The 109,900-nt window shown below is 42.6% G+C and overlaps 3 protein-coding genes across 7 annotated transcripts; 2 read left to right on the top strand and 1 right to left on the bottom strand.

Annotated features, from left to right (window-relative positions):
• The first annotated feature begins 350 nt into the window (after positions 1-350).
• LOC119648776 (ammonium transporter Rh type B) lies at positions 351-70,865 on the top strand. Its single transcript, XM_038050610.1, has 8 exons — positions 351-820; positions 36,739-36,907; positions 37,017-37,182; positions 37,741-38,002; positions 38,492-38,682; positions 46,651-46,854; positions 47,490-47,583; positions 70,503-70,865. The coding sequence occupies exons 1-8, from the start codon at positions 631-633 to the stop codon at positions 70,598-70,600; spliced, it is 1,374 nt and encodes a 457-aa protein (XP_037906538.1). The 5' UTR covers positions 351-630; the 3' UTR covers positions 70,601-70,865.
• Positions 70,866-80,652: 9,787 nt separating this feature from the next.
• LOC119648200 lies at positions 80,653-81,618 on the bottom strand. Its single transcript, XM_038049797.1, has 2 exons — positions 81,456-81,618; positions 80,653-81,351 (listed from the first exon to the last, which is right to left on the bottom strand). Exons 1-2 carry the CDS (start codon positions 81,555-81,557, stop codon positions 81,139-81,141), a joined length of 315 nt encoding a protein of 104 aa, XP_037905725.1. The 5' UTR covers positions 81,558-81,618; the 3' UTR covers positions 80,653-81,138.
• Positions 81,619-90,234: 8,616 nt separating this feature from the next.
• LOC119650141 lies at positions 90,235-107,076 on the top strand. Of its 5 annotated transcripts, XM_038052677.1 has the most exons (6): positions 90,235-90,609; positions 90,668-90,784; positions 90,834-91,045; positions 91,110-91,272; positions 103,147-103,266; positions 103,329-107,076. In XM_038052677.1, the coding sequence occupies exon 6, from the start codon at positions 103,440-103,442 to the stop codon at positions 106,989-106,991; it is 3,552 nt and encodes a 1,183-aa protein (XP_037908605.1). In that variant the 5' UTR covers positions 90,235-90,609; positions 90,668-90,784; positions 90,834-91,045; positions 91,110-91,272; positions 103,147-103,266; positions 103,329-103,439; the 3' UTR covers positions 106,992-107,076. The 5 variants fall into 5 exon arrangements, with proteins under 5 accessions (XP_037908605.1, XP_037908602.1, XP_037908604.1 ...); XM_038052674.1 differs by having other exon boundaries at positions 90,668-91,045; XM_038052676.1 differs by lacking the exons at positions 90,834-91,045; positions 91,110-91,272 and having other exon boundaries at positions 102,695-103,266.
• Positions 107,077-109,900: the final 2,824 nt, after the last annotated feature.

Here is a 109,900-nt window from a genome sequence, read left to right as displayed (position 1 = left end):
AACTTAACATTCACACCTCGCCAGGTGAGATATGGTAAGCGTCCTTGATCCAGTAAAAGCAATCGCACTGCAGATAAAGGGGTCAGTATTACTTAAAATGTAGTAGGAAGGCTTCGTTCATTTTATTCAACGGAAGTCAAGAATTACACTGAAATTTGGCTCTGAATGGAAGAGTAAGAATCAGTCTACTTTAGGGTTAAATTATATCTGGATTACGCGTACACACAGTACTATCAAAGCAGATGGGTGCCCCAAGCTTGTGCGAAGCTAAGCGCCACAACTGTCTATGGTCAGAATTTCGCCCCCATCCCAGTGCCAGTAATGGAGACCCCGAACAATTCAGCCAGGAAATCACTGATCCAACCGACGGCCGTTTGTAATTTAGCGGCAATTATTGGAATCGGAAAATAGAAAAACAGTCGGACGTCGCGCATTAGATATCTTACAACCGATTTTTTTAAACGTGGCCAGTCTTCAGAAATCTAACGAGCGCATTGGATAGTGGCTAACGAGCGGAATCAGTCGCGGTACGGCTCCAATCGTGGAGAATCATTATAAAATCAACGTCGGGATCCATTTCAAATATTTGAATTTCTTGGTGGTTTTCGGGAAGCAACATCGACCGTCCAGATGCATACTCCCGGTGCGAACGTTGCAGGCTACGTGAGCTTGTTCGGGGTACAAATTGTTTTACTTATTATCTACTGGATTTACGTGCGATACGATGATGAACTTTTACCACAAGATTCAGAAGAAAGTTCCGGCGATGCTACCTCTCAAGACGAAGGATTAGAGGAAAAACACGTTCCGAGCTACCCGCGTGAGTGTTATTTTATCACCTTTGTCACATGCACTTGCATAAGTACTTAGCCAAGAGTTGGCTGAGAGTTGGTGAATTCTCGAGACGTTTTCCAAACTGGATTAAAACACAGCAGGATGAATTGTTTTATTGTTCTTGTTGGTCCTGTAAAATGGAAAATGTGGCTTTTTGGGGATCTGGAGTAAAGAAACTTCCTTTTCAAGTGCCGTTCAGTAGAAGGGTGGGATTTTTTTCGGAAATTTGATTTAGACTAAAAGAAACTTCAGACTCTTCCCAAATTGGATTAGGGAACCTTTGTCTTCCTTGTTTTTCCCTATCATCGAGGGTAAGGTGTTATTTGGTACGATACATCCCTTCTAAAAAATGAAAATCGTCCCAACACTGTGTAGTTTTAGTTGAACATCCCCTGTTTCAACTTCTTTGGTTTATGTAACTATAATTGATAACATTCCTGGTCATTTCCGCTTATTAACAGCAAGGGTTTTCCTTCATTGCAAAAAGTCTTCCTACAAACCAATTGGCGAATTATGGCATATCTCCAAAATTTAAAAAACAAGTCGGGAAACCGGAAGCTAAACGCTTCAGGTATGAAAGGTTTTGTGTATTTCTTTCATAAAGAGATTTGAGTGTGCATTTGTCCCACTAACATGTAGCACGTAAAATATGCATATATTATGTGAAAATATCCACTTTCAAGTGATATTGACATTCATAGTCTTGAATTTGCAGAGAGGCGACAGTTTTGACCTAGTACAACTTTGTTAGTAATAGTGCGATTTTCACCAAATTCGGCAAAATCATGCTCTATGCTGTAGCGTACATTGCTGCATTCCATGATTCTAGGGGGAACTTAAGGGGGGGAGGGTTTCCTGCCAATTATTAAAAATTATAGTTATGTACTCTTATTAACTTTATTTGAACAGATATCGGTATGGAGGGGTTTTCGGAGCCTAGGCACCATATAGTGGCAGCCACCCGATTTTTCTCAGATTTTTCGGTTGAGCAGTTTCTGAGAATGGGTTCGTTAAAAAAATGTTCACTTTCAACCCCCCGCACTCCCCACTTTTCCAATAAATGTCAAAACGAAGACCGGCTTCGAAAAGTACTGAACGAGACCTTTAATTTGATACCCCACATGACTATATTTGATGAAAAAAAATTTACACCGCCCTTTTGCATGTAACTCACTCATGCGTGAGCGTTCACAGTTCCCACCTTTCTACCAAATTTGGTGTCAATTGCTATAACCGTCTTCCAGAAAAATGCGTGCGACGGACAGAAGATAGACAGACAGCCAGACAAACAGACGGATAGACAGGCAGACAGTAAACTGATTTTAATAAGGTTTTGTGTTCACACAAAACCTTAAAAACGAGTCGGGAAACCATAAGCTGGGCGCTGCAGGTATGAAAGGTTTTGTTCGCTTCTTTTGTGAGTATATTTAAGTGTAGAAATATCCCATTTGTATGTAGCCCGTTATGTATATACATTTAGCATGTCTGACTACCCACTTAAGTGTGATATTTATATTCAGTTGCAGTAAATTTACACGGTAAAGTCAACTTTGAGCTACTGTAACTTTGTTCCTAATAGTGTGATTTTGATCAAATTTTGGGATAATATCATCATCATCAACGTCTCAACAACGGGTATCCGATCTAGGCCTGCCTTAATATGGAACTCGAGACATCCCAGTTTTGCGCCGAGGTCCACCAATTCGATATCCCTAAAAGCTGTCTGCCGTCCTGGCCTACGCCATTGCTCCATCTTAGGCAGGGTCTGCCTCGTCTTCTTTTTCTACCATAGATATTGCCCTTATATAAAACATATATATATAAACACATATCGGAAAGGGGGAACTGGTTCAATTGTAGATCTGACTTTTGTCAGCCCTGCATTAGCACGTGACATGACCAGCGAGGACTTCACGTACAGCGACCACCAGGCAATCACCTTCGAACTAAACACGTAGCCACAAGGCAGGGGACCAGCACCCCGGAAGCCGAATTCCAGAAGAACATTAGAATGGTCTCCCAAAGCGATGGATAAGCAGACATTCATGAAGTTGTGGCTAGACTTGCCTAGCAGAGCAGGCACCTCCACGGATAGACCTCTCCATGTCACGTAGAGCATCTCTAAGGCATGTGACGCGTCGATGCCTAGGAGATACTCATTCCCTACTAGAAGACCCATTTATTGGTGGAATAGTAAACTTGCCAGCCTTCGATCGATTTACCACAAAGCTAGACGAACGGCTCAGAGAGTAATAGGTAGGATCGGTCAGTGGCAAAAGGAGCATGCCTATAGGGAAGCTCGCAAGAACCTCAAGCTCGCCATCCAGCGGAGCAAGAGGGAATGTTTCAAGGAGCTCTGTTCGCAAGCGGACATAAATCCGTGGGGTAGCGCCTATAAAATCATAACAGGGCGACTCAAAAGCCGATCATCTCCGCAGATCACGTGCCCTATGCTCTTGTTGAAAATAATCCAGGGGTTATTTCCCCAAGAAGAGCGGGGTACTAACACTTTCCAGCGTCCGCTGAATGTGATGTCGATTCCCTCAATCACCAGGGTCAAGCTGATGAAGATCTGCAGTCGAATAGGCGACAGAAAAGCCCCGGATCTTGACGGCATACCGAACAAGGCCCTCAAACTTGCCGTCTAATGCAAACCGGATATGCTGTTCGAAACGTGTTTGTCCGAGGGTATCTTTCCTGCACCATGGAAGCGGCAGAAGCTGCTGCTGTTGCCTAAGGCTGGTAAACCTCCAGGGGAACCGTTCTCCTATAGACCCATATGTCTTCTAGACACAATGGGGAAAATGTTGGAGCGGGTCATTTATAATAGATTACGTCGAGAGCCAAGGGGGCCTTTCAGATAACCATTGATGCTATCAAAATAGTTGCTGGCTTGGCCGAAAATGCAATTCACGGAAGGGGTTGTACCAGCAAATATTGCGTGGTGGTGACCTTGGATGTAAGGAATGCAATTGGAACCTTATACGAAAGTCTCTGGCGACGACTGGTGTTCCCACCTACCTCGCCGCTATTATCGCTGGCTACTTGAAACAGTGGACACTCTGGTATAATATCGATGATGGACCCAAAGAGTACGTTATCTCCACGGGTGTCCCACAGGGCTCTGTACTGGGCCCACTACTGTGGAACATCATTTATAATGATGTACTTAACATTCCGGTTCCGGAGGAGGCGACGGTGGTGGGTTAGGCGGATGATATAGCACTGGTTGTGGTCGCAAAGCATCTCGACGATGCTGAGTTGTACTCAAGCGAAACAATCAGTGTTGTTAAGGCTTGGTTAAAGAGTGCTGTACTGGCACTCGGCAGGAGGAAAAGACGGAAAAGACGAAAGCGGTCCTCATCGCTAAGCACCGCAAAAGAAATTACGCCTGCATTGGAATCGGGAATCGTATCATCACTTCCATCCCGACCATCAAATACTTGGGGGTGATGATAGACGGACGACTTAATTTTAAGCAGCACATAGAGTATATTTGTAAAAGAGCATCCACCACGAGTATGGCTCTTGCAAGGATGATGCCGAACGTAGGAGGTCCGCGGAATACTTGCAGGCTACTCATAGCTAAGGTGATGAGCTCTATCATGCTGTATGCAGTCCCAGTTTGGGGAGAAGCACTGCAGGTTTTAGGCAATACACATAAACTGAGTACGGTTTACAAAAGAACATCGCTAAGGTTGTGTTGTGCCTTCAGGACCATCTCAGACGATGCAGCGTTCGTCTTCTCGGGAATGATGCCGGTTGACATCCGAAATAATGAACATTTATAACACCAGGTCTCTCCCTTATCTCAGGTGAAAAAAGCCGGAAGGGAGAGATCCATAAGCAAATGGCAACAGCGATGAGACCAGTCAGAAAAGGGTCGTTGGACTTACAGGCTGATCCTTTCCATCGGGTATTGGCGCGAGAGAAAGCATGGGGAGATCAATTATAATCTCACCCAGTTTCTCACCGTTCATGGAGGATACCGTCAATACCTGTACAGGTTTAAATTGGAACCTGGCCTAATTGTCCAAACTGCGACGGGGTCTCAGAGGACCCAGCGCACGTATTCTTCCAGTGTTCTAGGTTTGTGGAGGAAAGGAGGAACCTAGAGGAAACTCTAGGTGAAGTGCTATCACCAGAAAATTTTGTCCGGAGAATGGTAGCCTGTCAGGAAGATTGGGATGCGATCAATTCCATGATCGCTGTAATCTAGGATAAACTGGTTTTGGTAGGCTAGAATCTTGTCTCTTGAAGATTTCCACCTCCTCAAAAAAACCTTAAAAATCATTGGAGAATTGAATATAGAAAAGCTATGTTACCCTTTCAAAGAGTGTATCTAAGAAAGAAACAACTTCGACAAATTGATTGTCTAAATGCTACATAGATAACGTGATAACCATGACTTAAATGAATTTAATCATAATTTCGCATTTGCTAGTGAATAATTTTTTTATTTTTAGAAAGAATTGTTAATACTATTTATGTTGAGTGCCAGTATTAAATCAGTTGCCACCCTGGAGACGAAGTTTCCATAATTAACACATTCTTATTGAAACTATCGTCGATTGTTCAGGTTTTCGTAAAGATATGTATCAATCTGTCATACCCGATTTGAAGATTTCCCAAAAGATTTTTATTAGAAACTTGCCGGCATCTCTGCTGACTGCAGGTTTATCATTATCTCTCTCATCTCGCTGATATAGGTACTTAAAAAGATTACCCAATTAAATACAAGATAGCACCAACGTATGTACACATAACACATACTTTTTACGTACGTAGTTTGAATTGTATATGGATCTTATTTAACACACCTCCTTTCTTCATTGTGAAACCATTAACTTCATTTTCACAAAAGTTTTCCATTGAATTTCGATTAAGTTTCTAATTATATTGTTGGTTTAATGTCCAATTCAAAAATCTTAATTTGCTATTAATTTTGAATGGAACCTTATCTACGTGATATTCACTGAGCTCAACTTTTCACAACCAGACATTCGTAAATATATTTATTAATTGGTTAATCCTAACATTTACGCAAATCAATGAAATGTATTTATTATTCTACAAAATCAGATTGATTTCCTTGAATGTGATTGATTAGAACAATGACAATGACATTTCTTGAATTTCATGTTTCGATAATGATTGAACAGATTAAACCAAACCAACAACCAAATGCATTTAGGAGAATAAAATCAGATAAGATATGAAATAAAAAACGTCCTTTCTCGGACAAAACGTAATGTCTAGGTTATGATCAGGGACGAAAACGGTTTCGTCCAGGGCAGACACAATTGATCAGACGCTGCCTCACCTATGCCCTAGGAGCGGCGTGATGAAGCTGGTCTGCAGAAGCTAAAGCTCTTTTTTATGCATTCGCAAAACACAACATGACTACCAATTATCATCATCATCAACGGCGCAACAAGCGGTATCCGGTCTAGGCATGCCTTAATAAGGAACTGCAGACATCCCGGTTTTGCGTCGAGGTTCACCAATTCGATATCCCTGAAAGCTGTCTGGCGTCCTGACCTACGTCATCGTTCCATCTCAGGCAGGGTCTGCCTCGTCTTCTTTTCCTACCATAGATATTGCCCTTATAGACTTTCTGGGCTGGATCATCCTCATCCATACGAATTAAGTGACACGCCCACTGTAATCTATTGAGCTAGACTTTATCCACAACTTGACGATCAGGTATCGCTCATAGATTTCGTCGTTATGTATAATAGGCTACGGAATCGTCCATCCTCATGTAAGGGACCAAAAAATCTTCGGAGGATTCTGCTCTGTTGACAGTCAACAACCGTACACGAAGTTCATCGTCGTAGCCGTTATCGGTTGTGATTTTCGGTTGATTTTCGTTTTGTAGTCTCCTATATTTATTCTTCCCGTTTGACCAGTGCGGGTTGATGTTGTTGGTTGGTTGGTTTTCGGTGCTGACGTTGTCACCATATATTTTGTGTTAACTTCATTGATGTGTAGCCCAAGATCTCGCGCCAATTGCCGTCTGCTCGATCTGGATGAAAGGAGTTTGTACATCTCAGATCGTTCTTCCCATGATATCAATATCGCCAGCATAGGCCAGTAGTTGGGTGAACTTAAGGATGATCGTACCTCTCGCATTTACCTCAGCGTCACGAATCCCTTTTTTTAGGTCCAGGTTAAAGAAAACACATGATAGGGCATCCCCTTGTCGTAAACCGTTGTTGATGTCAAATTCTCTTGAGAGTGATCCTCCTGCTTTTATCTGGCCTCGCACCTTGGTCAGGGTCAGCCTAGTCTTATCAATTTTGTCGGTATACCGAATTCTCCCATGGCCGTGTACAATTTTACCCTGGCTATGCTATCGGAGGCAGTTTTAAAGTCGATGCAACTGATGCCCATATTCCAAGAGCTTTCCCATCGCTTCCGGTAGGGAGAAAATCTGATAGCGAAGATAGCGAATAACATCATATAAATGGTGCTCAGCAACATGACACCTATATAGTTGATGCAATGCGTGACATCCCCCTTTTTATGTATGAGACAAAAAATGTCTCATTGCCAGTCATCCGGCATTGATTCGCTGTCTAACACCTTGAGAATCAGTTGATGAACCGCTTGATGTAATTGGTCGCCTCCATATTTAACCAATTCGGCTGTAATTCCATCGGCTCCTGGGGATTTATGGCTACTAAGCCGATTAATTGCACGGACTGGTGGCAGCATTTGTCCGTCGTCTTCAGTTTGGCGGGACCTCCAACTCGTCGCCACACCCCAAGACCCAGCTTAACATTATACTTATGATTTTTTTTTAACTTCATAACTTCATTCGTAGATATGAAATGTTAAAGGTCATCATCATTAATAGACCGACAACTCAAGTGAAACTCTACCCTCCAGAAATCATATCTACGTCTCAATTCTGCTGTTCCCAGTATGGTTTTGCCGTCAATATCGGAGGAGTCCTCCCAATGCTTCCTCACTTCAAGTACAACATGCTCCACAACTTGAGCAATAAATTTGCGTGGCAAATATAGTAAAGCAGTGAAGAAATGCACTAGATAGTCCTTCTCCGCCGAAGAATTGCATTGTGGTAACTTCACCGTGGTGTCATTTAATCCTTCAACTTCATTTCTCCCTTTAAAACTTCCATTCCTTCCCTGTCGCAAATAGAATTACCTAATACAGAAAGGTTAAAACAATAATCCAGAGGCCGTGAAAATAAAATGTACTGGGCCAAAACGCAAGCTACCACTCTAAACTCTACCCGCGAGCATGACAGCCAATTTCTATTCAAAAAACGCCTCAGAAAAATAACTCGCAAGTCAGGTTTTCCTGACACGCATTTGACTTCCCGACTTCTAGAAATATTTGCTTTGTCATCCAACAGCAATCCCATGGTGCATGCATTCTGCTCTTTCACAGCAATATCAACGTATGTACATAAATTTTTCGCAATTGTCGGAGATGATCATTACCATCGCTGGGCAAAATGCATTTACTAGGACACAACATGGGCATATATAGGACCGGAATATACAATCAACAAAAAAAAAACAACAAAAGAAAAGATTAATAATCACTTTTCCTACTTGAAAATTTATGTATTAAATAGAAGCTTGTTTAAGTAGTTTTTAGGGTTTCGGTGAATTTAAAGATGAGAAATCATAATTATCATTAGAAAAAACAAGTTAGAAAATTCCTTTCAGCAACTGGAAAGGAGAAAAGAAACTTTCTGGTCCACGGGACTCCTCTTTTTGCGAGTATATAAAAAGGAGTGATTTCCATCTGTTACAACTTTCGGTCACGCCGCTTCCAGGGCAGAGGTGGTTGCTTTGCAATTAATTCCCAAAAATAGGCCTGAATTTATGTTTGATGGTAGAAGACCCGCTTAGAAGCTGGTTAAGAAAATAGTCAGTTTCACCTTGCTTTCGATTTAGCCCCCCGAATTACTAACGAGCCACGGAATCCATTTGCCTCTTCTCTCATTTTACCAAGAAAGCCGGCTCAGAGACAGTACGATTAGCAGACGCCACCGCCTCTATACTCGCGCAAGGCATTTAAGATATACCTCCTTACCAAAAGCATCAGGCCATACCTCCGTGACGTAGAGCAGAATACGTTGCCTGCTAGATGTAGGACTCCAATGCTTGCCATAAGCCGACTTATCACTGAATCATCAGCTACAGCCTTGCCCTTTGCCGCTTTGATTTGCTCTAAAAGTTTGCTTTAAGTCGAGCATCGGATTGACGTTGAACTGGTTCTTAGCCATTGGTTCTGGGTCGATTTTCTGCTCGCTAACCAATATGGAGCGCAGGGTCGCGGTAATCTTTTTTGTCAAAATGACTACTCCGTTTTATTCGAACGCAAGGTTGAAATCATTTAGCCGTCATCCATCGAAGTCTACTTTAGGCTTGTTCAACAGTGCTTCTGGCAACAAGTGCTGCAACATAATTTGCATAACCGACCAGACGCGACTTTTCTGACGACTTTTCCTTATCAAACTATTATAGGAAGCGCTCCAGGGGTCCAGCCCTAGAACGAATCCCGCTACCCCGGTACTCCCGGCGTTATCTCCAACCTCCTCTGCCCGCCGAGCGTCTCATATAGCCGGAAGCGGTTTTTCAGATAATCCCCTAATATCCGTAAGAGATAGCTCGGCAAGTAGAATGTATGGTCTACCATGCCTAGAATGTCTTCCGATTTTACGGAATTAAAGACATTTCTGACATCGAGCGTTTTGAGCAGTACCACCCATCGAGCTCAGCGGCTGTGTGTCTGCACTTGTTGAGCCGCATTCACGACTTGAATGACAGCATCTACGCCTTGCTCTAAAACCGAACTATCTTGACGACAAATCTCCTGCATCAAGCATCGCTTCACCGAATCTACTTCTAATGATCTTTTCAAGCATTTTCACGCTGTGTCAAGCATACAAAAAAACTTCGCCACTTACAAGCGGGTAGGAAAAATGCAATCTTTCAGGCAAGCGTTGAATGAATTTTTGGTGCCTTCCATGCTGTTGATGTCATTCCGTCCGTTCCATCTGCCCGGCCATAAATGAACAAGGGTTCCGCAGAACTTCGATTTTTCGAGCTACCAATTTTTAACCGAGCCCCACGGTCCCAATTCACCTCTACGGTGCAGAGTCTCTTTTTGTGTTTGATTGGCACTCTGTCATTGTGCTATGTGCCTTCTCCTCCGCTTCAGCCTTGCGTCGAATAACCCCACCATCCTCAGGAGTTCCCTCCATAGAGGTTCCACCTGCTCTAAAAGCTTCGACATATCCCCCGCAGTTCAGCTTAACGTCGTTTCAAGCATAGGAAGAACACCGGGCTGATTCACACCAAGAGGAGATGTCAACCACTTCGAACGAAATCTATTGATGGTAACTTGCCCAGAAGTCTTTTTGAACCCGTCACCCCCCACCATTGAAACCAATGTTTCCGACGCCGAGGTAATGTCGGAAATGCTTCCTTCGTGACGCCAGAAAGATGTTGTTAATCCGATTCTTAAAACCACGAGTCCACTTCTCGCTGCCATTTCGAAAATCCGTTTTCCTGTGCAGCCATAGTGAGGCATGCCCCATTCAAGTGTCCTCGCATCGAAGTTTCCCCAAACCAGGATCCGCCCATCCGTCCTCAAGACCGCCTTCCAGAAAATCGAATCTGCCCCAAAATTCCGGCATTGTCTCATTCGGTGTTAGATAAACGCTGAAAGACGCTACACCTAAACACAGAATCTAGACAAAGCCATCCCCTCGGCTTCGGACAAGAACCCTAAGGCCATTCCAGTCCCGAACCCAAACAGCAGAGGTCCCTGATAAATTGAGGTGCCACTAAGCTGCAACTCGTGAGTGGCTGCACTCCGATGCATATTTATCTGTAGGATGCGGATCATGATACCCTAGCTCTTCGCCACAGTAGAACGCATGGGAATACTCCCACCCCCCCACTTAAGAAGTGAAACCCGCTTCTTGTGCAACAAAGTAGATAATTTTCATAAATTTCTTTTCCGAATACTACGAAAATTTTTTAAAGATAATAATTGTCATCGTCTTCCCCAAAATGGCAGACAATCAAAGTTAATGGTTCAATTTTTCACTTAGAAAATGTCCATTTGCGGAATTTTTTATCGAAGGAAAGGAACATTTCAAAAAGATCAGTTCAGTAGTTTTCGAGTGATTTTTAGAAAAACGCATTTAACTGGTCGTTTACGGAGCGTGCTCTTTCAACGATCTTATCTCAGCATTGTTCTGATTGACTTAAAATTTTAAGGAAGTATTCTCACAATAAAAACCATAGGAACAGTGCCCTTCTTAGGAACCTCAACAGTCTTCCCCGTCTTCCACTCATCAAAATCTCAGATTCCTAGAATTTAAGGATTAGTGGAAGTACTAGCTTTGTAGAGACTAGAGCAACTGCGCGGAAAGTTCAACAGGGAGACAGTCGAAGCCGGTGGCCTTACTCCATTTAACAACATTGATAGCAAAGATAATTTCGCTTTTGTTTTCAGGAGCAATCCGTATCCGCATGTTATGGTGGTTCGTCATATCATCCAGAAAAGATAAAACTTCACCATATGTTATTCGATTCAGAATCCCGTTAAAGTGCTTTTTACTTTCCTCTCCTCTCCTTTCCTCTTTCCGCACATCCCTCATAGAACCATGGAAAGGCTTACGATCGCCTTAAAGGTTTTCGTCAAGCGGTATACCATGACGATATCGTCGCTGTCTGCTGCAACTTATATTTTCCTCACCAAAAGGCTTGTGAAACTTGTTTTATGGCACGCTCACCTCGGCTCACTACCACCAACAACGCTCTCCGCCCCTTACTTTCATCGATCTGCCTTTACATTTCCGCGATCAGTCAGGTCTTACAACTTTGGTGATGGTGGTTTGAGTCGTGGCCGACAACTTCACCCACACCAAAGACAATGCCACTTTTGATGCCAATATTCTTGGGAGGGTTGTTTAGGCTGTAACAATTGGATCGCAGGGCTCAGTTCAGGGGATGAAAATTATTCCCAAGCAAACTTAATATATTTTAAGTGATAATCGACTTAGTTAGTCCCTGTGAGCATATTATTAGTTTGTTGCACATGAAATGGCCGATTTGGCAATCAAGTGGCTCGTGGTTGGTTGGTGTCGGATAATAAAGTATAAGTACTCCTACATTTAATCAAGGTGTCATTTCAGTTTTGACCATCGTTGTGATAACAGTGAATAAAAAGAAAAAAGGATGGAAAAGAGCCAAGAACGTATACTTTTTCTGTATGAGTTCAAACTCGGTCATAAAGCAGCGGAGGCGACCAGGAACATTTGCAGCGCATTTGCAGCTGATACGGTAGGCGAACGAACGACACGGTGCTTCGAAAAAATCCGGTCAGGCGACGTTAACCTTCAAAGTGAGCCGCGTGGATATCCAAGACCGTCGTTTCATAACGACGAACTGCGTTTGCTAATCGAATTCGACACACGTCAGTCTGTGAGAGGCATTGTACAAAAACTGGGCGTACACTATTCGACAGTTTCCCGACACTTGCAACAACTTGGAAAGGTGAAAAAGCTTGACAGCAAGCTTATGGAGCAAAACACGACGCTTCGAATGGAAATTTGCAGTTCTATACTCTCCCGCAACAGAAGCGATCCCTTTTTGCACAGAATAGTGACAGGGGATGAAAAGTGGATATTATGCGAGAATCGTCACATAATGGCTAGATGCTGATGAGTCACGGAAGCATATGCCGAAACTGAGCCTCCATCCGAAGAAGGCAATGGTGACTGTTTGGTGGTCTACAGCTGGAGTTATCCACTATTCTTTTCTAGCACCTGCAGAAACGATAAATACACAGAAATACTATGCCCAACTCGAGGAAATGCACCAAAAATTGAGTATTCAACGACCGAGATTAGTCAACAGAGATGGTGTTACTCCTTCACCACAAAGCTCGACCTCATGTATCCAGAACAACGGTTCAAAAGTTGAATGAATTGCAGTATGAGACTCTGCCTCATCCACCATATTTACCGGACCTTTCGCCAACCGACTACCACTTTTTTAAGCATTCGGATCATGTTTTGGCGGACAAATAATTTAGGAACGAAGAGGCTGTCAAAATTGACTTCGGCGAGTTTATTAACACCCGAAAATTGAACTTCTACGAAACTGGCATACATGAGTTAACAAATAACGGTTAACAAATGGGTTAACAAATGAAACGATATTTGTTTTATACTTTTTTATTCATTCACGAGGGCCAGAGTGCTTACGCTCTGGTAGTACTCGAAGAACTGGTGATCTCCGTTTTCTACACCTCCTTAAATACTACGTCTTATTTACTAATGAGTCGACAGGGAAATATACAACACATATTTCCTTGTGACCCATGGTTCTTATCTTTAACACAGGGAAACTATACAAACCATGTTTCCCTATGACCTGTGATCTTTATTATTATATGGGTTCAGGCTTTTATTACCCATGGTGATAATGTTCCTGGAAGGTTATCTAATGGGATATTATTCCAGGAAGGTCGGAGATTTATTTACCTAATGGGATGTTATTCCAGGAAGGTCTGGGATTTATTTATCTAATGGGATGTTATTCCAGGAAGGACTACAGACATTGTTTTCTATTGAATTGCAGATGGTTGGCATCTGCTTCGTCGACTATGACTACTCCCCCTCTTAAGCAGATTCGTCCCGAATCTGTTGCAAGTTGCTATTGATGGTTTTCAGGATGAGCTGCATTCTCTCGTCGTTGTTGAATTGGACTGGGAGTATGATGACCTCATGATTCTCGCGGCGCTTGTACCTGCAGTAGCACACTGATCCCGTCATTGTCAACGAAAATAGCAGCTGCAAGCCAGTTACTTGTTTTTTTGCTTCAAACTGGTCTGTCATTTGATCGATCTTTTGCAAATTCTTTAGGTTGAAAACGCTCGGTGTCTGTGGTTCCATTGTCGGCTTCCTGGATATAGCGTGCCATTTATGTGTACGTCATTCGAGTGAATAAGGAGGAAAGTTCCGTTAGTAGCCATCTCGCTACCGTTTTCAATGATCCTTTCATTGTTGTCGTTGATGAGTATTGTATTCTCGTCGATTTGTACAATTGGTGAAATGTGGTGGGCTGTCGTGGTGTTGCACGTGGCTGTGGCGTTACTGAAAATCTGCATTAAACAGTGGTCGAAGGGATATTTCTGCCAGATAGATAAACTTAAGGCTTCTTTGCAATTTCTTAATGCTTGGTTTCCTGACTCACACGTAGAGATATGCTGATGAAGCAGATTTAAAATAGTATTATTATGAACTACGGAAGAAACTTTTGCTAATGGACAGATTTCCTCAATTTTTGGAATTTTAATTAAATATTTTAATATGCTTTCGTCGGAATAGACTTTAACTTGTGAGGCTGTCATTAAATCATTTAGACTAATAGTAACGTTTGAATTAATCAAATCTCTTATTTCATAATTTGCTAAAATAATAGGATTTACAATGTTTAAGCGTGCAAAAGTAACCGAGTAGACGACATTATCTAATAGACCTATTGCTCTTTCATTTCTTATTGAGATTAGTTAAAATAGGCTGGATCTTGCAGAATTTTCCACCCTAATGGAATTACGTTGAATCGTATTAATTTGAGTGGTTAATTCGTTAATTTTTGCAGTGAGTTCTGTATTGGTCTCAATTTGTTGATTTTCCGCTATAAGCAATCTAGATTGGTTTTCTTGAAGTATTGTCCAGTCACTATGATCAGGAGTGCCAGTAATAAATTTCAATGCAGAGCCTATGAAATCAATTGATCTTTTTTGTTTGTGGAATCGCAAGGAGTTTAGTAATTTCGTAATTTCGTTAAAATCAGCTTCAAGAGGTGCTTTTTCTTCTTTAACTTTAAATAGCTTTTCAAAGTTCTGAATATTTTCTGCGATTACTTCGAATTCGGTTAGGTTCACGGTGTGTATTAAATAAATAAATTCTTGGTAAATTGCGACGTTACCCTTCCGGAAAGGAGTATACATAGCCGTTGAGAAGTCCAATAGTCGTGCGTTGGTTGTGGTGAAGACTAGTAATCCGAAAAGATTTTTATCGAATATTATCTTTGTGAATCTTTTTGCCATCAACTAATACAGTTGTCCCTAAATCTTCTTGAACAATCTTCTTTACGTATCTCCTAGTCAGTTTTGTTCCTCGCCGTTTGTCTATTCTAACAAATATTTCTTGACCGGCGTGGAATTCACGGGATACCCGTTTCTTATTCTGGATTTGACATTGTTTCTCTTGAGCTTTCTGGAGGAGATATCTTACTTCCTTAATTTCCTTTTCAGGTAGGGAAAATAAGACGTCTACAGGTCTTCTTTTAGTTACGGAGTGAATTGAACCATTATATTTGATGGCGGCTGTTAATATTATTTCCTCAGTGTCATCGGTGTGGTTCTCCATATTCAAAGTTCTCGAAATTTCAGCAAGTGTTGAATGGAATCTCTCTATTTGACCATTACTTACGCTATGCATTGCAGGTACGGTATAGTGAGATAAGTTGAACTTGTTTTTAATCAGAGATTCGATAGTTTGAGAACAGAATGAAGGTTCATTGTCAGTAACCAGTATTCTTGGTTTCCTAAAAAATCCAATAATCTTGAGTAGAACATTCTTTGTATCGACTATGCATCGAGAGGATATACGTTCTACAATGGCAAACTTAGAGAACTTGTCGATACATGTGATAAAGTAAAGACCATTTGTGTTAAAAATATCCACATGCAAGATCTCACCAGGGTATTTGGGGATTGGAGTAGGAGTCAACATCTCTTTCTTCGGATGTCTTGCATACTTTCCTTGCGCACAAATAGCACATTTTCCCACGAAAGCCTTAATTTTCTGCCTAAGCTTGGGAAAGAAATAGCTATCTAAAATTTGCTGGTAGTTCTCGTTTGCTGAACGGTGTGCTCTTTCATGTTCTATAGCTATGGTTTCCACTTGATCGTTACTATTGAGAAGATCAATAACGAATTTAGTAGTGTGCCTAAATCGGACTGATGGAAATAGTTCCACTAATTCGTTTTGAATTTTTCCGAGCACATCAAGTGGACAATAAATTCCGTTTACAATATTATAATTAATTACATTTTTAAGAACCATATATAATGAACGAAAATCCTTAAATTGAATATCGTGTCGGAGATAGCCGGCGAACGGTGCTGTCGTTTTTATTTCGGTTGATTCTGCCAGTGATAAAAATATTTGGTTTCTGAAACTATTTATCGGTTTATACACGGTCCGTATGTACTGAGTAAAAGATACTTCACTGTTTGTGCAAGTTCTCCCAGTGGAATTACCGTTGCTGAGATGTTGAATGTACTGACGAGATAGAGCGTCTGCTACGACATTACTATTGCCAGGTTTGTAAAAAATTTTTGGTGAAAATTCCTCAATGAAACTTCTCCAACGTTTAAGTTTTGTGTTTGGATTACGGTCGGAAATGGAGAATGTAAGCGGTTGGTGATCGGTAAAAATTGTGAGATCACTAACGCCATATAAGTAGTTCCGCAACGTTTGAAGTGCCCATACTATAGCCAACATTTCCCGTTCATTAGTTGCATAATTTTCTTCAGTAGTACTAAGGGTGCGAGATATGAAAGTAATTGGTTTTCCGTTCTGTGAAAGAACTGCGCCTATAGCTACTGAAGATGCGTCAGTAGTCAGTTCGAATGGCTTTCTAAAATCCGGGAAAAGGAGGGTTACATCTTCAGATACCAGGATTTTTTTTAATTTATTGAAAGCTTCTCTAGCCGTTGAGGACAACGCTATTTTTCTATTTTTGGATTGGTTGGTGCCAATATTTCCATTATCGCCTCGTAATATTTCCGTTAACGGTTTGGCAATTGAAGCGTAGTTTTTTATAAATCGTCTATAGTAGCCGGACAGGCCTAAAAACGATCTTAGGGAACGCAAAGTGGTTGGCTCCTCATACTGAAGAATTGCTTGAACTTTATCAACAGATGTTTTCAGTCCGTCCTGACATACTGTGAAACCAAGGAAATCTATACTGCTTTTAAAGAATGTTGATTTTTCTACTGCGATTTTCATATTAGCGTTAAGCAATTTTTTTAAAATAATGTCAATATCTTCAATGTGTTTTTCCGCATTTTCTGAGAAGATTATAACATCATCGATATAAACGTGACAACGTACACCTATTTCACCACGTAATATATCATCAATTGCTCTTTGGAATATTGCAGGAGCATTTTTCAATCCAAATGGAAGTCGGCAAAATTCATACTTCCCATTGTTGACTGAAAAAGCTGTTTTCTCACGATCTTTCTCTGCTAAGAGTATTTGATGAAATCCAGATTTCAAATCTACAGTAGTGAAATATTTAGCCTTTCCAAGGTTAGCTAGAATTACTGAAATATCTGGTATTGGGTATCGATCGGAAATAGTTTTATCGTTCAGCTTACGAAAGTCGATAACTAACCGTTGTTTCTGATTTCCTGATTCGTCGAGACCTTTTTTATTCACTACCCATACAGGGCTGTTATAGGGTGATCGGCTTTTGCGTATGATACCAGCTTGTAACATGGAGTCAATTTCGTTCTCAACAAATTGTTTTGCGGACATTTGATATGGGTATGTTCGAGAATAAATGGGTTCACTAATCGTAGTTCTAATGGTAGCCACTACTGCCGTATTGTATGGTAGAGCTTCGTTTGGATCAGCAAAAACGTTAGAATTACATCTCAAGATTGATTTGAATTCCGAACGAACCTCTTCAGGAATTTTACTATAATCCATCTTCAAGGTATTTACCTGAGCACACTCCATAAAGGAAAGAGGTTCCACGCCATTTTGGTGTCTGATGCAGCTTGAACCTGTATCAACAGTGGCGCTGATTTCCTTAAGGAAGTCATAACCCAATATTCCGTCAAAGTCAACCAGGTTCGGTAGAATGAAAAATTCGGATTCCTGTCCTAGAATGTGAATGGTGCATTTTTTTGAAATTTTGGTTGACCCATTAATTGATGAAACATAAAATGGATTCTGTACCGGTCTAATAGATTTCAAAAATGAAAGTTCTTTGATGTAATTCTTTGCAGCTCCAGTATCAATAAGTACCTTCAACTTTTTTCCATTAGCTGCTGTTTTCACAATAAAAGGTAGTCGAGAGCTAGTGTTCAATAAATGAAGTTGGTCAGTAACATTTGAATGTTGTTCATCATCTGAAACATTAGGATAATTCTGAGCTGACTTTGATCCATATTTCTGTGCACTATAATTGGTACGTTGTGATCTCTTATGGTCTTTACCGGATTCTTTATTCTTAGGTTTGCCTTGTCGGGAAAAATTTGTCACTTGGTTTTGGTGGAACACTCTATTTGGTCCACTTGTATTAACATTTGGTCGGTGAGTCGTCGAATACCTGTTCTGAGTTCTTTTAGAACTTGATACATTATTGAATCTCGAAAATGATGGATCTATATCCATAGGCTCGGGAGTAGGTAAAATCCGTTTGTTTGTTTGGGACTCTACCTTGTACTGTGGAAAATGTTTGCGAGGCATTGGATTGAAAGTTTTTCGTTCAGCGAATGCACTAGCAAAAGCTGACCTTTCTTGGTTCATTTCCAATTCTTGAGCCAACGCTAAAGCACTAGGAAGATCTACGGGTCTGCTGGAAAACAGTATATCGCTTAATGGGCGATTCAATCCAGATACAAATACACGCAGTGCGTCGCTCCTGTATTTTTCATTCAGCAATTGCAATGCTTCCTGGTTCTCGGAATATTGCATTAACGCTTTGTTTGTTATGAGAGTGAGCTGTTTTTCCACGGTATCGTAATACTTTCCTATAGATAATTTACCCTGCCGAAGAGTTGAAAGTTCCTGCTCTAAGAGATGCAATGGTCTTTTATCACAATACGTATGGTCAAGTCTAACTAGAATAGCTTCAAAATTCAAAGGAGTGCCAAAGGAAGACAAGACAGTGTCGGCTGCTCCCGTAATTTTATTACGAAGAATTGCAATCGCCTGATAATATCGATTTGATCCAACGTATCTCTCATAAGGCTTAATAGCCGCTTTGGCCGATTGTCGCCAAGAGGGGTATTTCTCAGTTATTCCTGAAAATTCTGGCACGGTTTTTACAACGTCCAGCGAAATTTCACATGGAATAGCGTCATTAATTTGTACATCTTCGTACTTTTTTACTTCTTTAGAAGGAATAGCAGAATGAAATTGGGAAGATAATTCATTTTTTTGCGATTGGAGTGCATACTGAAGTCGCGTTTCTAAGGCGGCATCTGCTTCCGCTGAAATCCTTTGACTTTCAATGGCTAATGCATTGATTTGCCCTTGCACTTCGAGTTGCATTTTAGATACAATCTCTGTAGTGATTCGGGTTATAAGGTCAGTAATGGCATCTGCGCTCAGTGACATTTTTTCGAAGTTTACGAAATTTCAAAAGAGAATAGAGAAATAAGAGCAAAGTAGATAATATTAGCTACAAGGTTTTACAAAAAAAAATTACTTACAGGATTAACATCGACGTATTTTCACAGGTAACTATAACTAACACTTAACTGTCTCTAATTGCTCGCCAGAATGCCACTTATCACTGCTATAACACCGTGCAACTCGACGCGATTATTACATGTATTATACACTCTCTCTTATACCGGCTATAACTTTGCCGTGAAAAAATTAATCAAGGAATAGGATAGGTTCAAATCCTTTGTTGGGCGCCAGTTAACAAATAACAGTTGACAAATGGGTTAACAAATGAAACGATATTTGTTTTATACTTTTTTATTCATTCACGAGGGCCAGAGTGCTTACGCTCTGGTAGTACTCGAGGAACTGGTGATCTCCGTTTTCTACACCTCCTTAAATACTACGTCTTATTTACTAATGAGTCGACAGGGAAATATACAACACATATTTCCTTGTGACCCATGGTTCTTATCTTTAACACAGGGAAACTATACAAACCATGTTTCCCTATGACCTGTGATCTTTATTATTATATGGGTTCAGGCTTTTATTACCCATGGTGATAATGTTCCTGGAAGGTTATCTAATGGGATATTATTCCAGGAAGGTCGGAGATTTATTTACCTAATGGGATGTTATTCCAGGAAGGTCTGGGATTTATTTATCTAATGGGATGTTATTCCAGGAAGGACTACAGACATTGTTTTCTATTGAATTGCAGATGGTTGGCATCTGCTTCGTCGACTATGACTCATGCTCTTGTATCTCGCTGGGAGAAGTGTCTTAAATTGACTGGCATCTATTTTGATTAATTAAATAAATTTTTGTGAGCTTTACAGTCGTTTCAAATTTTAGTACCAAATCGGACATTTCATGTTCAACCATTTCTCTTAGTTTAGTATTCCTCAGGACTTAATGCTGAGCTGGTCTTTTCATCAATGATCTTCGTTCTTTTCTTAGTTAGCCATGTTCACTTCGTGCTGCTTATTCAAATTGTTGTTGTTGATCTTCTGCAAACAATACTTCCTTCCGGCCTAATTTAGCCCCCTGGGCACGTTGGTGTTCGATCAACAATCCATTCGATGTGCTATTCACTTAAAATCTGTTTTTTTTTCCTTTACACTTGAGCTTAATGGGTCAGCTCTATCCAATCTGAGTTACTTCTAGAAGCATCTTGGTTCTTTTGAAATGTTTTCATTTCCTATCTCTAAGGAAGTAGTTAATTATTTACGATTTCCTCCTTCTGAGAATAATATTGGATTCGAAATTTTGTTCATTGCTCCTGTTAATTAAATAAATCCATGCAAGGTCTGTAATTACTTTCGGAAGCTAGTCTAAATTTAATGGTATAGCGCGCGGCAAATTGAGTACTTTCTAGCCATGTGGTCTGCTTCTGTTCTGCTACATTGTTACACAATTACAACCTGCAATGGCTTGATTAACATAAACTAAATAATTGTTATTTTACAGTGTTTACTGCGAGTTGATTTCTGCCCCACCCACTACCTAAGACGGCTAAATATTTTTCCGCCACTAAAACTTGGGTGATTCCTCCTTCCTGAAGTACTTCATATCCTATTACTTGAAAATTTACATAAAAAAATATCCCTTATAAGAAGTAAATGAAGAGAAACTTGATATTAACATATAATAGTTCCTCTGTCTCGCCGTTGTTAGAGTAATTACGAACGGAAGCACTTCCATTTATCAAAGATTAAGTACAATTACGCAACAATAAATCGCAAATAACATTATTGTATTCAAACCAGCTGCTTCCAATGAATTAACAGGTAATAAAACAGAACCATTTTCAGGCTCATTTAAGTACACTAAGTGGTTATCTTCCTGCTAAATACTAGGCAATATTTCATAAGAGAGGTTTATCTACGAGAATGTGGCATTGTTTCATAGTAATTTACATAATTTTCAAGCTATTTTGTCGTCTTTGAGAACTGAGTGCGAAAATTAGACAAATTATACGTACGAGATGCTTCAAGTGTGGAGACTAATTACTATTTGAGATTCAATTCAATAAATTGATTATTTCTTTTAAATTTCCAGTTGGTCAACTTTGGTATCTATGGATGTGTATATTTACATATGTAGATACTTTTAAATTCTTTATCTGCTAGCTACCCTTTTAACCCACCCTTACATTGCTTCCCATTGAGCCACATTATCATCATCACCAACGGCGCAATAACCGGTATCCGGTCTAGGCCTGCCTTAATAAGCAACTCCAGACAGTCCGGTTTTGCGCCAACGTCCACCAATTCGATATCCCTAAAAGTTGTCTAGCATCCTGACCTACGCCATCGCTCCATCTCAGGCAGGATCTGCCTTGTCTTCTTTTCCTACACTGATATTGCCCTTATAAGTTTTCCAGGCTGGATCATCCTCATCCATACCGAATAAGTGACCCGCCCACCGTAACCTATTAAGCCGGATTTTATCCACAACTTGACGGTCATGGTATCGCTCATAGATTTCGTCATTATGTAGGCTACGGAATCGTCCATCCTCATGTAGGGGGCCAAAAATTGTTCGGAAGATTCTTCTCTCGAACGCGGCAGAGTTCGCAATTCTTCTTGCTAAGAACCCAAGTTTCCGAGTAGTACATGAGGACTGGCAAGATCATAGTCTTGTTCAGTAAAAGCTTTGACCCTATGCTAAAAGTTTCGAGCGAAACAGTTTTTGTAGCTGAAATAGGCTCTGTTGGCTGACAACAACCGTGCGCGGATTTCATCATCGTAGCTGTTATCGGTTGTGATTTTCAACCCTAGATAGGAGAAATTGTCAACGGTCTCAAAGTTGTATTCTCCTGTCCTTATTCTTCTTCGTGTTTGACCAGTGCGGTTTGATGTTGTTCGTTGATTCGTCTTCGGTGCTGACGTTGTCTTGCCTTCATTGATGTGCAGCCCAGATCTCGCGCCGCCTGCTCGATCTGGATGAAGGCAGTTTGTTCGTCTCGGGTGGTTCTTCCCATGATGTCGATATCGTCAGCATAGGCCAATAGTTGGGTGGACTTGAAGAGGATCGTACCTCTTGCATTTACATCAGCATTACGGATCACTTTCTCGAGGGCCAAATTAAAGAGGACGCATGATAAGGCATCCCCTTGTCGTAGACCGTTGTTGATGTCGAACGGTCTTGAGAGGGATCCTGCTGCTTTTTTCTGGCCTTGCACATTGGTCAAGGTCAGCCTAGTCAGTCTTATCAATTTTGTCGGGATACCGAATTTAGATAAGAAATAAACAAAACCTTTCATACCTGAAGTGTCTAGCTCCCACTTTTCCAACTTATTTAGCTTTACTACTAATTTTCAAGAAGTGTTAGCCTAAGTTGCTCCATTTCTCATATTTTTCTTTTTTTTCGCTCGAGTGTTTTATTGATTTAGTGTTTATGCGCGTTTATTTTCTTTTACCACAAACCAATATGTCCGAGTTGTCACAATCTCGGCAGAAGCCGGATTTTACCTAATACTAGCACTGACCCAAGCATCAACGCTCGGACGATCCTTCCTGCTTAAAAACGAAAGGGGTGCTGGTGGATCAATGGAAGAATCCGTCGAAAGCTCCCCGCAACATCGAGCACGTATGCAGAATGGTGTACTTCTGCATGGTTAGAACCAGACTGTGCAAAAGTCCCAGAACATGAAAGAAAGCCGGGAGGGATTTAGGTAAAATACCTGTTGCTGACAACATTATGGGAACTACAACCACCCGCTCGAAATGCCAAATTTCTTTGATTTCCCGAGCCAGTGATTCGTACTTCACCTTCTTCTCCAAGTATTTCCGTTCGATGCTACTGTTATGGGGGATAGCCACATCAATAATATACCTGGAGCAACCCGTCTTGTCAACCAGCAGCACGTCAGGCTTGTTATGTGGTATTTGGCGATCAATTAGAAATTGCCGGCCCCAACACATGCTTTAAACAGAACTATCAAGTACGGCTTTGTGGCTCTTATCGATAAACCGGGCATGTTCCCGTGATCAACCCATGCTTGTATCCAAGGTTTTGGTGGATAGCCTTACATACAGCATTATACCTGGTGATGCATTGCACCGATGCCATAACAGTATAGCCAGAAATGAGATGGTCCAAAGTCTCTAACGCCGAACCACAAATTCTGCACTGGTCGTTCTCCACCCGTTCTTTCATGATGAGCTTTTTTTAAGCTCGGGTGACGACTACGCCGTCCTGAATGGCACACATGAACCCCTCTGTCTTAACAAAGAGATACCCAGCACACAGCCATTTGTTCGACAAATGCAAATCTACATATGGCTGCCAATTCACATGATTACCGTGCACTGCCTTCGATTTCCATCCAGCGATCCGCTCTTGGTCCGACTTAACCCCGCTCAAAAGATTGAAAGATCGATCCTTCAAGTTAAGTGGAGTCAGTCCACAGTCTGCCTTACAGACAACCACATGCAAAGAGTTCGCCTGATCTTTACTATAAAAATAAGTGCGTAGCGAGTTGACTTGACGATGATGTTGTGCCGGCACGTCAACCACTCCCCTACCTCCGATGTCACGAGGCAGGTTCATCCGCTTCAACGCAGAGTTTAGATGATGCATTCGGAAGTTGGGCATAGTAGTCCGTATCCGCCGTTGGATGTTTTCCAGAGCGGTCTTCGTGCGGTAATACTCCGAATGAATAAGCCAGTGAAGGGATAACGAATATATTCAATGCGCTTATCTTATTCTTCCCCGAGAATTGCGATTTCAGCACTAACTTCACACATCACAATTCGGACAGCAAAGCATCCTTCAGATCACTAACTCGAGCATGGGTTCCTTGCAGAATGCCTAAATACTTGTAGAAGTTTATCTCAGTCATAGCTTCGATGTGGAGGTCACCAATGCAATGTCCGACATGCGGCTCGTGATGACCTTTGCAGATTGCTTACATTCAATGTCATCTAAATACATCAAGTGTGTCAGTTCGCACTTAGCACGTAGGCCATAACTTATTGCAAAACCATGCTCTCGAGCATTATTCAATTGCCATAAAAGGGGGTTCAGTGTCATGCAAAACCAAAGGACCAACGAATCGCCCTGGAAGATGCCGTTCGTATACGGAAGGGCTCTGAGGTATTAGCACCCTCAGATGTACGCACTGATAAGGTGCTTTATTAGTTTCGGATCAATGCGATATAGATGTAGGACATCAATTAACCAGGTATGCGAGACGCTATCAAAAGCCCTGACGTAATCGATATAGCAGCCAAAGAGATTTCTTTGGCCTCTAATTGCTTGTCCTACAGCTACCGAGTCGATAATGAGTTGCTCTTTGCAATCCCTTAAACCAACTCGGTAGCCCTTCTGCTCCTCGGACAGAATGTTGTCAGTCTCGAGGTGCGCATTGACCACTAATAATGGATGTTTTGAATTTGTAGCGGGTTGGTAAGCAAAGAATCAGTCTTGTGATAAGGTAGCTAATCCCCGCAATGAGGAAGGATGAAGACTCCTCCGGCCGAATCATGACCTTATTTATGCTGTGTGCTAACCGACTGTGTACGCTGGTAAATTTCTTATACCAGAAATTCTGCTCCCGATCCAGAACTGGACCTCTCCCATTCTTCGAGCTGTGTATGGCTCGTAGAACTTCTCCTTCAATAACATCCGCAAAATTCATGCTGGACGGGTAACCCCCAAAGACCACCCCAATACTCTTTCGCTTCCGGCACCGAAAACTATACTATCTGAACTCTCTATTGGGATTCGTTGAGACATCTGAAAAAGCTCCGCTGGTTCCTCGGGTATGTTGCATTGTGAACACGTCTGGAGTGACTTTCGTCATATCATCGTAACCGACTGCTTATGACAGAAAGTTTCTGCTTTAGTGTGTCCAGAATTTCAACTACGGTTGTCTCATTGGGGATGGCATAGTTTCTGTAAACCCTCTGCACTTTATTTCTCACCCGTCTGCTGGCATTGCCACTGCTGATCTAAATCAGTCTAGTAATGGCGTGCCTTAGTGAGTCCCGCCGACGTTCCAGACGAATTTTCCATGGTGAATCTCTTCGGTCACTCAAACCAATAACCCGAAAGTGAATCTCCTAACCGTGCAATCTGACAGCCGTATCTGCAACACAATATACAAGTGATTGTAATTGCACCAGCGACATATCAGCACACAGTCGAGATGCAATCTCATCATTGATTTGAGATAGAATGCTGGCGACACATAGAGGCTGGGGATACGTGGTCTGTGCAAAGGACCCATATCCGAGAATTCTATACCCAGTCTTTGGAATTCGTACCGAATCCCTGCGGAAAGCTTAGCTGAACGGTGGAGAAGAGTGCTTCGGCAAGTACTCAAACTTTCGCCTACAGTGCGGCGTGGTATTGTTGATGCCGCCACCTCTGCACCCTGCACCCTCTGCAAGACTTCAAAGTTCCTGCACTTTCCTCACCTACGTGCCACCATTCAGACTGAAGCTATCCATCCCTCCTCCTTTCTCAATCGGGCTTGGGACCGAGTACGGCGGGGTTCCAATATGTTATTATTTATTTATAATTTTGAGAGAAAATATTCATATGAATATTTAAATTTACAAACAAACATATGCCATTCATTAATGATTTCCCACTTTTTAGTAAACATTATTTTCGATTAATTCATGGCTTCACCACGTTATACATTATATGATGCAAATTAGCTCTTGTAAAACAAAATAATGCATGCAACCAGCCCATAAGCCTCTTCCAAAATTAACACTCTCGTGCAACCCTCCCTGCCTTATTTATAAATCCAATAAACTGCGCTCATAAATAAAATCCAGACTACTTATCGCACTACCCAATAGGACAAAAGATAAAAATATTTCGTAAATCGATTCATTAGTTTCTAATTCTGGCACAGTTTTCGAAGCAAATTAATATCAAATGCAGTTGCAGCCTGCAACCGATGCACGATTCAGTAAACTGCATCTACAGAATGCACTCTAACTGTCAGGATTAAAAGCTACAGCCCCGCATTTATGCTACTGTGTAGCGTCTATGTTTGTACATGAGGCGGCTTTTCGCTGCTAATAATTATGATTACGTCCATTGTGTGTAATGGAAGCTCTGAATTTGGTTAGCCTCAGTTGGGGGCAGCCAACGAGCGCGGAACAAACTTTCATGATATGTTCAATGCAAATCGTTGCAATTTAATTTAAAACGACGGACACATGTTGATAACTAAATTGCAAAAGGTATTAACGTTCATATTAGGGGTTGAATTTACATGTAGCCAGCAATCATTGTAAAATTATTCGGTGTTGCCAACTGATCTGCTGCTGAATATTTCATTAGACCTCGAGGTGTTTATCGAGTACAACATGGCAATTCGATTATTTTGTAATATTCGATATGTTTTGACATTTGCAATAAGTATTATAACATATATTAGTGTCGCTTCCAATTCACATAGGAGCTAATGTGATATGATGCGCTAGCGAGGCCCTCAGAGAAATCCCTGGGTTTTGAAAATATAATGAAAATTTACGTCCTACGTCCTATTAGGTAAAATAAATTTTCTCTGGCTATTTACTATGCTTTCTTCAAAATGTCATACCAATTACTACTTCTTAACAGATTTTAGCTGTAAGCCAGGGTAGATGGCAAGAAAGCAGCTCTGTAGAGCAGCAAAGTATAACTGGTCGCTGCCTGGAACCGAATTTGCGCTTTCGTGCGCCGTTCTTGGGATCACAAACTCTAAAGACCGTGACTGCCCCCTGGGGAAGGGCAAAGCAAGCAGGGTCTAGCGTGTCCAAATTTTCAGAGCCAGCCCGTAACGTGCACAAGGAATAACAGCTCCCTTACCCTGCAACTAGAAATATCTTCAAGATCGCCAAGTAATTGTTCACCTATCATGCGCAGACTGGCTTCAACTAAAGCTAGGCATTCACAAAGGAAGGGTCCCCCATCCTCCGCAAATTCCACAGTGTGATTTGTGTCTGGCAGCATGCTATCCTATAGTCCAGTGATTGGTGTAAAGCGCCGGAATCCTATACACGTCAGACCCAAACGATCTGGCGATCGAGTTTTGTTTTAGCAATTCCCTTGACTTCCCAGTACTTCCGCTTAGAATGCACTGGCATATCCTAGATGACCATATCCTTATGCCATATCCCCACAATCCATCGCTGGTCTTCTATTTAATCTTCGCTCTTATTTATTTAACTGAATTAGCCATTGCTGCATTTCAATTATTTGTTGCTCTTCCACATGAACATTTCAAGGCACTTTACAATGTTCAGTTTCTTCCTTCCATCAGTGGTTTCCTCTCCTCATATCATCATCATAAACAGCGCAACAACCGGTATCCCCTAAAAGCTGTCTGGCGTCCCGGCCTACGCCATCGCTCCATCTTAGGCGGGGTCTGACTCGTCTTCTTTTTCTACCATAGATATTGCCCTTATAGACTTTTCGGATTGGATTATCCTCATCCATACGGATTAAGTGACTCGCCCACCGTAACCCATTGAGCCGGATTTTATCTACAACCGGACGGTCATGGTATCGCTCATGGATTTCGCCGTCATATAGGCTACGGAATCGTCCATCCTCATGTAGGGCCCCAAACATTCTTCGGAGGATTCTTCTCTCGAACTCGGCCAAGAGTTCGCAGTTCTTTTTGCTAAAAACCCAAGTTTCCGAGGAATGCATGAGGACTGGCAGGATCATAGTCTTGTGCAGTAAGAGCTTTGACCCGATGGGGAGACGTTTCGAGCGGAACAGTTTTTGTAAGCTAAAATAGGCTCTGTTGGCTGGCAACAACCGTGTGGTCTCAAAGTTGTATTCTCCTATCCTTATTCTTCCTGTTTGACCAGTGCGGTTTGATATTGTTGGTTGGTTGGTCTTCCATACCACCACCATATATTTTGTCTTCCCTTCATTGATGTGCAGCCCAAGATCTCGCGCCAATTGCCGCCTGCTCGATCTGGATGAAGGCAGTTTGTACGTCTTGGGTGGTTCTTCCCATGATGTCGATATCGCCAACATAGGCCAGTAATTGGGTGGACTTAAAGAGGATCGTACCTCTTGCATTTACCTCAACATCACGAATCACTTTTTCAAGGGTCAGGTTAAAGAGGACGCATGATAGGGCATCCCCTTGTCGTAAACCGTTGTTGATGTCGAATGATCTTGAAAGTGATCCTGCTGCTTTTAACTGGCCTCGCACATTGGTCAGGGTCAACCTAGTCAGTCTTATTAATTTCGTCGGGATACCGAATTCTCTCATGGCCGTGTACATTTTTACCCTGGCTATGCTATCATAGGCGGCTTTAAAGTCGATGAATAGATGGTGTAACTGTTGTCCATATTCCAACAGTTTTTCCATTGCTTGCGCAGAGAGAAAATCTGATCTGTTGCTGATTTGCCTGGAGTCAAGCCTCTTTGGTATGGGCCAATGATGTTCTGGGGGTATGGGGTTACCCGGCCTAGCAAGATAGTGGAGAATATCTTATAGATGGTACTCAGCAACGTGATACCTCTATAATTGCTGCACTGTGTGATATCTCCCTTTTTATGTATGAGACAGATAATGCCTCGTTGCCGATCGTCAGGTATTGATTCGCTGTCCCATAGCTTGAGCACAAGTTGATGAACCACTTGGTGTAATTGGTCGACTCCATGTTTAACCAATTCGGCTGTAATTCCATCGGCTCCTGGCGACTTTTGGGTTTTTAGCCGATGAATTGCACGAACTGTTTCTCCTAAACTTGGTGGTGGCAGTATTTGCCCGTCGTCTTCAGTTGGCGGGACCTTCAACTCGCCGATATTTTGGTTGTTGAGTAGCTCATCACAGTACTCAACCCATCGCTCTAATATGCCCATTCTGTCGGAAATCAGATTTCTGTCTTTGTCTCGGCAGGATGAGCATCGAGGTGTATAAGGCTTCATCCTGCTGACTTGTTGGTAAAACTTCCGCGCCTGGTGCGGTTGCTCCCTGTACTTTTCTAGTTCACAGACTTGTTGGTTCTCCCAGGCTTCCTTTTTCCGTCTGTGAAGTCGCTTCTCCGCTCGACGGAGTTCGTGATAAGTCTCTGCGCGTGCCCCCGTTCTTTAAGAATGCAACATGCAACAATCTCCTCATATACCCACCCCTTATATGCAAATAACTTAAAACTTCTTCCCACTGGGAATAACCGTATTCCATTTTCAGGTTTTCTCCAGAGCCCCCTTTTTTTGGAACCCCCCAAAATTAACCACTTAATAGCGATTGTCACTCATTATTGCAATACAATTCATTCACATCAGAGCATATGAAGTCTAATACCGGATCCACACGTTTGCCAAACCTCAACAGGCCATCCCAAATTCAAACATGTAGATAGAGTGTTTGGTTCGGTTTATGTAGGTTTGTAAGCGCTTGCAAACGTTCCAATTTAGAGTCAGCTTTTTGGGAAAATCCAAGGGAATTTGCTTCCTTGCTCAGAAAACACTAACGACCTTGCAATCTTCATCAACAACATCATTGCGAAATGGTTGTGGAGTTTGAGAGTTGCGGAAAACGTCAAACATGTAGAAACGCTATTATGCCCACTTCACACGTTTGGCACTTCCTACAAACTCCAAACCCACACAAAGGTCGCATTAACGCAGGATGAGATGACCCGATAGACTGAGAACTTAGGTTTGTTTATTATTTACCATCAATCCATTTACCAGGTGGTCAAAGGGTAGTATAGGTCCCGGGGCGAAACGTGGATTGGTACCCACGATGGAGCATAAAACCTGGGAAATGCCTGCTGAACCAACACCAACAGCTCTACTACCAAACCCTATCTCCACCTCCACGTGGTGACCGCTGGGAGCTCTTTCTTGACGAAAAGCTGCAGACGGAGAAGGATGAAGGCGAGTCTCCCGCGCCTAAAAACGGGACAAATTGTACCAACTGGTCCTCCAGGTTGGGGGTTGGGTAGGGCTGACAACCCTACACGGAAAACAACCGTTACGAAGCCACAACAGGAGCCTCGGATAGGATGGATATTAAAACGACGGACCCGGCAACGACAAAGGAACAACGATTTGCGCATTTTCTCATGGAACGTGCGCTCCCTGTACAGAGATGAAGCTGATAAGCAGCTAGCCGATACCCTGTCCCAATATAGGGCTGATGTAACAGCGTTGCAAGAGATGCGATGGACAGGGACCGGTTTCCTGGAGAAGAGCCACTACACCATATATTATAGCGGCCATCCAGTAAACCATGTGCTCGGAGTAGGTTTCTTAGTCAGCCAAAAAATGAAACCTGCTGTTATCGGCTTTGAAAGTATAAGCGAACGGCTATGCACTCTGCGCTTGCGAGGCAAGTTTAGAAATATAAGCCTCATAAACGTTCACGCCCCTACAGAGGAGACTGCAGAGTCGGAGAAGGATACCTTCTACGAGGTAGTAGAAAGAACCCTCGAAGCCTGTCCCAGATATGATATCAAAATCATACTTGGGGATTTTAACAGCCAAGTAGGGAAGGAGCACGTATTCAGGCGATACGTTGGCTCCCATAGCTTACACGAAAAAACAAATGATAACGGACTGCGGACTATTCAATTAGCAGGGTCACACGAAATGGTTGTTGGAAGTACCTGGTTTGCGCGGAAAGCGGTCCACAAACATACGTGGGCCTCTCCAGACGGGACCACTTTCAACCAAATTGACCACGTGTTGATCGAACGCCGCCACCTCTCAGCCTTGATGAATGTCAGAACATATAGGGGGGCCAATATAGACTCGGATCACTATCTCGTTGGCATGGTGCTCCGAGCTCGAATAACAATACCACCTAGAATCCCCTCTGGCAATCAGGTGAGAGTGAACACTGAAGCCATCCACAACACAACCCTCCGCGACACCTATAAGAGGGAAATGGATGCCGCAATAACCGCAGTCAATAGAGGACCTGGAGATGAAGCATCAACTAATGATTTTCACAAGCACCTGAAGAACATTATCATGGATACGGCCACAAATATACTTGGCCCCAGCCGCAAAAGGAGTCGGAACGGCTGGTTTGACGATGAATGTAAGCTAGCAACGGAACGGAAGAATGCCGCATACCGAGTAATGTTGCATTCTCAAAGAACGCGGGCACGCGCGGAGACTTATCACGAACTCCGTCGAGCGGAGAAGCGACTTCACAGACGGAAAAAGGAAGCCTGGGAGAACCAACAAGTCTGTGAACTAGAAAAGTACAGGGAGCAACCGCACCAGGCGCGGAAGTTTTACCAACAAGTCAGCAGGATGAAGCCTTATACACCTCGATGCTCATCCTGCCGAGACAAAGAGGGAAATCTGATTTCCGACAGAATGGGCATATTAGAGCGATGGGTTGAGTACTTTGATGAGCTACTGAACAACCAGAACATCGGCGAGTTGGAGGTCCCGCCAACTGAAGACGACGGACAAATACTGCCACCACCAAGTTTAGGAGAAACAGTTCGTGCAATTCATCGGCTAAAAAATCATAACTCGCCAGGAGCCGATGGAATTACAGCCGAATTGGTTAAATATGGAGGCGACCAGTTACACCAAGTGGTTCATCAACTTGTGCTCAAGGTATGGGACAGCGAATCAATGCCTGACGATTGGCAGCGAGGCATAATCTGTCTCATACATAAAAAGGGAGATATCACACAGTGCAGCAATTATAGAGGTATCACATTGCTGAGTACCATCTATAAGATATTCTCCACTATCTTGCTAGGCCGGATAGCCCCATACGCCCAGAACATCATTGGCCCATACCAAAGAGGCTTCACTCCAGGCAAATCAGCGACAGATCAGATTTTCTCTCTGCGGCAGGCGATGGAAAAACTGTTGGAATATGGACAACAGTTGCACCATCTGTTCATCGACTTTAAAGCCGCCTATGATAGCATAGCCAGGGTAAAACTGTACACGGCCATGAGGGAATTCGGTATCCCGACGAAATTAATAAGACTGACTAGGCTGACCCTGACCAATGTGCGAGGCCAGATAAAAGCAGCAGGATCACTCTCAAGACCATTTGACATCAACAACGGTCTACGACAAGGGGATGCGCTATCATGCGTCCTCTTTAACCTGGCCCTCGAGAAGGTGATCCGTGATGCTGAGGTGAATGCAAGAGGTACGATCCTCTTCAAGTCCACCCAACTACTGGCCTATGCTGACGATATCGACATCATGGGAAGAACCACCCGAGACGTTCAAACTGCCTTCATCCAGATCGAGCAGGCGGCGCGAGATCTTGGGCTGCACATCAATGAAGGCAAGACAAAATACATGGTGGCAACGTCAGCACCGAAGACGAATCAACCAACAACATCAAACCGCACTGGTCAAACACAAGCACGAACAAGAATAAGGATAGGGGAATACAACTTTGAGACCGTTGACAATTTCTCCTATCTAGGGTCGAAAATCACAACCGATAACAACTACGATGATGAAATCCGCGCACGGTTGTTGTCAGCCAACAGAGCCTACTTCAGCTTACAAAGACTGTTCCGCTCGAAACGTCTCACCATAGGGTCAAAGCTCTTACTGTACAAGACTATGATCTTGCCGGTCCTCATGTATTCCTCGGAAACTTGGGTTCTTAGCAAGAAAAATTGCGAACTCTTGGCCGCGTTCGAGAGAAGAATCCTCCGAAGAATTTTTGGCCCCCTACATGAGGATGGACGATTCCGTAGCCTACACAATGACGAAATCTATGAGCGATACCATGACCGTCCGGTTGTGGATAAAATCCGGCTCAATAGGTTACGGTGGGCGGGTCACTTATTCCTTATTAAGGCAGGCCTAGACCGGATACCGGTTGTTGCGCCGTTGATGATGATGATGATGATCAATCCAACTCTCTCTTTCCTAATCCAGAGCCATTTAGCCAAAGTCCATGACTGGGTGAGAAAGCAATCAGATGTTATCAGCGTAGTCAAGATGTTTGCCGAAAGATGTCATAATTCATTCAGCTCCTGTACGTCCTCTGGACAAGATCGCATGAAGAACGCCACCGATAAACCAGAAGAAATAATATCGGTGACAAGATAGCAGACTCCACTTTGGTCCTCAAACTTCTCCAAGATTTTACCTCACTATAGCACGCGCAAAGCAGCTAACTACACTCCCTGTTTACGTTGCCGAAAGCTTTTTCTGAATCGATGAAGCACGTGGTTGCAACTCAGAAGGGTGAGTACGCGATGAAAGTCTTCGTGGACATTGAAAGGGTGTCTGACTGTGCGCCTTTCCAAATGCTGCCAGAGCGCATGGTGTAGATGATACTTTCATTAAGTGGATCTATGCGATGCTAATGCAGAGACTGTTAAGTGCTGAAGTGGGCTTCGATTGCAGAAGCAACGAGAGGCTGCCCCCAAGGAGGTGTGCTATCAGCATTTTTGCGGAGTATGCTTTTCGACTCACTACTACGACAACTGCAAAATTTGCCAATACACGCTCAAATTTATGCTGATGACGAGGCTGCGCTTGCTGTTCGGGCTCTCGGAACAGTGTGTATAAATATAAAACGTGCAGTTGATGGAATTGACAGTTGGTACTTCAGGCATGGACTTTCAGTTAATTCAAATAAAATCAGAATGGTATTATTTACGAAAAATAAAAAACTAAATGGACTTTGCCTCCCAGAGAAGAGGGGCTCAACCCTTCAACTCTCGGAAAAAGTGAAATATCTGCGGGTCACTATAGATAAAAAGGTTCTTTGGAATAAGCATGTAGAGGTAAAGTTGAAACGAAATCGCCCAGCCTATGGGCAGACGAATATTTGCCTCAACATGGGGCTCAGGCTTCATATAGTAATGTGGTTGTACGTCGATGATAGTCTATGCATCTGTAGTGTGATGGGTTAATAATAATAATCGCTGACACATCAATTCATATTGTTAGTGCAGTTCATTCAAGACCGTAACTACAAGATAACCTATAAGACACAATGCACCATTGCGTGCACCAGAGATTATTTCCCTGATTTGGCTCAGGTACTCATTCAAAGCTGAGTCGACTGGTATCCGAAATTCAGTCACAACAACAAATCTCTCCGCCACCAGTGAAATTTGAACCTCGACTTTTCGCTACGACAGCCCAGCGCTCTAACCACCTGAGCCATCCATATAGGGTGGTAGGTTAAGGTGAGACAAAAAAGTTTTCACCGTAAACTAAGCGCACTGCAAATAAACTGTGGGTCTAGGTTGATTGGATATTACTGATGCCATGAGCACGACATTCGGCGCAGCTCTAAACAAAAAATTAATCCAGTTCTTACAATGCCTTCTGGTTCTCAATTTCCAACATATATCATCATCAACGGCGCAACAACCGGTATCCGATATAGGCCTGCCTTAATAAGGAACTCCAGACATCCCGGTTTTGCGTCGAGATCCACGAATTCGATATCCCTAAAAGCTGTCTGGCGTCCTTAAGCAGGGTTTGCCTCGTCTTCTTTTTCTACCATAGATATTGCCCTTATAGACTTTTCGAGTGGGACCATCCTCATCCATACGGATTAAGTGACCCGCCCACCAGCAAACTGGGTGATTGACAAGCGGTTGAAGGGCAGGCGCATTACAATCTGCAGCGATAGCTGGCGTTGGATACTCCTTTGATCAAATCGAAAATCGCTAAGGGGTGCAGAAACCGTTTGAACTCTAACTCTAACTCAGGAAAATGAAATCTCAAATTCCTTAGCAAAAGAGGGTCCAATTTCCCTCATGCCGTAACCAGAACCAGCAATTGGATTATCAGTAACATTGGCTAAGGCTGTCTTCATAAACTAGGAAGAAGCTTCCTATAATTACAAGTGTCAGAGTCTAATTGCTGCTAGACATACCAAACTTTTGCTTTGAGAACTTAACATCCATATTGCAAAGTTTATCCTGTCGAAAGAAAGGAAGACTTGCAGAAGAATTGTAGGCATTCTGACATGCTATAATTGACTAGTTGGACATATATGCAGAATAGGAATTAGACAATATGATACGTGTCCCTCCTGAAATGAAGAAGCAGCGTGCACGCAATATTTTCTATGCGAATGCCCTGCTGATGTGCTCCAGTTGCAATGGGTAGTATCACATCCGCTAACGGAAATCCTGCGATTCAGAAACAAATCCGTAATATTTCGTTATGCGGGGGAGCCGTGTACAATGGACCATCACGGTCTGAGACTCAGAGGCTATATTTTCTCCTCCGCTACACATACACACACATATGCATAAATGACGGCTCTGTTGACGCAGTGAACCACTGTTTCTCGTGTGTAGGTGTCTTGTGTAGGAGTTCTAGTCTGTTCTTCTGGCATTCCTTATTATTCCATCTACTTCTGAGTTGTCCCAATATCGAATCTGATTATTCTACGATCCGACATAGAAGGCTCATCGAATACCCTCCTATTCTTAACCAAGCTGTTCATCCCCGTGTTTCCTAGAGTAATGTCTAGCACCTCTTGCCTGGTGCTGGTCATGAATGTTGAAATGCTCCCTAACATCTAGCTTATTACTGAGGATGAATTCCAGAAGGTGCTCACCTCTTCGATTAATGCTGCTGCTTCCCTAGCCCCATCATGGTGGGCGTTGACATCGCAACCGAGAAGAAGTGATAGCACCGAAAGTATTCTCACGCCACGACTGCCTCGCGTGTTCTTCCCCGGTTTCCAGTGAGACTTGAGCGGCGACAGGGTGCCCAGTTAGAAACTCTGAAAGACATATGCATCTTAAGTTTCTTTTGAGAATGATGCAAGGTTTTGGTTTTTCTCAAGAAGAATCCCGAATTAGCTATTTGCAGACTGCAAATCTATCCCCGGTATACCCAATTCTCCAGAGCGAACTCTATTCAAATCAGTCATCCCATACGACATACGCTAGCATGCCTATTTCCCAACTAGTTAAAAAAAGTATATCGAACCTTTCACACTCCGTTCCCTTACATGTCAGCTTGTCCTAATTCGCAAGATAGATGTTAAAATCTAAATATTTGTCGATATCGCGGTTCGTTATAATGTCAGACGGCAAAACGTAAAGGAAGGATTAAATGCATGGTTCCGAACAAGTCCACTACGTACTCTAATTTAATTGGGGCGCGACCTATAAGGTCTACACAGTGCAAAGTATATTGCAGTTTAGGTAGGCCAGGGCGACTTAAGGTTGAAGCTCCGATAATTTTCCAGAGGACCCAGGGAATGTAATCGTTCATTGTCCCAGATTGATTAGTTAAGATTTTAGGAGGATACATACATAGGTAGAAATATCACACAAAAACATGGTTTCTTTAACGAACTAAAAACTTTCTGTTCTTCCTTACTTTGAAACTCTGCAAAATGATAGTCGTAATTATTAACATATTCATTTGGTTGCACTTGGCACGCGTAGGCATTTCTAGGACACGATTCGAAACGAAACCAATTAAATTGCAATTTCTTTGTTTTTCAGATTTCCAAGACATTCATGTCATGATATTCGTCGGATTCGGTTTTCTCATGACATTCCTCCGAAAATATGGATACAGTGCGACTGGGTTCACCCTCTTCCTTGCAGCCATAGTCATTCAGTGGGCGATTCTCTTCAAAGGATTCCTGCACATGGAGCATGGAATTATTAAGTAGACTAGAACACAACCAATACCCATGGAAAATTGGGATTGGGAACAGAATTTATACAACTCGTTAATTTTTTGTATTCTCTGTTGTTTCACATTTTTTCCACGACAGAGTCAGTCTAGACAGTTTGATTGATGGCGACATCAGCGCAGCTGTACCACTGATCAGTATGGGAGCGCTCCTAGGACGTACCACTCCTATCCAATTGCTTTTCATGGGACTCGTAGAAATTGCCATTTTCGCTCTTAACGAGTATGTCCAGCTGGATATGTTACGGGTAGGTGAAGTTGATGTTGTTTTGGAAGAAGTCGAGGCGGCGGTGGATTTTCCAAATTGAAATGAAAAACTGAAGCTTTTCGTCGAACCTGCATTATTTTTAATGATGCAATTAGTTCCAGGACTTACCTTCTTTATATTTTTCGATATTGCCGACACTCAAATTAGACCCAATTAGGTTGTTCAAATTAAGGAAAATTCATTCAAAGCACTCGAGGATAATTGTATTAGGACGAACAACTCTATTTTTGCCGCTTACAAAGCACAGCAACGCGTACATTTTTCATCAGACAATTAGAGTCAAAATCTTTCTAAAGCTCTCCACAAATTGAATTTTCTTTGTTATTTGTAAAAACCTAGAAATCTTTTGAATACAAGGCAATTACTCGATTCGTTTCCATGAAAAGCTTCGAAATGCATAAATAGAATGGCGTCCTCAAAAGGCCAACCACTCCAATTTTCGCTAAGCCGCTTCAGTCCATTCATCGTGGAAAAAAACAGCGAAAAATCGCAAAATTTATTGCTTCAATATAAAAGGACACTATTTCAATTCGTACAGGTTACAGATGTTGGCGGTTCGATTACGGTGCATGCATTCGGTGCATATTTCGGTCTTGCCGTCAGTTGCATCCTGCGACCCAGCAAGGATGATAGCGCCGCCGGTCAACATGAGGGTCCTTCGTACACATCAGACATGTTTGCAATGATCGGAACACTATTCCTTTGGCTATTCTGGCCTAGTTTCAATTCAGCCCTGGTTGATGGTGCGGATCAAGAACGAGCAATTGTGAATACATACCTGGCACTGGCCGCTGCAACAGGTGAGTTAATTACCACACATACACGCACAATGAGTGCTCATTGCATTTGAGTGCATTAAACGAACATTACTAATCGAAATGTTGATTGTATTTGCTTTAATTGTAATTATAGTGCAGGTCAATTACGTTGTGCAAATGAGTGGTGAATAAGTAGCGCACTTTAATCAAGAGGGCGACAATGAGTGTAGAAATTATTGGACCTCATTTCGTAGTGACACTGTTTTGGGTCTCATTCCACCTGAGATACTACATACTAAGATACAGAAAGTTCAAATCAATTTCACCCCAAAATTCTTCAATTTCATCCAAATTACTAACTACGCTGTAACCTTCATCAATCTAAAAAAAATATTAGAAAGCCTATTACAAAGCATCTTTTCAAATAAATCCTCTCGCACTCCTTATTTTCCCTGCATACCCTTAATTCTCGCATTTAATGTACCGAAATGTTTACTCTTTATGTTCATTAGCTTCCTTTTGTCCTTACAGTCACTACATTTGTTCTATCAGCACTTGTCAGCCATGGTAACAAATTAGACATGGTACACGTACAGAACTCCACTTTGGCCGGAGGTGTTGCTGTTGGATCCGTTTGTAATTTACTTATTGGGCCACACGGTGCTATACTCATTGGTATCGTCGCCGGTGCAGTTTCAGTCCTGGGATATCGATACCTTACGGTAAGTAGTTTATTGTGGATATTGATCTATTTAAATAGTTGTTACAGCAGCTGTGGATGGTTGAAATTACACTTGGAGCTGGAAATTAGAGTGGGTATGCCCAAACATTTGAGGGTAGGCTGAGAAATGGCTTCATTGTCATTTGGTAGTTGAAGCCCATTATTGAGTTGAATTCTCATTTAATATTGCTTAGATTTTCAATTTGAGGTAATGAGTCTTTTGATATTGGAACATTACTCCTGAGGGGAAAACTTTCACAAGGGTAGGCAACGTTGATTCGAGCATTTATAGGGTTGAGAATACAACTGTAAAAGGGAATAGGTAATTTACCAAGCTAAAATCCTCGTCATGGTACTCAATTCAAAACTTCTTCTTCTTTTTCACAGTGCTATAGTCCTTTTCGTGCCTTGGGTTTCTTCAACAACTGCCTCCAACGATCTCAGTTCAATTTCTTATATTTCATCGTTCGCCACGTCTTCCCATCTTTCCTTGGCTTTCCAGCTTGCCAATTTTCCCCTTGAATACCTTTTTTGGGACGCTGTCTATACCCTGTAGATGACCACTTCAATCGATGGTGATTAAACGTGAATGCTTGCTGTGTAGGCATAATCTCAATCTCCTCTTCGTGGTCACATTCAATTGGTGACCACAATCAGAGCCCCGCCGTGACAAGCACATCGGTACTAGTTTATACTGAGTGGAGCTCAGAATTCCCAGCGGATCCAAGCCCTACCTAACACTTTCACCGTAATTAAAAGTTGCGCTCTTCAAGCTTTAAAGCGAAACATCGAGCGTCGAGCCCACAAGAAATTCTACCTGCAAAATAGCCATAACCACAGTACTGGACCAGAAGCGCATCCTCCAAGAACTCTCCTTGGAGGATGCCACCCTCCTCGAGTAGGTGCAAAGGCACTCCCCAAAGGCTTTGCTGGAATTAGCCCGGTGCAAAAAGCCGCCACAAATCCTTTCCATCAATTATATACCGCTTTGCATACAACTCTTGCTTAAAGATTTTGTTGATGCGATACTTTGTCTTCCTAATATATGGATTCCGGCTTTTGGGGGAGAACCCAGTAGTAAGTTTCATTTTCCAGGCCTAGGTCTGTCACGCCTTCTTTTTCTACCATAGATATTACCCTTATAGACTTTCGGGAATTAATCATCCTCACCTATACCATCGCAACCTTTTCTTCTTTTTCTTCAACCTTTATCCCGCTCACAAGCGGGGTCGGCTTGTCGTGATCGGCTTCGCCATTTGGCACTATCAAGTGCCTGATCTGGGTGCAATCTCGATACTTTCAAATCCCCATCTAACGTATCAAGCCACCGTTGTTTAGGTCTGCCTTTTGGTCGTTTACCATCGACTTCGATGTTCAGACCAATCTTGGCAAATGAATTCTCGTTGGCACGAATTGCATGACCATACCATCGAAAATGCCTCTCTCGCAGTTTTCCACGATCGGTGCAATTCCATATCGATCGTAGGTATCTCCATTTCGGATGTGATCAAAACGTGCCACGCCACTAGTCCAATGCTACATCTTCGTTTCCATTACCGCAACATGCCCTTTATTGTCTCTTATAGTTGGCCAACAGAACCATAGAAAGCGACAGGACGGGCGACATTGCGATAAATTTTAGATTTGAGATGTTCGTTGAAACGCCGATCACAATTTCATAGCGCAGTTCTCCATTGGCTGATAGCATTGACCCGAGATATTTTAATCACTCAGTTCTGGGCAGCCATTGTCGCTGACAGTGATTGTGCCTGTTTCATGGGGATCGGTCGTTAAAAATTCAGTTTTATTCAAATTCAATCTAAGATCTGAGAATCTAAAAGCCTTAATAAGGAACTCCAGACATCTCGGTTTTGCGTCGAGGTCCGCCAATACGATATCCCTAAAAGCTGTCTGGCGTCCTGACCTACGCCATCGCTCCATCTCAAGCTGGGTCTGCCTCGTCTTCTTTTCCTACCATAGATGTTGCTCTTATAGACTTTCCGGGCTGGATCATCCTCACCCATACGGATTAAGTGACCCGCCCACCGCAACCTATGAAGTTATTGAAAACCTGACGGCCGTGGTACCGTTCATACATTTCGTCGTTATTAAGACTATGGAATCGTTCATCCTCATGTAAAGGCCAAAAATTCTTCGGAAGATTCTTCTCTCAAATGCGGCCAAGAATTCGCGATTTCTCCTGCTTAAAACCCAGGTTTCCAAGGAATAAATGAGGACTGGCAAGGTCAATGCCTTGTACTGTAAAATCTTTGACCCTATAGTGAAACGTTTCGAGCGGAACAGTTTTGAGAAGCTGAAATAGGCTAAGTTGACTGCCAACAACCGTGAAGGATTTCATCGTCATAGCGGTTATCGGTTGTGATTTTCGACCCTAGACAGAAGAAATTATCGACAGATTCAAAGTTGTAGTCGCCTACAATTAGTGTTCTTATTTGACTAGTGTCGTTTCATGTCGCTGGCTCTTTGGTTTTTGGTGCTAACGTTACCACCATATATTTCGTTTTGTCTTCGATAATGTGCAACCCAGCACTATTCGCAGTCTGCTTGATCAAGATGAAGGTAGACTGTAAATCTCAGCTTGTTCTTCCCATAATGTCGATATCGTCAGCATAGGATAGTAGTTGGGTGGACTTAAAGAGAATGGTGCCACTCGCATTAACATCAGCACCACGGATCACTTTTTTCAGGACCAAGTTAAAAAGGATGCATGATGGAACATCCCCTTCTCTTAGACCATTCTTGATATTGAATGGTCTCAAAAGTGATTCACCTATTTTCATCTAGCTTGGCGCATTGGTCAGTGTCAGCTTCGTTGAGATACCGAATTCTCTGATGACCATATACAGTTTTACTCTGGCTATGCTATCATAATAATAATAATCATTGGCACAACAATCCATATTGGATCAGGGCCTTGAAGTGTGTTAGAGCACTTCATTCAAGACCGTAACGGTACACTAGGAGGCAATGTGGTCAGCATTGCACTCGCCCGAGATTATTACCCTGGTTTTGACTCAGGTACTCATTCACAGCTGAGTCGACTGGTATCCGACGTCAAATCACGATACAAATCTCACTGCCACCAGTGAGATTCGAACCGTGACCTTCCGTACGACAGCCTTGTGCTCTAACCACTCAGCTACCCGGCTATCATAGGCGACTTTAAAGTCGACGAAAATATGGTGCAACTGAGTGCCATATTTCAACAGTTTTTCCATCGCTTTCCGCAGAGATAAAATCTGGTCTGTTGCTGATTTGCCTGGAGTGAAACCTCTTTGATATGAGCCGATAATGTTCCGGCCATATGGCGCTACCCGATCTAGCAAAATAGCGGAGAATATCGTATAGATAGTACGCAGCAACGTGATACCTCTACAATTGCTGCACTGCGTTGAATCTCCCTTTTTTATGTATAGGACAGATAATGCCTCGTTATTAGTTATCAAGCATTTATGTCTGTCCCACATCTTGAGCATCAGTTGATGAACCACATGGTGCAATGAATAGACTCCATATTTAACCAATTTGACTGTAATTCCATCGGCTCTTAGCGACTCATGGCTTTTAAGCCGGTGAATTAAATGAACTGTTTCTCCCATGCTTGGTGGTGACAGCATTTGTCTGTCGTCTTCAGTTAGTTGGACCACCAACTTGCCAATATTTTGGTTGTTGAACAGTCCACCAAAGTACTCAACCCAGCCCTCCAATATGCCCACACGGTCGAAAATCAGCTATCTATCTTTGCCTCAGCAGGATTAGTATCGAGGTGTTAAAGGCTTCCTCCTGCTGACTTGTTGACAAAACTTCAACGCCTATTACAATTGCTCCATGTACTTCTCGAATTTACAGACCGGTCGGTTCTTCCATTCGCTTCTCCAATTGAGAGAGTTCGTGATAGGCCTCTGCTCCCGTTCGGTGAGAGTACAGCATTGCACGGTATGCATTCATCATCGATGTGATTGCGACTGGGACCAAGAGTGTTTGTGGCCATTGTGAACGCAAAGTGGCGCAAACCGGTTCCAATCCAGCGCATCTCTTATAACGCTGTAACGTCAGCCACACATTGAGGCAGGGTGCTAACAAGCTATTAAACAGCTCGTATTTTGTGCAGGGAGCGCACGTGCCATGAGAAAATGCGCAAATCATTAGTCCCTTTTCTTGGCCGGGTACATTGTTTTAAAATCCATCTAGTCGGAGGCTCCTTTCGTATCTTCGTAACTTCAGTTTTCTATGTAGGGTTGTCAGCCCTACCCAACCCCAACCTAGAAGATTGGTTGGTACAATTTGTTCCGTTTTCAGACGCAGGAGACTCACCTTTATTCCTCTCCGTCTGCAGTTTTTCATTAAAAGGCAACTCCCAGCAATTGGCATGTGAAGGTTGAGATCGGATTTGGTACTGTACCCCTTGGTGTTGGTTCAGCTTGGGACAGCTTCAACTTCAGATTTTGGACAAAACATTGAAAACAAAGGGCTCCCAATTCTTTGCCCATTAATACAAATAAAGAAGAGTGCAATGACCCGTTAGACTGAGGTTTATTTTCCAGGGAGAGCATGGAATTTAACCTGCTCTTAGCCGTTCAAATTTCCAGCATTTACAAAAGTGTGGGAGTAACAACTCTGCAGAGACTTCAGGAGCTGCATCGAAAAGTTCCGCAGGAAAATCCTCAGTACCAGTGGTAATTTCGCTTCTTTTTGGAGGAGCAGTTCGCGCCCACATGTTACCGCGGCTTACCATGTCTTCTACATGAGGTGGAACTTCACCAGATGCTGTACCATTCAGAATGGTGGTAAAATGCTCTTTGCACACCTTGAACTGTTCATCGTCTTGGATGAGAAGGCTTACGACTATCTGCGAAAAAATTTCTGTTTGCAAAAACTTCTGCTTCCCGCACTAACGCAAAGGCAAATTTTATTCCGCATCGTTCTCAATCCCGCTCGCAGCCTCTTACTTTTATCGCTCCGCCTCAACGTTTCCGCAGTCATCCATATCTTGTAATTTCTTCTCTCTACTAAAGCTAGACCAATTGTTGTCCATTAAATTCAACTATGACATCCGCAAGGCGAAACTCAGTTGTTTTACAAATTACCTACATGCAAGGCTCTGTAAATTGTTGTTTGTCGGTTTTTTTGGCAGGGTTTACTTGCAGAATTTAGGACTTCCAAAACAATACACCCTCGGACTATAAACTAGACAACCCCCATCGTCAAAAAGCTAGTCTGAAATCGTTTGCCACATTATTTGCTAGACCTCTCACTCTCCTGCTCTAAAAGGCGTTCTTGTCAAGGAATTCCTTTAACCAACGGAAAGGAGAGGAGGAAGGGAGCTGTTAGTTCAACGAAGCGTCGAATTCTATCTTTTTACAGCTGCGGCAGCGCCCTGTGTCTGAATGAAATTTTTAACGAATCTCAAAAAGGAGCATGGCGTCGTCCACAACTCCATTACAAAACACCCAGTTAGGAGATCGTGCCTGCCAATATTTTGCAGGGATAACTGGAAAACTCGCATCCCACTTAAAAGCTGGGTAAGGAAATAATCAGTCTCACCATGCTCAGTCACGCACCTAAGTTGCCAGTGAGCCGTGCAGTCCATCTGCCTCTTGTCTCGCTTAACCAAGATAGTTCCCACTCATTAAGTATAACCTGCTGTTTTCTGTAAGCAACCACCTCCCTTGGGTTTTTTCCTTTGCGCTTATAAATGAGTTTACGCTCCGTACCAAGAAGGACAACGATAATCATTCCCGCGATTGGCAAACGCCACACACAGCTCTTCGTCTTTATACGTGCGCAAGGCATTTAAGATATATCTGCTTTCCAAGAGCATCGGCCCATACCTCCGTGGCGTTGAAAAAAACAAATTGTGATCGATTCATAAGAAAAGGTGGCGTGCTAATCCTCATTCCCACAACATGACCTTAAACTAAAAAGTGCATGCCGGCTCATTGTTAACAACAACTGCACACTGTTGTATTGTAATATGCGGGTTGCCATTCCTCCCAACCACGATCAATTCCCCGCCAGTATCCAATGATGTGCAATATGGGCAAGTTTAGGAGGGTCAACGGACGATTCGCCCGGTCACTTCTCACCAGCACTCTTTGATAATTATCAAAAAATTAAATTTTGAATTGTCATAATGAAAGTGGGTTTTCGAATTTAAGGGAAAGCGCCCAGTTGTTAGGTTGTTTTAAAATATGTTAAATTAACTATTGTAAAATGTTAACTATTGTATGTAAATAAAGGACGCGATATGAAATTCATAGAGATAATTGAGAAAGCTAAGAGATGTAGAGAAAAATTTGTGGAGAGAGGGAATATTTTACATTATTAAATGCATTCTTTAGTCAAATTCACCCCGGAAAAAGCGGATGAAACACCGTTCATTTCGCTAGGACATTACAATATCGTTGTAAGGTGCATCTCTCTCACTAAAAATAATAATTTCCTAATGGATTTTCTTTCTGTCATTTTGTCACCCTGCTGACACTTGCGAGTTACCAGTGCTAAGAGCGCAATCAACTATCAGCTTTCTTCAGTGAGGAGGCTTTTTTCCAGCTTGCTAGGCCGTTCGTTAAGCTGCATTTCTCCGGCTCCCACCCACCTTATCTTGAGAAAGTGGCTCTACATTTGTCTCTTATAACACTAGATACTTCAACAGATAACTTTTCCACTGCTGAGACATTGCGTTCACTGAATATATACCGGTATTGGATTTCTGAAACCCTGCACCGTAAATAAACCTCCTTTTTGACCTCCATATCTGGGCTCCTTTTCTGTATATTCCCATGGCAATTTTTTACCCAGGAGTAGCTGTCTTCTTCTCACCTGCACGTAAGCAGACGCATGGGCGCACATTTCCGGATAAACGCTTTCCCTTATCCGCACAAAACGCTACCTTTTCAAAACGGGGCCATTATATCCCGTAAAGTTTTAGATAAACTTTTTTTCTAACAGTAACACTTTGAGACCTACATCTCACATAAAGTGGGATCATAGCACCTGGTGTTGATGGGTGCTGACAACTATCGCAATTAATGTTTCGTCTTTCTATGCAGAACAGAATAATTCTTCTAAAGGTTTTACACTGCTTGACAAACGCTGCACCCGGAAAGGACTCTTCCGTAGAATGGTATTAAACAGAAGTTTCTGTGCTGCTTTGCAATGGTTGAGGTTCATTTAGATCTACTTCATGTACTATTCCATGGTATATACCGCTAAAAATTTGAACACTTTTCTCTGTTGAGTGCTGATCCAACCTTTAATTGACATTTCTTCTCCGTAAGTCCTGCGTAGCTTTCACCTGTCGTCATCTCATGTTACCGCCACTTAAATTGGTTCGCTACACTATTAACGACTTTCTTGTTCATCTCTAAACTTTTTCTTGCCTTCCCTTCAATTCTCCAAAAAATTCACTGAACTTTTCTACTATGCTATGTTTTTACGTCCTCCATCATATTCCATATATGTTCTTCCATTTGTATCCTTGGCTTTCTTCCATATTTTACTGTCCATTCAATACTATTCCATGCTGAAGCTAGCTCTGAAATATTGGTGCTTTTAGGTGCTGCTGGCTTTGTAGTCAAATCTCTAAAATTATCCTGTCTGAGGCAGACATCCAAGGGATTGCCCAGATTAGCGAAATCCTAATTTTGCAAACCCCATAGAGTCGAGTTTGAAAACTACGAACTATTGTACTCTTTGTTAATGTAAGTGCAGTATTTTTCCATATCTGCAGCAAGGGAATTAGAAAGCCGTATCTCCAGAGGATATCATTTGTCACAACCACATGCTAGCTTCCCAACTATCATTCGAATCGCATGCAAAAGCCCACATAAGTTTCATAAATCTCGTCAAAACTTATCTTACCATTAATTTTTCAAACGCAAATTTCACAATGTCGTAACTTTAATATTTATTTTCAACATTTTTTTCCTTTTTTCCGTTTTTTCAGCCACTCATTACCGAAAAGCTTCGTATACACGATACGTGCGGTGTGCATAATTTACATGGAATGCCTGCAATTATTTCAGCCATATTCTCGGCAATTTATGCATGTCTGGCTACAAAGGAGAATTATAAAGGAACACTAGAGCATATCTTCCCGGCCATGATGAATTCAACATTACATAGTAACAGTACTGAAATCGTTCTCGGGGTAAGATGATCTTGGCATTTTTCCTCCTCATTTTACGTTTTTTATAACTCCAATTAAGCCTGTGCTTGCCTTTAAATTCCATCTTTTCGGGCATGTAGCCATGCCCGCTTGATGGTTGTTCAAAGCTTCTGATTCTGAAAGTTGGTGTAAAGGATTCATACATGGAATGAAAAGTTTTTGCAATCAGGCAGTCAGCTTGTAGCTGCACCGGAAGGACCACTTGATTTTTTTTTCAAATAGTTGCGCTGAACTACAATTTTCAGATATTTAGCTCTGAAATCCAATCTGGCAAACTCATGCCGTCCAGAAGTTTCAAACAACATCCAAACAGCAAAACTCCTACGGAAGGACGAGAAATAATTCTGCAACAAATTCAAACATGTATGAATTCAGAAAATCCTTACGCCAACCCTTCGGATTCCAACCCTTCGAGGAACTTCAGTGCCGACAGGTCGTCCGTACCTGTTTCCATATAATTTTCTTTTTTAATGACTTCTTCGTAATTACATCAACTAAAACTTTTTCACTGATTTCTCCTCTTCCCTTTTCAACTTTTATTTCAACATTCCAACTCATTCATTTTTCCCTGCTCGCTGCTCATTTGGTTTCTCCTTTTCTCCTTCTGATCTTTTAAGGGTTACGGCCGAACTTCAATGCAACAAGGTGGATATCAACTTTTGAGTATAGTCCTAACGATTGTGGTTGCCGTGATAGGTGGAGCAGTAACAGGTAAGAGGATTACTCTCCTAAGTCTTAATTATGTGACACTTTTTAAAGTAATGGCCTGTTCCATTACCAAAGACGAACTTGCGATACGAGTGGAGGGGGTAGGAAGCTGGGATTTCGATTAAGGACTCCCATTATATGGATCCTTCTTGGCATTAGTCCTCCTTGAAAAAGTCCTATTTAAATTGCAATCCCTCTAGTCAACGTAATATAAATGCTAATATTTTCGAGGGCTTTTAAAGAGTTAGGTACTTAGGTGGACGATACGATAAGTGGATAGAACTTCATTCAATAATAAAATTTTAATGAAACTTTTCAGGGACTAATTAATAATAAGATGGAAACAGAGCCAATGGTGGTACTAAGTAGGGAAAAACTATTTTAAAAATTCAGAAACTATTTTAAAATCTTGCTGAATGCGGAATAAGTTGGTCGACCTTCCTGGTATACAGGAAAATTTGGGAAAATGCGAAGAAAAGAAAGAGAAATCTAAATTTAATTTTGCATATTTTCGCAGAAGGAATTACTATAGTAAAAGTGAAACTAAGTTGAATTGTACTAATGAATGGAAGCCCAGGTTTAGCTTTTTGGCTGTACTTTATATTGAACGAAACAGATATAAACTCCAAGACTTCCTCTTGCGAACTCTTCGCTCCCAACTTTTAACTTCATCAATTCCAGAATTATAAGGAAACCCATCAAACGAAAAAATTCAAGAATTAACCTGTGACAAAATCCTACTGAAACTTGTCGTCCATTTATACTGTCGATTCCCGTTACATGCAATAATGAAAGTGTCAACTCATCCTCCAGGTTGGGAATTGGGGAGGACCAACAACCTTACATGGGAAACAATTGCTACGAAGCCATAAAAGGAGCCTCGTATCGCATAAACTAGATAACAACAGACCCGGAATCGAAAACGAATAAACGGTTTGGGCGTTTTCTCATGGAACAAGCGCTTCCTGTACAGAACAGGAGCTGCTATGAATCTGGTGAATGCCCTATACCAATATAAGGGTGATGTCATAGCGTTACAAGAGATGCGCTGAACACGAACTGTCTTCTTGAGCAAAATCCACTTCAACATATATTGGAGCGGTCATCCAGTAAAACATGTGTTCGGAGTAGGTTTCCTAGTCACCTGCACTTAAATAGCAAACTTCGAAACATAAGCCGCATTAACGGTCACCCGCCTACAGAACAGACTGCAGAGTCGAGTCGGAAAAGGATACTTTCTACAAGACAGTGGGACAAACGCTCGAAGTCTGCCCATGTATGATATCTAAATCATACTTCATATCATCACATCATTGCAGACAAGAAGGAACGGACCCCGTATTCAGGCGATACATCGACTCCTGTAACAAGGTTGCCTTTCACCCCTTGATGGGATTTAGCCCGTCAACCACATCTGTGCACCACCGTTCACGGTTCGCTGCATTGCGCTTCAACTCTTTTCAGGACTTCCCGAGACGCCTCCACACCTTCTCTCTGCGTCAAAAGCAATGACTCGTCAGCCACCTTGGGAGAGTGGGTTCTACTGTATGGTGCAGACAACATTGGAGCTGTGGCTAAAAGCTGCTTAAAGTGTGGAATATCCACTAACACGAGTGATAGGCCTGTGCGCCAACCAAGTTCTTCATTTAAAATAATAGCACTCGAGCGTACCTTCATGATGCAGACAGACGTCCACGAAAGCTTGGAACCTTCCACGTGCCATTCCCATATGGCAACACAGAACGAACACTAGCACAGAACAGACATTTCCAGATTTAAAATAAAGCAGCGAAAGCGGATCTAGCGCTGTTAATGCATCGAGCGACACCAGTTCGCTACCAATGACGGCCAAAACCACGCTAACTAAATATGCAAATTGATCAAATTTTCAATTCTCTGCCCATTAATATATATAATGCTGATTACCCTATATGTATTAATGGGTTTGCCGACGATGTTGAACTTGGAGGGTTGCAGCTCTCCAACCCTGCGAAAAGTGGCAGACGTAAGACGCAAGTGAACGTAAACGACAATTAGAAGCTGATTCGTTTCGAGGCTGAAGTCAGCCCCCCTTTTTTCATATAAACATTTTTTACTGGCATAATGATAGACGTAACGTTAATTTTTACAGACTTGACAATAGGTTCAGTTCCGACAGATTCAGTCCTGGCTTTATGTACGAATCGGATACTATGTCAGCGAATCGCGTCAAGACTAATTAATACCAGAGCTACCGTAAGTTGTTTGGCTTCGGATTTCGCGTGGAAAATTATTAACGCCGGTCGGTACAAATGGCAGAAAGTACGCATCGATCGCAGGACAGCCGACGGGAGTATCGACTAGATAATAGGCGCAGTATCGGCAGACATTACGCTTCGTGATCGGGCGGATTCGGTGTCATTCCTCCTTATACCGTCGTTAACTCAAAATTTAGAGCTTGCTGCTGATTTTGTGCCCAAGTTCTGTGTGTGCGTGTTTTTGTTTTATCCCACGTTGTCCTGGGAGGCTAACGATGTATGACACCAGATACCACCTGCGATGACTCCGTGGCACGGTTGGCTAACTATATCTATATTGCCACCATGACTACGAAAAATATGGGTTACTAGGCCTTATATTGATTTGTAAATTTTCATTATCTTAAAGTGATTGAGTAGTTAAAAGTAAAATTCCTTTTGAATATTATCTGACTTGTAACCATAAAGAGGTAGGCTTTTACCTAGGCTTTACTTTAGTCCTAAAATTATATGGGTGCTAGGAAACAGTTATTGACTCAGCTATCCGGACACACCCATGTAAGGGGTCCGTAATTATGACCTTTTTCCAACGCATGTTTAGTGGCTAGCCAAAACCGCGTAGAGTTCTGCTGATAGCGTTGTAATTTGGTTTAGCTTGTGTTGCCCCACAGTTACAACATGATCATTGACCACTGCAATGCTTACATCGCCTCCTCTGACAGAGCCATCTGTGGCATATATTGTTAAGTTTCTAGATTTGTAGTTGCATATGGTGACATTGATCTTATTTACTAACGCCGTTTTTGAAATGTTTCTACCTGTCACCTGACTTATAATTCCTTGTAGATTAGGTGGAGGATTAGATTTCCTGTCAGCCTTCAGGAGATCAAAAATATGAGAGGAACGTTTGCAAGTTGCAGAGAGACCATTTTTAGCATCTGCACTCTTTTGGGCATTCCGGAAGACAAGAGGTTGATTTGCATGAAACCTTAATAGCTCCATCATCATCATCATCATCATCAACGGCGTAGCAACCGGTATCCGGTCTAGGCTGCCTTAATAAGGAACTCCAGACATCCCGTCGAGATCAACCAATTCGATATCCCTAAAAGCTGTCTGGCGTCCTACGCCACCTACGCCATCGCTCCATCTAAGCCAGGATCTGCCTCGTCTTCTTTTCCTACCACAGATATTGCCTTTATAGACTTTTCGGGCTGGATCATCCTCATTCACACGGATTAGGTGACCCGCCCACCGCAACCTGTTGAGCCGGATTTTATCCACTACTTGACGGTCATGTAATCGTTCATAGATTTGGTCGTTATGTAGGGCGATGGACGATTCCGTGTCCATCCTCAAATAGGGGCCAAAAATTTTTCGGAGGATTCTTCTCTCGAATGCGGCCAAGAGTTTGCAATTTTTCTTGCTAAGAACCCAAGTCTCCGAGGAATACATGAGGACTTGCAAAATCATTGTCTTATACAGTAAGAGCTTTGACCTTATGGTGAGACGTTTCGAGCGGAACAGTTTTTGTAAGCTGAAATCGGCTCTGTTGGCTGCCAACAACCGTGCGCGGATTTTATCATCGTAACAGTTATCGGTTGTGATTTTTGGCCCTAGATAGGAGAAATTATCAACAGTCTCAAAGCTGTAGTCTCCTAAATCGCGTAAGTTAGAGCATTTCTTCTCTTTTTTTCTCAAAACTGCTACCATTTAATTCGCGGCGGTCGTTAGTCCTCGTGTTGTTTTATCAGTGGCTTGATCCGCAATACAGTAATCAACGGCCGATGTTGACGTACGATGTTGACGGGGAGGGAACATAGTCCAGTCATTAAAGCCGAAAATCGCGTGCGATCTACGAGTGGGGGTTAAGGGTGGCATAAGAAACAAAAGTTATATAACGCTAATGTGGTTTACCCCAATTTGTTTTTTTTTTCCAAAGAGAAATCATTTTTTTCAAAAATATCCCAAAAAGCAAAAATGATAGTGGAAAACTGCTGACCTAATATTTAAGTGAGAGGAAGGCCACGTTTTCGTACTTTGGTATTTTTTTAATTATCGCTTTTATTTTTTAAGATACTTTTAAAATTTTTTTTTCCTTAAGTCACACTTTTCTCTAAAATTACGCACTCTATATCCACCAAATTTTCAGAATTTATTGCAGTAGATGCTCATGGGTTTCGACTTACTTTCGATTTATATTAGTAAACCAGGTTTTGTCTGTAATGATTAAAAATCAAAAATTCAGATAATTACCTTGTTTTGATCAGAGTTAGGTCTGTTAGTATTTATCCCACTGACTTCCCTCATACCTCATTTTAGCGGTCTTTTCAAGCAATCAGCTTTAGATCAATTTACACCAAAAGTTAATAATGTTGCGTTATTTGACCTTGAAAGTATTTATTTTTTTTAGACATTACGGATTTTACTATATACAAAAAAAATAAAGGGATCCATTCTTTTCGTTATTTAATATTCTTTGTTGTTGCTTACTATCATTTCTACATGAAATGCATAGTTATCGAGTTATTTGCCAAAATCCATTGGAAAACATGCATATTTTTCGAAGAAAAAACGACATATTTGAACGTGAATAACTCAAAAACCACTACTTGTACGGAAAATTTTCACTAGACATTTTTTCGTTAGAATCAAACATTTAATCGATTTCTGTGGTTATTTAAAATAAATGAACACATTGGCGCCTAATAAATTTTTATTTCTTATGCCACCCTCGACCCCCAACCCAAATTTCATGTCAGTTGGTCTTGACTGGAAGCATTCGGAGGTTGAAATCTGGTAAATTGTCAGCGTTTTTTAAAATTATTATCGAATGTAGGAATAACAGACAATCATTTGGTAAACCATGTGTGTATTCACAAGTACAAGGTTATGAGTTGCCACAAAATCAACTACACGTCATGGCACCTGGTACCGTCTGCTTTTTCACTCACATGACCAGTAAGATAGGCCGCAATAACGACATAATGATCGGCAATCACGTTACAGGTCTGTGTATCGAGAATTTGCCAGAAGGCATCTTTCCCAGCATCAGGTCGATCTGCTTGTGATGCTTATGTAGAATACTTAAAATAAATAAAAAAAAATTGCCCTTAAAATGAATCTTACACAAAACCTTAAAACACACTTCACAAACCCGTACAAAAGGCACTCTCAGATTAAATAGCAAATTACTTGTTATCAAAATTATAATGAACATAGAACAAAAAATATTTACAAACTTGAGTCGCCTAGAGCACAAGGAAAAACTTAGAAATTGTCTGCAGACAGACTGCATATCAAATTTCACTTGTGCAAATAACTTAATTAGAGATATTGCAAGTACAGAATATTACAACCTGTGGAGAAAAATAAGACCACAGAAAGGGATGTGAAAAAATTATCAAATGTGGTAAGCAAATAAGTTGTATATATTAGGCTTAGGAATTAGAACAAAATACACAGATAAACTTAGGCTTCAAAACCGAACACTTTATTTCATTGAACGTAAGCGTAAGGCAAAGGTACAGCTTTTGAGCTCCTCTGCGTATACGGAAAAAGGCTTACGAGCTGTGCATTTCTACGATTCTACGCAAGCCAGGGGTACAGTTCTAGAGGTGCTCTGGGAGAACGGACAACAGCTTTCGAACTATCCGCCCCTGAAGCTGTTTCCACGTCAAGGCTCATATAAGGCAACACTAGCGGACAACCGTGACATTGGGTCACACCACACTTATGCGATGAAGAAGTAAATCTTGGAATCAGCTGATATAATGATGAGTTCCATCAGGCGGTTATCAAATTGATCAACTTCTTTAGATTAAAGAGGAGGAAGATTAGTGGCAACCATTTCAGGAAAGATTTTTCAAGACAGAGCTCTCACTGCAAAACAAACCTAGTCGAAACTGGAAACCTCGTGGCACGCATAATTTAGTTGGCCGTGAGAGTCATTTACCTCTGTGCTAAATTTTTCAGCCATAGATTCTCCCAGAGCTAACCCCCTATTAAGTGCCTCTCTTCCCTGCAGAAGGATTCATAGGAGATTTTTGAACAATTTATGCCCCTTTGGACTTAGTTTCACAGGCAAGGAATGCTTCACTATTGTAGTGTAATTGACTCTCTTTGTGATCCAATTATCAGGAAATTGAGTTTTAATCCTGAATTCATTAGATGTTATCTAGAGATAAAAGGTAAAGAATGTACTTCCGCTTAAATTAAATTTCGAATAACAATAAACGCAAAAGACGTACTTCATGACTAAATAAGAGGGTAAACTTATTACAGGAAAGAGTAATCGTTTCTAACTAATCCACTAATCAACTTCTTAAAGATCTTATATAATTAGCTAATAGTGACTTGTTTGAAGCTTTCACATGAACTACATCAATTATCGCAATAGGTTTGCGGAATATAAACAAATCGCATTGCTACCAACCCTTATCCTCAAATACACGGTACGCATTTGTGTTGTCGGTCATATTTCACATCAGAATATGAATTGCTCGTTCCCTTACAAATCCTTTGCCAACTAACAAAAGCAATCTAGCAATCTTCGTTACGTACCATAATGAAAGATATGAATTTGCTAAGCCAAAAACGACAGCATAATACGCATACCGTATGTGGAGGACTATCTTCGACATTCCGATGAATGTAAATCTTCTCAATTTCACCGCTTTGAACTTGAGAATTTACAATTGGTGGAATTCCTCCGGTGTTCACACAAATTAGCAATAGGAAATGCATTTTCAGAGCGCGAATCGGATAAGCTTCAGGACCACTCCTCGAAGGTCCTTTTCCAATTGAGTCGACCTTTACATCCGCGAATACAACGGAGCATTGCCTGATGAACTGAGTCTCTTCTGACTTAAGCCATGCAACCGCAAGACCTAAAAGTAATTCACCATAATTTCATGAGCAGAACCTTGTTAGGAAGTTGCAGGGCTCCTGAGCCAGCGAATACTGAATACCCACTTTCACAAGGATCTGATTTCGCACGGGCAGCTCTTTTTCTTCTTTTTGGAAAACTGAACCGAATGAAAATTTCGTGACCATTCGATAGTAGTCTATAAAATTTACGAAAAGTATTTTAAATTCGCACTGCTATTTTTAATTGTTTGCTGCAGAAAGCTTATGGAAGTAAATTTTCCTAATAAAAATGAAAAATATGCATATATGTATATATATCCATATATATATGGACTACGCTTTAAGCGACCAAGTCTTCCGGTCTTCGCATCCTCCTTGCGTGCTCCGCTTTTCCAAGTTCCTCCTGTATTCTTTTGATTGCCAAGTTCACCGTACACCAGTTTACCTCCGACTTCAACATTTCTCCGATGATGTTCTGCGGACTTAGGTTGGATTTCAGGCTGTCTTCCAGACTTTTCCTTTTTGAGAAAAATCATGGACAGTGGAACATAACATGTTCCGAGTCCTCAGGTGTGCAACCGCATTCAGAATAAAAGGGAGAATCATCCAGCCTGAATTGGTGCAGATACTTCCTGCAACCACAATATCCTGACAGGAATTGCGTCAGATGGTCGTTAATCTCGTCGTGTCGTCGCCGGATCCACTCCTCAATATTCTCCTCTGCGAATCATTCCACCGTTGCTGCCACTTCTCCAGCGACTCTCGCCATGCCGTCTTTCGGTATTCCACATCCTTTTCAGGAGGATTCATTTTCCATTTCTCGTACAGGCAGTGTGTCTCACTTGCCAGAATGTCCACCAGGATCATTATCGCACTAACACTCGCTGCGGAGCCTGATATTGTTCTGAAGACGCTCCACACCACGCCACTAAACGGTAAGTTATATTTACCCTCCACCGATTACTCTCACATGCTAGTGTTTCCTCCCAAACTGGTGCCGCGTATAATAATGTAGAGCGGACCACTCCGGCCACAGGCCGCGACTGTATCGCGACAGCTTCAGAACAACATCTACGGCGTCGATCGTTCGCTTCAGATACGAAAGGTTTTGTGTATTTCTTTTATAAAAAGATTTGAGTGAACATTTGCCCCATTAGTTCCTAGCAGATAATATAAGCATCTATTATACGAAAATATCCACTTTCGGGTGATACTGACATTCAAAGTCATGAATTTGTACGGAAGCGACAGCGTTGACCTTATTTAACTTTGTTAATAATACCGCAATTTTCACAAAACTTGGTAGTATCATGTTCTATGTTATTACCTACACTGCTGATTCGTTATTCTAAAATGATTTTAAAAGAGGTTTTGCAGTCAATTAGTTTATTTCGGAGCCCAGGCACTATATAATAGCAACCTCACGATTTTTTTCAGATTTTTGGGTTGGGTACTTTCTGGGAATGGGTCTGAGAAAGAAACGATCACTTTCGACCCCCCGCACTCCTCACTTTTCCAACAAATGTCGAAACTAAAGCTTCGGAAAGTACTCACCGAGACTTTTGGTTTGGTATCCCACATGACTATATTTGGTAAATAAAAATGTACGCCCCCTTTTACGTGTATGGGGACCCCCCCCCCCTTTAAATTCGACGTGGAACGATGTAACTCACTGCATGCGTGAGTATTCACAGTTCCCATCTTTCCATCAAATTTGGTGGCAATCGCTTAACCGCTTCCGAGCAGAATGTATGTGATAGACAGACAGAAAGATAGAAATCCATAAGAATATGGTAACAGCTATGGGGTCAGTCAGAAAAGGGTTACTGGACTTACAGGTTGAGGGGAGGGAGTGGCTGCAGAGAAAGCATGGGGAGATCAATTATAATCTCACCCAATTTCTCACCAGCCATGGAGGATACCATCAATGTTGCAGTTGTCTAAGCTGCAAACGGGTCCTAGAGGCCCCGGCGCACGTATTCTTCGAATGATTTAGGTTCGTGGATGAAAGGAGGAAACTCTAGGAGACGTGAGACGATTTTGTACAGAGAATGGTAACTTGCTAAGGGGATTGGGATGCGATCAATTCCATGATCGCAGCAATCCAGGATATACTGCGCAAAGCAGAAGAAGTGAGGCAGGCGCGGTTACGAACCTCGCGGGTAAACGGAAGGAGGGCTAACTAAAGTAAGCTAACTCCGCTCCGTGATGTAATAAGTAAAGATAGAAGGAGAGTTGGGGTGGTGGTTTTAGGGGGTAAAAATGCCAGAGTCTTATGTCTTATATTCCACCTGATGAAAAAAAAGGCAGACAGACAGTAAACCGATTTTAATAAGGTTTACACAAAACCTGGTCATTGTTGTTGTTATAAACAGGGTTGTATTTGGTTTTGAAATTACCCTTTTTTAAGGTTTCGGTTCAATGTCTGTCTGTCTGTCTGCCCGTCTGTCTGTCTTTTTTTTTTGGCTGAGGGAAATCCATCATGGATACGCATCTGGAATCTAGGACACGCATACCGGACTCTTACCGACTAAAACCTCCCATATTTTCTCCACACTCTCGCCGCGGGGCCACCGTTTCGGTATTGCTTCGCGAGGCTGTTCAGATCTTAGCTGTTCACTCTAAATGCGCTGGCTACCGCTATGCGTGGCGTTAATTACAGTCGCTTGTCTTCTATGTCTCTGCTGTACTTCTGCTGCATTTTGTTGCTGGTGGATCCGTTTCATCATTGCAACTACCCCATCCCATGTTGTATTTGATTGCACCATGTACCTTATCAGATTTTCCACCGTTAAACGGGTATTTAGCTCTGTTTCAAGCTTTCTCCTTGAGCTTTTAAATCTGAGGCAGGCGAAGAAAACGTGTTCTGCTTTTTCAGCTGTACCTTCACACTTAGGACAATCGGACGATTCATCTAGACCGAACCTTTACCGAGTCTTACCGAGTCTTACCGAGGTCCATAGTCTACATGCCACGTGCTGTTTACCATGCAACCTGTGACCGCAAACGCTCACTTTGCTTGTTTAGACTTGCTTCCTGATTTTCGTAAACGACTTGCCTCATCGGTTAGAATATCTACCGAGATCATCCCCGCAATCACGCATGCTGCCTCATGAGATATTGTTCGGTAGGCGCAACATGTTCGCTTAACCGATATGTAGCTTAAAGCTGTCTACAATTTTCTCCGATTTTTATCGCGTAGTGCCGCGTCTAAAAGTGCAGAACTGATGACTCGCGATAAGAGTAATCATCAACTGTGCTTCTGGCCGCCTACATTTGGGAGCATCCTTGCCAGTGTTAAGCTGATTGTCGCCGCTTTCTGCCCAGCAAGCTTTAGGTGGGGTTTGAAGCTCAGCTTGGAGTCGAATATTACTCCCAGGTATTTTAGCGATGGCTGAGAGCTAACAACATGGGCCCCGATGCAAATTTCAACAGTTTTCTGTTTCCGCCGCTTTGTAAAGAGCGCTAACTCCGTCTTGTGTTCGGCAAGCTCCAGCCCTGGTCTTTAAGCCAAGACTTAATCGTCTGTATAGTCTCGTTCGCATATATTACATACATCTGCGACCCTTCGTCCGTATTAGAAAGTAGCTTCCGTTGTCGGAAGTGGCTAGTTCAAAAACCAGTTTGGTAGCATCAACGGCCGACCGAGCCTTCCGGAAGCCAAACTGCCTATTCGATAAATAAGCTCCACTATCAATTAATGAATGTAACCGGTTATAGATTACCAGCTCGAGGAACCTGCCTATTGTATTCAGAAGATAGGTCTATAGGATGTTGGTTCACCTATCGGCTTACCTGTCTTCAGGATCAATACAACCTTTTGTATTTTCTCTGCGGGGAAAGACCCTTCTTTTAGACAGGCTGTAAATTTCGTGCAAACATGCTTGGTGCCATTCTCCGTCTATCTGTCTGTCTGTCAGTCTGTCACACGCACTTTTCTCAGAAACGGCTATACCGATTGAAACGAAATTTGGTGAGAAGATATGCGGTGAGTGATATCTGTCTACATTGAGGTTAAGGGGGGGGCAAAAGGGGGGTGTAAAATTTGTTTTCATCAAATATGATCATGTTGGATATCAAATGAAAGGTCCTGATTAGTAAGAATGCGCTCTTGGTATTGAGATTTATCAGAAAGGCGAGGAGTGGGAGGGGTGGAAAGTGACGATTTCTTTAACAGACCCATGCTCATCTGTAAATGTAACTTTGCTTAGAACACATGTAGTCATGAACCGAACTGGAACTAATAAGACACGCTTAAAAATAGAATTTTGACAGCCTTTAGAAAACCAACAAGTCGGAATACCGGAAGCTCGTGCTTCGGGTATAAAGGTTTTGTGTTCATCTTATCTAAGAAATTTCAACGCACATTTTTCTACTCGTATACAGCTACAAAACTACGAGACATACGTACATATTACAGCCGTAGATGTTACGCTCACCCTAAACAAACAAACCGCCTATTTTCGAATACTGTACATATTTCCGATTTACTTCTTATATCTATTTGAATTAGGCTCTACCCGCAAAGTTCATTAGCACGCATATACTATATACCTACATACACACATGTCTCGTTGGAATAATTGATATTCATATACAAATGATTAAAGAACTAAAACAAAATAATTCTTTTCCACCCAATTCATGCGAACTTACTTCGTTGTGGTATTGACGAATTGATATGTGATGATGACGTCATGCAGGTTGTAGAGTGCACGAAATTCACAAAAAATTGTAAAGTTTTACCCCATATAACTTTGTTAATAATAGTTGGATTTTCTTCAAACTTGACCAAACTATGCATTATGTTCTTCGTTATACACATGCCAAATTTTGTACTTCTGAGATGAACATAAGGGGGGTGCCAGGTAAATTTCTAAAATGTGGAAATATACTATTATTAACTATATTTGTGCAGATATCGGAACCGGATATATTTTGAGGCCTAGATTTCGTAGAGATGCACTATTTTTTCAGATTTTTCGATTGGATAGGTTCTGAGAACGAGACCTGTTACACTTTTTGGGGGTCATATTTTGAGCCCTCACTCCCCTATGTTTCACCCAATATCAAATATTGAACCAGTTTCGAAAAGTACTAATTGAGACCTTTCATTTGATACCCCACATGGCCACATTTTATGAAAAAAAATTTTGCACCCTCCTTTCACATGTATGGGGAGCCCCCCTTAAACTTAACATAAAATGACGTCAGTTGCTGCATGTAAAGGGAACGGCAGATCACATACTCCTACCAATTTTCATGACAATCGGTTCAGCCGTTTCCGAATAAATCGGCTGTGACAGACAGACAGACAGACAGACGGACAGACAGACATCGAATCGATTCTAATAAGGTTTTGTTTCACACAAAACCTTAAAAATCGTCCCCATATTATTAACTGAAACATGGAAAAAAGGGACTTAATGTCAACGAATCTCGTTCCGATTATTTACAAAGAAAAACTATTAGGATTGATCGAATAGCTGCTATGAAAAATGAGGAGAAGTTTAATAAAACGTATTCGAGATAAAAGCGTTCAAAAGATTTAAAAGATGTTTGCAATCATTTAAAGTAAAAAAAAATATTTAACTTTAGATGCAGTTTTTGGAAGATCTAAAGAATAAAATAGAAAAGGAATCAAGGAAATGGAATAATAAACAGCCGGACGATCGCAAAAAGTATGAGGAGAAATGTGATGTCGCAAATACGAGTACCATATGAAAAATGTACTGTTTTGTGCCTTCTTGTTAATAGTAACTTATAAAGAATTTCCTGATTTGCCTGCACAAAAAAAAATTATTGTGAGTTTTGACTTGAAATTTTGAAGGATGGTACTTGAGACTATATTCTATCGAATTAGTAAATAAAAAAATTTTGAAAAAAAAGGTGACTGTGAAAAGTTCCCTTAAGTTCATCATCCGACGATGTAATTCACCACAACATTACTCGGTGATATTTAGTGATGACTTATATCGCATTGACACACGCACTGACATTACAAAACATTACTCATCACAAGAATAATGTCATCATCACTTCTGTATCAAGTTATGTTAATGTTAAGCGATGTAGTGATCTTGTCATGTTAAGTGATGTTTGTTAATGTTTGGATTGCGCTCGATGAGGTTAGGTAATATTACACTTTTAGGGGACATCAGTCTTTTATCATACATCACCTACCAATCTCCATCGAAAATAGTGTTATATGTAGAATATCAAATGAAAAGTTGGCATAAATGATTTTTCTAGATTTATCCTACTTTTGATATTAATCAATTTTTATAGCAAAGTTGTGTTAAAACATTAGATAACACCGAGCCACTACTATGGGATCTATGGAATTACCTTGTCAATCTCCCCGAACCCAAAATCATCTAAAGTTTCTTAGGTGAGAAAACCACAAACCCTTTCACACTTGGAGCGATCAACTTCCGCTTTGGAATCTCTTCATAGGAGCGAGTATGTGCGTTAGAGTATACTACACTTTTGCGGTAGTTATCGTTTTTCTTTTCAATAACTAAGCTACATATATATGTATATTTTCATAAAGCCTGTAAACTCGATGGGAAGAGGACATTAACCAATTTTGTAATAACAGAATATTAAAATCTGTGACTATAGAATACATTCCGCCTGATTCATTCTACATATTGCTCATTAGTCACTGCAGGCTGATAGTCTCCCCAATGATTTAAACCATGAAGATGGTCCATGGCTAATCTACATAGAACTTTGCGCAACCGCAAATTGCAAAGCACTCATTTTCTAAACCTACATCATGCATATTATCTTACTTGAACGGAAATACTCGCTCAAATTGAACCTGGGCTTTGAATCAAAAATGGGAGCTAAAAATATAGAGAGTAAAAGCGAGCCCCAAGCATATTCACTCCAACCAAATTTCCAGATATTCTTCCCTCAACATCCATGCATATGTGGGGCTAAAAGCTCCACTTTGCAGGTAGTGCCCACGAACAATTTTCCATACCAACACAGAGTATCACCTGTCGTCTTGATTTCACTTTGCGGCTTTGTGTAATTCAATATTTTACAGAAATTTTTCTGAAGCAATTCACACGCCAAGCACTTCAACTTGGTGAGTTTTTCTATTGAATCTTGTTGTGAACATCCTCATGCTAATTTGTAATTGCCACTCATTAACATTGGAAATTGGATTAGGGGATTTCATACATTTACCATTCCACCCTTGGTGCAATTGATACTCCATGGTCATGTTCGTTGAAATGTTGCAGGGCTTTTAGGTAAAGAAATACCAACCTTCGTGAGTATGCTCAAACCTCAAATAGATATTGTGAGTGAATTAGTCTCCCGACCTCTAATCCCATTGTCGAACAAGTCATGTAAAGAAAAGCTGCCTAAGTGATGAGAAACTCAATAAAGATACAATTAAAGCTGCAACAATATGTATTGCTGCTTAATTTATGCTTGTAGAAAACAATACTTTTAATCTTTAGAATGAAAAGTTGTTTGAAACATTCACGATATCGCATACGTAAATTACATTCTATAATATTTCTGTATATTCCAGGCTCTCTATGAATTTAAAAGTTATATATAATATTTACCAGAGTCGAGAGACTTGTGTGCAATAAGGCGAAAATGTCTCTTCAGCAGGGGCGATGTGGTCCTAACCTTATGATTGCAACTGTAAAGGTGATCCCTTCTCCGCAGAAGCTTTTTAAGAAAAACTGATTATCTTTCATAAAAGTGATGATACTCATTGCCTTCTGTATCCTATCCTCTCTTCGGTACGTAACGTCCATAACCGTAACCTTAGTTGCTAAAGACCAAATTTCAGTTCATTTGAACTTTATTAACCACCTTTCATGATTTCGCTTCCAGTGTTTAATTTTCATCTCCCTAGCTAACATCATCCATTTACGTGTGACCAAGCACTCAACACTTTCTATACCATTTTATCTGGTCTCCTTCCTTGTTAAGTTCCCCCCCTCCTAAGTCCTTACGCTCTTATCCCGTCTGGTTCACCACTGAAGTTCACAAAAAACTACGTCAAAAAGAGACTGCGAGGAAGAAGTTCCTGTCTTAGTTTTTTTTTAAATCTCTACGTTCCTCGGTCAAATCCTTAATACGTAAGTCCAGAAACGAATATTTGATCAGTGTGGAAGACTCACTACAGTGCGGAAACCTGAGACCTTTCTGGTCCCACATTCGCAACTCCAGATGCCGTGCCCAGTTATCCCCTCCGTCCATTAAATTCTCTGGCTTCTCAGCTAACTACCCCCCAACTATCTTGTGATTTACTCTGCCGCTACTTTTCGTCAGTCTATTTCCCCTCCCCCGAATCGCTCCCGATAGTGAATGTAGCCTGCCCCGCATCGCCTACCATTCCCTTCTTACCCCTATCCTTGTTCAGTACCTCACTGGCAAACTTGATGCCAATATCGAACCTGGCTACGATGGTCTTCCAAACCTGTTTTTGCTCAAAACGGGTAAGTCCATCTCCCTTCCCCTATCTCTTATTTTCAACAAAAGTCTAGAAGAGAATCATTTTCCCGACTTGTGGAAAGAGGCTTTCATCATCCCCATACACAAAAGTGGCAATCGTACGCTTGCCGAGAATTGCCGTCCCATTTCCTTCCTCTCCTCCTGTTCCCAAATCCTGGAAAGATATGTCAGCGACTGGTTGTCCACCCACTTTGGCCAACACATAGTGAAAGAGCAACGCGGCTTCATTAAACGTAGGTCCACCGCCTCCAACCTGCTTGACTTTACTAACTTTGTCGCCAAATGTCTAAATTCACGGCAAGACTTCGACACTGTAAATCACAAGATACTTCTATCCAAACTCTCGTCTCTAGACGTTCCCATACCACTTGCTTTATAGCTTGCCTCTTACCTTTCCAACCGATCCTGCCGCATCTCTTTTGACAGCTATACTTCTCCCCCTCCTCTGCCGTCCCACAGGGATCTATTCTAGGTCCTTTGTTATTTTTATTTTTTATTAACGACCTTCCTCCCCTCCTTACTTGTCCCTGTTTGCTCTATGCAGACGACCGTAAGCTGTGTTCCACTATATCGTCATTTATGGACTGTGTTTCCCTTCAATCTAGCCTGGACACTATTGTTCGTTGGTGCTCAACTAATGGTTTAGCACTAAACATCAGAAAGTGTCACTCTATTTGCTACTCCCTAAAATTGTCACCCACTTCTTTCTCCTACCACTTTCGGATGATATTGACATTCATAGTCTTGAATTTTCAAAGAAGTGACAACTTTCTTAGTAATAGTGCGATTTCCACCAAACTTGGTAGCATGCTCTATGTCGTAGCCTACATTACTGCAAACTGATTTTTGATTTTTTAAGATTTTTTGGTTGGTAGTCTCTGAGATGATCACTTTCGACCCCCGCACTCCCCACCTTTCCAACAGATAACTAAGACTGGCTTCGGAAAGTACTAATCGAAACCTTTCATTTGATACCCTACATGACTATATTTGGTGAAAACAATATTTATACTCCCTTCCCCGCTTGTATGCATGTGTGGGGACCTCCCTTAAATTCTTCGTAAAATGATGTGCATGTGTGAGCGTTCACAGTTCACACCTTTCCACCAAATTTGGTGTCAATCACTATAACTGTCTCCGAAAAAAATGCGTGTGACAAACAAACAGTAAACCGATTTTAATAAGGTTTTGTTTTACACAAAACTTTAAAAAGGGGCTGGAATCTTTTACGATGAAAGATTCGTAAGCCGAGATACCATATCCTTACATAGAAGCAACCATGCTGATAAAATAATGGTTCTCTGGGTCTTCCGCTGGCGTAGAAGCTTTGGAAGTTGGTAGGGTATATAAATCCAACCTATTTATTGGGAAAGTAGCAAATCTAATCCTACTGGAGAGAAGCTATTTAATTTCATCACTTGAACTAGTTTCATGATTACAAACGTACGTTGACCCCAACAGCAGCAGAAACGGCGGAAAGCTGACCCTATCTCCACTTCTATGGAGTATGCTGATCAATTCACTGCTACGTGGACTATATAAACTGTCAATACACGCTCAAGCAGATGCGGATTACTTGGTTATCTTGGCTGTTGATCGATGGCTGCTATGCAACCATCAAAGTATTATTAACAAAAAGGGGGAAACTGAAATGTCTTTGCCATTCAAAGACAAGTGGATTAATCCTTCAACTTTGAGGAGGAGTGAAACATCTGGGAGATATCGAAAAACCAGAAATGTTTAACGGTTTCGTCCAGAACAGAGGCAACTCTTCAGACAGTGCCTCACCTCTGGCCTGGGACCGCCAAAACACGACAAGGTTACGAATTATATTGAACTAAACGGCCAATTGTTTTAGTTTAAGCGAGACTAAAGCTGGGTAGTTGTTTAGGATATGCGGGATCCTAAGTCCACTTCCACATGATGGTGGGGAGATATTCTAGATAAGGGCCTTCTTCGGAACAAACGTTTAGAGCTCCCACAGCTTATGGACCATGCCGAAGAACCTCCATCTCGACATAGAAACTAATGCCTCATGTGGTAAGGTTATTTCGATTAAGCCGATTTTCGCCTATTCATTTAAAATGTATTGGGTTAAGGTGAGATAAAAGAGTATTCACTACACGCTAGTTTCCCTGCAAAGGACTACAAATTTGTGCATATGTCTGGGTATCACCGGCGCAATCAAGGCGATACTTGTCGCAGCTCTAAATGGCCGATTCAATTTGCAGCCCTTGGATACATGTATTCAGAACACTTCCTTAAGAGCAGATCATAAAATAATTCATTGAAGACTATGAAGAAATATTACGCGTAAAGGGCATAAACTATTGGAAAACATCAACCTCCAGCGAAAGCTAAGCAGTCTTGAAGAGGTAAAGTTAAAAACCGTTCATGGTTGTAGATCTCTTTTGTACTCTATATTGAGATTAGTGGAACTATTTTTTATACCAGTTCATTTGAAGTGGAAAGAACTGGAATTCCGGATGCTCGGGCAAAATTTGTACACATGATCGCCACTTACCACTTGGTGACAGTAGCACGCTAACCACACCCATCGTCCGCCGTTCGTTGTAATGCATCCCAGCTCCCCCCGGGAATTCCTAGGAAGCCCGCACTCCTTCTCTTGTATTATGTGCCGAGCGCTTTTGGGGCGACCTTCTCGTCGGCCATCTTGGGACATCGATTTTGGGCACTGGGCCCTGTGTTGCTAGACTCGTTATAGGTAAGATAGCCCACATATGTTTCAATACTTTTTGTGGCAACAATTACAAGCACAACTGTGTTGGAGCCTATCCGAATACGAATGCGAAGACGTATTACAAGCTTAGCCACAGACCCCGTTTTCAAAAAGTTTGTGGTTAGATTATGTTGTCTATTTTGCGTTATTCGTCCATTATCCAGATCTGATAAGACCCCAAGTGAGCCGGACTTTAACGGAATTTAAGGTCTGAGGGCGTTATTTTTACAAAGTTTTTAGATTAGAATGTGTATTTAAAGCACGTGTTTATCGTTTCTTAAAACTGTTATAACACAGATATACTGAAAACTACGAGCTTCAATGTTTCCGAAGGGCATACAGGATAGCGAATCGGTCTAACCACAGTGAGAGTTAAAACACAACTACCTTCTGATCGCATTGCATATGGGTGACAGGCCACCGACCAAGTACTTCATTTGTAATAGTATCAGGACAGCGTACTCCAATGATACGACGCAAATAGTTGTTCGTGAAAGCCTGCAGCTTTCGATTCCATTTCTATTTCCATATAACAACACAGAATAGTCTCAACTTGATTTTGGTGTTGACATAACTGCATTTCCAGATTTAAAGCACAAGAGGGAAAGCGAATGAAGTACTGTTAATGCATCGGACAACATCCAGTTCCATTTCACCATCAGCAGAAACTATCCTTCCTAAATACGTACGAGTAAATTGATAGATAGTACAAAGCGAATGCAGCTCAGCACCTAGCCGACATCTTGTGCCAATATAAGGCTCATGTAACAGTATTGCAAGAGATGCGCTGGATAGCGACCGGTTTGCAAAAGAAGAGCGACTACACCATATATTGCAGCAGTCGTCCAGTAAACCATGTGCTCGGAGTAGGGTTCCTAGTCAGCCAAAAAATTAAATCTGCTGTTATCGGCTTTGATAACAGAAGCGAAAGGCTATGCATGAAGTGTAAGCATCATTAACGTTCACGCTCCTACAGAGCCGGTGAAGGATGCCTTATGCGAGGATTTTGAGTGGACCTTCGACGCCTATCCCAATTATGATAGCAAAATCATACTCGGAGATCTTAACAGCCAATCAGGGACGGAGCTCGTATTCAGGCGACACGTCGGCTCCCATAGCTTACATAAAGATACCAATGATAACGGACTGCGGATTATTAAGTTAGAAGTATCGCAGAAAGCGGCCTACAAACATCCACGGGCCTCTCCAGACGGGAGCACTCTCAACTAAATTGACCACATGTTGATTGAACCCCGCCACCTCTCAGCCGTGATGAACGTTAGAACATATAAGGGGCCAATATATACTCGGATCAATATCTCGTAAGCATAGTGTTCCGGGCTTGAATTACAATACTACCTACAATAACTTCTGACAATCAGGTGAAAGTAAACACTGAAGCCATCCAAAGCATAGCCCTCCGTAATACCTGTAAAGGGGAAATTGATGCCGCAATAACTGCAATCAGCAGAGGTCCTGGAGGTGAAGCATCGACAAATGATCTTCGCAATCACCTGAAGAACGTTATCATAAATACGACCACAAACATACTTGGTCCCAGCCGGAAAAAACGTCGGAACGGTTTATTCGACAATAAATGTAATCTAGCAACGGAACGGAAGAATGCTATATAACGAGTAATGTTGCATTCTCAGACGTATAACGAACTCCATCGAGCATAGAAGCGATTTGACAGACGGAAAAAGGTAGCCTGGGAGAACCAACATGTCTGTGAACTCAAAAAGTACAGGGTGCAACCTCACCAAGTCCGGAAGTTTTACCAACAAATCAGCAGAATGAAGCCCTATAAACCGCGAAGCTCATCATCACTTTCGAGACCATTCAACATCAACAACGGTCTAAGCCAAGGGAATGCCCTATCAAGTGTCCTCTTTAACCTGGCCCTGGAGAAAGTGATCTCTTTAAGTCGACCCAACTACTGGCCTATGCTGATGATATCGACGAGATCTTGGGTTGCACATCAATGAAAGCAAGACGAAATATATAGTGGCAACGTCAACACTAAAAACCAACAAACCAACAACATAAAATCGCACAGGGAGAGTAGTGACGATAGGAGCCTACAACTTTGAGACCGTTGCTAACTTCCCCTATCTAGGGTTGAAAATCACGACCGATAACAGCTACGATGATGAAATCCATACACGACTATTGGCAGCCAACTGCGCCTATTAGAACTGACAACAAGTCGGTAAACCACAAGATGGAAGCTTCAGGCATGAAAGGTTTTGTGTATTTTTTTTATAAAAACATTTGAGTGGACATTTCTCCAATTAATACCCAGCCTGCAATATATGCATATATTATGTGATAATATCCACTTTCGCTTTATATTGACATTTAAAGTCTTGAATTTGCACCAAAGTGGCAACTTTGACATATTATAACTTTGTTAGTAATACTGCGATTTCCACCAAACTTGGTAGGATCATGCTCTATATTATAATCTACATTGCTGCATTCTAGGATGAACTTAAGGGGGTTTGACAGTCAATTACTAAAAATTATAGTAACATACTATTATTAACTTTATTTGAACAGATATCGGCATGGAGGGTATTTCGGAGCCTTAAAACCATATAGTGGTATATATATAGTGGTAGCCCTGGAAACGTCCCACCATAGTTTCTGATAATTATATATTTATATTATTACATTTTATGAAAAAAAATGTATACCCCTGTTAGCATGAATGGGGACCCCCCCCCCCCTCTTCTCTTTAAACTCTCCGTAAAATGAAGTAACTCACTATATGCGTGACCGTTCACAGTTCCCTCCTTTCCACCAAATTTGGTGTCAATCGCTATAATCATTTCTGAGAACAACGTATGACAGACGAACAGCCAGTAAACCAATTTTAATAATGTTTTGTTTTACACAAAATCTTAAAACTGTTTCGCTCGAAATGTCCCAGCATACGGTCAAAGCTCTTTCTATAGAAGACAATAACAATAAAAATTACTGCGAACTCTGGGCCGCTTTCGAGAGAAGAAATTGTTTAACACCTACATGAGGATGAAAGATTCTGTAGCCTACATAACGACGAAATCTATGAGCAATACCACCACCGTCTGGTTATGGATAAAATCCGGCTCAATAAGTTGCGATGAACGAGTCAGGCAGACCCTGCCTGAGATGGAGCGAAGGTCTAGGCCAGGACACCAGACAGCTTTTAAGGATAACGAATTGGTGGACCTCGCCAGAAAATCGGGGTATCTGGAATTGATGATGATAATATTGATAAACGCCTTCGATGCTCTGCTCATTAGTGCAGATAGGGAGAGTACGATGACTCGTCAAACTGACCATAGTTTTGTTGGTGTTTATTTTTAGTCCAACTCTACTTACCTCGCTTTTTAAATGTAGAGACATTTTGAAAAGGCCTACGACGAGGTGAGCGGGCAAACATCATCAGCATAATCAATGTTCCTGAGGAAAAATGCTATCGTCCTTTGAACCCATTCACGTCCTCCGACAAGACAGCATGAAGAACGTCACCAATAACTAAAAGAAATAATATCGGTAACAGGATACAACCCTGATGGATTCCTGGAGCTCAAAATCTTCAGAGATTTTACCTCGCTGTAGCGCATAACATTTTGCTTTCTCGAGATCAATGAAGAACAGGTGAAGCGAAGATCTAAATTCCGAGCGCTGCTCCAAAATGATCCGCTAGGTCTTGATGTAGTTCATGCAGGAGGGTCTGGAGTGAAAACCAACCTGATCTCTGTAGATGAAGCTTTCGAGATGTTCTTTGACGCATTCCATGATTCCTTTTCTTTAGCCTTTGTCCCGCGGGCTCGGCTCGTCATGATCGGTTACGCCATTTTGTTCTATCAAACGCCTTATCTGGTTGTGGTGGCGAGACTTTTACCTAAATCTCCATCCAGCATATCAAGCCACCATTCAGCCTGTCTTTTGGTCGCTTACCATCGACTTCACCCCATATCGATCGCGTTATCCTCATTTCGGATGTGATCAAGGCGTGCTACGCCACTAGCCCAACGTAACATGTCTGTCTCCATCACCGCATTCATTGTTTGTGTGGGCTACCCAAAATGGAAAAGTTTATAGCGATTTTTACCGCGTTTGTGTTCTATGTCGCAGCTTTTGGCACCACACCATCGAGTTTCTTGAAGGCCGCAAATATCAATGCGCCTTTTCCGAAGAGCTCTTGCGAGTTCCTCCGTCACTTTAAATAAACATAATCATAGAGCTCTTGCAAATCTCTTTATCGTATCCCACGATTTGCAGAAAAAGTTAAAAACAAGTCAATGAAATGTTACTATTTCCGATTATCAAACTTAACAATTACAATTTTCGGAGCAATCCATTTAAATGCCTCAGTGAAACTACCCAATTATAGTAAAATGTATTGCTATCTAAACTTTACAAATGCCACAAACCAATATTCGCCCTACTCTAATACAAATTTTGTATCTATGCCAATTATCTGAAGATATAATTTGTATAATTTAATTTCTACACAATATCGATCCATTTGCGCCTCCCTCCCACCATTTCAATACCCAAGCTAGACAATATTAATCTATTTATCCTTTCAGGTGTAGTCCTCCGAGCACCGAGTGTGAGAAAACTCTCTAAGGATCAATTGCACGATGACGAGGCCTACTGGGAAGTTCCTGGCGAGAAGGAGCAATAGTAAATAGAAATTACTCTATTTAACGAGAAATTGTTTAAACAACATTTGAATGATTTCATGCCTACCGAAGTATAATATGTAAGGTAATAGTGAACAACGCGTCACGCTTTATTCATAATGGAATTCGTAAATCTCATGCTATGTCACAACGAATTAATAATAGATTTTAAATTCACAATTATGTTACTCTTTTTGGTATATAACAGCACCAATGTTGCCTACTTGAGTGCGAACTGTACTCTCAATAAATGCTCAAGAGGGTAAATGTTGTTTTATTGGAAATATCCTTTTGGAATTAGCTGAGAAGTGTGATTCTGACAAAAGGCATGCAGCTATTGCTGCAAATACTTCTTAGTATTAAGCTTATAAGCTTCTATCTCCTATTACCACTTCCAAGAAAATCCTTGCAAACTATTTCTCTCGTGGTACGATGCCTTCAGCACCCAATCTGGAGCATTTTACAAAGTCATGGTTATGCAGATGGTAGTGCGCATAACGCAGATAGTTGCCGCTATCAAGTACAGAACACATATCCTTACTTATGAATTGAAATGCGATTGCTGATAACCTTCCTGGAATCTCATGATCCTTTAAATCTTCAACTTGGGTAGTATCTGTTGTTAAACAAACATACATGTGTACACATGTGTACATATGCCTAACGTCTGCTTCGGGACTACTATCATTAGTGCACAGATGGGAATCAATTTTCAGGATTATTTTCATGAGCCCCTCAAGCTATTCTGACTTTCAATTCATTAATCTTTCGAATCAATTAAGGTAAAATATTTGCATACGAGCACTGCCAGAGTGTGCTTCAGGCTTCGTGATTCTTTCAGTTGGTATGTGCATCTATTTGAATTTCTAAAGATGATACGCTAATGGAAGTAAGATATTGACTTCCCCACTTAAGTGTAATTTCCAGGTAATGAGAGAACCTGTGCGTAAACCCCTCGAAACCGAAATGAATAGGAATAATTGCATACATAATGTGTGTACACTACCCTCATTTTCCCTGAGAAACCTTGAAATGCTTTCTTTATCCTTTTCATTCGCTCTCCTGTGTTGAAGCAATCCTAGGATTTGTTGATACTAACGAAACAGAGTAGAACAAAGCATGTTTTTTGTTGACGATGCTTTTAAGAAAGGTGAACCAAGGCACGCGCGGTAATGACTAATGATGAGAGGCTTTGGTATCATTTTATTACATTCCATCAGTTGTAATGTGAATGAACCCATTGTTATGAACTGTGTACATTGTTCAGTATCGATTTCCTGTAATACGTTTATTGAACAAAAGATGAGAGTTCAGATTCAAAGCTTATGTATTTGATCGAACGCTTTTTCCTCACTTCAACTGGGTAATGTTAAAGTAGAGGTTATCAGACTCATTAATCTAGAGTACAATATGACTGGTAACACTTCTCAACAGAATGATTTATTGCTAAGTAAATTATTGAAAGAAAGAAACCCCAACTTAATTTAGCCAACTGAAATTTATAACTTGAACCATGCAGAAGCTAATCAACAAAAGGGAACAAATAAATTTATCCTGGAGCCTAAAATAAGGGAAGAAGATCATATCTCTGCTTCACGAGACCATATATTGACACCTTGGCAAAAAGATGACAAACACTATCGAAAATAGCAGAAAGAAGGGTATCTCGCTAAGATACGACTCACACTTTTCGCATCCAGCAACTTCCCATTCCCATTTCAACAGGACTTTATCCGCAGCCTCTGCAGATCACGAATTGCAAGACAACTGCCCAAACCTTCAACATCGTTCCCATTGCCAATGAAGCTCCACTTCCCGTAGCTGCTCTAAACTCTGGCACGTCAATCAATCCTGCTAGCGGCCCCCGGTTAAAGGTGACCTCCCCATCAAAACATGTGTTTATTTCCTGGGGTCTGTTCGCCACTTCTGCGAACGAGATACTGGAATACATAAAAAGCAAGGTTGGCGCACTTTCACCATTGTCTTGTCTCAAACTGTACTGTAGTTTCCGAAACGTGGCTTGACGATAATGAACTCGGAGCCCACCGAAGACTATTTCATTTTCCGACAGGGACCGCGCTGCGTCATGTAAGTCCACTGGTGGGGAAAATCCATGTCGAAGCGGTGTTTACCTCCTCTGGCTCACCATATGATTGTGTTGCCCTACGAGTTTCCCTGCCTTACCCCCTTCCATTTATTGTGTCTTGCATCTACGTCCCCTGTGCTTGTCAAAATTCTATACCGTCAAATTCCCTTCCCTCCCTTTTCTTCCTCTGCCGAGATTTTAACCTCCCCATGTTCAACTGACCTTATCATCCTACCCTTCCTTTTTTCTCCAACAACTTCTTCTACTCTCTTCCTTTATGGATGCCTATCCTCGTCTGAATTTCAACACCTTCAAAAACTTCTTGGGCCACACTATTCCACACCCATCCCAGTATGTCAAAGTTAGCGTTCATCACCCCTGACTTGAATTTGAAGCAGAACTTCCCAGCTTAGATTCTAAAACTGCGCGTAATTCTGTTAAGTTGAACTTCCGGAAAGCCAATTTTAACAGTCTCAACTTGCCCTTGGCGTCAATCAACTGAGACCACGTATTATCAAACTCTAGGTGTAATGAAGCTGATGGCATCTTTTATAATATCCTCCCGCTTTCCCGGTTCCCATGGTACTATCATAGTATACCCCTGGTAAGGTTTTGTGACCAATTTGCCACTTCAGATGAGTCGCCGTGCAGACTCGGGTCTGATCGCCCTAATTAGGCCTTTGGAGCATTCGCCTACTGAATCACGGCCGGCAAACCAAAGTGATTACAGCGTCTTCCGGTGCCACCACTATGGAGGTTCTCCTCGGCCACTTGGTTTTGGTTTGGCCGATAGGGTTGCCGCCCCATCTTCCTCGCTGCCACCTCTGAGCACCAACCTTCAGTTTCAAATAAGACCCCCCCCCTCTCCGCCCCTGAAGCAAGATCATAAGCGCAGCAGAGCAGACTAGGTCGAGTCAAAGATCGGGGTTCTGAAAAAGACACTAGTCGGCCATCAATACCGCAAAGAGGGGGACTTAGTTAGACTATTGGCAGAACATCGAAAGCACCAGCGAATCCGCGAGGCTCAGCAAAATTCTGTCCAACATAAGAGCCCATCCTTTCTTAAAAAGTCGGAAGGCTCCTGGACGAAATCTTCTGGTGCGTTGGAGCTGCTGGTTCAAACGCACTTTCGCGCCTGCGAGGAGGACGGTGAGTCAAAGCCTTGCTTGGCAGGCCTACGACCACCCCACCTGTACAAGACTATCAAATCGGTAATTACTGAGAATAAGATCTGCTGGGCTATAAACAGCTTCTCCGCACATAAATCTCCGGGCCCAGATGACATAATGCCAGTCATGCTACAGAAGCAGCAGGAAACGGTTGTGCCGTGGCTTGTTGAGATTTACCGGAACTGCATCTCTTTAGGATACATACCACAGTCCGCGCACGAGTGGTTTTCATACCGAATGCGGGCAGGCGCGGTCAGGAGTCTACGAAGGACTTTCGACGAATCAAGCTCACCTCTTTCGTGCTGAAGAGCCTGAACACCTCCTGGATATCCACTTAAGGATGATTATGGAGAGAACACCCTTCTCTAAGTCCCAGCATGTCTACCTCAAAAAAAATCCACAGAAACCGCTCTCCACGAGGTAATTTGCACGGTTGAGCGGTCACTGCAATACAAGCAGTATACCCTAGCTACCTTCTTGGATATAGAGTGAGCTTTCAACAACAATGTTACCAACGCCATCAAGAAAGCCTTAACCAATATTGGATTGGAGGGGTATCTTACGCATTAGATTATATCCATGCTAAGTACCAGAAAAATCCAGTTGGATCTGGTGCTCAACCACTTGACCAGAACTGTGAACAGAGGCACGCCCCAGGATGGCGTCATCTCTCCAGTGCTCTAGAGTAGTATAGGAGTAATAGTGGACGAAATTTTACGAATATTGGACGACAGCGGGGTAAAAGGAGGACGACTTGGTGATATTAGTGCCAGGGATATATCCGTCCATTGTCAGCGACATCATGGAAGGAACGTTGCGAAACCCAACCAAAACGAAACTGATGCTATTCACCATCAAGTCAAGGATACCATACCATACGAGTCGTATGGGGTCCCAGGTTTCGCCAGTGTATTCCAAGCGGAAGCACTGGCAATATTGGAAGTCTGTCGATAGCTGGAGCGTGATTCGAGCCCCAAGCGTAACATAACCATTCTGACCGATAGCCAAGCGGCCATCAAGGACATGTAATCAGCGACGACATCCTCCAGGCTGGTGGCTCAAGGCCGGGCATAGGAATATAGAGGGAATGAGCGAGCTGACGGATTGGCCAGGCGGAGCTCTGCCCGTGGCAGCCCTTCGGTGGATACAGTCGGTGTCTCGCTGGCGGCTGTCAAGGACGGAGTCTAATCAAACTATTTAGCAGCCGCGAGCCTTAGATGGCGAAGGCTTATCAGCTGTGCCAAGTCAAGGAGGACTTGGCCCGCGTATAACATAGCCCGATCAGAAGTTGCGGACTTCAAAGAATGACACCGACCTTGCTCATTTCAAGGCTATGCATTTCACTGTAATTAAAATAACGCATAAGAGAAACTTGTTGAGCTACGATGCCGTCCTTACCCTTAATAACTTCAAATCATGTTAGTCCCAGACTCGCCATTGTCGTAACACCATCCAATCTTTTCCCTCTTCTATCAACTTTAATGATTCCACTGCCAACTCCCCACAACATTCCGGTAACCTTCTCAGCTCTTACGTCTCTTCCGTGTTTACTCCCTTAACCACTGCACCATCTAAGACTCTTCTTGATGCAGAACGCTCCGAAACTCTGGCCACTCACGCCTTTCTCAGTTGAGTTCCCCATTGCTAATTTTGACACCAGCCTCTGTGTATTATCTTCAACAAACGGTTAGAAGAATGCTACTTTCTCTGAAAGCATTTGCTTTGGGAGAACTCTTGGCCCCCTTGTGGTAGTTTCGTGGTGGTTGTGGTTATGCCTACATCGCGTCCCATACCATAAAGATTTTTGAAGGCATCCTTGACAACCGTATTCGCGAAATCGTTCAAATACCCATGAATCGTGCCAGGTTTGTCAAGAACTGCGAAAATATTGACGTAATACAGCACCGTGAGAACCATAGAACTAATCTGTTATGCTCTACGGCTACACCTAGTGGCAGAATAACACGCGTTCTGGGTTCCCCTACGGCGATCCGAAAGGGTAGTATAGGTCTCAGGGCGAAACGTGGATTGGTACCCACGATGGAGCATAAAACCTGGGAAACACCTGCTGAAGCAACACCAACAGCTCTACTACCAAACCCTATCTCCACCTCCACGTGGTGACTGCTAAAAGCTCTTTCTTAACGAAAAGCTGCAGACGGAGAAGGATGAAGGCAACTCTCCCGCGCCTAAAAATGGGACAAATTGTACCAACTGGTCCTCCAGGTTGGGGGTTGGGTAGGGCTGACAACCCTATACGGAAAACAACTTGTTACGAAGCCACAACAGGAGCCTCGGACTGGACGGATTATACAACGACAACGGAATAACGATTTACGCATTTTCTCATGGAACTTGCACTCCCTGTACAAAGATGAAGCTGGTAAGCAGCTAGCTGATACCCTGTCCCAATATAGGGCTGATGTAACAGCGTTACAGGAGATGCGTTGGACAGGGACCGGTTTCCCAGAGAAGAGCCGTTACACCATATATTATAGTGGCCATCCAGTAAACTATGTGCTCAGAGTAGTTTTCTTAGTCAGCTAAAAAATGAAACCTGCTGTTATCGGCTTTAAAAACATAAGCGAACGGCTATGCACTCTGCGCTTGCGAGGCAAGTTTAGAAATATAAGCCTCATTAACGTTCACGCCCCTACAGAGGAGACTGCACAGTCGGAGAAGGATACCTCCTACGAGTGAGTAGAACGAACCTTCGAAGCCTGTCCCAGATATGATATCAAAATCATAGTTGGGGATTTTAACAACCAAGTAGGGAAGGAGCCAGTTTTCAGGCGATACGTTGGCTCCCCTAGCTTACACCAAAATAAAAACGATAGCGGACTGCGGATCATTCAGTTAACAGTGTCACACGAAATGGTTGCTGGAAGTACCTGGTTTGCGCGGAAATCGGTTCACGAACATACGTGGTCCTCTCCAGACGGGACCACTTTCAACCAAATTGACCACGTATTGATCGAACGTCGCCACCTCTCAGTTAGAACATATAAGGGGGCCAATATACAGTGGGTTCACTATCTCGTTGGTATGGTCCTCCGAGCTCGAATAATACCACCACTCAGAATCCCCTCTGCCAATCAGGTGAGAGTTAACACTGAAGCCACAAACATACTTGGCCCCAGCCACAAAAATAGTCGGAACGGCTGGTCTGACGATGAATGTAAGCTAGCAACGGAACGGAAGAATGCCGCATACCGAGTAATGTTGTATTCTCAAAGAACGCGAGCACACGCAGAGAATTATCACGAACTCCGGCGAGCGGAGAAGCGACTTCACAGATGGAAAAAGGAAGCCTGGGAGAACCAACAAGTCTGTGAACTAGAAAAGTACAAGGAACAATCGCACCAAGCGCGGAAGTTTTACCAACAAGTCAGCAGGGTGAAGCCTTAAACACCTGGATGCTCATCCTGCCGATACAAAGAGAGAAATCTGATTTCCGACAGAATGGGCATATTGGAGCGATGGGTTGAGTAGTTTGATGAACTACTAAACAACCAGAACATCGGCGAGTTGTAGGTCCGCCAGTTGAAGACGACGGACAAATACCGCCACCCCCAAGTATATAAGAAACAATCCGTGTAATTAATCGGCTTATAAATCATAAGTCGCTAGGATCCAATGGAATTACAACCGAATTGGTTAAATATTGAGGCGATCAATTACACCAAGTGGTTCATCAACTTGTGCTCAAGGTGTAGGACAGCGAATCAATGCCTGACGATTGGCAAAGAGGTATCATCTGTCTCATACATAAAAAGGGAGATATCACACAGTGCAGCAATTATAGAGGTATTACGTTGCATAGTATCATCTATAAGATATTCTCCGCTATCTTGCTAGGCCGGATAGCTCCATACGCCCAGAACATCATTGGCCCATACCAAAGAGGCTTCACTCCAGGCAAATCAACAACAGATCAGATTTTCTCTCAACGGCAAGCGATGGATCAGTTGCACCATCTCTTCATCGACTTTAAAACCGCGTATGATAGCATAGCCAGGGTAAAACTGTACACGGCCATGAGAGAATTCGATATCCCGACGGAATTGATAAGACTGACTAGGCTGACCCTGACCAATGTGCGAGGAGAGATAAAACCAGCAGGATCACTACCAGAACCATTCGACATCAACAACGGTCTAAGACAAGGGGATGTCCTATCATGCGTCCTCTTTAACCTGGCCCTGGAGAAAGTGATCCGTGATGCTGAGGTAAATGCAAGAGGTACGATCCCCTGTAAGTCCACCCAACTACTGACCTATGCTGACGATATCGACATTATGGGAAGAACCACCCGAGACGTACAAACTGCCTTCATTTAGATCGAGCAGGGGGCGATTGTCGCGAGATCGTGGGCTGCACATCAATAAAGGCAAGACAAAGTATATGGTGGCAAATTTAGCACCAAAAACCAACCAACCAACAACATCAAACCGCACTGGTCAAACGGGAAGAATAAAGATTGGAAACTACAACTTTGAGACCGTTGATAATTTCTCCTATCTAGGGTCGAAAGTCACAACCGATAACAGCTACGGTTGTTGGTAGCCAACAGAGCCTATTTCAGCTTACAGAAACTGTTCCGCTCGAAATGTCTCACCATTGAGTCAAAGCTCTTACTGTACAAAACTATGATCTTGCCGGTCCTCATGTATTCCTCGGAAATTTGGATTCTTAGCAAGAAAAATTGCAAACTCTTGGCCGCATTCGAGAGAAGAATCCTCTGAAGAATTGCTGGCCCCCTACATGAGGATGGACGATTTTGTAACCTACATAAAGACGAAATCTATGAGCGATATCATGACCGTCAAGTTGTGGATAAAATCCGGCTCAATAAGTTACGATGGGCGGGTCACTTAATCCGTATGGATGAGGATGATCCAGCCCGGAAAATCTATAAAGGCAATATATGTAGTAGGAAATGAAGACGAGACAGACCCTGCCTGAGATGGAGCGATGGCGTAGGTCAGGACGCCAGACAGCTATTAGGGATATCGAATTGGTAGACCTCAGCGCAAAACCGGTATGTCTGGAGTGCCTTATTAAGGCAGGTCTGGACCGGATACCGGTTGTTGCGCCGTTGATGATGATGATGATCCGAAAAGTAAAGTTCAAAATGTGCGCTTTGTGTCTCTATCGGTATTCATCAATGAAGCGCCCTCTCATAACTCCTCTTCGATCTGGTTATGGAAACTGTCACAAGGGACATCCAACATACACTGCTTTATGCAGATGATGTTTTCCTAGCGTCTAAGAGCTAAAATAATCTCAAGCGACTTGTCGAAAAATAGAATGATTGAGGCAGTACGACGCTATCCAAGATTGAAACTGCATTTTTGACGACCGATAGCTCGAAAAAGTCATTAAAACTCTCAGAAGCAGTGGCCTGCCCTAAACTGAGCGATTTAAATATCTCGGGTCAATGTTATCAGCCAATGGAGAAGTGCGCTATGAAATTGCCCCACGCATTAACGCAACCTGGATGAAGTTGTATTCCACAACTGTTGTTCTTTGTGATCAACGTATCAACGAACGTCTCAAATCGAAAATTTACCGAAATATCGTCCGCCCTGTCGCCTTCTATGGTTGTGAGTCTGAATCACAACCGATCTATGTTTGTTTGGGGTTGGGCTCAATAAGTTGCTGTGGGCGGGTCACCTAATCCGTATGGATGAGGATGAATTAGCCCAGGAAGTCTATAAGGGCAATATCTACAGTTGAAAAAGAAGATGTGGCAGACCCTGCCTCAGATGAAACGATGACGTACACCAGGACGCCAGATAGGGATATTGAATTGGTGGATCTCGGCGCAAAACGGGGATGTCTGGGGGTAGACCTAGACCGGATACCGGCTGTTGCGCTGTTGCTAATGATGTTATAATACTGCTCAACTGAGGAAGAGATCCTTTTTGTAATTCTGTGTTGAGCCCAATAATCCAATGCTTTGGTTTTGAATCCCAGTTTTGCCATGGAATCTTATAATAGTGTTTTTACTCGTCCCGCTGCTGGAAATAACGATAAGAAAGAAGAGATACTGTGAATGCCATGGGACCCACAAAGAAATGAACTGGAAACTAGGGAACACTGTCTGGCACTGATTGCGGATGCCACCAGCACCAATGTTGTTTCAGATTCTCTATTATTTACGGAAAATCTACCAAATTTTGATAGTGTTTCATGGAATAATAATGAGTAAATTAGCCTCTGTATGGCGGTAGTTTAATATTCTAACAGTGGATAACGTTTCTATCAATACCATTTGTAGACCCACAAATTTCTTACTTTTCCATCGTTTCCAAAATCACTTTTCAGCCGAACTTAACAACGGTCACGATAGTCAAACTTTTGAAAACGACCTTGTCATGACCCCGCATAGTAAATTCCTCATTGAAGCTAGTACCATAACTATGTACGCCCAGTATTAATTTATTGAAGTTACATATGTACCTGGAATTTTGGATCACCGGGTAGTAACCTCAGCGCTTACTCTCCGATCAAATGAGTCAGGTACCCATTGTTTCACATGATACAACAAAAATGTCTTCTAGCTAGAAAAAGTGCAAAAGGTGTATTAAAGAACCCCCTAATCTTATAATTGCAACAATGATAAGACTCGTCACGGAACAAAGTATTACTGAGAATGGACCTATCACCTTATTTTAAAAAATTTTCCCGATGTAGATAACAATATAATTCAATGTATTGTGTTTGTATTCTATACGTTTTTCTTGAGCTGATAAGACACAATGCCAGTTTCACTATTCAAGAATGAAAAAGAAAGTTAACAATTTACAAAATGCGTGTATTATTTATGCAGACAAAGACACAGACGCAACAAGGCACAAAACATCTCAAATTTGTGGGTACCATTTCGCACTCACACTTAATAAGCTCGTATGTCGTATAAATTAACTATGGGACAAATAACAGGAAATAGTTCTGAAATAACATGGAAATTGGATAAAACGTTAACGGACATTCTTTTCACTCGCGTGAGCCACTCCTTTACACTAAATTATTATCCTTAATTAGATTGCATTAATGACATCATACACTCGCACATTTCATGCAGTTGACTGTGGTTGACTCCCAGCTCTGATGGTGGTACTTTCGCGGGTAATTTATGCATAATTAAAATCTGTTTCGATAAAGTTTATTAAAAAGATTGAAATTAACACAAAGCTCCGGCCAGGACAGCGGAGCCAACTAGGATGCACCCAGAGCAACGCCATGATTCGACCGAGGGTTTAATTGAATCCCTTTGAATTCATGTCTCGTGTCCGGTGTCACCAGTCTGCGCTATATCGGCCTCGTCGACATTTCCCTCAACCAGGAGAGGATAAGGCCATTCATGGCATATAACAGGACCGTTAAAATCCTTCAGCAGTCTAATTAGTGTATCCAGGCGATTCGTTTCGAACAGATCGGCGTTGATTTCGCGGACTTCCTCGATAAGCTGGGAAACATTCGCCTCCATGACCTGGCAACCATGAAAAAAAATATTTTCAATAATCGGGTTGTAAAGATACGGATCAAAAGTGATCCACTTGACATAAATGGGAACGTTAATGGATCTGTATGTACCAGAATATCGATATGGAGGCTAATTACACCATTTAACACTTCCCGGACATTTCCCCGCAATCTTTCCACCGTCATGGCAAACAACTTCGCGTCGAGAGACATAAAAAAGCACTAATCGAATGTGATGCGGGGAAGCCATGGTGAAATAATGAAAAATTGCGGCCAGTGTACACTCATGAATTGCAGTGTTTTCCCCTGGATAATGCTGAGCTTAGTCAAGCTTCCATGAATGAGTGCGTGTTATTTCGATACTTTCAAATTGAATTATATGGGGTTGAAAGCATCGGTTATAACATTCGATAGCATACATCAGATAAGATAAGATTCACCTTGAAGATATCGACGTGTCGAATAAGAACACAATCTGGGATCTAACAAAAATTAAACCGAAAACCGGAAGCTGCATTGAGCAAGCAGACTTGTAATATGCGCTTAGCTAGTTCCGAAAAGTACTAGCTGAGGTCTTCTATTTGATATCCTACATAACACTATTCAGGAAGAAAATATTTACCTTTTGAAGAGCCTACACTTGTGATTTGGGCGTGATACGAGCCCCAATTGTTAATATTCTCTAGAGGGAAATTGCACTGCGTCCTACTGGTTATGGTTCACCTATTACCTATAGTATGTCAAACAAGCATATAATCGTCAGGAATTTTAATATACACTATTCCCTTTTGCCAAGTATTTCAGCTTTTCGTCTGGTACTCAGTATTTTCTCAAGTCTCTCGACTTTCTTTGCACAAAAGCCGGACACTGTGCCAGAACGTGTATGGAGATTTCGTCACACTCCCCACAGAACCTGCATGCATGTATTCCAAGCTTCTCCAGCTGATAGTTTAGTCAGCAGTGACCAATAAGTATTCCCACTATAATCCGAAGGCTCTTCTTGGTGACGTTTCAATAGTCCTTTTAGCGCTTGGATTCGTATCCCCCCATAGGCAACCTGTTAGATTCGGCCAATAAAGTTCCCTCAGCCGTTCCGATTCCACACAAGAGTTCTGGACCGTGTAGAGAGTTCCCTGCTCCATTTTCTGGCCAGTTCATCCACTACCTCAAAGCCCTCCAGCCGAACATGGCCTAGAACCCAAAGTATTCAAACCTTATTGTGCGAGTCGAGCGTGTTCAGTGTATCAAGGCAATCCTATACCAGTTTTGAACTCACCTCCTTGATCGCCGCTTAGCTATCAGTCAGAATAGCAATATTCTACTTCCTTTAGTTCGTTTCAGGGTTGAAGGAAGTACATCTGTCTACAACGTATATTTCCACCAGGAACATACTAATTTCCTTGCCCATTAGTTCAAAGTATGTTTTACTTCGACCAATGACCCCTCTGCTGGAAAAGATCCCTTAGTGTACCAGGTAATTAGTTGCTGGTCTAAGCCGTCTGTCACAGCTCGCTCCTACAATTTGCCCTGTTACTCCAACGAGTTTCAAACTTCTTTTCGAAATGAAACTTCATTGTCATATTACCCCTTGGTATCAATAATCCGAGGCCGCCTAGAAAGAATATTAATTGTCTTTGATTTAGGCAGCTCCCCGCCTCACTGATACTCCCAGGCATCCTGAAAATCGCCCTTATTGCCTGCATCGATATGTGTAGATGGAGAGAAATTACTCACAGAAGAGCCTCCAAGCATGTCGCTGTGCAAGCCCTAATTGCTCCACTGATACACGCAAGCCAGCCTTTGAAATCTGTATTGCTCCCTGGCTATCGTGCTGAGTTCAACTTCTTCCGCCCAGATTACGGCCGCATGGGTAATTATAATGCAGTGTATATCCAAAGCAGTATCTTCGTGGTGCAACCCCATTTTTTCCCTGCTATGGACTTGTAAGTCATCAGAGCCCTTGTAGCTTTCCGGCATATGTTTCTAACATGCGCCTTTCAGAGTAATTTTTGGTCTAGTTTAATTTCCAAATATTTGACCTCTATTTCTCGTTTCACCTCCATGCCATGTAATTTAACGTCTCACAGATGATCAAGCTTACACTTCCTAGTTAATGGTACTATGATGTTTTTGACTGTATTGATTCACTGGCCCGTCTTGCTGCACCAGGTGCTAGTAATTCTTAGTCCACTGTGGATTCTACCACAGAGAGTTGACAAACTTGCTTTCATAACAATAAAATTTATACCTATCGGTACTTCTGTTCACCTACTTTGCATATTAGAGCACCTCGTGTCTCCATGAGCGATGTGTTATCCAACGTTCCTCCGAAGTCCAAAAGCCCACAAAGTCCTATTTCTCTTGTTTCTATAATATCCCGCTATCCATCCGTCAGCTGATACAGGGCAGTTACGGTTGACCGTCCTACCCGGTAAGCGTATTGACACTGATTTAGGGGATCACGCATTCAAACTTTAGTTCTTATATACTTGTCTATGACCTTCTCTACCGTTTTGGGTGCGAACGATGTTACGCAAATTGGTCTCAAAAATTTAGGGTGGAAAAGATCCCCTCTACACGCTTTCGGATTCACGACCAGTCTTTCCCGTCTCCAAGCCCTTGGTATATATTCCAAGGCTATGCTACCCCTACCACCCTCAGATGATTTCTAAGCCTCTCTGTAGTAGTGCTCAAAGAAGCCATCTACTCTGAGGGATTTCAATGATTTAAAAGTTCCACAAATCTCCCTCGACACACAATCTTTTCCTTGGATGTTGCCCTTCCAATCACTGCAACTCTTGCATGGTAGAGGCTACCTTGGTGTTTGGAGTTATTCTCTAATGTCAGTATGTCAGTATCACCCTCCTCTACCGACATTCCTGCATGTCGCAGATCCGGGTCTAAATCATCCAGCTTCGAAGCCGAAGGATCTTTCCTTACTTTTTCCTATACGCATACACAGGCCTATTCTTTAGTTGAAATGGCTATTTTGACATTTGATTGCCTACAGGGATCGATCATCCACCCCGATCGTGAGGAGTTCTCCTTTGCCTTTCACCTTGCTTTTGAAGACTCTCGATAATCCCATATCGAGATCATCATTTTGAACAATTAAGAGACCCATAAGATTCTTCGTCTCTAGCCCTAGGGCTTTGGGAAGAAATACAGTCATCATGTGTGCCCCTGATATATCATCTCCAGCACACGTCGAAAATTCAATTCCTCTACAGCCTGGCAATTTAAGGGCTTCCACAGTTCACCAGTATATGACCTGATCGAAAGCGGATGCCGAAGAACACAAGCTTCGCACTCCATACCCTGCATAACCGCCTGACGGCTAGTTCGCCGAGAATTTCCAGCTCCTCATATGTGAATATTTGCTCCTGAAATATTTTCAGCAGTATGGCCAGTCGAATGTCCTTGACCGCCGGCAGTCCGTTAACATAGCTAATGGCGGGGTTCCTGAATCCTGTTTTTAGCCCTGAACTAGCTGACTTTGGCTCCAATGCTTGACTCCCTAACTTCTAACTTTTTTTGGTTGTAATAACCTGGCTCTCACTCTTTTGGAGATGTTCCTTCGCCTGATGGGCCAGTTTGTATGCGGCATGATATCCCGCTTGTTTGTTATTATTTTTTTTTTTGCTTAAATTATTTTTAAGATCCACCGTTTCGTGGCCCCCTGTAGGACGGTAGCGTCAGACTTACTGTTAAGGTTAACAAATATCATGAGACCCCATTCGAATAGAGTCATTTAACCCCGACTGCAAACTATCCAGTGGGCACGGTTCGCATGGACCCTGGATTGGGGGACGTATTATTCGCCTAACTATTCCAGATACGTAGCGTTTTGCTAATAGTTGGGACACCTCGCATATAGTATGGCTGTCACCACCCACTAACGATCTAGGTACACGAAAGGGCTTGGCTCATAGATATCATAGATATCACCCTTGTAGAGCCACAGATTGGCTCCCAGTCACACATCACCCTCAAAGGAAAGGAGGTTAGATCCCAAGAAAGTATATTCCGCATCAATATATGCTACCATCCACGCTTGACCCCATCCGAGGCCCAAATGTAACATAATCATTCTGACTGTTAGCTAAGTCGTGTACTTAGTATCAACATGCTCCAAGCTAGCGCGCAATGCAAAGATGTGCCGAATGCTCATCATCACCTGCGCTAAATCAACGATAGTGTGGCCTACAACAAAACCCGGCAACGAGGGCTTTTGGGCCAAAGACGCGCACCTGAATAGGATTATGGCGGTAACCGCTGGCCGCTGGCCTAAAAGAGGCGATGTCGCCAAACTTGACACGCCCTACAATTGGTATTGCCCAAGTTAAAGGAGGCACTTTCACGCCTTTCCTTAGCTCAAACTAGAGTCAGTCGTCGGATACTGGACAGAAAGTTATTTGGCGATCTTAAAGAGGTGTCTGGTTGTAGGGTGAGGAAGCTGCTATTCTTCGTGAACCACGTGAACTAGTTCCAAAGATTTGGGCCGGCTAGATTCTTAGGTCTTAGGATTTTCTGACATCAAAATGTAAAGCCCTTCGCAAACCCACATACACACTAGATGTAAAGGGTTTCACTGGTCCCATACACCCAGTCACCTTTTATGAGCGGAATAAAGAAGAAATGGCTGGAAAACTCTACTAGGGCAGGCAACAACAACTTTCTTCTCCCCTATCCCGATAAAACTGCCGAAGTATAAATTTATAAGAACCAACTGTCAACACAGGCACCCTGCTTAGGTTTCCAAGCAAAGATCATTATAATTGCGTTTATAGCGAACCAGTGCTTCTTTAATTTAAATCAAATTTTCATAAATATGTCGAAATTCGCCGCATTCCTTAACCTCACGAACTTCGGACAATGAAATATTGCATACTCGGCACTCTCGCATTTTGACAATACTGCTTTTCCTACAGTTGGTAAGAAGGATCATCATCTCTTTTGCCACCAGGTTGAATTTGACCACTCATAACCTTGGTTTGATGGTGTGTATGGTCTTCCCTCTGCCTTCCTGCACTTGCTCCTCCTGAAAACCACGCGCTGAAGGCTAAGTCGAAAATCCTAGCACTCTTGTTTCAGCCCTCCCTCTCTCTCTCTTACACTTAAACAAAATCTTCTCACTCTAAGGCAGAACGATCTTCATAGTAATGGTATTCTTCTCAAAACCCATGGACCCAAACCCCAATGGACACCACAAGCACAGCTTACAATCATTTTGCAAATGTAATAGAGCCTCGCGCTGGATGGATTTTGCAACGACGATCCCATCCCCTCTCGTCAACTGAACTTAGAACAGACTCTATGCTCGTGTACCACCAATGACGATGCGATTGAATGGAAGCTTCAAGGCATGGTAGCCGTTTCTAATAATGATAATAACAGTCAAGGGATGACGCACTGCGTCCTAAAAGAACTATTGTGCTTCTTTACTGGTAATAGTATACCTACAAACTTTATTAAGTTTCCTAACTTCAAGTGTTTCTACCTGGCATCTGATGTCAAGTATTCTCCCACGAAAGCCTACTTTGCACAAGTGCCCGACACTGTCCCAGTACATGTGTAGATGCTCTATCATCTTTCTCCCAGAATTTACAGACATTGTCCGTCATTTTTTAATGTCGTAGCCATGAACCTATTTCCGACTCCACAGAATGGCTCTGGCCCGCAGAACGGCGTCGCTGCTCTTTTCCTGACCAGTTCCCCCGCTGCTTCATTGACTTTTAACCCAATGTGGACTGAAACCCAGAGCATCCAGCACCTTATTGAGTGAACCGAACGTGTTCAATCTGTTGAGGCATTCCTATGCCTATTTGGAATTTACCTGATTAGACCTAAATACTTAAAATCGCGTGGTTCTCTGTTAAAATAGCAATGTGCTGCCCCCTATTGTTCCCTTCAAGGTTTAAGGAGGCAAATCTCTCTATGGCGTATATTTCCGCCTGAAGGCATAGGGAAGATTCGAGACTCGTAATTGGCTTATCAGTAAATACTGAGACGTTTATGGAGTATGGATGATAAGACTTTGGTGCAGTTTTTCATTACCGAAGCTGGCCCTTCACATCCAAAGTGTAGCAACATATTTTTTTGGAAGTCTCCTCGCATAAGATCTATTTATCATATCATCTAGGGTTAAAAAATGACGCAGTTGAGCGTTCACCGCTCAGTGAGATTGTCGATGAGCCGTGCAGTCCATCTGGTCCTTGGCTCATATTGCCAAGAGAGTTGCCACTCGAAAAGGGTACGTTGACGTTCTTGACAAGCAACCACCTTTCATAAGTTTTCGCCGTTACAGCGGTAGATAGCTATACGCTCTTCGACAAGGAGGTCAACGGTCAACGATCACCATCACGTCGGTTCTGAGACAGTATGATAAGCAGACGCTACTCAGAAAAGCTCCCCGTCTCTGCACTTGAGTAAAGCGCTCACGGTGCCCATACCTCCACGCCACAGAGCAGAACCGACTGCGCTGCTCCCATAAGGAGACGTCTCCTAGTAGATATAGGGCCCCCAACACTCGCCATTAGCCATCTCAAGGCCGAGACTCCAGCCGCAGCCCTGTCCGTTGTTGCTTCGATTTGCTCCAACAAGTCCATCTTCGAGACGAGCATTAAGGTATTTGACCGTTGGTTTTGACACTACAGTCAATTCCCCAATCAATATAGGAGGCAGGGTAGGTCAAGATGACTACCATGAGCGCAAGACTGAAACCATGAGCAGTCATCGATCCGCTTACCCATGGCATCAATATGCCAAGTTTGCTTTTCGCCTGTTCAACAGTGCATCCGACAACAAGTGCCGCAACGTCGTCTGCATAACCGACCAGGCGCGATTCTTCTGTAATATCGAGTCTCAGCAAACTTTCGTAGGAAGCACTCCAAAGGTCCGGCCCTAGGATAGATCCCCGTGCTACTCCCGACGTGATTTCCTCTTCAGACCCTCTAGCGTCTCTCCCCTAGCATATCTGTTCATCTTGCGGAATTGAAGACATTTTTGACATCAAGCGTTATGAGGAACACTATCCGTCGAGATCGGCGGTTGTATGCCTCGGCTTGATGAACAGCATCTACGACCTCCATAACAGCATTCACTATAGATCTCCCTGTTCTAAACACGAACTGCCGACCGCATTAACGAGTCTACTCCTGATGAGCTTCTCGAGCACTTTCCCGACCATGTTAAGCATACACAGCGGTCGGTATGCAGACGAGAGCTCCGGGTCTCCTTTACCCTTGCTGATCAACACGAGTCTGGCCACCTTCCAGCAACAAGAAAAAATACCCTCCTTCAAGCAAGCATTGAACGCCCCAAGCAGCAAGTCAGACCATTAGCGGAACTTCCGCCGTGATGCCATCAGGACTTGGCACCTTCTTGTTTTTCATAGTGAGAACCGCTTCTTCGAGCTCTCTCTCGGGGCAATCCTCGACGCTTTCCGCGCTATTGACATCAACCCCTGCCGGATGTCTGGGGAATAATGCCCATGCAATGCGCTTCATCTAGTCGGTATTTAGTATGTAGGGCTTCCGCAGAGAGTGAATGGAAGAATAAGAACATTTAACAGAACCCGCTTTGAACACTAGAATTAGCTTAGTGTGTCTGTTAGTGTTCATGGAGGAAGCGCCCTCCGACCACTCTTTATTCTTCTCGTGGACACTGTCACATGGGACATCCAAGGTCCAGCGCCCTATACACTGCTTTATGAAGATGACGTTCTCCTGGCGTTTCATAGCAAAAATGATCTCAAGCCACTTGTTCAAGAATGGAATGATTACCTCATGCAACACGGTCTCAGATAGAATCTGTATAATCCCCATGAAACAGACAGTATCACTGTTAATGGTAGTGACTTGCCCAGAACTGAGCGACTTAAATAGCTCGGGTCAATACTATCAGCCAATTGAAAACTGCGTTATGAAATTGCGTCACGCGTTAGTGCAACTTGGATAAAGTGGCGCTCCACAATTGGCGTTCTTTGTGATTCGCGCTAAATGGAATTCACTCGCCGTCTGAACATCGAAGTCGATGGTAAGCGATCAAAAGGCCGGCACAAACAATGATGGCTTGACACGTGATTCGAAGACCTCACGACTCCATCCAGACCAGGGCTTTGATAAAATAAACTGACGAAACCGATCACGGTGAGCCGGCCCCGCTCGTGAACGGAACAAAAACTGAAGACTAAACTGAAAACAATAGAAATAGCCATAACAAAATGATCCTTTCTAAAAATTAAAACAAGTAACATTACTATAAATCGGCCGTAACCACTGACCATTGATAAGAAGGCGTAAGTGGCAGTGAATAGGTCACCAATCAAGAAAGGGCGACAACTCCGTTACAGGCTATACCATGTATCAACAAAACACATAACGAAAACAGTAGGGAAGAGAGCAGGTCTCTTGGATATCTTGGAGGCTGCTGAAACACATTTCAACAAAAAGTAAGGGTAGTATGACCCATTTAAGAGTAATTGACTACCATAAACCATTATGGAGAGTTGATAAAGTGGTATCGTATAATACCTGATGTTAGGATCACTGTCTGGCCCGGCTTAAACTATTTCTCAAAGAATTTTAACAACATTCAGTAACATCCACAATGTTGTGCATCGATACCTCCAGCCATTTCACAATACCTCATTACGATACCCCCAACAAAATTGTTTACCAGCCCCCACAGTCAGACTTTGATTTGAATGCAATGAAACGTATCTTCTTCTGTTCAACATGTAGGTCTTCCAGCAGATTAGCCTTCACTTAATCTTGTTGTCTTGATTGTTTTATCACCGTGACGTCCATAAGTCGCCCATTCCCATGAATATTTCACGTTAGGAACATTTTGCAGCCATTCGTCGTGAAGAGTTAGCACTAATGGCTCATTTCATCAAGTTCCCTGAACACCACTAATCACTCTGCTTCGTTGTTGTCACCTTCTTTTCAAATGAAACCTTAACATAGGGTTTACAACTACCCTGCATTCACCTTCCCCATAGTTTTGCCCTGGACATACAGGAAAAAGTTTTCAAGTGCTCCGAGTTTTAACTTCGCTACAGAGTGCTTCAACCTGAAGTGGATATTGTAGTGAAAATAGCCAAGAAAGTAGACCAGTGAACTGTTCAGCTCGGTTTTCCTCATGAACTTGGATGGATATTTTTTTTCCTAGGAAGCGTTACTCTACCAATAGACCATTTTTAGCTAAACTTTTAGTGTGACATTGCACTCAGGGATAAGGTCTCCTCTATCTTGTAGTGGTGGTAAATTGAATCTGGTTTAATTTTGTCAATCAAATTAAGCCTTAATCTCCCTTTCCAGATGGATGAAATGGAAATACAACTCCTTATTCCAACGATGGCGTCACATTCAAAAAGTTTCCACCACACTGACTGCTCCATTGAGAATGAATCTCCTTACGTAAAATTAGACGCAAAGGTAATGAATGTCATTTATAGTTCCACTTCAACCCTCCATGCACCCCTAGCGCCTGCAGAGTTCATGACGTGCGGAGCTATGCTGGGTGCCACCACGAGTGCATTGTGCAACGTAAGTCAACCTGCAAGTGCTCAACCTGCACTTCTCGTGCACAATCCCAGCCAACGCGAAATTTTGCGCTGCAAGAAGAAACAATTGTCGCGGCGGTGTCAGTTACATTTTCTTTTGCACCTTCTGTGATTTAATTGCATCAATACTCAGGTACGTGCGAATCTCATTCTTCAGACGGTAATAATGGCAACAATAGCGTCTCTCATTAACACAGTTCTTCAACTGCTTGACACACAATGCTGCGTCGTTCATACGAGTACACATTCGTTTATATGTTAATGAAGTGCACTTTGCACTGGGAAAATGTTATAAACAATATTAAGAGCTCAATTCCCATTGAAACTCCTAAGTTCCAATGGAATTTGAATTGTATAAATGTGAGTTGATGCAGACGCAAACACTCAGGAAAACTTTGGGTGCGAAGGGAGATACCTGTCGAGGAAAGAATAAAACTTTATTCTTGGAATTAATATTGTAGTTAGATGGGGAGGAATGTGCTTGATATCAGATACGATGTTAAGAATAATTGATTCGGTCTTGTATTTGGTCGATAAGTGTGTCGTTTTCAACCCCTTCTCAGCTTATATTGGGAGCAACTACTTTCAAACCCCCAGGTGAATGAAAAGGGATGATATTACGGACGAAACGTAACATCCGATTTGAAGCAGGGCATAGCAATCGCTTCCATGACCTTAATTAGCCCTATGATGCCCCGTTTTAGTACCGCGAAATCCTTAGGCTGTGATTGCTATGGGAAAGACAAAGAGAACAGAATCTGCCCTGTCCAGATCTTCCGAGGTAACCCGCGGCCTCTTCCCCTCAATTTCGACTATGTGAATTCGATCATTTGGTTTCCTTATACCAGCCCATCGTCACACTGGCCAGCTAAGTTTGACTTTTGAAATGCTATGGGCAGAGGGGCGCGATCGGACTTATCTTAGTTTAGTTAGTTTAGCTTAGCTTACTGGGGGAGCCGCAGCTCCGAGCACTCAGGTCATTATTAGGCCCATTGTACTATCCCCGTAAATCGCCTGTTCTGAGAACATTCTCCAGAGGCAGAGAGCGTGCAGATTCTTCATTGGAGAAAACCTTGCCAAGGTATCTTCGTCTGAGATCTGAGAAGGTCGGGCAGCTGCATAAAAAGTGCAGAGCCGTCTCCTCCTCCTCCTCACATTGGCTGCACATAGCCGAAACCACCACCCCAATCTTAGTTTAAGGAGCAGTGTTCCGTTAAAATCCTTACTAAGGTTATCATATCCCACTTCTTAAGGGACAACAAAAATGCCGCTCTAGTGACCCTAGGCTCTTCCACAAGGATTTTCGCCTCCCGGCAAGAGTCCAAATTTCTGTACTTGGCTGCGTGAATCCTTGCAATTTCACTGTTCAGAGTAGACTTGACAGTGGATGACCGAATTCCAAAAGCTGGTTCTGTCCCCACTATTGTAGATCCAGACCCTCGGCGAGCCAGTCTGTCAGCCTCCTCATTACCAGCGATGTTAGAGTGACCCGGCACCCACATCAGGAATGTTTCGTTCAGTCGGCCAAGTTTCAGCAACACCTGATGACAGCTCCACGCCAACTAGCTTGATATATTGTTGCTGTTTAGTGCTGATAATGCCGCCTGACTATCGAAACAGATTCGAATGGTACGATCCCTCCATTTTTGTGACAGACATTCTTCATCTGCCAATGGAATGGCATATATCTCCGCCTGATATATGGTCGTCATTTTTCGGAGGGGTCAGGCCAGTTCTATAATCGCATTCCCCGAGAACACCCCTGCGCCCGATCCGTCCTCCATGACTGAGCCGTCGGTGAATATTATTAAGTCTGTAATCTGAAAAGACTCATGCCATTTGCCGTTTGGTATCGTTCAGTGATTACGACAGTGTATGTATCAGAGCTACCGGATGTTTGTCGAGGGAATTTCCAGATAGACGCGTGACCGTGTGATTCGCCGCTTTTCGACGCTCCAATGGTATCGAGTTTATTTGCGTCATTGGCAGCTTTCCGTTTCACCTCCAAGTTAATGGGGGGTAAATTTAGAATAGCTTCAAGTGCCGCAGTTGGCGTAGTACTCATTGCTCCAGTAATACTTAGGCAACCAAGCCTCTGAATCTGCATTAGCAGCTTCCTCCTGTTAGCAAAGTTCAGTCTCGACCACCAAACGATGCATACATACATCAAAATGGGTTTTATCATGGATGTATACATCCAGTGTATCCGTTTTGGTGAAAGTCCCCAGGTTTCACCTGTCGCATTCCTACAGCACCAGAACAATCTTCAGGATTTCTAATATTGTTCCTGGATATGATGCTCCCACGCTAACTTGAAGTCGAAATGTACTCCTAAATACTTGACTGTTTGCGCCAGCGTACGATTGTTGGCAGCCAACAGAGCCTATTTCAGCTTACAAAAACTGTTCCGCTAGAAACGTCTCACCATAGGGTCAAAGCTCTTACTTTACCAGAATATGATCTTCCTCATTTATTCTATGATCTTCCTCATTTATTCCTCGGCAACCTGGGTTCCTAGCAACAAGAATTGCGGACTCTTGGACGCGTTCGAGAGAAGAATCCTCCGAAGAATTTTTTGCCCCCTACATGAGGATGGACGATTCCGTAGCCTACATAACGACGAAATCTATGAGCGATACCATGACCGTAAGGTTGTGGATAAAATCCGCCTCAATAGGTTACGGTAGGCGAGCCACTTAATCCGTATGGACGAGGATGATCCGGCCCAGAGAGTCTATAAGGGCAATTTCTATGGTTGGAAAAGAATACGAGGCAGACCCTGCCTGAAATGGAACGATGGCGTAGGTCAGGACGTCAGTCAGCTTCTAGGGATATCGAATTGGTGGACCTCGCGCAAAACAGGGATGTCAAGAGTTCCTTATTAAGGCAGGCCTAGACCGGATACCGGTTGTTGTGCCGTTTATGATGATGATAAGGTGGGTAGCGTATAACTGCCCCACCTTACGTTCTTAGCGAACATAACTAGTCCAGTCTTCCTAGCCTTCACCATGAGTCCATTGTAGAGGCACTAACTGTGGATTTCATTCAAAGTTGCATTCAAGCGGCCACATAGTGTGTTCGCAAACTTGCCGGTAATTATTACGGGTAGGTCGTCCGCAAATGCTTGCGCGAAGACCTCCAAGAGCCCCAGCAGGGTATCCATTACCAAGAGCCATAACAGTGGAGGGAGAACCCCTCCCTGTGGGCAGCCCCTGAGACATCCTGTGTCAATAGACTTCTGGCCGACCAATATGTGGATTTTTCTCCACTCTAGCATATGAAGGATCCAACTGATTAGCAGCGGGTCGATTCCAGATTGTCTTGCCGCATCACAAATTGCCGCGAATTAGGCATAATTGAAGGCATCTTCGATGTCCATGAAAGGCGTATTCTTTTTCGGACATTGCCTTTTCAATTTTTGTCGTGAGTTCATGAAGTGCTGTCTCCGTGGATTTGCATTTCTGGTAGGCATATTGCCTATGGTGAAGTGGCTACTTAGGAATATGTGAATCCCTTATGAACCGATCTACTACTCTTTCTAGTCCTTTTATTAGAAAAGGCGTTATACTGATCGGTCGGAAGCTTTTTGCGTCCATATAGGTGGGTTTCCCTGGTTTGGGAATAAATAACACTTTCACATCACGCCAGCTTGTGCTAGGCATACGCGATATATATTCCGAATATGTAGACCCAGGTCATTTATTCCCTTTATTACTAGCGCAGGAATGATGCCGTCCGGACCTGCAGACTTGTATCTATGGAACGAGTTAAATGCCTGTTTTACTCACTCCAGTGATACTACTTTGCATGTCAGATTCCAGCCTCTCGGTTGAGGGCTTTATGCACCTGTTGGCCCCGAGATTAGATTTTGGATGCTGCCTAGGAAGTGCACTTAAAGCAAGTGGTTTGCCGTTTCTTCATCGCTTTCTGTGTAGCTCCCGTTCTGTAAACGGAAATAACCCAGTTTCTGGCTTCGTCTTTTAACTAGAATCCGCTTCAGCTTTGAGGTTGCCTCAAGAGAGTTAGTCTCTTCGCAAAAGTGTGTCCATGATGATCGTTTAGCCGATCTTATGTTCTTCTTTAGAGACTTTTGTGCCTCTTTATAGCGATTCCAACCAGCTTCTGAGTTACACTTCAGAGCACGATTGAGGAGCATCCTTGTCGTTCTTCTCTGTTCTGCCAAATCCGAGTTCCACCATGGTGTTTTACACTGCTATAGCATCATAAATGTACAGCTCTCTTCAAAAGTTTCTCTCATGCTAGAAGTGATCATCTGGCTGGTTTTCTCAATTCCAATAATAGATTTTATGCGCTTGCTAGGGTCGTAGTTCGGTCACTCTCTTCTGTTTTGTACGTCGCCCAATCTGTTTTAGTCCACTCTCAGAAAAGAACCACAATGTCAGGGGATGCCACCGTGATATCGATAACCTCTTGGCTGACCACGTTGAAGAAAGTGGGTTCATCACCCAAATTAAAGATCTGCAAATCGTTTCCTACTAGATACTCCAGTAGTCTTGATCCTCTTGCATTGATGTTAGAACTTCTCCAGCATATGTGGTAAGTGTCCTGCTATTACCCCCATGCCTCTACTTTTGGCACATTGGATAGCTCTGATGAATGTTTTACTGAGAACGTCTTCTGCGCCGTAGGGGAAATATGCACAGCACCATAGTATATCTTTATCTCCTTGTTGGCTGTTATGGTTAGTTTAGCCGATGTGATGTCGCCATCACATAGGTCGTTAACCAAATTTGGCTGGAAGTCGAAGTCGGGGTCAATCACTTCCATTGGCATACAACAGAGGTACAACAGGTAGACTGGGATCATTCTCGCCTGGGCATAGTATTAGGGCTCGAATTACAAGACCGCCTAGAATTTCCTCTGACAATCAAGTGAGCACGAATACTGAAGTCATCCTCAACAAATCCCTTGGCAATATCTATAACAGCAGCTAGCAGGGATCTTAGAATGAAACCTGAAAAGTTGGCCACAGACATATTTAGCCCCAATCTAAAAAAAGCCACATCGGGATATGCTACACTCTCAAAGCACGGGGACGTGCGCGGAGACCTACCACGAACTTCGATTGAAGAAGCGACTTCATAGACAGAAAAAGAAAGTTTGGGAGTACCAGCAACTATGTGAATGGGAAAACTACAATAAGCAACCCCACCAACCGTGCGAATTTTACAAGTCAGCAGGATGAGGCCAGATACACCTCAATGCTCATCCTGCCGAGATAAAGAGGGAAATCTGATTTTCGATCATAAGAGCATATTGGAGCGATTGGTTGAGTACTTTGATAATTTGCTCAACGATCAAACCATCGACGAGTTGGAGGTCGAGCGAACTGGAAACGACGAAGAAATGCTGACACCATCAAATATGGAAGAAAAAGTCCGCACAATCCATCCACTTAAAATCATAAGTCGACAAGAGCCGAAGGAACTGCAGCCCCCAGATCAACCTATGTGTCCAACGACCCTTGTTTAAGAGGTCCCATCGCAGTTGCCATCTAATTATAAATCTTCTTTTCGAATTTTTTCGCTTTCGGTAAAAGGGAGATGGACTTGATGTTATATATGTTCTTCATCACATCTGCCATGATGTCAATCTGCACCATTCCTCAGATGACGAACTCCGCATCGTTTGAGACCGTGCTGAATTCGTAACACACCCTTGGGGCTGTTCTTCTGTTGACCGCACTCATTTTTTCTGCGCTGTATAAAATATGCAGCGCTGGTCCCCGAACTGGGACTGCATACAGCAAGATAGAATTCACCTCCCTGGCTACAAGCAGCCTGCAACTATACCGCGGACCTCCAACATTCGCATCATCCTTGCCAAAGTTATACTGGCGGTGGATACCTTTTCACAAATATACTCCACGTGCTGCTTAAAACTGAGCTTTGTATCTATCATCACTCCCAAGTATTTGATGACCGGCTTGGAAGTGATGATATGATTCCCAATTCTAATGCGAGTGAAATTTGTCTTCCGGCACTTGGTGATACGGAACACTTCCGTCTTTTCCTCCGTGGGTGTCAGCCCACCGCCAGCCAACCAAATCTTAACATCACTAATTGGTTCGCATAAGTACATTTCAACTTCTTCGAGATGTTTTGCAACCACAATCTGTGCAATGTCGTCGGCGTAGCCCACCACCCCGGTATATGATGTTCCACAGTAGTGGACCTAATCCGGAGCTTTGCAGGTCACCCGCAGAGACAACGTACTACTGAGGTCCATCATCGATGTTATACCAGAGCGTCCGTCCACGCAAGTAACTTTCCACAATGGCAGTGAGATAGGTGGGAACACAAATCGCCGCGAGAGACTTAAGTATACGGCCCCAATTGGCCGAATCGAATAAATTTATCGTATCTAGGGTTACTACCACCCAATATTTGCTGGTACTACCCTTTCCATGAATTGCATTTTTGACCAAGCCAGTAAGCAATTTGATGGCATCAATGATTGATCTGGCTTTAAGGAACCCATACTGTCGATTTGAAAGCCCTCCTTAGCTCACCACGATAGGGAGTAATAATAATAATAGATTGCCCGCTCCAGCATTTCCCCATAGTATCTAAAAGACATATGGGTCTACGGAAGGATGGCTCACCTAGAGGTTTACCAGCCTTAGGTAACAGTACCAACTTCTACCGCTTCAATGTTGTAGCAAATATCCTCTTTCCTCCTTCTGCGACCTATTATAGAGGGCCCTAATGACTCCCATCATGCTTTTGATAGTTTGGTGCACGTTCTGTTTGTCCTCGTTTAAGTCGAAGAGCTCAACTAATTTTGCTCCAGGCTGCATGAAAGGTAGTACCTCCATGTCAGCGCTCTGTTCTCGATGAGTCCCGACCGGACCACCCTCTTTAAAAACTCCATCACGCATAGCCTTTAATGTAATTTGCAGCCTTTTTGCCGCCTTTAACTTGGAGTATCTCCAGCGGTCGTCCTTCTTGGACAGATGCGGAGAGTGCCGAGACTGCCTTCATAGGCCAGCGATTTCCATTCAGCCCATCACTCTTCGCCTTTGTTATTGGTGTTCTTGGCAAGTTTCTACTTCGCTTGAACACCTCTTTCTCCAAATCTAAGTCGCTTGTAGCAGTTGATGCCACGGTGGCCAAGTTCTCCACCACTGAGGCGCTGCAGTCGCGGGAGATCGACGGTCGGGAATCCGCTCGCTTACTCCCAAAAGTGGCCGGTACTAAGATTCCGACCCCCTGCACCGTAACTTTACTCTTTCTCACTTCTCCGATGTTGGTTTTATTTTCTGGGTATCCTTCCTTTCCCCATTTTGGTCCACGCACCAGAGATGAGCAACACTAGCCCATTCACAGTTAGAACAGAAAAGTGCATGAACACGTTTTTACACTTCAGTAGGTATGCCCCAATCAGTCACCTGGGGTCGCGCCTGATGGAAGATCTGACAACTCCTCACAGGAATGCCTGATGACTGGCACTATGGTCTCACAGCCACTAGGTAGGTAGGTAGGTAGGGACTAACGGTTTCGTCCAAGGCAGAGGAAACTCATCAGACGCAGTCTCACCTCTACCCTGGGAGCAGCGTGACCGTATGTGGCAACAAAAGGAAAATGCTCCTTTATATGTTCGCGAAAACATGCCAAAGGTGCCAATTATATCCAAGTGAAACCGCCAATGGTTTGAGCCTAAGCTAGGCTAAAGCTATATTATTGTTTAGGACAGTGAAGGTTCCTAAGTCCACATCCATTTGATGTTGAAACGGACCATTTAGTTACCTCTACCCTGGGCGAAACCGTTAGTCCATATTTTTAAATGCTTTCGTGTCATGTCCCAAACGAGGTCAATGAAGGCAAGACAAAATATATAGTGGCAACGTCAGCACCAAAAACCAACCAACCAACAATATCAAACCGCATTGGTCAAACGGGAAGAATAAAGATAGGAGAATACAACTTTGAGACCGTTGATAATTTCTCTTATCTAGAGTCGAAAATCACAACCGGTAACAGCTACGATGATGAAATCCGCGCACGATTGTTGGCTGCCAACAGAGCCTATTTCAGCTTACAAAAACTGTTCCGCTCGAAAAGTCTCACCATAGGGTGTGCAAGACTATGATCTTGCCAGTCCTCATGTATTCCTCGGAGACTTGGGTTCTTAGCAAGAAGAATTGCGAACTCTTGGCCGCGTTCGAGAGAAGAATCCTCCGAACAATTTTTGGCCCCCTACATGAGGATAGACGACTCCGTACCCTACATAACAACGAAATCTATGAGCGATACCATGACCGTCACGATGTGGATAAAATCCTGTTCAATAGGTTACGGTGGGCGGGTCACTTAATCCGTATGGATGAGGATGATCCCACCCGGAAAGTCTATAAGGGCAATATCTATGGTAGAGAAAGAAGACGAGGCAACCCCTACCTGAGATGGAGCGATGGCGTAGGTCAGGACACTAGACAGCTTTTAGGGATATCGACTTGGTGGACCTCGGCGCAAAACCTGAATGTCTGGAGTTCCATATAAAGGCAAGCCTAGACTGGATACCGGTTGTTACGCCGTTGATGATAATTAAGGTATCTAGGAACTCCTGACACAGAGAATTATACAATTCAAGTCTTGCGGTTTCGTCCAGTTCAAAAGCAACTCATCAAACGCTGCCTCACCTCTGCCCTGGGAGCAGCGTGGCCGAAGTGGTTACAAAGTGATATTTGCTCCCTTTTATTAATTCAAAAACACCTCATGTGTATAATTATAACGAACGGAAATCCGCCTTGTAAAATTTTTTTAGCCTAAGCCAGCCAAGACTAAAATAAAATTTTGTTTGGAAATTGAGGGATTCCTAAATCCGCCATCCACTTAATGGCGGACCAGACCAGTAGGAGCCATGAGCACGACATCCGGCGCAGCTCTGCATGCACTACTCAATTTGCAGCCCCTGGATATATTTATTCAAAGCACTGCAATGAGAGCAGCTCATAGGCTAATTCGATTAGATCTATGGGGAAACAACGGATGTGGGGGGCACAGAGTATTGGAAGAGTTACTGGGAGGACTGAATCCAGTTCTTACAATGCCTTCCGATCCTCGTGTCCCCATACATCTGTTTGGTAGAAGATATGTAGTTACCCTGAAGCGTAGAGAGGACTGGGAAGACCCAGAGGAATGCGTGGCGGGATATACGGAAGTCTTCTACATCGGTGGCTCAAAAACAGAAGAGGGTTCTGAAGCCGGAGTCTACCTCTCGAATAAAAACGAAAAGTGGGCTTTTCCTTTGGGACAATATGCCACGGTTTTTCAAGCCGAAGTTTATGCGATCCTAAGGGTGGCAAACTGGGTGATTGACGAGCGGTTGAAGGGCAGGCGTATCGCAATCTGCAGTGACAGTCAAGCTGCACTGAGGGCATTGAGCAGTCCTTTGATCACCTCGGAAATCGTTCAGGAATGCAGAAACCGTTTGAACTCTATGTCTAGATTCAATGTGGTGGAACTATTCTGGGTACCTGGTCACTGTGGCATAGAGGGAAATGAAATCTCGGACGCTTTAGCGAAAGAGGGGTCAATCTCCCCTATGCCGGGACCGGAGCCAGCAATTGGGGTATCAGTAGCATTGGCTAAATCTGTTTTCAAAAACTGGGAACAAGTTTCCCATAATGACAGGTGATAGAGCTTAAATGCTGCTCGACACACCAAACTTTTCTTGCCAGAACCCAACATACGTACCGCAAAGTTTATCCTGTCGAAAAGCAGGAGGACTTGCAGGTGTATTGTGGGCATTCTGACAGGCCATAATTCACTAGCTGGGGATATGTTCAGAATAGGAATTACCGAAGATGATACGTGTCCCTCCTGTAATGAGGAAGCGGAATCCACGGAGCATTTCCTATGTGAGTGCCCCGCCTATGGACGCATCAGGCATCAGATCTTTGGTGCCGATGTCCTCCAATTGCGACGGGTAGCATCACATCCACTAACGGAAATCCTGCGATACGTTAACGAATCCGGAATATTCCGTTAGACGGCGAGTACAATGGGCCAACACGGCCTAAGTGCTCAGAAGCTGTAGCTTCTCCACACACACACACACACACAGACCAGTTGGAAAGCAACATGCTTTCGCGGTTGTGGTCCACGGAACCCTCGTTCTTGGGCAAGCATCCAAGATGCAAAATTTAAGACTTGCGGTTTCGTCCAGGACAGAGGCAACTTATCAGAAGTTGCCTCACCTCTGCCCCTGAATTAATAAAAGGGAATAAATACCACCTTGTAACCACTTCGGTCACGCTGCTCCCGGGGCAGAGGTGAGGCAGGGTCTGATGAGTTGCCTCTCCCTTGGACGAAACTGCAAGTGTTAAATTTTGCATCTTCGTACATGCCCAAGAATGAGGGTTCCGTGGACCACAACCGCTAAATCATATTGTGTTTCAACTAGTCCGGTCCGCCATTAAGTGGATGGCGGAGTTAGGAATCCCTCAATTCGTAAACAAAATTGAATTATGCAATTGTTATCCTTCAGAGAAAAAAGAAGATGTGAACAATTACATATGAATTTTTGAATCGTACCCGAAGCAAGGCTAAGAAATTAGGCTTGAAGCTAGTGTACACTACATACGAAGAAAAGACAACAGTCAAATTTAACCTACCGGATTGCCACTTTAATAAAGAAATACTCTACTATTGTAAGTTATAGTTATGTAGTAAAGCCGTCTTCCCACAGAACCCTGAGAAGAGCTCAAATACATATCCAAGCACCGGTAACCAACGATGCGTTGCTCAATTCCTTTTGTCCCGAAGTCACAGCAACCATATTGGAAGCTTGGTTTGAGTTTTTCTAGAATAATTCTCCAAGTCCTGCCGATTGGTATTTCCTTGAAGATCCTCACTGTTTTTCGATGACATCAAAATCAAGGCAAGAACCTTCTGATGATAATATGTAAATATAACAAAAGGTTTTCATTTCTTCAAAATGTACGATGGTGCTGGAAAAACAAATTACAGAGGAATAAATTGCAGGAGTCTATATAAAAAGTTGCTTTTATTTTATTATTTTAATTCAGTGGTAAAGGTAAAGCTTTCTGCGCTGAAAACGTCAAGCTAAGAAACATTACCAACACAATTTCTCGTGCTGGTTACACGAGCAAAACGCCTACCACCACTCAACCTTAAATACAATTATTTCCTTACGTTCAGCCTTCATTTACTTCACTCGTTTCAAAATTTCTTCTTATCACCTCTTTCAAGGATAATATTTCAATTCATTACTCTCTGATAAAATCGCTTTGAATTTCAATTGTTTTTTGGTAACCGAGGAACAAAGAACGGCAAAGTAATATTAATTAAATAAACTCCTTTCGGAATCACATATTAAACACACATACATAGACGCTTTTTAGCTTTTCCTGGAATCCTGAAAAATCATTTTCACAGGAAAGCATGTTGGCATCATAATATTGCCGTTACAGCCCCATTCAATTCGCATTCAAACGTACATTCACTTCTCCTAAAGAAATCCTCTTAGCGTCCTTTTTCTCTCGTTGGTTTTCGAAATCTAAATGAAAATAATAATCGAATATAAGTATGCCAAGTGAAATAACATAAAAGTAAAATTACACGCATGGAAGGATCTGATTTCAAACATGAAATCCTCCGACATGGTCAAAAGCTGAAAGGCATTAAGAAAACAGGGAATGTGCAGGAGTGGAAGTGGAAACAATAAACATCACCTGTTGGTTCTTTGGTAACCAAGCGATTCCGCATGTATGTAACGGAAGGCGACTTTTGTTCAGAGTGAGCATACGTTCACGCATGGTTGGAGTTCATCTTTTTCAATACAATCAACCCCATTGTGGCTGACAGAAGGAGCTAATGTTGTAAGGAAATCCTGGGTGCTGTGAAGGGGGAAAGTACACTTAACGAGATGATAATGAGTGCAGGATTCAATTATTCTGAACTAGCATCTGGATTTGTATTCTACTTTTGAGCTTTAAATTCCGTTTCTACTGGATGAATCCAGCGTACCTAAGGTAACCCATGGTATCACCGTACATACTATATAATAGGTGATATCTCTTCACCGCTCAACTTAGGGACTCCATAGTAATCAGTAGTGGATTATCTTCAGACTGAAAACTCACTGAAAATATGCTGCCGAAATTCAGGAAACCAAACTGAATCCTTAAACATCCCCGAACTGAATACAAATCCTGGGCTAAAAGCAAGCACTTGCCATCATTTTTAGTCCCAGTGTACCGCACAGCAAGAAGTTGGGGAATGTATCGAAGAGCAACGAGGCTTAACCTCAATAAACAAAGTAATAAAAGGGTGAAAATAAGGGCATGGATGGTATTTCTTGTGTTGAGTAAGTTTTCTTTCAATTAACTTATTCAATAAATGTTCCTTTTAATTTTCATCCTTTTTCAGAAATTAGCAAAGTTTTCATTCAACATCGATTGAACAAAACCATTGCAAGGGAATTCTGCAAGCAAGTCATCCAAGGACTATGAAATCGAACGATACTGCAGTCATCCTCCAATGTCTATATCAAAGTTAAGAGGGAAGTCAGCGATAGCAGTACAAAATGACAACAACACGAGCAACCATAACGCCAGCAAACTGATGAAACCGTATGTTCCTCCTACTACCACCTCTCTACTGAAGATCGAACCGTTCGTTCCTACTTTTTCGACACGTTTTCGTAAGCCCATTTACAGATCTTATAGTACGCTAAGCTCATCATATTTTAAGCGTATCAACGACCAAAAACATCATCATCGCATCAGTCGATTCCCGGAGCGGGGCCATCTTCAGCATCAACGATCCAAATCAACCTTATCAGCCTCGACAAAAACCTCTCAGAATGGAGTCTATCGTATTATTCGCGCCACCGAGGATCAAGAGAAGCTACCAGATCGTATAAACTATGATAGGAGGGGACTGACAGCTATTCCTATATTTGAAAATGAGAGCAATCTTAGGCTGCTTTCACTTCAGCATAACCTCATCAATGTTTTCCACATACCAGATGAGTCAGCTTCTCAAAAAACAGGTTCCGACTGTGACACATCAGGAACCGAAAACGGAAAAGTTGCTTCGACGCCAACGGAAAATACAGGATCAGTGAAGCCACCAAAAGACGGATCTAACCCTAAGTTAGTTATTTCGGGATACGCACAAATACCAGAAGGAGTCGAATGCTTGAATTTAACTACATCTGGGGCCAATACTGTTGCAGTTCCACCAAGCTCTATCATTCCTTCCTCTCCAAACATGCTGTCCCCAAACACAGCATTGGCTAAACATTCGTTCGTTAAAAAATCTACGCTTCTACATGCTCATCAAAAATACAATACTCTTAAGAAGTCGAAAAGCTTCATGAACAATTATCCTCCTCACTTCAACACCGCTCTAAAGTATAACATACAACAAGGCTCTCCTCTAATGAGATATGGACCGACTGCGAGTATAGTAAACGTGACATCGTTCGGAGGTGAGGCAAACCATCATACCGCCCTTGAACAGGACACTGAAAAATGTAGTGAAGCTAATAGCATTCAGGACCTCAAAGTAAAGAATAACCAACTGAGCCCGTCTTACGGAATTACCTTCCAAAACCTTGTATTTCTTGACCTCTACGACAATCAAATCGAGAAAATTTCAAATTTAGATGGTTTGAAGAATCTCACTGTTCTCCTTCTCGGGAAAAATCGGATAACTGAAATAACAGGACTTGCTTCAGTAAAAAACACCCTTCGCGTATTGGATCTTCATGGCAACAAAATTGCAAACATTGTAAACAGGATCAACTGCCTGCAACACTTGAAGTCACTCAACTTGGCTGGGAACCAGATTCGTCAAATAAATCCAAATGATTTCGCAGGAATGACAAACCTGAAGGAATTGAACCTTAAACGAAATCGAATTAAGCGAGTGTACGGATTCAACAATTTAGTTAATTTAGAAAGGCTTTGGTTATGCCATAACGACATACATCGAGTCGATGACATGTACTCAATAGGAGACGCTACCAACTTGCAAGAAGTTACCATTGAGAATAATCCAGTGTCATTAGCGGGGGATTGCGTATCATTTCTAGTCAGTTACCTTCCAAACTTGGTAATGCTCAGCCAAATGCCCATCTCTGACCAAGTGCGTTCAGCTGCAATGGCATGGAGAAGAAATAAAGAGTTATCAAATGGGAACCAATTCAACCCTAACACAGACCTAACTGGCATCATCAGAAGAGAAGAAGTTATTTCGAACGCCCGCACCAACTGGGAACTTCTACGATCTCAACAAGTTACAACCCCCAGTAAAAATATTTCATCAAAACTGACATCCAGCTCTAGTTCATCTCAACTTTGCCCCGCGGATCCTGAAAAAAACCACATTCCAGAAAGCAACCGTTCTTCCAAACCTCGGCAACTAAGCGCCAGGAGTACCAAATCCACATTAAACGCGGATAAGAAAAAGCATCGAAAATGCCGTGAAAAATGTGATGGAAATTCCGAGTTTTCAGATTTCTTTCGCCTGCCCCCAATTGGACAATATCAACCACCGACGGAGTGCAAAACCCCGTCAGAAAACACTCATTCATCTGGATCAAGTCTAGGGCCCAACATTGATTCATCGTCAAGCTGCTACACATCCGATGACAATGAAGATCCACCACGTCCAGCAAGTTCACAACGAAATCCTGAAACAATAGCAATACGCGTCCCACAAGTCAACGAACAGCCTCCCTTAGAATGTGAGGATGTATCATACGACCTAGTCCTCAGAAAAGATTACAAAGAAGTCCAAGTCGTTGAGGACTGTTCGGTGCCGGTGGAAACTAATCTTGAAGAAATCGCCACACCGATAAGGAAAGAAGATATAACATCAGGAGAGCCATCTCAAAGTAAAGATGAAGATTCTGGCATAGATTCAAAGATAAACAGCCAATCTGATAAAAATTCAACTATTTCGACGAACTCTGTTAAATCCGATTCCGAGTTTGCACCTTCTAATGGGAACCAAAGTGAAAAATCGGGGAAAACCCGTAATGGTAACGCAACAAATCGGCGGTATATGCATGGAACGTTGATGCGATCCCAAACAGCCCGAGGCAGAGCTCCTATGTATAGTTTACCCTCAAACCATTACAATGCATCGAATGCCAACAACAATCAAGGATCTTCTGCTGGAGCTAACAATGCCAAACAAGCTAAGCCTGTTGTGGAAAGAGAGCGTGAACAAGGAGGAGACTATCTTATTGAAATCTGCGGAAGATATTTGAACGTCTACGGCCTTGGTGCACTCAGATTTATCGACAAACAATGGAACGCCCAGAAAGCCAATGATGTCCACACGCTCAATTTCAGCTACGTCAATTTCAACAATATAGCGGGCATTCTTGGACGCATCAAAATGCGATTCCCTAACGCAGAAAGTTTTGTGTTTCGCGAGACCAACATTAATGCCTTGGGGCAACTCAATGCTCTGGCGGAACTACAAGGAATAACAACTCTCACAATCGATACGGAAGGAAATCCTATTTGTGAAAAAAACTGGCGACCTTACGCTATATATCGCTTATCCCACTGGGGGTTGAAGACCATCAATGGCATAGAAATAACTGACAGTGAAATCGAGCAGGCCCAAACCGAATACATCGGCCTTTCAGACCTAGTGCTTTGGTCACTGCCTGAGTCACTTCTTCAGCCCCTATTGGCACGTTTGAGACTTGATGAAACCCTGTCGGCCAGCAAACTGTCAGCCAAAGAGTGGCTTATGCGCGCTGATCAGTCACTCAAAATTGTCGTAGGTAAAGAGGCACTTCAGTGGAAAAAGTCGATGGCACCGTCTTCAAACACCCTTGCAGCAACTACCAGTCATCAGAATCCAGACCAGGAGTATAGTCTGCGAGATCGTGGCACCATGCAATTGACTATGATGATCGAAAATACGTGCAATGCCGTGGAGAAGCTACAAATGCTTGAAACACTCTGGCCCAGTTTATTATTAGATATAGTTAGAAACACGTTGTTAGACTATTCGCAATTAGATGTTTACGTTAAAAATCTGATGGCCGAAATAATGAAATGAGTTAGGAGAACGCAGAGGTAGTAAAATGGAGTTAAATGAACTAGCCGAATTGTGTTCAATGTTGTGCTACATACATGTTGACCATATTATAAAGTATTACCAATAAAATATATAAAAGTGGATTGTATACTATTTGTGAACTCATGCGCTCTCAAACTGCTGGTTTAGAATCAGAAGTCAACCATAAGAAAATGAAGGACCTGGAGTGACTACTTGCCATTTGTGCATAATCCCACGGTCCTCTTCTAACACAGTATGGTTTGGAGACCACAATCAAAGCGCCGCCGTAACTGCCAAAGCAGTACTGGTTTGTACTGAGTGCAAGCTCATCATTCATACTATACTATAACCACCATGAAACTCCCACAAACCGCAACCGCCAATAACCAGGCCGAGAGCACATGCCACAGGATTTCTCCTGAAACATATGTTGCTTCGCCATCGCAGCTCCCATGGTACCCGATAGCCGCCGGTGAAGCTTTGTGGCAAAAGCCACTTCAAATGAGCGCCTTTCAGACGGGGGTCTGATCGCCCTCCTCTAGCAATTGGGAGACATAAGAGCAAAAATATATCATCCAACAAACCTGGGGTTCGATCCCTTCAAAACAGTGTCCTCTCTCTCAGAAGGGAGACTTTTAAGCCGGAGTCAGTTCCCTGTTACTAGCAAAAGTCATAAGAAAGCTATGAACTAAATTAGACGCCAAGACACGACAGTATGCCTGTAGAACCCTTCAATTAAGTTGCCCGAAAGGCGAAGTTTGAATTCGCAGAAAAAGATCGGATAAGGATAAGTTTTAAATGGCTAGGAAAAGGCCATCATTTACACTATCTTTTAAAAAGCAGGTGAGAAATATACTTGACTATATCTCCTGTGTACTCTTTTAATTGATATGGGGATCAACTCAGACACTCTTGTTGTAATTTTCTCATATTTATCCAAGTGATAAGCTTATAAAACCAACACAAGAGCAAAGATATATACAGGCATCCATGACCAGAAGCAAAATTTCAACACCCAAGAAATTGTTCACCAAACTCTTAAAGAGCCAGACCAGAGTTTAAAGAAGGTTCTTTGAGAGTACCAAAGTGACCTCAGGGTTAGACGGTCAACAAAAATCAAGATCAGCATTGTTACCCATCAATTATTCTTTGACGTTATTAACGGCGACTAATAATTACACATAGAGCCAATTAAAGGAACAATCTATAAAGTAAAGTTGGACAAAAAGCCGAAAAACTTATGGGAGCACCCCGACGACATCTGGAGAGAGCGGTGGAAACGTATTCAGCTTACCAAAAGCTGGACACCGTCCAATGAACTGAACTTCATTTTCAAATCGTTAAAATTACTTAGATGAACGTTCAACCGAAATTGGAGCCGAATATTATTTACCGAATGTCAGCTAAGATATTAATTGACCCCAATGGTTGTGAAGAATGGCTTTGGCGAAGACCTGAACTTAAAAGTTAAAGTTTAAGCTTTCCCACTTTTCACCTTTCCAACGATGGTGGTTTTAGGACCCCTAATTAGGAATCACAAGAATTTTCATTTCTCAACTTCTTTCTTCATCAAAAGGATTATTCGTGCGTCCTTTTAGAAAAGTTGCGCCGAGCCTTAAACAGACAGAATGAAGGAATAGGTAAACAAAACGAAATAAAGGAAAAAAAACATTGACGCCTCAAAATGGAAAATTTTCCCAGTATTCCGAAAGCAAATATAGATAGGCTTCATGAGTTGGCACTTGCTTTGTGGGTTGAGATTTAAGAATACACTCAAAGTCAACATGTCACCAACGCCTCGGATACGGACTGACCTTACGGCTACGTCCTTCAGCTATCGAAAACGCGTTATGATTGGTTGTGCGCAAGCTTCTCGAGCGAGAATTTCAACGATATATGTTAGATATTCTGGGCCGAGCTTTCCGCTGCCAAAACTTCTAAAGACCTTAGAAAGATCTTGGGTATGATAAACTTCTCCCGTCATTTCCTACCCAAAGCCACTCACCACCAGGCTTTAATTAGCGCCTAAGACCAAAAAATCGCAGTTGTGTAGTTTTCAGATGCCGTGGTCCAAGCGCTTGAAACAACCAGCTGGTAGAGCTACACTTTAGACATTTCCTCAGCAAGATACACTGTGCTGTATTCCTTGATGCCTCAGACATCGCAGTAGGCGTTGCTCATCATCAGATGGTGAACCAAAGCTGTCAATCGTTCGGTTCCTTCTCAAGGCAGTTGAATCCCACAAAACGGAATTACATCGCCAACGATCGTGAATGACCAGCCGGTCATAAGCCTCTAAATTTTGCCTTAAGACAGAAGTCCAACAAAATATCCTTTCTCCAACTTCGGCACATAGCCAATAGCAACCAGTTTATGTTGGACATTCAACGTGCGTCCCGTAAAGACAACTTAATTACTGATGGTTAGTCTCGAATCTTCCAGATCAAAATCCTCCGTACAGCCATCCGCTAGGAGTTTGCTGGCAACCCTACTGATTTGGTCCTCGACAAGAGAGACGAGCTTGGAGAGAGCGATTGTCCACATCCCTAGCAAACTTGAGGTCTGTACCCACGTTCTGGTGAGAACTGATACCACTCGGAAGCCACTGCAACCACCATACGAGGGTCCCTATAAGGTCTTTGAGCGTGGAAAGCACCAAGCCCAAGACAATCTCCTTGGATAGCACTGGTAGGAAGCGTGAGCGCCGCGTTCATTTTGGCGTTCGCCCCTACTGGTTCTCTCGCCGAAACCCTTCAATTTCAGATAGGGGTGGAGTGCCGCGGTGGAGCAATACTAAGCATCCGCTTTACAGCCCTACCTAGGACGAACAATGCACGTCCCTCAAACGCGCCGGCAACTTGTCCTCGACGGACGCGCCAATAGCCGTGCTTTCGATAGCGCACACAGGA

The sequence above is a fragment of the Hermetia illucens genome, chromosome 2, assembly GCF_905115235.1.
Source record: "Hermetia illucens chromosome 2, iHerIll2.2.curated.20191125, whole genome shotgun sequence".
Lineage (NCBI taxonomy): Eukaryota > Metazoa > Arthropoda > Insecta > Diptera > Stratiomyidae > Hermetia > Hermetia illucens.
The sequence above is the reverse complement of the archived record's forward strand: the minus strand, read 5'-3'. Positions and strand labels throughout refer to the sequence as shown.

What these genes read in the sequence shown, in the direction of transcription:
- LOC119648776 (XM_038050610.1), top strand. Translation starts at nt 631, where the DNA reads ATGCATACTCCCGGTGCGAACGTTGCAGGCTACGTGAGCTTGTTCGGG. An exon ending in ACACGTTCCGAGCTACCCGC is followed by an intron (nt 821 to 36,738) that starts GTGAGTGTTATT and finishes TTTGTTTTTCAG; the next exon opens with ATTTCCAAGACATTCATGTC. An exon ending in TGGGATATCGATACCTTACG is followed by an intron (nt 38,683 to 46,650) that starts GTAAGTAGTTTA and finishes CCGTTTTTTCAG; the next exon opens with CCACTCATTACCGAAAAGCT.
- LOC119648200 (XM_038049797.1), bottom strand. Translation starts at nt 81,557, where the DNA reads ATGTCTCTCGACGCGAAGTTGTTTGCCATGACGGTGGAAAGATTGCGG. An exon ending in GCCTCCATATCGATATTCTG is followed by an intron (nt 81,352 to 81,455) that starts GTACATACAGAT and finishes CATGGTTGCCAG; the next exon opens with GTCATGGAGGCGAATGTTTC.
- LOC119650141 (XM_038052676.1), top strand. Translation starts at nt 103,440, where the DNA reads ATGTCTATATCAAAGTTAAGAGGGAAGTCAGCGATAGCAGTACAAAAT.